The sequence below is a fragment of the Bos grunniens genome, chromosome 25, assembly GCF_055505025.1.
Source record: "Bos grunniens cultivar Pamir isolate PY7600 chromosome 25, Bosgru_T2T1.0, whole genome shotgun sequence".
Taxonomy (NCBI): domain Eukaryota; kingdom Metazoa; phylum Chordata; class Mammalia; order Artiodactyla; family Bovidae; genus Bos; species Bos grunniens.
The window spans coordinates 15,833,681-15,970,411 of record NC_141189.1 but is presented as its reverse complement, the minus strand read 5'-3'; the positions used below and the strand labels follow the sequence as shown (position 1 = coordinate 15,970,411).

The window sequence follows — 136,731 nt, the reverse complement described above, 5'->3', positions numbered from 1 at the left end:
GGTGGTGCGAATGGTGATCCGGCACCACGAAGAGCAGCGGCAGAAAGAGGAACGGGCCCGGAGGGAGGAGCAGGCCAAACTGCGCCGAATCGCCTCTGCCATGGCCAAGGATGTTAGGCAGTTTTGGAGCAATGTGGAGAAGGTAGGCAGCAGAGACTGGGAAAGGGAAATGCTTTGGGTTTAATGGGTGGGTAGCATGGTAACAGGAATGATCAGAAATTCTCCTTGAGAGAGTAAATAAATATGATTTCCTGCAATGCTAATGACATTTCTGTTGTGTGTTGGACCTTTCAAGCATTGAGTGCTATGAGAGAATTACAGTGGAAAAATACGGGCCCTGCCTTTGGTGATTGTTAGTAGGACTTTTTGACTTCTCTAGGCCATCTGTCCTTTGCAGGGCATTCAGCATGCTTTTTCTAAAACCTGCCTGTGCCGTTTAACTGCTTAAGTAACATTTAAGTTCTCATTAATTGAATTGCTCCCATATATCAACATTAAGTTGTAATTGTTTCTTAAGTATTATCTGGCTCTGTCTATATTTTCATTCTTGTATCTTTCCAGTTCCTTTCCTTTCCACTTCAAACATTGTTTTGTATATCTATGGCCATTTACACATGCTTTTTCTGCTGCTAGGAATGCTTTTCTCCTTATTTTCACTCAGGGAACACCTACTTAATGTTTATGATTCAGCTCCGGATACATTTGTAAATCTTTCCCCATTGCCTGAGAGTAAAGTAGCTCTTCTCTCTCCTGTACTTCCTTTCTGCTTTCCTTGGAAGCATCCTTAAGGTCGTTTAGCTCTTCCCTCCTGAAAAGCCCGGGCCTAGCATACAGGAGGCTTCTCTAAATGTTGAGTAATAGTACAGAGTAAAAGATTATTTTGGTGATCCCTCCATTTCCTGTTTGTGGCAGGTGGTACAATTCAAGCAACAGTCCCGGCTTGAGGAAAAGAGGAAAAAAGCCCTGGACCTGCACCTGGACTTCATCGTGGGGCAAACTGAGAAGTACTCAGACCTTCTGTCGCAGAGCCTCAACCAGCCGCTAGCCTCCAGCAAGGCTGGTTCTTCCCCTTGCCTTGGCTCTTCCTCAGCTGCCTCTAGTCCTCCACCCCCAGGTTCCCGGATGGATGATGAAGGTGTGTGTCCTCTTTAGCTCTGTTACTCTTCCTCATGTACCCTTTCCAGAGCTGAAAACCCACCCTGTGGCTTGCAGGGCCCCGTGGACTTTGTGACCTTGTTCTCCTGCTATAGATGGGGACTTCCAACCCCAAGAGGAGGAGGAAGAGGATGATGAGGAGACGATTGAGGTTGAGGAACAGCAGGAAGGCAATGATGCAGAGACCCAGAGGCGTGAGATTGAGCTACTTCGTCGTGAGGGTGAACTGCCACTGGAAGAGCTGCTCCGTTCCCTCCCCCCTCAGCTGCTAGGAGGGCCTTCCAGCCCCTCAGGAACTCCCTCATCTCATGAGAGTGACACCCGAGATGGTCCTGAAGAAGGGGGTGAAGAAGAACCCTCTCAGGTGTTGAAGGTATGGCAGATGGGGATAGAAGGTGGATTCAGAGTAGGCGCAGAGGGAGAGCCTCAAAAGGACTGAGTTCTTCTGGTCTGTAAGGTTCATTGTGGTTTTCAGGAGTTCTCCCTGGTCTGAGCAATTGCGCTCTCATTTGAGGATGGATGGGAAAGAATCTGGGTTTGGGCAAGTTACAGCCTGAGATGGGCATATTTCTGATGTGTGGAAGAATATACTGCACTCTTTGGATTGCTGTGTGACCTTGAAAAAATAACATACCTTGGCCCTTGTCACTTCTATGAAATGTCGCTAATACTCATTTGCTGGTTTGGACCTGGGATGGTAACCTTGAAGTCTCTTCTGGACCTAAGCTCTGTTTTTCCATGTGTCTGAGTGCACGGGGTTGTTGTTGGGGGCTGTATTTCTTTTCTAGCACTTTCACAGGTCCTCCCCCAGATCGTGGGGCCAGGATTTGGTAGCTGGTGCTAAAATTGAAAACCCTTGCTGATATCTTTGCCCTGGGACTGTGTCAGTGGCAACTGTCAATCGATGGGACAGAGAGTATTCTGACATCTTACTCAGTGTTGGGTCTTTCCCTTGCTGCTCTAACCATAGGCTTTCTCCTTTCTTATCCTCTGCCATTCAGGTAAAACCCCCACCCTCAGTCACACAGCGCAACAAACAGCCTTGGCATCCAGATGAGGATGATGAAGAGTTTACTGCCAATGAGGATGAAGGTCAGACCTGTTCTCAGTCCTGTTGCTTCTTACCCCTTGAATCATCTGAACCTGACGTTTCAGGCTTTTTCACCTCTTCTACTTGGACTGTATAACCTGAACTTCTGTCCCACTTGGTCTTGTTTCATTCTCTTGCCTAGCGGAGGATGAAGAGGATACCATAGCAGCTGAAGAGCAGTTGGAAGGGGAGGTGGATCATGCCATGGAGCTGAGCGAGTTGGCTCGAGAAGGTGACACCAGATGTTTTTACTGAGTATCCACTTGGTCTTTCTGTGCAGAATGCCAGAGATAAAGAGATGAATAAGACACTTTATCCCTCCTGGAAGAACTCTAGATCTAATGACAGATTTATAAGTGAATAGCTATAAATAGAAAATTATGACTGGTTATGGTGGAAATTCGAACATAGTGATGTGAGAGCAAGTGAAGGGAAGAACTGTGGGAATATGATAGTGGCCTTGTTTAACCTGAACCTTAAAGGGGAGATTCATTAGATTGATACCATCCTTGCCAATGAAGGCAGTGCCATCCATGGTTCTGGCCCGTGTTAAGGGGCTTAGCTGAAAGTAGCTGGTGCTGAAAGTAAACTCTTTGCCTCCCCTCTGACCTGGGCCTAGCAGTGTCTGCAGAGCCTGAGGTAAAATGAACTAGCGCCACTCAGACCTCCTGTTTTTCCCCATGAAGCACCTAAAGGCTTACCATTCACTTCTCTTTCAGGTGAGCTGTCTATGGAGGAGTTACTGCAGCGGTATGCAGGAGCCTATGCGTCTGATGCCTCTGCCCCAGGTTCTGGGAGTAGTGAAGAGGAAGATGAGGATGAGGTTGAGGCTAACAGCTCTGACTGTGAACCAGAGGGGGCCACAGAAGCTGAAGAGGCTCCTCAGGAGGATAGTAGCAGTCAATCAGGTGAATGTGTGGTCATGAGGGACGAGCTGGGAAGGGCAGGTACTGGAGGAGCAGCTATGATGAACACTAAGCCTTGGTCTTGTGCTTTAGACTCTGCTGAGGAACAGAGTGAGGATGAGGATGAGGAACATTCGGAAGAGGAAGAAACAAGTGAGAGCTCGGAATCAGAGGAATCCGAGTCTGAGGAATCTGAGGAGTCCCAATCACAGAGCCAAGCAGATGAGGAAGAGGAGGAAGATGATGACTTTGGGGTGGAGTACTTGCTTGCCCGGGATGAAGAGCAGAGTGAGGCAGATGGGGGCAGTGGACCTCCCACCCCAGGGCCCACCACCACTCTAGGCCCTAAGAAAGAAATTACTGACATTGCCGCAGCAGCTGAAAGTCTCCAGCCCAAGGGTTATACCTTGGCCACTACCCAGGTATATCCAGGCCCAAGCTTCTGCTTTCTCAAATCTTCACTTTCTTGTTTCTCAGTGACAGATGCTTCAGTTCCGTTGAGATACCTCTCTTCCTCTCTACCAGGTGAAGACACCCATCCCCTTGCTCCTGCGGGGCCAGCTCCGAGAGTACCAACACATTGGGCTGGACTGGCTGGTTACTATGTATGAGAAGAAGCTTAATGGCATTCTTGCTGATGAGATGGGGTTAGGCAAGACCATCCAGACCATTTCCCTGCTTGCCCACTTGGCCTGTGAGAAAGGTAATTAGGCAGGGCCCTTCTCCTTGGGTCTTCCTGGCCAATTTCCTGAGAAGCTTGTTTAATGACTTCAGCTGCAGCACCATGAAACCCTCTTGCTGCTAAGTAGCTTTATTGAATCTAATCAGTAATTGTATAGAGAGGTCAGTGTGGGCACTGGGATTCTTTTTTATTTTCTCCTTCAATTTTGATTTAGTTGATTTACAATTTTGCATTAGTTTCAGATGTATAGCACAGTGATTTGGTTATACATATATACATAATTGTTTTTCAGATGCTTTTCCTTTTGGGTTATTGTAAGACATTGAATGTAATTTCCTATGCTATATAGTAAATCCTTTTAATATGTTTTACTTGTAGTAGTGCATATCTGTTAATCCCATATTCTTAATTTATCCCTCCTCCTCTTTCCCTTTTGGTAACCATAATTTTGTTTTTTGTGTCTGAGTTTGTTTCTGTTTTGTGAGTTGGGTTTATTTATATTATGGTGCTGTGATTCTTAGGAAGGGACACTGGGACAGAATGTTCACAGTTTATATGTGAGAACCAGAGCTCCAAAGTTTGTATTTCTTAACCATCTTTCATCATTTAAAAAATTCCTTTGCCCCAAATTTCTTCACATCTTTATTTTTTAATGAGGTGTAATTAACATAACATTATATTAGTTTCAGGTGTGCAACATAATGATTCAATATGTGTATACAGTGTAAAATGACAATTATAGTAAGACTAGTTAACACCCATCATCATACATAGTTATAAAACATTTTGGTTTTTCTTGTGATGAGCACTTTTAAGATCTAGTCTCTTGGCAGTACAGTATTATTAACTGCAGTCACTGTGCTGTACATCTTTTAATTCTTTTGCTAAACAGGTAACTGGGGTCCCCATTTGATCATTGTCCCCACCAGCGTGATGTTGAACTGGGAGATGGAGCTGAAACGTTGGTGCCCCAGCTTTAAAATCCTTACTTACTATGGAGCCCAGAAAGAGAGGAAGCTCAAGCGGCAGGTTTGCTCCCCCATGTGATCACTCCCATCCACTGTTGATGCCTCCTATACTTTTAGGTCCTTTCCTCCAATGAATTTCTTTTCCTTCCTTTTCTGTTGCCCTATTCTGCTCCTGGGACTTTTCTCCTAACCTGATTGCTGTCCCTTGAAGACCTTAGGATGTCTTCTTTTTGTTCGTTCTTTTCACCCTACTTTCTGCTACTTTCTCTTGGTACTGCAGGGCTGGACCAAGCCCAATGCCTTCCATGTGTGTATCACATCCTACAAGCTGGTGCTGCAGGACCACCAGGCCTTCCGCCGCAAGAACTGGCGCTATCTTATATTGGATGAGGCTCAGAACATCAAGAACTTCAAGTCACAGCGCTGGCAGTCACTGCTCAACTTCAACAGGTGAAGATGGAGATGTCCAGGATTTGTGGGAGAGTAAACTTGTCCTGAACCCACTCCAGTGTTCTTGCCTAGAGAATCCCAGGGACGGGGGAGCCTGGTGGGCTGCCATTTATGGGGTCGCACAGAGTCAGACATGACTGAAGCGACTTAGCAGCAGCAGCAGACTTCAGCAGCAGTCCTGAAGGGTGGGATGCTTGGAAGGTGGACACTTGGAGGATGTTTTGCTGACCACCCTCCTTCTCATTCCATTTTCCTCTTTGCAGCCAGAGACGCCTGCTCCTGACAGGAACACCCTTGCAAAACAGCCTCATGGAACTGTGGTCCTTGATGCACTTTTTGATGCCCCATGTCTTCCAGTCTCATCGCGAGTTCAAAGAATGGTTCTCTAACCCCCTAACTGGCATGATTGAGGGCAGCCAAGAATACAATGAAGGTCTAGTCAAGCGTCTTCACAAGGTAGGGTCTGTACCAGTTTGTTGAGGGCATGGGGAATAACGAACTAAAGTTCACAGCCAGAAAACCCTTAGGGAGAGGGAAGGCAGTACTGGGCTGAATATACTCAGTTGTCAGGCTGCAGTGTTCCAGTGTCTAACCCATGGCCAGATTGAGTGACTTCATCTTAGCCATCATTCTGCTTTTTTTTTTTTTAATGGTAGCATTTCTCTTTTTATTCCTTGAGTAGAGTAATGCTGAACAGTTTCTGGCTTGGATTTCTCTTTACATGACTTATCACAACTTCATATTTTTGTTGTGTTCCCTTTTTCCTTTTTGGTCTTTTCTGGCTCTTCTCCCTTTGTCCAATGTCCAGCTTTTAAATAACATTTCTCAGCATTCTGATCTTCATACTTTTTTTTTGTCTCTCAGTTTACCTATCTCCTTTGCATACTCATAATTCCTTGACTGTCTAGACCACTCAACCTATATTTAAATTTCTAATGACATTTTTAATTGAAAGTTCCTCTTTTTTAAAATTTGTATTTTTGTTATCTGCCCCCAACCCCTTTGATGATCCCCGTCTCATGGACATTTTTGTACAGAAAACAATAAATGTTTCCATCTCAGCTTGGTGCCATTAGTCTGATATTTTTGGAGTGCAAGAGGGATTTCCCTTTCTCTTTGGCCCCCAGGGCTCACCACCCTGCCCCTCGCCTGGGTAGCTCTTGCCACCCTGCCTGAAAGTTCCTCTTGAACTCACTCTGTTATAAGCCAAATATCTTAAGCTTTATAGCCTGTTATTTCTATTCCATTTTGGTCAGTCATATCATTATTTTGGTAAATCAAACAAAAAACCATTAAGTTTTTCCTAAACTATACCTCCTCCTTTTTAAAATCTTGCAATATTTCAAAAATTATTCCTGTTTTATTGAGTTATAATTGATATACAGCACTGTATAAGCTTAAGCTGTACAACGTAATGATTTGACATATATACATCATGAAATGGTTACCACACTAGGTTTAGTGACACTATCACTCTTCACTTCTTTTCATCTCTCTCTGAACTTCTTCCATGTCAACTTGATGACTAAATCCTAGTCAGATTTTACCTCCTGAGATCTCAGATTTGCCTTTTGTTTTCTGTGCTTCTGTCAGAGTCACATTTATTCTCAGCTTCTCGGCTGAATTTACTTTCATAATCTTATGAATTTACAGTTACTCCTTTAGGAACGTAGTTTGACTCATCCCTTCTGTGTAGTTAGTTGCTCTGTCCTCGGTGCTTCGTTTGTCACGTGTGTTGTGATTATCATCTCTATGTTTGTTTCTTTCATTATAGTAAATTCCTTGAGAGGAGGGCTTACATCTGACTCATCTTTGTGTGGTTGGTTCCTGCTTGCTGCATGGCTGCATGGGTGTTTACTAACGGGCTAAGCCAGGGCTCTTGCTGGTCATCAGGCCAAGACCCAGGGAGAGGGTTCAGCTGGGACACAGTGCCCGCTCTTCTCCTGTCAGCCTCCTGCTTATTTACTTTTAGGTTTTGCGGCCTTTTTTGCTGCGCCGAGTTAAGGTAGATGTTGAGAAGCAGATGCCTAAAAAGTATGAGCATGTTATCCGCTGCCGGCTCTCCAAGCGCCAGCGCTGTCTTTATGATGACTTCATGGCCCAGACCACGTAAGGCAGGACTGAGGGTGGGCCTGGGACCCCAGACTGGAGCAGGAGTGACTGCTAAGGTGCCCTGTTTATTTCTCCTTTCTCTCAGAACTAAGGAGACGCTAGCCACAGGCCACTTCATGAGCGTCATCAACATTCTGATGCAGCTGCGAAAAGTCTGCAATCATCCAAACCTATTTGATCCTCGACCTGTTACCTCCCCCTTCATCACTCCAGGCATCTGTTTCAGCACCGCCTCTCTGGTGCTAAGGGCCACTGATGTGCACCCTCTCCAGGTGAGCAGTTGTCCCCAAGATTATCGCCCTAACCCAACCCTGCACCTCTTTTCTTTAGGCTGGAGTCTGACCTTTAGCATCCTTACTTCCCCTGTCACCTCAGCACTGTTCCAGCTTAATTGTTTTCTAATAACGGTGTCACTTTGGGCAAGGTAACTATTAACTTGTAACCCTGAGTTTGCTTGCCCTTCAAAATAGGGGTTGTAAGGCCTATTCTGCAGTATGTGTGAGAGAATTGTGTTAGTATTTTTTAGAAGTACTTTGCATAATAATTAATACTTAATATTACTTTGTTTTCCTGCTCCTTCCCTCTTTTTGGCCACTTCCCCCCGAAAATTTTGTTTTCATTACAGTAGAACACACATAAAAAGTTTTGCCATTTTAACCTTTTCTAAGCATATGGTACAATTTCATTAATACATTCATATAGTTATATAGCCATCACTATCATCCATCTTCAGAACTGTCTTCATCTTCCTAAACTGAAACTCCATATTCATTAAATTATAACTCCTCATTCTTCCTCTAGTCCCAGCACCTGGCAGTCACCATTCTACTTTCTGTCTCTATAAATTTACTATTCTAGTATTTCATGTTTCGTGGAATCATAAAGTATTTGTCCTTTTGTTGCTGGCATATTTCACTTAGTAGAATGTTTTCAAGCATGTGTTAGAATTTCCTTCCTTTTTAAAGTTGGCTAATATTCTTTTGTACATGTTTTTGTGTATATGTGTATATTCACATTTATGCACGTTGTTATTTTGTTGTGTTGTAGGACTTTGTGTGTTCTGGATGTTAGGCTCTTATCAGACACATGATTTGCAAATACTGTAATTTTGGTCCCATTCTATAGCTTGCCATTTCACTCTGTTAATAGTGTCCTTTGGTGCAGTCCAGTTTATCAGGTCTTTGCTTTTGCTGTCTGGTATGTTATCCAAGAAGTAGTTGCCAAGTTTCCAAATCTTTGATCCTTTGACACTGTGTTTTTGTATTCCTTCTTATGTCAGCGGATAGACATGGGTCGGTTTGACCTCATTGGCCTGGAGGGTCGTGTCTCTAGATATGAGGCTGACACATTTCTACCCCAATACCGCCTTTCCCGTCGGGTTCTTCTAGAAGTGGCTACTGCTCCTGACCCCCCACCCCGGCCCAAGCCAGTCAAGATGAAAGTCAACAGGTACTAAGGCTGAGGAATAAGGGATGGGTTCCTAAAAAAAAGTAGCTACAGCTGGCTGGGTGGGTTGGGGTGGAAAGTTGGAGGCTAGGCTCGACTGTTTGTATGGGTGGATGAAAAATGGGGGAGAGAATAACTAGAAGATGGTCCTGGGAGAGGCCCTTGTGTTTGTCACTGATCGTTTCCCCCCCTCCCTCTGCTTGGTGCCTTTTGTTTATCGGATTTCTTTCTCTTTTTCTCCTTTGGGTCTTACCTTTCCCTTTTTTGCTTTTATAATCTGCTGATTTCTCTGCCTCATCTTCCTTATTTATTTTTTTTCCTATTCCTTACTCTCCCTCCTCCCCTACCCATCCCCTTGTTTTTTCCTCATAGGATGCTGCAGCCAGTGCCCAAGCAAGAAGGCCGGACAGTGGTGGTTGTGAACAGTCCACGGACCCCGCTGGGCCCTGTCCCAGTCCGACCCCCTCCAGGCCCTGAACTCTCAGCCCAGCCCACCCCTGGCCCAACCCCCCCAGTGCTGCCAGCACCACTGATGGTGTCAGCCTCGCCTTCCGGGCCCCCACTTATTCCAGCATCCCGGCCTCCTGGCCCTGTTCTTTTGCCCCCACTGCAGCCAAACAGTGGGCCTCTCCCCCAGGGTGAGTTGCAAGGGAGCCAGGATGCTGGGGGTACTTCAGGCAGATTGTTCGGATTGGGGGAGAAGTAATGAAATTTAGTGTTTGAGGAGCTGGGTTGGAGAGAGGGGTGTGGTGTTTGATGGGCTACGAAGGATTATGTATGGAGGCTTCTAGGAGCAGGCTAAAGCTTAATTGGTCAAGTTATATCTGACAGGCATTTGCTTTGTGTTTACAGTGTTACCATCCCCTCTGGGGGTCTTAAGTGGGACCTCACGGCCTCCCACACCAACCCTGTCCTTGAAGCCAGCCCCACCTGCCCCTGTTCGCCTGAGCCCTGCCCCACCACCAGGCTCCTCCAACCTGTTGAAGCCGCTTACAGTGCCCCCAGGCTATGCCTTCCCGAATGCTGCTGCCACCACCACCTCCACCAGCACGGTCACTGCTCCCACTACGGCAGCGCCAGCTCCTGCTTCTGCGCCACAGCGCCTCATCCTGTCTCCCGACATGCAAGCTCGCCTGCCCTGTAAGTCCCCAGGGCTCTGTGAGGGTAAAGGACTTGAGCTGGCAGGAAGGCCTGTCTGTGTGCCATGGAGCAAGAGAAGAAAAGCTGGGGGCCAGGCGTGTGTCAGATTCTAGGTAGCTAACATATATTAGGTATCTTGCCAGGCACTGATAATTCATAATCAAGTAAGAGCCCTGAAGTAGTTCACAGTCTCTAGTTGGGGAGGTGACCCAAAGATGAGTAAATAGTGGTCAGTCTAATAGTAGATAATTATTTGGGGTAAAAGGGCAGCACAGTGGGCAGGTGTGTGTGTGTGAGTGATGAGCTCAGGATGGTGGAAGGCTGTTAGAGGATGTAAAGGAGATTGCAGATTAAACAAGCAGGATTGGAAGGAGTAGCATGTCAAAAGCTCAGAGGCTGTAGGTGGAGGCTGAGGTTCTTAGAACATGGTGAATTGAGTGGGGGATGGGTTGGAGAAACTGGAGACTTGCACCTCATGGAGGTATGTGAAATGACATTGAGCAGAGTGAGCCCCACGTACATTAAGCCTCTTCTTTATTTGTAGCAGGTGAAGTGGTCAGCATCGGGCAGTTGGCCTCACTAACACAACGTCCAGTGGCTAGTACAGGGGGAAGCAAACCTCTCACCTTCCAAATCCAGGGCAACAAGCTGACTTTGACTGGTGCCCAGGTGCGCCAGCTTGCTGTGGGGCAGCCCCGCCCGCTGCAAAGTAGGTAAAACCCACCCCCTGTCCTGCCTTTTTCTTCCTCTTCTTTGTCCCTTTGTTTTTGTGGCTCTTTCCAGATGTCAGCCTTTATGTTTTTTCCCCCTAGCTTTTGGTGGGTGTGGCCAAGGGGAATGGTTGAAGGGTTCTTTAGATCAAGATAGGTATGAGGTTATTCTGGAGAAGTTACTCCCTTTCTGTTCTTTCTCTCTTCTCTTGCCCCTGCCTCTGCCCTCCTCCGGCTGATAGCTGCTTCTTTCTCTCTCTCTCTCTTCCCTTAACCCAGGGAATGTGGTGCACCTGGTGTCAGCAGGGGGGCAGCACCACCTCATCAGCCAGCCTGCCCATGTGGCCCTCATCCAGGCCGTGGCCCCGACCCCTGGCCCCACCCCTGTCTCTGTGCTGCCTTCTTCGACCCCCAGCACCACCCCTGCCCCCACTGGCCTCAGCCTTCCGCTTGCTGCTAACCAGGGTGAGGCTTCTGGCCTTCCTACTTACTTAGCCCTTGCTGGCCTTGGTCCTTCCAGGCATGCCCTGGGCTACTGTCTGTCTAGCCTTCCCCAGTGTTGTTGTCCCTTGCCAGTAACTCTGATATCTGTCTGCTACCCTCTCCTGCCCTTGGACTTCTTCCATCCTTTGGGTTTCTTGTTTCTTTTCTACCTTCCCCTCAATGTAGCTTCCTCTTGCAGTGCCACCAACCATGGTGAATAATACAGGCGTGGTGAAGATTGTAGTGAGACAGGCCCCTCGGGATGGACTGACTCCTGTTCCTCCGTTGGCCCCAGCACCCCGACCTCCAAGCTCTGGGCTTCCAGCTGTGTTGACTCCACGCCCCACATTGCCCCCTGGCCGTCTACCCGCACCTAGTCTGGGTACTGCCCGGGCTCCCATACCCACATCCACTCTCGTGAGGCCACTTCTCAAGCTGGTCCACAGTCCTTCGCCTGAAGTCAGTGGTGAGTCAAGGTGGCTGATGCCAGAAATTTTTGCTGGGAATGGAGATAGGGTGGCCCAGAGGGTATCCAAGTCACAGTAGATGCTTTCATTATCAGTATACTGGTTTGCAGTGGCCCCCGCTGAGCCCTTGTCTGATTCTAAGATACATTGGTTAGAATCTGGAAGGAAAAGAAATGTTAAATTGTTCGATTCCTTGAATCTTTGAGATCATGGTGTGGGAGTGAAGGTCTTCTGGGAAAAGGTGAACCTTGAGGGTAGGGGAATGGGTGGGACAGGGTAATAGAAGGACCAAGAAAAGAATGGGGGGGCTAACTTATCCTCTGTCTCCATAGCTTCAGCACCCGGAGCTGCTCCCTTGACCATCTCTTCTCCTCTCCCTGTGCCATCCTCACTCCCTGGACCAGCCTCTTCTCCAGTGCCAGTTCCCAACTCCTCTCCCCTTGCTAGTCCTGTGTCTTCTACAGTCTCAGTTCCGGTGTCGTCTTCACTTCCCATCTCTGTCTCCACAACTCTTCCTTCCCCAGCCTCAGCTCCACTCACCATTCCCATCTCAGCCCCCTTGCCTGTTTCGGCTTCGGGCCCAACTCTTTTGACTAATGTGACTCCAACACTGGCACCGGTTGTCTCAGCAGCCCCTGGACCTCCTTCTTTGGCACCAGTTGGGGCTTCTCCATCAGCGTCAGCCTTGACTCTAGGTTTGGCCTCAACTCCATCCCTGTCCCCATCTCAGGCACCTGGTCACCCTCTATTGTTGGCTCCGGCCTCTTCACATGTTCCAGGGTTGAACTCAGCCGTGGCCCCAGCATGTTCACCCGTCCTGGTGCCGGCTTCTGCTCTGGCCAATCCTTTTCCGGCAACACCAAATCCAGCTCCAGCTCAGGCTTCCCTTTTGGCTCCAGCACCTACTGCATCTCAGGCTCTGGCCACCTCTCTGGCTCCCATGGTGGCTCCACAGACAGCAATCCTGGCTCCTTCTCCAGCTCCTCCTCTGGCTCCTCTTCCAGTCCTGGCTCCATCACCAGGTCCTACTTCTGTCCTGGCTTCATCGCAGACTTCGGTTCCAGTTCTGGCTTCATCGTCTACTCCAGGAACACCTTTAGCCTCAGCCTCCTCATTGGGGCCAGCCCCAGCTGCTGCGTTGGCTCCATCATCAGCTCAAACTATGGTACCAGCCCCAGTTCCATCACCTCTTCCGAGTCCAGCTTCTACGCAGACACTGGCTTTACCCCCCGCTTTAGCATCCACTCTTGGCGGCTCGTCTCCATCTCAGACACTCTCTTTGGGAACTGGGAACCCTCAAAGTCCCTTTTCAGCTCAGACGTTGTCATTGACTCCAGCATCATCCCTAGTACCAGCTCCAGCCCAAACACTGTCTTTGGCACCAGGACCACCATTGGGTCCATCTCAGACGCTGTCTTTGGCTCCAGCACCCACTCTGGCTCCAGTTTCTCCGATGGGCCCAGCCCCAGCTCACACGCTGACTTTGGCTCCAGTATCATCATCTGCTTCACTCCTGGCCCCAGCTTCAGTGCAGACACTGACTTTGAGCCCTGCCCAAGTTCCGGTGCCCACCTTGGGCCCAGCAGCAGCTCAGACTCTGGCATTGGCCCCAGCCTCAACACAGAGCCCAGCTTCCCAGGCATCTTCCCTTGTGGTTTCGTCATCTGGCGCCGCTCCCTTGCCTGTCACCATGGTATCCCGGCTACCTGTTTCCAAGGATGAGCCCGAAACACTGACATTACGCTCTGGTCCCCCCAGCCCTCCCTCCACTGCTACCTCGTTCAGTGGTCCCCGACCTCGACGCCAGCCCCCACCACCACCTCGTTCCCCTTTCTATCTGGTAAGTTTTACTGTCTCAAAGGAGAGGGGACAGGAAACTGAATTCTTTTGGAGTATTGCTATAGAGTGGATGGAACAAAATAATGTCACTTTTATCTTGGTAAATTACAAAGCCTGTTTTTTTTGGACCTAATACTTGAATGCCACTGGACAGAGCCCTCCCCTGGGCCTTTACTCTTATCTGTAAAATGGGAATAATAATTCAGGTCCTACTTTTCACAGAGGAATAGTTGAGGACATAATGTGCTTTTAAAACTATTAATCACTGATGTGTTCAAGGCTTTTTTGTTACATTTGGTCTCTGGTTCTTGTTTACTCTTGAGTTAGTGTTGACATATAATTGCCCCATTTTACAGATGAAACTAGCTCATTAAATGATGTTTTAAAATTTATACAACTTGTGAGAATACAAATGTGCTGACTCTACTGCTTTCTCTTCTGCACAAGAGGCAGTCTCAGAGACAGGAAGATTTTTCTCAGTTGATCACCATCGATATTTGAACTTATAAGGGATAAAGGACACCATGGAATACAGTTCCCTAAAGATCATGAGCCTTGCTGTAGTGTTTTACCTTCATGGTGATTAAGTGGGCAATAAAAATAACTTTTTTCTGTCCCTTTATGAGCTTTCTGGTAGCCATTTTTTTTCTGTCATGTATATAGTTCTATGTATGTTTGGTTGAGTTCAAGTTGCAACACAGAGTAAGTAACCCATGACCTAATAAGGAGAAAGATCTAGGGAGTCTTTCCAGGTCCTCTTGTATTTTTCTCCCGCTGATAATAGAGCTGCTGCTCTATTATTATGCTCTATTATCTATTATTCTTTGCCTCAGCCCCAGTCCCCCACCCTCCATCAGTGCCACTGACTCCACCTTTGGTCTTCCTCTAATGCTGCCAGGTTGGTCTGGCTTTTTGGAATCAGAGAGGAAAGCCTAGATCTTAGCCCAAGGGTACAACCCCATAATCTGTGTTTTACTTTCATAGCTCTGCAAGTATTAATAGGTAGCAGCTTCTTGACACTTTTTTAAAGAAGTTTGAGATATAAATCACATACCATACAGTTCTCCTATTTAAACCATACAATTTATTGACTTCTAGTATATTCACAGAGTTATGCACCTGTGACCATGGCCAACTTGAGAACCATTTGCATGTTCTGTAAAGAAAACCCCACACTTAGCCATCGTCCTTAATACTTTCCTTTTCTCCTAACTCTAAATAACCACTAGCCTACTTAATGTCGTACTTATTGAGTCATATATAGCCTTTTGTGACTGGCTTCTTTCACTTATTTTAATGTTTTTGAGGTTCATCCATGTTATGCTATAACTGAGTTATATGTGTATATACAACAGTACTTCATTTTAAAAAAAAATTGTTGAATAATATTCCATTGTATGGGTATACCATATTTTATATATCTGTTGATCAGTTGATTGGGGGACATTTGGTTTGTTTCTTCTTTTTGGCTGTTATGAATAATGCTGCTATGAACATTCATGTATAAGATTTTGTATCTTTTCATGTGTTTTCATTTATATTGGATGTAACTTTAGAAGTGGAATTGCTGGGGTATGGTAACTGTGTTTGACTGAAGAATTGACAAATTTGTTTTCCAAAGTGGCTGTACCATTTTAAATTCCCTAGCGCTTGTGGGGGTTTGAGATTCTCTACATCTTTGCCAAAAACTTGTTGTCTGTCTTTTTGATTATATCCATCCTAGTGGGTTTGAAGTGGTGCCTTGTGGTTTTGATTTGCATTTCCCTGATCATTAATGATGTTGAGCATCTTTTCAGAGGTTGTTAGCCATTTGTATATTCTTCTTTGAAGAAATGTCTATTCAGATCCTTTCCCTTTTTTAATGGGGTTATTTTGTTTCTTTCTGTTACTGATATGTAAGATTTCTTTATGTATTCTGGATACAAATCCTTTTTCAGATAGATGATTTGCAAATATTGTTTCCTTTGCTACTACTGTTGAGAGCTGGCCTTAATGATTTTTCCCTCTAAGATGCTTTCCTTCCTCACTTAGACCACCAAAAGCCAAGAGGTCAAGCTTAAGATAGCAGTCAGGAAGGGAAATTTGGGACACTGCTTTTTTTCAGGACCATCATGTAGATTCTAGTCTTCATTATTTGTGCATTCCAGTAACAGATATTTATTGAGAGCCTACTTTGTGCCAGATAACAAGCTGAATATTAGATGAATACGATGAGCAAGATCAGATATTTTTCATGTTATATAGGGCTTACAGTTTAGTGGATAGAAGATGTTAAAGAATTATAGCCATGTAAAACTCCAAGAGTGAAAAGTGCTACAAGAGTTAGGTGACTTGATAGCCTGTGAAACTGGAAGCACAAAAGATGGGAAAGGATTGGGTCAGAATCATACAGATGTTCTGCCACCGGGAAAAATCTCCCCTCCCCTTTTCTCTCTCAGGGTGATGGTACCTAGATGTCTGGGTAGCTGTTCCCATCCCACCGCGTTCCAGTCTAACCTTTGACAGAGACCTGGCATGGATTTGGTTAGCATGCCTGCATCCTGCTCAGTGCTTTGAGGAGGGATTTTAGTCATTGTTTTGGATCTACCACAAGAAGATAAATTAGGGTATCCTGGAGTTAAGTGTTTTATGGGAAAATCCACACATATCATCCATTCTATAAGTTGATCGAATATACGGATCTTAATTTTGAGTATTCAGACATCTGCTTTGGTAGCATACAGGGAAGATCAGTTTTCTCTTTCAGAGAAGTCATTTCATTCAATGTGGTGAAAAGAGTAATTCCCATATTGACAACTTGGGAAAGTTAAAATAGTGTGTTCTTGAATCTTTGGGTTTCCATAAATTATGTTTAATTCTGGGAGTTACTGCCAGGTCTTCTGTAAGGATGCTGATGACTTTTTCTATGTTTTTAGGACTCTCTGGAGGAAAAGAGGAAGCGGCAGCGGTCTGAACGCCTGGAACGGATTTTCCAACTTAGTGAGGCTCATGGGGCCCTGGCACCTGTGTATGGGACTGAAGTCTTGGATTTCTGTACCCTGCCCCAACCTGTTGCCAGCCCCATCGGCCCTCGTTCTCCTGGCCCCAGCCACCCCACCTTTTGGACTTATACCGAGGCTGCCCGCCAGGCTGTACTGTTTCCCCAGCAACGACTAGACCAGCTGTCAGAAATCATTGAGAGGTTGGCAGGGCTAAGTGCTAATGGGAAGTGGGTCTTGGGGCCTCTGAGTGGATATAGTGGTTAGGGCTGTTAAAGGTGCTGACTTCTGGGGCCATTCAGAGTTCCATATTTCTACAGCTTGGCTTCTTTTTACAGGTTCATCTTTGTCATGCCTCCTGTGGAGGCACCTCCCCCTTCCTTGCACGCCTGCCACCCACCTCCTTGGCTGGCCCCACGTCAGGCAGCCTTCCAGGAGCAATTGGCTCATGAGCTCTGGCCTCGGGCTCGTCCTTTGCACCGTATTGTGTGTAACATGCGTACCCAGTTTCCTGACTTGAGGCTCATCCAGTATGATTGTGGTGAGTTCACTGGCCAGTGAGGGTCCCTTGATCTCTTTTCTTGTCTTAGTCTCAAGATGGTTATATCAGAGGGATGCTCTACATAAGGTTTCTGTGGGTTTCATTAAACATTAGATGGTCTTTTAGGTTATGCTTATGGGTGAGATGAAACGTAGGCCTTATGATGGATTCTTGGCATTTGTAAATTTGACTTTGATGAAAGTTGAAAGTGTTTGCTAACTCATTTATTCAGTGATTATTTTCTGACCTTCTGTTATATTGTGTATCATTTAGGATACAATGGCAAATGAAATAGTACAGCATGGAGTTTTTCGATTTATGGGGAAAGGTGTGTGCTAGTACAGGACTGCACAGTAAATAGTAGATTTGGGGGAATTCCCTGATGGTCCAGTGATTAGGACTCTTTTTACTTCTTTTTTTGCCTTTTACTGCCAAGGGCATGTTCAATTGGTCAGGCAACTAAGATTTTGTAAGCCACAGGCCAAAAAAAAATGTAAATAGTAGATTTTATTTTGGGAAACTATTTGGATGAGGATCCTTTTCTTTTGGTTAGAATCTTATTGTTTAGAAGGAATTTGGCTGCAGGTAATAAAACCAACCAAAGGTGGCTTCAAAATCTTTTACTGTTTACCAAGTCAGAAATGCTGAGAAAGGGTATGTAACTGGTTTAGCAGTTTACTGGTGGCTTTATGGACCCAAGACTTTGCCTACCATCCTTAGCTTGTATCTTTTTATTCTCATGGTTATTTCCTCGTGGTATTAAGATGATGTTCCAGGGAGTATACCAGTACTCCAAGCAGAGAGCAAGGGGTTGAGACAAAATATTCCTAGCAAGACTTTGATTTTTTTTTCTTCTGGGAAAAAAGCCCACCCAGTTGACTTTGATTCAGAATTCATTGACTCAGATAGAACCATATGCCGATCCCTAGAGTAATCACTGACACAGGAAAGTCAAAGAGGAACTGTGGCTTATTTATAATGATTCATCTTTTGGGGTTGGTTTGAAGCATGCCTTCCCTGGGAATCACCCTGCCAGGTGTTCACAGGATTAGTTGGGTTCTGTTAATCATGAATGATAATAGTGACTAGTTTCTGCTACAGCTCTGCACAGATACTTCTATAGTAACATAAAATTTGGAGCTTTCGTAAATGTCTTAGAAGAAAGGCGGCAGAATTTTTAATAATATGTATTCAACAGCTATTTTAGTAAAATTATTTTATAACATTTGAAACCATTCAGAATAGGTAAAATGAAAGTCTTTGTTGAAAGTGTTTAAACTGATTGAATCAGAAATGTTACAGAAATTATTTTGTATTTGATGGTAGGTTGAACTAGATAACCTCATAAGATCCTGCCTCTGTGGTCTGATCTTAGTGACCTTCCATCCCTGTAAGCTCATGACATAAATGGATTTGTTATCTTGTGAATTGCTTTTTTTGTGTTTTAGCTGGTATAACTCAGTGTAGTGCTGGAAGGTCTCTTGCTCATACACCACTAAGGATTTCTTTTTTTACCCCTGAGGGTCTGTATTACCTTTTCCCTAGACTGAAAGAAGTCAGGTCCAAGACAAGAGCTGACTTAAGAGGAAGAACCCTTAAGGGAAGAAAATACATGTTAAATATTTTTGATCCTCTGGGTTAACCAAAACCCTGGCATAAAACGTTTATCTCTCAAGTACATAGGCTTCCAGTGCTAAGTGTTCTTACTCCAGCTTATAGCTCGTTCCCTATACCCCTTCATATCTCTTCAGGAAAGTTGCAAACGTTGGCAGTGCTGTTGCGACAGCTCAAGGCAGAGGGCCACCGGGTGCTCATTTTCACCCAGATGACCCGAATGCTGGATGTATTGGAGCAGTTTCTCACCTACCATGGGCACCTCTACTTGCGTCTGGATGGGTCGACTAGAGTTGAACAGAGACAGGTAACCCAGGCACCTGCAACACTTAGAGGCTTGCCTCAGCTCAGTCTCCTTTTCTAGGGCTCAAGAGTCTCATGAGGGGGTCCCACTAAGCCTTGGTCTGTTTTTGGAGATATGTCTCCCAATACTGTTCTTTTTTTTTTTTTTCCCTTTTTCCTCTAGGCTTTGATGGAACGATTCAATGCAGACAAACGCATATTCTGCTTCATCCTTTCAACTCGGAGTGGGGGTGTGGGCGTGAACCTGACGGGGGCAGACACTGTTGTTTTTTATGACAGCGACTGGAATCCTACCATGGATGCTCAGGCCCAGGATCGCTGTCACCGAATTGGCCAGACCCGAGATGTCCACATATATAGGTGTTGCCTTGTCTCCCCTTACCTTACTTTTCCTTTGCTAATAGGGTTTTATTGATGTATTTGACTGTTTATACATGTCCTTCATCACCCGCCTAGGCTTATCAGTGAACGGACAGTGGAAGAGAACATCCTAAAAAAGGCAAATCAGAAGAGAATGTTGGGAGATATGGCTATTGAGGGAGGCAACTTCACCACAGCCTATTTTAAACAGGTACTAAGATCTTCCAGTCTGTGTAGGAGAGAACTGCTATGCATATGGGAATTACTGCTGCTTATTAGAAAGGATGCTTTGACCCCCACATACCTGCCTTTTCAACCAGTGATGCTTCTGATACCACTCATAGCTACCAGCTTCATAGCTGTAGACCTGAGACCAACATTCCTTTGGCTCTGACACTCTGTTTATGTTCTTTCCAAAGCAGACCATCCGAGAGCTGTTTGATATGCCTCTGGAGGAGCCATCTGGCTCATCTGTACCCTCTGCCCCTGACGATGAGGAGGAGACTGTGGCCAGCAAGCAGACCCATATCCTGGAGCAGGTGAAAAAAAGAGTGGGCAGGGACTTCCTTGGCAGTCCAGTGATTAAGACTCTGTGCTTCCACTGCAGAAGTTCCATTCCTCGTCAGGGAACTGAGATCCTGCCCTGCAAAAAAAAGAGTTGACAGTCCCTAGAGTAGAGCTAACGGTTATAGTGTGTGTCATCTTTCAGTCTCTTGAGTTTGTCCAAGGGGAAAGAACTATTTCTGCTGCTTCCCAGATTACAGTTCACTTTTGATACTTGTGAGTAGATTGCTTATTGGTTCACCTGATTTCATAGATAGAATCACGGTTCTAGGTTTGAATTCCAGCAGTGCGTCTTGATAGTGTCTGTTAAGCTACATCCATTTAATCCTCTGAGCCTTAATTCCCACTTCTCTGAAATGCTAAATTAGAAGGAAGTAACTGAGGGCTAAATGGCATAGTGGATTTAGAAGTGCTTTGTATATAGTGTAAAACTCTTTTTTTCCAAACATTAAAGCATACTAGAATCATTTGGAAGATTTTGAAAAAGATTGATTCCTGGGCCCTGTTTCACAGTCTTTCTACTTAAATCATGATTTTTAAGGATGAGGTCTTGGGCATTTGTAGTTTTTTGGAAGTAGACAGATGTTTTGAAACTACAGGTGTGGATTATCATGGAGAAAATTTTCCCTACCAAGTGCATTCCTCTCATGCTCTAGGCTACTTCCCTCAGTGACTTTGGTGTGATCTCTCTGGATATTCATCTCGGGAATGATCAGATAGTAGTCTGTTGTCCTGAGGGATCTCAGTGCAAAAAAGAATTGTGGATTATTTTGTATTCAAAAAACTACTGCTTTAAAAAGATATGAGGCTGACTTGAAAGTAAGTAGAACTAGAGGTCTCAAAAACAGTTATTTTGTCCCTGGTGGGACTCCTGGTTGAATCTGTTCTATCCTATGTGGACCACTGTGTTGTTTGGTAATTTGGGTGGCCCAGAAGAGAGTTGAGTTATGGTGTAAATCTGCTTTGATGTAAATCTGGCCTCATTTGCCAGAATCAAATCACAGGATGTAAAGAAAGAACTTCTCATGGTATTTCTTCCCCACACCCTTGTAGGCATTGTGTCGAGCAGAGGATGAAGAGGATATTCGTGCAGCCACCCAGGCCAAGGCTGAGCAGGTGGCTGAGCTTGCAGAATTCAATGAGAATGATGGGTTTACTGCTGGTGAGGGAGAGGAGGCTGGTCGGCCTGGGGCTGAAGATGAGGAAATGTCACGGGCTGAGCAGGAAATTGCTGCCCTTGTAGAACAGGTTGGTGTTGGATCCACTAGTTCTCAGCCTTACCCTCCATAGCCCCTTCCTGTGGACTCTATGACTATCTGTCTTTGGTGAAAATAATCATGAGTGATGGGCCCTGGGCACCAGGTTGCTATTTTCATCACCACTGCTCTTTCCCACAGCTGACCCCCATTGAGCGCTATGCCATGAAATTCCTGGAAGCCTCCCTGGAGGAGGTGAGCCGAGAGGAGCTCAAGCAGGCAGAAGTGAGTATTTCTTCAGGGTGGGGATAGAAGTGGAAAGTGACTGCTTTCCACGTACTCTACGTGCTGCTTGCCTCCCTCTGACCAGTCCTTGGGCTCTGTTTTTGATAGGAGCAAGTGGAAGCTGCCCGCAAGGACCTGGACCAAGCCAAGGAGGAGGTGTTCCGCCTACCCCAAGAGGAGGAGGAGGGCCCAGGGGCTGGGGATGAGGTTTCCTGTGGGACTGGTGGAGGCAGCCACCGGCGCAGTAAGAAGGCCAAGGCCCCTGAAAGGCCAGGGACTCGCGTCAGTGAGCGTCTTCGTGGAGCCCGGGCTGAAACTCAAGGGGCAAACCACACTCCTGTCACATCCACCCATCATACCCGCAGCACTTCCACACCCCCTCGCTGCAGCCCTGCTAGGGAACGAGTTCCTCGGCCAGCACCTAGGCCTCGACCCCCTCCAGCTTCAGCTCCTGCTGCAATTCCTGCCCCAATCCCTGTCCCAATCTCTGCCCCAATCCCCATTTCAGCCCCAAACCCAGTAACCATGCTTCCTGTCCATATCTTGCCTTCTCCCCCTCTCCCTTCTGCACAGATTCCTCCCTCTTGTTCTTCTGCCTGTACCCCTCCTCCTGCCTGTACTCCTCCACCAGCTCAAACCCCACCTCCAGCCCAAACTTCTCTCTTAACTCCTTCCTCTCCTCTTCTGCTTGGCCTACCTTCTGTGCCCATGTCTCCACCAGTCACGAACCTCCCCTTGGGCCTGGGGCCTGAGGCAGAGCTGTGTGCACAAGCAATGGCATCTACTGAGTCCCTGGAGCTGGCTGATATGGCCAGTTCCGAGACTTCCCCAATTACTCTTGTGCCCCCTAAGGATCTGTTGCCAGTTGCTGTTGAGATCCTGCCTGTGTCAGAGAAGAACCTTTCTCTCACCTCTTCTGCACCTAGCCCAACCCTGGCGGCTGGCAGCGTCCCCAACGGTCAAGAGCAGGAGGTACCCGAGCCTGCTGAGGCGACCATCCTCTCAGTGCTGCCTGATGGTGAGGAAATGCCCACGTGTCTGAGTGAGAGCAATAGGCTGGAGCTCCCACCCTCAGCAGCATCTGATGAGCCACTTCCAGAGCCACTGGAGACTGATAAGAACTCGGAAGAGCTGGTGGAGGCCCAGACCCCAACCTCTACTCCAGAGAAACCACAGGAACTTGTTTCAGCTGAGGCCACAGCCCCATCAACTTCATCCTCGGCCACCTCCACACCTGAGGGTTCTTCACCAGCCCGGCCCCCTCGGCGTCGTACCAGTGCAGATGTAGAAATTAGGGGTCAAGGGGCTGGTCGGCCAGGGCAGCCTCCAGGTCCCAAAGTGCTTCGCAAGCTGCCAGGACGGCTAGTGACTGTGGTAGAGGAAAAGGAACTGGTGAGGCGACGGCGACAGCAGCGGGGTACTGCCAGCACCCTTGTGCCTGGGGTCTCTGAGACTGGTACCAGCCCGGGAAGCCCATCAGCCCGCAGCATGTCGGGGCCAGAATCCTCACCTCCCACCAGCGGTCCCTGTGAAGTTGCTCCCCCATCCACACTGCCCACTCCAACCCAGCAGCCCTTCATAGCTCGCCGTCGCATTGAGCTGGGGTTAACTGGTGGGGGCAGCTCAGAAAATGGAGAAGGGGCACTGCTTGCCATCACCCCTCCTGCTGTGAAACGTCGGAGGGGGAGGCCCCCCAAGAAGAACAGGTCTCCAGCGGATGCTGGGCGAGGGGTTGATGAGGCACCTTTATCCACCTCTAAGGGAAAAACCAATGGGGCTGATCCAGTCCCTGGGGCTGAGACCCTTATTGTTTCGGAGCCTGTCCTTGCACCCCAGCTTATTCCTGGGCCCCAGCCTCTCGGACCCCAGCCAGTTCACAGACCCGAGCCCATCATCCTATCACCTGTGGAGAAAAGAAGGCGTGGGCGGCCCCCTAAGGCCCGAGATCTGCCCCTTCCTGGGACCACTTCCTCTCCAGGGGATGGCAACTTAGAGAGCCGGACACAGCCACTCCCGCTGCCGCCACCCCTGCCGCCACTCCCGTCCCTCCTGTCCTGTCCCACCGCTGCTGCCGCCAGCACTGTCACCACTCTCACCATTTCAACGTCCCCACCCAAGCGGAAGCGGGGCCGACCTCCCAAGAATCCACCATCACCTCGGCCCAGCCAGCTCCCTGTCTTGGACCGTGACAGCTCTTCTGTCCTCGAGAGCTGTGGATTGGGGAAGCAGCGGCAACCCCAGGGCCAGGGGGAGAGTGAGGGTAGTTCATCTGATGAGGATGGAAGCCGCCCCCTCACCCGCCTGGCCCGCTTACGTCTCGAAGCAGAGGGAGTGCGGGGACGAAAGAGTGAAGGGTCCATGGTGGTGGCTGTAATTCAGGATGACCTGGATTTAGCGGATAGTGGGCCAGGCGGGTTAGAATTGACATCTCCCGTGGTCTCATTAGCTCCAAAACTGCGCTCGACTCGGCTGCGTCCAGGGTCTCTAGTTCCCCCTCTAGAGACTGAGAAGGTGCCTCGCAAACGGGCAGGGGCCCCAGTCGGCAGTGGTCCTGGGCTGGCAAAGCGGACCCGCCTACAGCCCCCAAGTCCCCTGGGGCCTGAGGGCTCAGTAGAGGAGTCTGAGGCCGAAGCCTCAGGTGAGGAGGAGGAAGGGGATGGGACCCCACGGCGCCGGCCTGGCCCCCGCCGGCTTGGTGGGGCCACCACCCAAGGGGACCAGCGTATCTTGCGCAGCAGTGCCCCTCCCCACTTGGCTGGCCCTACCATTAGTCACAGAGGCCGCAAGGCCAAGACGTGAGTGGGCTGCCCTCTTCACCTAGGCTTTCTGCCATAGCCCCTCTCTCTCCATGACCAGGCCTGACTCTGTTAACCACTACTTGAAGTCTTTTGAGGGGGAAATCCTCCAGGGAGACATAGGGGCCTTCTCCCTTCTTTCCACCAAAGTAGGGAGTAGGCATCTGGTTGTCATGGAAACGGGGCTCTTCACACATCCCCTTCCCTTCCACCCCACATGGCTGGGCAGTGTTAAGGGTGGTAAGATAGTCTCTGTCCCCACCCCTTTGTACTTGATGTCCCCAGCTATCTTTCATGGCCCCCCCCACCCTTAGGGGAAGGGGGAGGGGCTTCTCTACAATGAGTTTTTTCTTTCTTTTTTTTTTTTTTTAAGAAGAAAAAAATAATAAACTTAGTTTCTGTATGAGCATCCGCGTAAGGAGGCTTCTGATTTTCTGGTCTGGTGGACGGTTGGGTGGGAACTTGGGTATCATTTTTCTCCTCTTGCTAAGACCCTAGTACTTGATCTCTAACCCAGAATTGTGTGTCTTTGAGGCAGAAGTCGCCACCCAAGAAGAGGGAAGAATGGCAAATCTGATGTGGTAGGGTACCTTTCCCTACGGTTTCCATTTTAAGTCATCCAGACTCGTACGTCTCTCCCTTCTGTTCCCTTGTTCCTGGACTCCCCTTGGGGCTCTCTGACGCCTCAGACTTTGCCCGCTTCAATCCCCTTGCTCAGGTGCTTTCACTCCCTCTTCAGAAGGCAGGCACCCTACCTCCAGTTACTCCATCCTTGCCTTCCCTTGCTTTTCCTCCATCTAGCCAGACTGGTTTGAATCAGCCACACCCCCTTCCAGCTTCTGGGGATCTTCAGATGGTGGCTGGCCACCCAACCCCACCCCTGGGCTTGGCTTGGAGCCCTGAGTCAGCTCCATCTCCACCCAAGCCAAACCAAACCTGAGGCAGAGGCCGAAACTCAAACAGTTCCTCAAGGCCTATCGCCAGGTAAGAGTCCCAGTTCGTTGTTATATTTTCTCTGATCTCGATTCACTGGACCCTCTGTGTTTTTTGATGACTGTGTGTACTGAGTCTGAGTTCTTCCCTCACATCCATTCTGCAGCTTTGTGTACATGGCATTCTTGGCTCTTCGCTTGTCTTCCCTCTCTCATTCATCCTTCCTATCCTTTGTTACTTGTGTTGAAAGAACTGCAAATGGTTTCATTCTGTCTAGGGTGTGGGGAATGGTTGGGGGTGAAGGTAAAAAGGTGGTTTGATGCCAGAGCTCTTGAGAGCTTGGGAAATAGGGGGATGAGAAATTATTAAATAGGGCATCGTTATGCAGGTTTCTGTGTAGGTTATGAGGTCATTTGGACTCTGTTTAACTGATTGTGTTGTGTAATCTGGGTTAAAATGGGGAGAGGAGGTGGAAGGGAGTCTGCATAGCAAGGGAGGCTCTGAGTGAGGTCTTTCTGGTGTTGAGTTTTCTTAGCTATAAAGAGAGCTTAAATGATGCTTTTCCTCTCCTTTCCCCCAAATTCAGGATAGTATTTTCATGTGAAATGACTGATTTCCTTGAGATGGAGTACAAGGTTTAGGGTGCCATTCTCTGATCCCTCAATATTTGAGGGCAGCCTCTAAGGAACTGCAGGGCCCTTTGAAATACAGTTTAAAATCACTGACTGGGGTAGACCTAGATACCTAGCAGTCTTTTGAGATACTGTGTTTCTCTGCTGCCTCTCAGTGTGTACCTCATTTTGCTTTTCCCCACTTCTCAAAACAGTAAGTAATACAGATAATGCTGTGTTGACACCACTTTGCCTTTGAAGGCTGGGAACCTTAGGCTGAGGAAAAGATTCCAGACACACATTTCCTCTCTTGGTCACTAGGGGAATTCCCCAGTAAGGCAGCATTCCTGAGAGTTTGGCTAGGCTACAACATGATCAGGGAGAGGGGGAGAGTCTGAGCAAGGCAGGCCAAGAGTTCAGTTGTTGGGCTTACAAGTATCTTGACTTATCGCCCACAGGTGATGGAGGACGAGGAGAATGCAGCAGAGAGCCTGGTGTGCAACACGGAAGCTGCTTGTTCTCCATCCCCCATTCGCTGCTGCTGGCTCCGCCTCCGCTGCTTAGCAGCTACTAGCATTATATGTGGCTGCTCTTGCCTGGGAATAGTGGCCCTTGTGTTTGCCATCAAGGTGAGGAATGCAATTCCTGTGGGAGCAGGGGTGTGGATGTAGAAAGGCAGTGGTTCTGTATACCTGATTTGTCTACACTGATGAGTTAATAAGTACCTGCCAGAGCTTGGCTGTGGGCCTGGTGCCAGAAGTAAGAATAAGACATGGTTCCTGCCATCAAAGGGCCCACAGTCTAGGGAAAGAGATGGTTGTGAAAATGGGTAATTATTAATAGCATGCAGCTAGCTCATCTGTATTATGATAGAGGAAGCGCATGGTATTCTGGGCACTAGGAATATATGTGATTGCGTGTACGTGTATAAGAGAGAATAGGTGACAGGCATCCTACAGGTGTGAAAAGAAAGTGATGTTAAAGGATGAGTGAATAAGGATAAAAGGGCATCCTATACAAAGGCAATCTGGACTGTTAGTTCAGTATGACTGAACCAGCAAGGAATAGTAAGAGATGAAACCAGAGGACCTGGATTCCCAGGAGCCTCCAGTGCTGTGTTTGGCAGTTTTAGTTTTATCTGTTAAGTACTAGGGAGCCTCTCAAGGATTTTTGCAAAAGAAAATGATATGATCAGATTTGTGTTGCAGTAAAATCCACTCTCAAGGCCTATAAAGAGGATGAATTGGAAGGGGCAAGACTCAGGGCCGCTGAGCAGTAATTGGAACAATCTGTAGGTATTCAGAAGACACTGTGAAGTCTTAGAATGAGCCTCGCCATTCCAAAACATCTGACAGAAACGGCACATGTACTTTTTGAAAGGCCACACAGGCTAACTTAAACATCATACAGGCATTTCCTCTATCCTACTTGTATTTTTATTAGAAATTATTTTCTTATCAAAATAATTTGTGGGTTTCATTATGCAAAATCATAAAAAGAATCCTTAATGAAAAAGATGAGATTAGCCTTTGGGCTAGTGAGAATGGAGTGTTTGATTGGACATGAGTGAAATATTTGTAAGATTGCTCACTGTTTCTTGCCAAGAATTCCAAATTCTGAATGAAACTGAGATGAGTAGAAAAGGTAGAGGAATAAAATGATTAAAAAGTACTTTCCCATATGTGATCTGAGCTAACAACAGCCATCCTGAAAAGGAGGCAGAGCAAAGTTGGGTGCCTTACTTTGCAGCTGAGACATGAAGGAGAGAAACTGGAAAGGGAGGTGGAGTGCATGGGTGTGAGATTCTGAGCCATAATGAGGATGTAGGATTGGAGTGGGACAATGGGCATTCTGCGGGGAGAAGCAGGGGGAGAACCTAACCAAAAACCTGCCCCCACAGGCGGAAGAGCGGCATAAGGCAGGCCGGTTGGAGGAGGCAGTGCACTGGGGGGCCCGGGCCCGGAGGTTCATCCTGGCCAGCTTTGCCGTCTGGCTTACTGTCCTCGTTCTGGGCCCCCTGCTTCTATGGCTGGTCTCCTACACCATCGCACAGGCTGAGTGACCCTGGGTGGCCTTTGCTGAGATCAGCCGAGACATCCTGGATCCTCCAATGCAGTATTGTGAGGGTCTGGTGCCAACAGTGGTTACTTCCTGGCTGGAAGGATGGTGCCTCTCTCAAAGGGCTTTGGAAGAGCTCTTTAGCCTTTTCTAAAAGGCAGCAGCTGAGACTGATGAGGGGAGGTCAGCCTGCTCTATTCTTTCAGTGCCCACCAACCCCTATTCCCCCTAATCTACTCCATCCTAGGGGCCTCTAGGAGGGGAGGTTGAAGACCAGGCCTGATTTTATTAGTATTTGTTTTGTAATAAAAACCTTTTTAGTGGTGAAATGTTCCTGTCTAATTGTTGTTCCCCTGCTTTTCCCTGGGCCCTTGGTGAGAGCCAGACTGAACATGGGATCATGGCGGAAGCCTGCATCTCCCCTTACCTAGGAATTTCAAGAGGAGGAAAGGATCCTCCTTCCTCCCCCCACTTTTTCCTTCTTCTAGAAGTCTCCCTTCTTGGAAAGCCCCACACTTCTCTCTTACCTATCAACAGACTGTGAGGCCAGAAAGCAAGAGTCGTAGCAGCAGCTGCTGTTTATCAAGTGCTAACTATATTCCAGGCTGTGTTCTAAGCATTTTATATTTCTTCTTCACAACTCAAAATCACTCAATGGTAGGTACTGTTGTTCTTATTTTATAGTTGAGGAAACAGGCATGGATTTTCCAAGGTCACACAGCTAGTAAGTGGCATAATTGGAATTCAACCTAGACAGTTTAGTTCCAGAGCTGAGAGTGGAGTGAAAGGATTGGATAACAGCAACCACCACCCAGTATGTGGAGACCTGTATGATTATAATGAATTTTCATATCCTTTATCTTGGGTCTCATGATAATATTTTAAACATTTTTTAAATTGTGAGGTACATAAAGGAAAAGATCCAAAACAAATACATAACTTCATAAGTTAATACAAAACATCTGAAAAAACCACTATTCAGTCAAGAAATTAAACTTTGTCAGCGCTCCAAAATCTCCTTTCTACCCGTCCCCATCACTCTGCCTTCCTTTCTTTCCACAGGTAACTTTGTATTTGTTATCCACAGGTATTCTGACTTCTAACAATGTCATTTGCTTTTGCCTGCATTTGAATAGGATATAAATGAAATCAAATGTATTCTTTTTATGTCTTGCTTCTTTTACTTAACACTGCTTGTGAGATTCATCCATATTTGGTGTAACTGTAGTTTTTATTAGTCTATAGTATTCCATTATATGACTCCCTGGTAGCTCAGTGGTAAAGAGTTCATCTGCAATGCAGGAGACCCAGGTTCAATCCCTGGGTCAGGAAGATCCCCTGGGAAAGGGAATGGCAACCCACTCCAGTGTTGTGGAGAATTCCATGGACAGAGAGGAAGCCTGGTGGGCGACAGTCTGTGGGGTTGCATAGAGTTGGACATGACTGAGCAACTAACACACACATTCCATTATATGACTATATTACAATTAACACATTTTCTGTTAGTGAACTTTCAGAACATTTCCCGTTTTAGGATATTATGAATCATGCTGCTATAGACAGTCTTATACATGTCTTTTGAAGTATATATACCCTGGGAATGGAATTTATTTCACCAATACAGACCAGCAGAACACCTAATGGAATTATCGATGTTGTACACTGAAGAGTCAAGGGGAAAGGGGCACGTGATTGTGCTTTTCAGTGTTCCAAAGTGTTTCAGGAAAGAAAAGTGAAGGAACTCCATTGTCCAGAGATTAGGACTGTAACAATGGGTAGAAGTTATATAGACAGCAGTGGTTCTGAACCTTGCCTTCAAAATGTAATCTGGGCAGCCTTAAAAAGTAACTTACTCCTGAGCTTTACCACCTGCTCCCTTCCCCCATGTCCCCCACCCCGTCCCCCACCCCACTCCCCACCCCAGTCCTGATATTCTGATTTAATTCATGTGAGGCACTGCCTGGGTATCAGGAGAACTCATTTTAAGGAGATTTTTCACACAAAAAAAATTTAAATCTAGTATTTGATTAATCAGCAGCTTCAGTTTACTAGAATATCCCATTCCTCCAAACTGATTACATGAGATCTTGCTACTTTTTTAACTCTTTATTTTGAAAAAATTTCAAGTCTATAGAACAATAAAAGAGTAGTACAATGAACTCTTGTGTAGCCTTAACCTAGATTTATAATTTTTAACACCTCAACCACGTTTGCTTTGTATCTGTCTATCTTGTTCAGTCACTAAATCGTGTCCAACTCTTGTGACCCCATGGACACAGGCTCCTCTGTCCATGGGGATTCCCCAGGCAAGAATACTGGAGTGGGTTGCCATTTCCTCCTCCAGGGGATCTTCCCAACCCAGAGATTGAATGTGCATCTCCTGCACTGCAGGTAGATTCTTTACCCGTGAGCCACCTGGGAAGCCTTTTTCTAAATACTCATAATTGTTATTGCTGAACTATTTGAGGGAAATACCTTGTGATCTGTATCTCCTAAGAACATATTTTCTCACATAACTATAGTACAATTATATTTAATTCAGAGAAGTTTAACATCAGTACAACATTATCTTCTAATAGTCTATATTCAAACTTGCCAGATGTCCCAGTAACATACTTTATAGCAATTTCTACTTTAGAGTCCAGTGTGGGAACGTAGATTGCATTTAGTTTGTCAGCTCTTCAGCATTCAATTTTTAGTAGGTTCTCATCCTTTTCTTTCATTTTTCATGACATTTTTGAGGTGAGGCCAGTGTGTAGAATGGCTCTTAATTTGGGTTCTTGTGATTGAATTCAGGCTTATGCATTTTTGGCCGAAATCTTACATAAGCTGTATGCCCTGAACACATCACATCAAGAGGCGTGTGTCAGTTTGTCCTTCTATGGCAGATGTAACACTGACAACTTGGTTCTAAGGTAGTGTCAGATTTCTGTGAGGTAAAGATAATTTTTTTCTTTGTAATTAAACAGTTATCTGTTTAAATACCTCACCAAATTTTTCCCAATAACTTTAATGCCTGTTTTGCCCAAGTCAGTTATTACAAGGCTTACAAAATGTTGTTTAACTTTATCATTCTTTCTACACTTATTAGTTGGCATTCTATTATATAGGTCTTTTTCTCCTTCATTTATTTATTTACAATTTTTAGTGTCAGTATGGCCTCAGATTTGTTTTTAAATTCAATTTACTATACCCATTACCACCATTAACCTTTTTAAATAGTTTTGTTGAGGTATAATGGCATGATTTACTTACAGTACACAGATCTTATTGTGCCAATGGGTGAATGTTTTTTTTCTTTTTAATTGATTTTTTTATTGAAGGATAATTGCTTTACAGAATTTTGTTGTTAAAAATATGGAACGCTTCATGAATTTGCATGTCATCCTTACACAGGGGCCATGCTAATCTTCTCTGTCGTTCCAATTTTAGTATATGTGCTGCCGAAGCGAGCACTAGGTGAATGTTTTTACATGAACACGCCTGTGTAATCAGGTGAATAGAACATTTTTAGCACGTGAGAAGGCTCCTTCATAGCTCTCTCAGTGTCATTACCCTTTTTGTCCCTGATTTCAACCTGGTTCTTGTGTTTAAGTTCCCATCTTTCTTCACTTACTTTTTGGCACAAATTATTCCAGGCCCATCTTGTACTTTCTCTGCTTTAGCGTGGGAATTGGCCATTTCTCCCAAGGAGCCCTGGTTCCTTTTATTGAGGACTGTTGCTTTGAAATCAGTATTTAGACACTAGCTGTGCTCACTACTGGACAGGCTCTATTGGTCCTTGGCCCTTTCACAGATTAGAGCAAGAAAATAGCTAATGTTATCTATTCATTCTTAAAATCATACCTCCAACTTCAGTCATAAGGTTCTCTCCCCATTCCAAATATTTCCACAGTAAGAACCTAGACTGCCAATTACATCAATGTGTTTATTCACTTTATTCAAAATAATTGTCCCATTATACTACCAAGCAAATCTACCAAGTAAAATACAAGATTTCTTTGAGTTATTCTGTCTTTAAATGGTATAAGGTCAAAGTACTCCATTAAAAAGTTACTTGGATTCGTTTTTCTCTTCATTTGGTTGCAATCTGAAAGTTATATTTCTCTTAATAAGATAGTTGTTAAAAAATTAAATGAGTTAGTTCTCTGCCTCTATCTGGAATATAACCTACACAAGAGTAGGGACCTAATTTTTTTCTGTTGCTGTTAGTCTATCACTTAGATGCTCAACAAATATTTGTTGAATAAGTAAGTGAATGCTAGGGTTGAGCTGCACTAAGAAAACTTGTGGAGCAAGTCGCTCCTGGCAGAGTGATAACCTGGTAAGCTTAGAACAGAGAGCGAGGGACTTCCTTGGTGATCCAGTGGCTAAGGCTTCATACTCCCAATGCAGGGGGCTCAACTTCAATCCCTGGTCAGGTAACTAGATCCCACATGCCCCAGAACAAAGATCTCGCATGCTGCAAAGACCAAGGATCCGACGTGCCACAACTAGGATCTAGCGCAATCAAATAAAAAAATACATTTTTTAAGGGTGATATTCCTCAAGACTTTGGGGGCGGGGTGGTGGGAAACCGGAAAAAAATGGTCTTCCAGATAGCACTAGGGTTTTGGAATCACCAACTGAAGAGATGAGTTTGAGCAAACTCGGGGAGATGGTGAAGGACAGGGAAGCCTAGTGTACTGCAGTCCATGGGATCGCAAAGAGTCAGACACGACTGAGACCCTGAACAACAAGAGATTTGGAGGTATCCGAGTCAGAGCATCCACAGAATGAGAAAGCCTTTTCTGGCTGAAAGGCCGTGGCTCATAAAATTAGCCAAGTTCAGCACCAGGTTGCGTGCGCCTAACATATTAAGGGCTTGAGTCAGCCCCTCAAAGCAGGCGCTTTGGACCAGGCTGCTAATATTTTTAACACCCAAGTTTAGACAGTGATTTTGAGCGACTGAAGAGACCATGCCGAAGTCCGGGTGGGAATCGTAAGGCCAAGGAGGGCAACGTACCAAGTACCAGGAGGTGACACTTACCGGTAAACCTAACTTCCGGGTCTGTTTTCAGGCCTCTAGCCCTGTTGCTGAACAAGCTCCGCCCTCTGCTGGTCCCAGCAGATACCGTGCCCTGATTGGCCGTATCTGAAGCCCCGCCCTAGCGTCGCAGCCTCAGGTAACTCAGAGCTCGAACTCCCGGGCCAGCCTCGGGATTCTCGGCTTCCTATTGGACTACCAGTTTCCAATCCGAAGGATTTTTGAACCTCAGTCTTTGGGTGACTCTGGCCATTGGCGGACAGAATGGGGGTGGGGCCTGAGGTCTTCGCCGGCACAGCCTGTGGTTAAGGAAAGAGGCTAGGGGCGAACCCCGCGACAGGGCGGCCTCTGATCGACTCTGGCTTCTCTCTCCGCCCCCGCTGGTGAGCCCGCGCGAGACCCTGCGCCCCTTCCCAGCACCCGCCCAAATGCGCCTGCGCAGCAACAGCCGCCCGTCCGGGTGCCCCTTCCCCTCTTCCTCCGTACCTTTTCCCTTCCCCTCCCCTGTCCCCCTCCCTGCCTTGCCATCCCATCCCAATCCCTAAGGCCCTTTCTTGGGGTCTCCCCTGTCCCGATCCTTCCCCCACCCCGTCCCCATCCCCCAGGATCCTGGCTCCCCAGCCACAAGGGCTGCGCCTCCGCGAGCCGCGATGTGCGTCCTCTCAGAGCCTGTGGGCCTCCTTGCCCTCACTGCCCTCCGTTTCCTCCTCACAGGCCCCCACCTCTTTCAGAATGACATTGGACGTGGGGCCAGAGGATGAGCTGCCCGACTGGGCTGCAGCCAAAGAATTTTATCAGAAGTACGATCCTAAAGACGTCATTGGCAGGTAAGGCCACGTCTAGGGAAACAGAGATCCAGAAAGGTCAGGTCCTAGCCAGGATACACATTTCCCATGCTTGCTTGCTTGCTTTAGTCACTAAGTCGTGTCCGACTCTTGCGACCCCATGGAGTATAGCCTGCCAGGCTCCTCTGTCCATGGGATTCTCCAGGCAAGAATACTGGAGTGGGTTACCATTTCCTCCAACACATTTCCCTGTGTGAGTGGAGAAACACTTGGTGACTAGACTCTTTTTCTGAGTCAGCCCCTATTTTTTCACCAGTCATTCATGTATGTATTCAACAAACATAATTCAAGCGCCTACTGTTTGCCAGACACAAAGGTAAACATGGGGAGGTTAGAAGAGATGTTTTTGCCCTGGAAAGTGAAACTGAAAGTCGCTTAGTCCTGTCCGACTTTTTGTGACCCCATGGACTATATATGCCCTGGAGGTACTCCAAGTAAAGTGATGGAAAGAGACAGGAACATTCAGGTAGCATTAAGCTGTGTAAAAAGTGCTGTTGGGTCTCAGAAGACCACAGCTTCCCAGAAGGAGTGATATTTGGGTCTTGAAGGATGACTAGGAGTTCAGCAGGCATCACATAGAAGGAAAGCTTCACCTGTAGAGGCAGTGACTAATACGTTCATTCATCAGGGTTTCCAAAGCATGTACAATGTGCTGGGTGCACTGGAGATGTGAGACCCACATCCTACATCTGATAAGATTTCTGTTCTCCTGGAGTTTATATTCGAGTAGTGGAGAGAGACAATAAACATGAAAACAAGTTAAATTTCAGTGTAAGTGCTAGGGATAAAATAAATAAGGTGATAGAACAAGAGTAATTAATGGAACTGAGACTTGAAGGATGAGAATGAACAGATAATACACTGAGGCAGGATATATTCCAGGCAGAGGGAAGGGTAGTGCAAAGGCTCAGCACAGCAAAGAGCCAATTAAAGCAATAGATAGAAGATTATAGCGGCCAGAGTGTGTTAAGAGTGGGAAAAGTTGGAAGAGGGACTACCCGCCTGGCGGTTCAGTGGTTAAGACTATACTCACAAGGTCATGAGGACAGAGGGATGTCTCTAGGACCTCGGGAAGCAATTCATTCAGTAAGACATGTCGGCCTGATTTAGGGAGACATGGGGCAGGGGTGGGGGGAGCTTCCTTGGTGGTCTAGTGGTTACGATTCTGTACTTTCACTACCATGGCCCAGGCTAGATCCCTGGTTGAGGAACTGAGATCCCACAAGCTGTGTGATGTAGCCAAAGAAAAGGAGGGGAGGGTAGCTTCTGGGCATGAATGTTGAAGTCATGGAAGTGGATAAGATTACTGAGAGTGTATGTAGCCTGAGAACAGGAGGGCCAAGGATGGGATGGGAAGTCTTTACATTTAAGGGGTGGACAGGGCTTCCCTGGTGGTTCAGATGGTAAGGAATCTGCCTGTAATGCAGGAGACCCAGCTTCAATCCCTGAGTCAGGAAGACCCTCTGGAGAAGGAAGTGGCTACCCACACCAGGATCTTGCCTGGAGAATTCCATGGACAGGAGCCTGGAGGGCTGCAGTCCATGGGGTTGCAAGGAGTTGAACATAACTGAGTGACTAACACTCTCACTTTCAGAGAACAAGGTACTAGGCTGTATCAGTAGGAAAAGTTTGGAGTTTGAGTCCAAAGACTCAAGTTTTCCAAGTTGGTGGTCATGACATATAATAGGAAAGCTTAATTAAAAGGGAATGCTCCTACAGGTAAAATACTGTAGGATACCAGAGAAGGGAGTGGTCCCTTCTTCCTGGAGAATAAATGAAGAATTGGTTGACATTGCATTTACTTTGAGTCTTAAAGCAGGGATTCTTCAAAGGATCTTTGACCCACCCCCTGAAATTATAAAAATGTTGGGTATGTGTGGCAGAGCTCTGCAGCTTTTCACAAATTCTCAGAGGTTCATTGAAAGATGAAAATAACTAGACCAAGGACCTGAAACTCCAATGCCCTTACTGTTTGGGCAGGAAATTAAAACTGTGAAGTGGCCAAGAGTAAAAGAGTAGAAAGTGATTGAGCCTTGTGGCAGCTGGAGGGTTCTCAACCGCCTAAGAGATGTGAATTCAGATTTGTAGAGAACGGTGCCCTTGTCACAGTGTAATGTATCTGTGTTAGGCTGGAGGACCAATAGTTTGTGTCCATTGATTGAAGCAGAGAGGTAGGTGAGAGGCATTTCAAGCAAAAGAGTTCCATAAATGCAAGGAGGCCCTGGGAACACAGAAATGAGGTTATGTGAAGGGCATCCAGGGAACCAGAATGTGAAATGTGGTATGAAGACAGATTCTGGAGAGATTTGCACCTTAGCCTGAAGTACTTGTAGGGTCATACAGAGTTGGTGACAGAGCCCAAGCCGGGAAATCCCTGTCTAGGACTTCGTCTCTTTTCTTTTCTTTTGGTTGTGCTATCCGGTTTCCAGGATCTTAGTACCCTGACCAGGGATGGAACCTGAGTCCCCTGCAGTGGATGTGTGGAGTCCTAACCACTGGACCACCATTGAATTCCCTAGGACTTTGTCTATTTTTTTTTGACTGCACTGGGTCTTCATTGCTGCACCCAGACTTTCTCTTGTGGCAGAGCACAGCCTCTGGAGCATGGGCTCAGTGGTTGTGACTCTTGGGCTTAGTTGCCCCATGGCATGAGGGATCCTCTCAGAGCAGGGATTGAACCTGTGTCCCCAGCTGTAGCAGGTGGATTCTTAACCACTGGACCACCAAAAAAGTCTCCTAGGGCTTTGTCTTTACAAAGCCAAATGGGCTTTCCTGTCTGTACTTCATTAATGCCTTTCAGCATCCCTTAAGGATGTTGTTGGCTACATTTCAGAGCTGATGAAGTGGGAGCCCAGAGACCTTATGTCAGGGGGTCACTTAGAGGTTAATTAGTGGCAAGTTTGGGGCCTAAACCCAAGATCTGCTTCTCAACTTTGGTCTTCCAGTCAGTGGCCCAAGGTTTATTTCACCTGAGGTATTGTAGGGGAACTTTGGAATTTAGATGGGGTAACCATGGAAGTGCGTAAAATCTGGAGGGGGCCTTAGGTCACTTCTTCCTGCCTTCTCCTTGTGGGGTTCAGGGGCATGGGGCAGGTTTGGGGGCTCAGTGTCTGGGCTCACTTCCAGAGGGAGTGGCAGAGCCTGGAACCCAGGACCCCTGCCCCCCTGCCCTGTGAGCTCTATGTTGCTCCTTGCTGGGTGCCCAGGTCTCTGACTGAGGCTGCTGTGAAGCTCCAGTAGGCCAAGGTGAGCTCCTCAGGAAGTCACCTTGTCTAGCTGGGTCTCCGGAGTCTGGCGCAGAGGATGTGAGGCTGCCAAGGCTCCACTCTGTGTGGAAACGAGAAGGCAGGAGGCCCTGACTCATGTGTTGTCCGACTCTGGCAGAGGAGTGAGCTCTGTGGTCCGCCGCTGTGTTCATCGGGCTACTGGCCAGGAGTTTGCAGTGAAGATCATGGAGGTGACAGCCGAGCGGTTGAGTCCTGAGCAGCTGGAGGAGGTGCGAGAGGCCACGCGGCGGGAGACACACATCCTTCGCCAGGTCGCCGGCCACCCCCACATCAGTGAGGCTGCTTTCCCCACTCCTGTTAGCCCAGCCCACCGCCCACCTGCCCCAGCACTGCCTCCACACTCTGCTCCCTTGCTCCTGGCTCCGCTGCACCTCATCAAAGTGTGGCCAGCCTTTGGGCCCCTCCTGCCTCCTCCGGTTCTCCTTCCTTCCCAGGAACAGCCCCCTGCTGCCTCAGGGTGGAAGAGGCCCTCTGGTATGCAGCTGCTCCTTTCCATCTCTGGCTCTCTGCCTCTCTGCCTCTTTCCCCAGTCACTCTCATCGATTCCTACGAGTCTTCTAGCTTCATGTTCCTGGTGTTTGACCTGTGAGTATCCCCCTTCCCTGACCGAAATCCTCTTCCTCTCCTCCTTGCACTTCCCCAGCCTTACAGCTCAGTGGGCTGAAGACCACCCTGCCCACACCTTCCTCTGCTCCGGCTCAGACCTGCCAGCCCAGGGCATGGGCCCTTTTTCCTAGGTGCCCTGATTGAGACAAGTTCTTCAAGAGTCTTAGTGACCAGCTAAATATAAAGGGTCTTCATGAGACCCTGTTTTAAGAGGAAGGTGTTCATTCATGAGCTGACCACGTATAAACAGACTTTCCCCTCACCCATCTTTCAATGTTTAACACTCTCCACTGGAATCTCTCTGCCCATCGATTCTTTTTCTGATTGGTCTGAATCTGAATGTCAAATACTTTGGGTGCTATAATACAAACCAGTTACAAAGGAAGTTCAAAAGAGAATGGTTTGGATACCAGATGTTTAAGAGAGGCACTTGGGAGAAATTTACTAAGTCTTCAGACAGAAATGACCTCTGCAAAAGTGGAGGGCAAGTAGGAAGTGTCTGCTTCACCACCATGCAACAGTGTTGCAGAACCTGATGTGTTCTTTATTTCAAGGATTGATACAGAGTTGCAATTATAACCTCAGTTTTTAAAGAGAACATAAAGTAAGCAAAATTCAAAGTAAAGTCCTATTCAACTTTCTTGCTACTATTAACTGTGAAATTTTGGCCCATGGTCTAAACAGGTTCACTTCAAAAGACTTTTTTTTTTTTTTTTTTTAAATATATTGTCAGATAACAGGGACTTCCTGTAAATGATCATTTATTCTTGCTTTTTTAAAAAAATGTGGCCACGCTATGCGGCTTGTGAGGTTTTGGTTCCCTGACCAGGGATCAGACCTGCAGCCATCACACTGGAAGCACAGTTTCTGAACTGCTGAACTGCCAGGGACATCCCACAATGCAGAGATTATGACTGCTGGCACCTTGGAGCAAACTGGCCCTGACATCTGGTTCACTCTTGGAGTGCTTTGTCTCGAGGCCCTTTCATTTGCTTACAGAGGGATCTTCCTTGACTGACCTCTTCCATGGTATTTGTTGTGAGCACTGGCTTATTTTCTCAGCCTCCACTGTGAGGTGCACCCATCTCCCAACCCCTCCTGTCCCTTAGGATGCGGAAGGGAGAGCTGTTTGACTATCTCACAGAGAAGGTGGCCCTCTCAGAAAAAGAAACCAGGTAATGGCTGAGCCTGTAGCCCCCGGGATGAGCAGGGGGTGGGGCGGGGCGGGGAGAAGCAGAGCAGCCTGCACCTCCCCCAGGTCCATCATGAGGTCTCTGCTGGAAGCAGTGAGTTTTCTCCACAACAACAATATTGTACACCGAGACCTGAAGCCCGAGAATATTCTCCTAGATGACAATATGCAGATCCGACTTTCAGATTTTGGGTTCTCTTGCCACCTGGAACCAGGCGAGAAGCTTCGAGGTGAGGGGACCTGGTGCTCTGAGGGGCTTGGGAGAGATGGAGGCTCAGGCTTGGGACTGGTTGGCTGGGTCTGAGAACTGGGTCCCACGGAAAGTCAGTGAGCGCTTGCCAGCTACCTGCTGGGTGCAAAGCCTAGTGTGCAAATGAAAGTGGGTTCCCTGCCCTGGGGAGGATGGAGTGAACAGATCATGGCACACAGCAGGCAGGGGGCCATGCTGGAGAGCCAGGAGGAAGGAGCACCGATTCAGATGTAGGGACCCACAGAGGAAGGGGCTCGGATCTGGGCCTGGGGAGGCTGGGCTTGTCATAGGAAGAAAAAGAGAGGGAGCGAGGGACAGTGGGGCTTCCCAGGTGACTCCAGTGGTGAAGAACCCACCTGCCAATGCAGGAGGCATGGGTTTGATCCCTGGGTTGGGAAGATCCCCTGGAGAAAGGCATGGCAACCTACTCCAGTATTCTTGCCTGGAGAATCCATGGACAGAGGAGCCTGGTGGGCTGCAGTCCATAGGGTTGCAAAGAGTGGAACACGACTGAAGTGACTTAGCACGCACGCAGTGACAGAAGGGCTCAGCTGCACCTTTGAGGTCTGGCGGAGGCAGGGCCACGGTGTGCTGCTCAAGTGCCATGAGGGGCCTGATGTGGGCCGACAGCGCTGCTCACTTGATGCCTTGGGACTCAGGGTCCCCTCACGTTAACACATTTGTTGTGACAACCATTTCTAACGCAAGTGGCAAACTAGACAAAATTCAACTGCGGGACTCCCCAGAGCCTTTAATAGGCCACTTCCTGTCTTTCAGTGCCTCTACCCTGGGCTTAACAGCTAACCTTCACTGGTTAACCTTCATGAGTTTGAGCAAGCTCTGGGAGATTGTGACGGACAGGGAAGCCTAGTGTGCTTCAGTCCATGGGATCACAGAGTCGGACTCGACTGAGCAACTGAACCACCACCACCTTCCCTGGGCACTTGCTCTGAATCAGGCAGCACATGGAGTCTTTATATGGCTTGTTTCTCTAGATCCTCTTAACAACTCTGAAATAGTATCTGTGTCTCTATTTTATAAATGGGCTTAATGAGGTGAAGTGACACGCCCAAGGTCATGTGTGATTTGAACTTGGGCAGTGTGACTCCAGAGCTCACGCTCTTACTCTGTGGACTTACACATCTTCCACATGCAGGTATTTTTCTCCCTTTGGGCTCCCACACACACTTCTCCATTCTGAATCATTTTTGCCCCTTCCCACTCCACCATCTCCCTTGGCTTGGATAATTCAGTTTTTTTACTTGAAAGCTCCAGGTCAGGGTAGAGCCGCTGCTTTTTGCTCCTAGCTCTCCCCCACTTCATGATACATGTCTTACACTGTGTGCTTCCTGGTAGATGGTGAGCTTACTAAGGGCACGTTGGATTTGCCATTGTGTCTAGTATGGTGCTTGGCACACAGTAGGTGTTCAGTAAATAGTTTATCTAGGAAGGCATTTGCCAAGAGAAAGGCAGTTTCTCAGTTCAAGCCTCTTAAGACTTCTTGGAAGTGTGCCACGGATCACAGAGTGCAACTGCTAGAGTGGAAGAACCGGTGCCAGAAATGGTAGAAGAAAGTAAAAATACAGGCTTTGATCAAGTCATGGAAGGCTTTATGCTTTAGGGGTCTAGACTTGACCCTGAGGCCATGATGGAAAGCCAGAGAAGGGTTTTCAACAAAGGACATACCCAGAATGTGTCTTAAGAAATCCCATATTCCTACACACTCCCCTGGGTTGAGTGGTGGTTCCACTAACCGCAGTAGAGATTCTAGGAGGAGGATTAGATTTGGGCAGAAAGGAATGCAGAAAAGATTTAATTTCTGTTTTCTATGTGTGTATGTATATAAAACATGGTAATAAGTTGTGTGAGGTGAGGGCTGGTGGAGGAGGCAAATGATACAGTTGGATAGTGCTTTGAAGTCAACCCAAACACCAGGTTTTCCCAGGAAGGCCACCAGGAGCCTTGGTAGGTACTTGTTCATTAGAGTGAGGCTCTAACACTGACACTTGGCAGAAGGCTGGCAGGTGCAGGATGGAAACACTTGTGGCCCTGGTGGTGGTGAGGCTCCAGCAGAGGTCTAGTGTGAAGGGTCCTTGAGGGGGCTGGTGACACCCCATCCATTTCAGGCCTCTCTCCCCAGAGTTGTGTGGGACTCCAGGGTATCTAGCACCAGAGATCCTTAAGTGCTCCATGGATGAAACTCACCCAGGCTACGGCAAGGAGGTCGATCTGTGAGTTTCCCGTTCCCCGCCCTTCCCTCCTCCTTTGTGTACTGTTCTTCAACACCTTTGCTTATCACCTGGTCCCCCCTCCCCACTCCTCTTTCCCAGCTGGGCCTGCGGGGTGATCTTGTTCACACTCCTGGCGGGCTCCCCACCATTCTGGCACCGACGCCAGATCCTGATGTTACGTATGATCATGGAGGGCCAGTACCAGTTTAGTTCACCCGAGTGGGACGACCGTTCAGACACTGTGAAAGACCTGGTGAGCTGGGGTTGTGAGTGGGCAAGGAGAGAGGCCCAAGAGCTGCTCCTCATGCTCTGGGGTTTTCCCTAGATCTCCAGGCTGCTACAAGTGGATCCTGTGGAGCGCCTGACAGCTGAGCAGGCCCTACAGCACCCATTCTTTGAGCGCTGTGAAGGCAGCCAAGCCTGGAACCTCACCCCTCGCCAGCGGTTTCGGGTAAGCCTGAGCGTGTCAGGGTCTAGGCCTCCTCCTCTTCCCAGGATTTTTCTTATGGTGACTGTGCCAGTGGAGCTCACACCACCCCCCTTCCTAGGTGGCAGTGTGGACCGTGCTGGCCGCTGGACGGGTAGCCTTAAGCGCCCACCGTATCCGGCCACTGACCAAGAGTGCGCTATTGAGGGACCCTTACGCGCTGCGGCCAGTGCGGCGCCTGATCGACAACTGTGCCTTCCGGCTCTACGGACACTGGGTGAAGAAGGGTGAGCAGCAGAACCGGGCAGCCCTCTTTCAGCACCGGCCCCCGGGGCCTTTTCCCATGATGGGCTCTGAAGAGGAAGGGGACTCGGCTACTATCGCTGAGGATGAGGCCATGCTAGTGCTGGGCTAGCACGTCATCCCGGAGGATGCAGAACTCTCCAGGAGAAGGTTCTTTATCATTCCAGCCCCTCTGGGCTCTGGCCACAAGCCACCATTGGCCAGGCCCGCCACCAATCATACTATCATAGAGGCCAGTGTGGTACGCCTACCCCCGCCAGCCAGGGCTTTGAGATCAGAGCTGGGGTGGAAGAGAGCCACCCAGGGTGCCACGCCTGGCCTTATCTGTGCTGCCTGCACCACGTATGCAATAAAACCTGCTACACGCCAGAGAGCCAGTCCCCTGTGTCTGGTGTCTGGCTTCAGCAGGGAAGCTCAGAAGGTGCTCAGGAGGGGGTGGGGCGGGGCGTGGTGGGGCCACTTTGGCCCAGGCCTTTATTGGGGAAAACGCAGGGAGTCACTTGGTCTTGTTCTTGCCTTTGCCTGGAGGTAGCTGGAGGGGCCGCTCGAGGGTGGTCAGCTTGCTGCTGAGCCTTTCCTCACTGGCTTTGAGCCGCTCCTCCACCAGTTGTTGGAGCTGCCGCAGCTCCTTGTTCATCTGGTTCTTGATGTAGGCTCGGAGGATGGAGACCTGGCCTGCAGGGGCGGGGAAGAAGGGGCGGGTCAGGGGAGAGGCCATGGGGCTGAGGGACCGACCCCTAGCCAGGCATGCACGACCTTCAAGGGGGACTATCCCAGGAGTGACCCAGGTGGCAGTGTTTCTTCAATTCAGGAAATGTCAGCCAGCCCTTCTAGAAGAGAAAGATGGGCAGAGGTTTTATGTACGCTGCATTTCCCAATTGCTCCTTTAGCAGCTGTGTGACCTCAGGCAGGTGATTGAACATTTCCTCCTGTGTAAAATCCAGTGATAACACTTAACTAGGATTGAGAGAGGAGTAAATGGGTTAATATGTGTAAAATGCAGGAATTCCTTGGTGGTCCAGTGATTAGGATTCCATGCTTCCACTTGGGCCACAGGTTCAATTCCTGGTTGGGGAATTCAGATTCCACAGGCCACTTGGCACAGGCAATATATGTATATAAAATGCTTAAAACAAGGCCTGCCTAGCACATAGTATTGCCAGATGTGTGCTGGCTGTTACTGTCGTTGGTTTTATAATCCTTTTCTGGAGCTCCTGCCTCACCCCCCAGCAGCTGTGCTTTTATTTTGTTCCATCTTGGAACATGCATTCTCCATAAGGAATTATTTGGAGAAAGGACACCATGACTAAAATGAAAAATCTGAAGTCCTGAACCCTTGATTTCACACCTGCCCAAAGTCACAGGGAGCCCCAACCCCTCCAGGTCCTCACTTGGCTCTGGCTTTGGCTGGACCACTGTTTCCGATTCCACCTCCTGTGCGATGACTGCCTGCTGTTCCACCTCTCCTCCCTTTTCTTTCTCTGTAAGCCAGAAGCAGAAGGAGGCATCAGCCCCAGCCCCAGTGCAGTCCAGCTCTTGCCCCAGCATTCTCCCTTACCTGTCTCATCCTCTGACCAGAGGCTGGGTGGCTTTAGCCCCATGTAAGTCAAAGAGAGATCCAGCCGCACCTGGGAAGAGGGAGGAAATCAACTGCACTGGGGAAAGAGGAGAGACGAGGGGCGGCCTCTTGTAGCCCCTGGCCCAGTACCTGGGGTGTGAAGACATATTTGTAGAGCTTGAAGTGGCGGAAGTAGGTATTCACCACATAATCCACCAGGGCCAGCAGCTGTTCCTCCTTAAAGAGGTCGATACTGAAAGGGGGGCGCTGTGGATATGATTGGGAGTTAGAGGACTGACCACCTCCCGAAACCATCACCTTTTCTCCAAGTGCCTGGCAGTCCAGGAGCAGGAAGAGCCCATTGGGGCCTTCAGAGGAAGATAAGGGTAATGAGTGTGAGAGAGGGTAGGAGGCTGGGCTGGACCTTAAGGCGGTGGGGGGATGGGGAGAGTGAAACTGACCCTGACTCCATGGCAAAAAAGAACACTGGTGAAGTAGCGGTAACATTCCTCCACATTGCCCAAGGGTGTTTCTGGGAGGGAAAGCAAGATGTGACATTGAGTCCCCTCCCTGATAATCACATTTTACTCACTCAACAGCTACTTACTGATCATGAGCTTTAGAAGTAGACAGATCTAGGCAACAAATATTGAATACCCATTCTGCACTGTTCTAGGCACTAAACAAGACAGACAAGGTCCTGCCCTTAAGAAGTGTATATTCCAGTGGAAGTGACAGGAAAGCGAGAAATACATAATTTAGCTCTCATTAAGCATTCTGTAGAAAATGGGTTTCAGGAATAAAGAGCTGTTTTATTAAGCACTGTGTATATATTTACACATATTACACATAACATTTCTCGGAACAGTTGAATAACTTAGTGTCGTAGCCTGATTACAGATAAGGAGATAGAGGATTTCAAAGGTGAAGTAACTTGTGTGTGATAACTTCTGTTAGTGATGACAGAACAAAGATTCCAGGTGGTAATCCTGCTGTTACTTCCCCTGATCACTTGTGCCAGCCTCCTCCTCCTCTGCCCTGGACTCAGGCCCTCGGGGAGCCCCCTCCTCTTACCAATACAGGCCTTGTGAAGATCTTGGAGCAGGGCACAAGCTGTTGAGGTCTGCTCCAGGGAGAAGCCCTGCTGGCGGCAGAAGATGAGTGCATGGGAGAAGAGGTCCAGAGTGATGGCATCCCGCAGGCTCTTCTCAGGAGAACCTAGTCCCAACAGCTCAGCCAGCACCCTTGGGAGGGAGAGAGGAAGGAATCAGTGACAACTAGAGTCTCCCTTCCCTGCTCCACACTAGTGCACAACAGGCTTTGGAGCCAGGCATTCCTCATGCCTTCCCAGCCCACCTCCCCCTCAGCTGTCCCCCAAAGCTAGCTCTTCCCCTCCCTACTCCCCTCCCCCCCATACTCCCTCATCTCCTCAGTGCTGGCTGTCTTCTCCAGCATGTGCATGGAATGGATGTCCAGGTACTTCCTGTCATAGGAAAAGAGAGGAAAACGTGTTGGTGTCCATCATGCATTAGTTTGATGATATGACTGTGGTGGTGAGTGCATTGGACTGGGAACCAAGAGAGCTGAGTTAGAGGTCTGGCCCTTCCACTAACTTGCTATGTCACTTTAAGTAGGTCACTTCCCTCTCTGGGCCTCACTTTCTCCATCTGTAAATGGCTTAAATGAACTCTAAGAATCCTCTTCATTTATAAAACCTAGAGTTAGGAAACTTGAGTTCCAGTTTCTGCCTCTCCCGTGCTGTTTAACTGGGCAAATTTCCCTCTGTGAGCCTCGGTGTCCCCATTTGTACAATGCTCCATAGAGGCAATGATACATTTACATTCTCAGTCTTTGGCTACCTTCTTCTCACACTCTGTCTTTGGACTGGGACAGCAGGAGACCTGGCTTATAGTCATCTTGGGTAATTGCATCTCTGGGCCTCAGTTTCCTCATCTGTAAAATGGAGATACCAGTGCTATTTGACAGGATTGTTGGGAAGCCCTAAAGGAATAATACAAGTGTGAAGGGTAACTTTCCCCCCAGACTTCATACTCACCATATACAGATCCGGGGCTGGGGCAGCGGCGGCTGCGGAGAGAAAGCGAATTGGGAAAGGCAGAGCTGTGTTGTTTCTGGCCCCTAGTTCTTGGCACGTTTCGAATCTCTATCGGCCTAAGGACGTGCTAAGTTGCCTTCTCATCTTGAGGACTGCTGCTGCTGCTGCTAAGTCGCTTCAGTCGTGTCCGACTCTGTGCGACCCCATAGACGGCAGCCCACCAGGCTCCTCTGTCCATGGGATTCTCCAGGCAAGAACACTGGAGTGGGTTGCCATTTCCTCCTCCAATGCATGAAAGTGAAAAGTCAAAGTGAAGTCGCTCAGACGTGTCCGTCTCCTAGCGACCCCATGGACTGCAGCCTACCAGGCTGCTCTGTCCATGGGATTTTCCAGGCAAGAGTACTGGAGTGGGGTGCCATTGCCTTCTCCAATCTTGAGGACTAGATAGGAGCAATGCTGCCGGGCTGGGCTTCAGCGATCCCTAAGTACTATTCATGAGCATATAACGAGCGGGGTCACACACCTCTGCCTCCTCACCAAAGCAGCCCGGGGAAACTTCTTAAATTTTAGTAAACATAACGTCGGGTGGCGCCCTGATGGGGAACCCTTTTTAAACATCCATGATCGAATCACTGTCCCGTCCTCACCGGGAACAAGTTGGCTGAAGGATCGTTATCGACTTCCACCGAAGCCACGGTCCCGGATTCGGTCCGCACACCTGTTCCCATACGCGTGGCCGATTCTTCCAATGAGCTGAGGTCTTTTTCGGGTTCTCGCCGCAGTTCGTAATGCTGTACAAGCTCCGACTGCATTTTTAGTCCCTGGAATTGGCTGGACTTCCGGCGGATCATCTTGTCGCTCTTTTATGCTGGGGGTCACCACAGGATCTGTCTTGCCTCGGTTCCGGGACAGCCGGTTCTCAGGCAGCCACTGCTAAGGCCTGGCCCTCTATCGACGCTCCAGCCAATTTGCGTTGCAGAGATGCCCGGGGCAGCCAATCCGCTGGCGGCGTCTCTCTCGTCTCAACGGTGACCGTTGCTAAGGGAATTCCTGGAGCCGGGGAGAAAGTGTAAGGCTCTCTCCAATCAGTGAGGAGAGAGTGCGCGTGCGTAATAAGATGCAAGCCCCGCCCTCATGGCCTCCTTTCAAAGTTGCTAATCTGGGGCAGGCGGTGTCTTTAGGACTGGAAAGTAGACCTGTGTTATCGGTTACCATGGGAACTGTTTACTGGCCAATCACGGAGAGAAGAGAGTTCGGAAAGAAACCCATAGAGACCCGAGAGGCGGGACAAAGCGAGACCAATAGAAACAGGAAATGAAGACAATTTCGCCACATCCGGGGCTGCCCCTGGCGCCTGCGCTCTGTGCTGGGGAGGCCAGTGACGTCCGGTGGAGTCCAAGATGGCGCCCTTGGGCTGATCCTGCTGCCGGTGAGGGGCCCAGGGCCAGCGGGGCAGGGACCCTCTGGTAGGTGAGGGGGAGTTGCGTGATTGCGGAGCTCCGGCCGCCTCCACATCTTTTCGCTCTGTCTTCTGCAGGTGATAGGAGTGCAGCCTCCGCCTGCCTGACGTCCCTCGGGAGACTCTGCTCCTCTCTTCGCTGCCGCGGCCATGTCTGGGCCCGGCAACAAACGCGCCGCTGGGGATGGGGGTTCGGGGCCCCCAGAGAAGAAGTTGAGCCGCGAGGAGAAGACCACCACCACGCTCATAGAGCCCATTCGCCTGGGAGGCATCTCTTCCACGGTTCGTGGGTTCCTGCCTCAAAACTTGCTAGAACTCCCATCTGTTTTTCCTCCACATCGTCCTGAACTTAACTCCCAATTCCCCAAGCTTAGCAAGATCCACTTTACAGAACACTCTGCTGAAGGAAACCGAGGACACGACGTCAGCCTTCCCTTTACAGATAGGAAAACGGGTTCCCACAGGGCGTGTGGCTTGTCAAAGACTTCAGTAGGAAGAGGCAGAAGCAGAACATGATCCGCCTCACAACCGAGACGCTTTCTCTGTGGGTGTCTGAGCTTCGTTAAATCCTAATGGCAGTTCATTTGGGGAGGCTCCCCACTTCCATCCGTTGCCTTTGCTTTTCTTGTCTTTCTCTGTGATTGGGTTCTTGGGCCCTGCTTGACCCTCTTCTTGGCCCCTTTATTTCCTTGGTAGGAGGAGATGGACCTCAAGGTTCTGCAGTTCAAGAACAAGAAACTTGCAGAGCGTCTGGAACAGAGACAGGCATGTGAAGACGAACTCCGAGAACGAATTGAGAAGCTGGAGAAGCGGCAAGCCACAGATGATGCCACCCTCCTCATTGTCAATCGCTACTGGGCCCAGGTGGATGTCGCTCTTCTTTCGAAGACCTGGCCTTGATCCAGCTGCCAATCCTCAGACCCCTCTACTAGGAAAGGAGTATCAAGCTGGGAAGCACCTGAGGGATTCATAACATTTTTGGTGCTTTCTCCCTTCAGCTGGATGAAACTGTGGAAGCCCTTCTCCGACACCATGAGAGCCAGGGGGAGCTGTCTTCAAGGACAGAGGCACCTGGAACCCAGGAGGGGCCGACACGTGATGAGACCCCTCTCACAGAGCCAGGGACTTCGGAGCTGAGGGGTAGGGCCAGAGCCCTAGTATCTGGGAAGCTTAATTAAGTTATGGGAAAGGTCCTGGAGAGGAGGGGACTTTGATATTATTAGGCTGCCGAATTCCCCGCCTGCAAACACACACAATTGATTTCCTTTCTAGGCCACAAAGGGCAGTGGGTAAGAACACAGGCTTTGAAATCTGAGTGATATGGTTAAGAGTGCAATTCACATCTTGACACCTGTAGTTCAAAAAAGTATTAAATGTTGACTGTGTACTTGGCATTGTTGTAGATTTGGAGAAGACAAATAACCAAAAAGAGATAACTTACTGCCCCAACCATTAGGAAAGGAAGTGATTAAAACCACAAGAAAGACGTTGCGGGGGGCAGGGAGGCCTGAAAGGGAGTTAGTGTGTGTGCACTTTAGTTTAGATCGGGGAAGGCAGAGAAGGCGTCCCTGAGGAAGTGATTTGGTAGGCCTCTGGCCTTAGGGACATTGCCTCCCTGAACCTTTGTTATTTCACTTTTAAGATGAGGATAACACAGTCCTTCAGGTGTTGGTTGTGTTGATTTAGTAAGCTATAGAGTGCTGAAGGGCTCAGTCTGGCACTTGGTACAGAGTAGTGGTGACTGTTGCTGTTGTCCTCACGAGGATCTGTCCGTCCCTCCCAGAGCCCCTGCCAATGCAGCTGCGGCCCCCTCTCAGTGAGCCAGCCTTGGCTTTTGTGGTGGCCCTTGGTGCAAGCAGTAGTGAGGAGGTGGAGCTGCAGCTGCAGGGCCGCATGGAGTTCTCCAAGGCAGCTGTGTCCCGTGTTGTGGAGGCCTCTGACCGCCTGCAGCGCCGGGTGGAAGAACTCTGTCAGCGAGTATATAGCCGAGGTTAGTTCTTTATGCCCCCACCCCCGAGGTGCCCCAACTTTGATTTCTCTGTTCATGGTATCCCCTCCTCAGTGCTCCTAGCCCAGAGGCAACCACAGTTCCCCAAGGGATAAATCAGCCACGTTCTCAGGAGAAGGGTTAAACTGTCAGTGCGGGATCTGGCTTTGATTTCTGGAGTTGACGTCTAGAGAGATGGGTAGAAGGAGTTGTTGATACTGGGGGAGGGGTCCTCCTCCCTTGGGGCTGGAGACCTCTTGGGAGCACTTTTCACAAATCTTAGTGGCAGTTACTGATCCATCCAAGGCATAGCATCAAGGGCCCAGCCTTAGTTCTGTCAGCCCCGCCCGGGCGTTCTGGGCAGATGGCTCTCCTCTCTGAGCTGGTCTCCTCCTTTGTACAGTAGGGATAAAGACTCCTGGCTTTGTCATGAGAAAGTGGCAAGACAGCTGGTGGATCACACTGGGCACATAGCAGAGTCCAGAATGAGTTAGTACTTTGACCCATTGCCCTGGACTTGGCTCTTACCTGAGCCCTGCCTTCCCAGGGGACAGTGAGCCCCCTGGTGAGGCGGCTCGGGCACGCACCCGGGAACTGGGCCGTGAGAATCGGCGGCTACAGGACTTGGCCACCCAACTACAGGAGAAGCACCACCGCATCTCATTGGAGGTGGGAGTTGGGATTTGGGGGTGGGATCGGAACCAGGACAGGGTTTGGATTAGTTGGACACCCAAGGATCTTGGGGAGCCAAGTCTGTCATCTAAGCCTCTGTCCCCTTCATTGTCCCCAGTACTCTGAGCTCCAGGATAAAGTGACATCTGCAGAGACCAAAGTGCTGGAGATGGAGACGACAGTAGAGGACCTGCAGTGGGACATTGAGAAGTTGCGGAAGCGGGAGCAAAAACTTAATAAGCATCTGGCAGAAGCCTTAGAGCAGGTGAGGCTCGGGGCTGGGTCAGATGGAGCCTGAACAGAGTACATAGGGCCCTAACTTCTCTTCTCGACACCCATCTGTCCATCTCTTCTCTCCATAGCTCAACTCTGGCTACTATGTGTCTGGGAGCTCTTCAGGCTTCCAGGGGGGCCAGATCACACTCAGCATGCAGAAGGTGAGCAGCAGCATTCTTCCTGGTCCCTCCCGCAACTTTTTCTCTACTCTACCCTTGAACTTCCCCCTTAGAATTAGGGACAAACATCATCTGTGGTCTTGGAGGTCTTTGCCTGTCTCTCACAGTGTTCTTTGTTTTATTGTTTAATATCTGTATTCAGTGAATAGTTGCTGAATACTGAATGTTAGCTACTGTGTAGAAAGCAGTTATTTTGGAGAACAAAACAGAAACCTGTCATGGAGCTTAAGTTCTAGTTGGGGGAGTTAATAAGAAGTAGGTGAATCTTAAATCAGTTGACTAGAAGTCCGTCAGTCAGTTCAGTCCAGTCACTCAGTCATGTCCCAACTCTTTGCAACCCCATAGACCGCAGCACACCAGGCCCCCCTGTCCATCAGTAACCCCCGGAGTTTACTCAGACTCATGTCTGTTGAGTGTGATGCCATCCAACTATCTCATCCTCTGTTGTCCCCTTCTCCTCTCGCCTTCAATTTTTCCCAGCATCAGGGTCTTTTCAAATGAGTCAGTTCTTCACATCAGATGGCCAAAGTATTGGAGCTTCAGCATCAGTCCTTCCAAAGAATATTCAGCACTGATTTCCTTTAGGATGGACTGGCTAGATCTCCTTACTGTCCAAGGGATTAAAAGTACCACTGAGGAAAGAGGTGTTGGTTGTGTTGGAGGCATTTGGCATTCTCGTTGTGTAGCTGAGAAGGGGCCTGCTGCCGCTGTCCCATTCCCTGTCCTGCTTTTGCTCTCTCACTTCTTTGTCACTGCACATTTTTTTTTCTTTTTTTGGTGCTGCAAAGTCATTGTTCCCTGTCCTCCTTTCCTCAGCTTCCTCTTCAGGTCTTCCAGGAAGGCTTCCTTGACCCCGTCAGGTACAAGCCTTGGTTCCCAGCACTGACCGTGCAGTATTGCATTTTTCCTACTTGACTAGGAACATTTAGGAAAGTGCCTGGGTCTGGTTTGTCCCTGGGCCTTCAGAGTCCATCGCTGCTCCACATAGGGGAGCTTGGGCAGAGCATATGGTGGGGCTGTGAGGGACGCATGCCTCATGCCCTGGCCCTGCCTCCCACTGGCCTCCCCACTCCACAGTTTGAAATGCTGAATGCGGAGTTGGAGGAAAATCAGGAATTGGCCAATAGCCGCATGGCAGAACTGGAGAAGCTGCAGGCCGAACTTCAGGGGGCCGTGCGGACCAATGAGCGCCTCAAGGTGAGTTGTGTTTGGGGCTGGGAAGGCATTAGCCTGCAGGGTGGGCACTGAGCTCTCCTTCCTCTTGCTGAGTGAGCTCAGACATCCTGCCCCTAGGTAGCATTGCGGAGCCTTCCCGAGGAGGTGGTCCGGGAGACGGGGGAGTACCGGATGCTGCAGGCGCAGTTCTCACTGCTCTACAATGAGTCTCTGCAAGTGAAGACCCAGCTGGACGAGGCCCGCGGGCTGCTGCTGGCCACCAAGAATTCCCACCTGAGGCACATTGAGCACATGGAGGTATGCCGGTGGAACAGGGGTAAGGGTCAGGCCCTCTGGGTCAGGTTGTTCCTGGGTCAAGGGTGTCAGAGTCCGGGGTGCCTGCCAGAGATCCCTTGGGAATAAATTCCTAAGCCACTGAGGTCTGAGGTTGAGGGTGGGCTTGTGTGGGTCCTTAATGCCTCACCTCACAGAGTGATGAGCTGGGGCTGCAGAAGAAGCTACGCACCGAGGTTATACAGCTGGAGGACACGCTGGCCCAGGTTCGCAAGGAGTACGAGATGCTGCGCATTGAGTTTGAACAGAACCTGGCGGCCAATGAGCAGGCGGGTATGTGCGAGGACAGGGTTGAGGTGGGGCCTTTTGTGGGATTGCTGGGCCCTGGTGTGGCCAGATGCTTGTCCAGAGGTTAGATTCTTTCCTTTCACAGAGCCTCATTTCCCTGTGGAAAATGGGGACCCCACCACAAGGCTTAAAGATGCAGTGAGGCTTACAGCTGCCTGAGGTGGCTGATGGTGCCAACTCTGCCAGAACAGGAGCTGTCAGCCCCGTCCATGATTCTCTGGCCTTTAGGGTGCCTCTCCACTAGTTCATTTTACAAAGGTTTATTGAACACCTCTTTTGAGTCAGGCTCAGTTCTAAGCTTTGGGATTATACCAGTGAACAAAATACAAAGAATCACTGCTGTTGTGGAGCTGTGTTACAGAGAGAGAGGACAGACGACAAAGGGAAAATTGAACGTGTGTAGTAGTAGTAACAAGTATACCAAGAAAAGTAAAGCAAGGAGGGAAGGTAAGGAGGTATTAGGAGAAATGCCAGGGACATGAAACTAAGATGACATTTGTTTAAGAAGCTAAAGGAAGTGGACTAACTTGTGAATTTACAGTTATGTGTTCCTTTGAAGGAAATCTGGAAGTATTTTTGAAATCTTCATTAGCAAAAATAACACACAGCATCAGATTATGTTTGGGTGAATTTTCTTCCGTTATCTACTGAGCTCACTCCCTCTGTATAAGGCTTCAGTTCTTCTCTCCTTCATAGTGAGAGTGACAGCTCTGGCCCTGCCTCTCCCCTCACTGAGGGGTTGGGCCCCTAACCCAGGGACCAGTCTGACCTTGGTTTCCTGTACTCCTCCAGGGCCCATCAACCGCGAGATGCGCCACCTTATCAGCAGCCTACAGAACCACAACCACCAGCTAAAGGGGGACGCCCAGCGATACAAGCGGAAACTGCGCGAAGTGCAGGCCGAAATTGCCAAGGTGAGGAGCGGGCTTCCCAGGGAAGCCCATGGCTAGGCCCCAGTGAGCATGTTTCACCTCGGCCCTGTTCTCTCTCTGCTTTGCAGCTCCGGGCCCAGGCCAGTGGCTCTACTCACTCCATCCCCAGCCTGGGCCACCCAGAGGACTCCAGCCTCAGTGCCCCAGTCCCAGGGAAAGAAGAGGGTGGGCCAGGCCCTGTTGGTGCCCCCGATACCAGAAAGGAGATGGCTTCCATGCCTGGCGCTGCCCTTACTACCTCGTCAGTGAAGAAGGAAGACGTGGTGGCCTCCGAGGAAGAGACCCAGGCCCTGACCCCCGGGGCCCAGGGACCCTCTTCCCGGGGCCGAGAACCTGAGGCCAGACCCAAGCGGGAGCTTCGGGAGCGAGAAGGGCCTGTTCTGGGACCCCCATCTGTAGCCTCGGCTCTCTCAAGGGCTGATCGGGAGAAGGCCAAAGTGGAAGAGGTCAAGAGAAAGGAATCAGAACTCCTCAAAGGTCTCCGAGTAGAGCTCAAGTGAGGCCCTGTTCTTTTCTCCCTCCCACCCGTGCCCAATGACCTCCAGCCCTACTCACCCAGCCTTCCTCCTGTGCCTTCCCCAGGAAGGCCCAGGAAAGCCAGAAGGAGATGAAATTGCTCTTGGACATGTATAAGTCTGCACCCAAGGAACAGCGGGATAAGGTGCAGCTCATGGCAGCAGAACGCAAGGCCAAGGCTGAGGTGAGGGCAGGTAGGGTCTGTGCAGAAAGGCTGCCCCAGGGTGGGGGTGGGCAGTGACCAGAGTTGAGCCCTGGGTCAGCAGGAAGCAGTGATGAGAGAGCTCCCTCCTGGTGGTTATAGGTCGATGAACTCCGAGGCCGCATCCGGGAACTGGAGGAGAGGGATCGGAGGGAAAGCAAGAAGATCGCGGACGAGGATGCCCTGCGGCGCATTCGTCAGGCGGAGGAGCAGATTGAACACCTGCAGCGCAAGTTGGGTGCCACCAAGCAGGTGTGACCCCCACCCCACCCCCAGCTTTGAATGTTGGCATTCCTTAAACCTCCTGGTCTAGCACACGGCCGGGGTCCACTCTGTGGGTCTTTGTACAGCCGTGTTTTCCTGCGGTTTCCCCACAGTTGATCTTGTCCGTCTCCCACGTTCCGTCTTGCCCCTGCCCACTTGCTGCAGGAGGAGGAGGCCCTGTTGTCAGAGATGGATGTGACCGGCCAGGCCTTTGAGGACATGCAGGAACAAAATGGGCGGCTGCTCCAGCAGCTGCGAGAAAAGGATGACGCCAACTTCAAGCTGATGTCAGAGCGGATCAAAGCCAACCAGATTCATAAGCTGCTGCGGGAGGAGAAGGATGAGCTGGGCGAGCAGGTTCTTGGCCTCAAGTCCCAGGTAGGGCTGCCCCAGGCTTGTTAGGGTGGGACTGGAGAGGCAGGGGCTCCCCAGCACTGAGTCCCCACTCCTGTCCTTAGGTGGATGCCCAGCTCCTGACCGTGCAGAAGCTAGAGGAAAAAGAGCGAGCCTTGCAGGGCAGCCTTGGGGGTGTGGAGAAGGAGCTGACACTGCGCAGCCAGGCCCTGGAGCTCAACAAGAGGAAGGTAAGGCAGATGACCTGGGCCAGAGCCTGGCTCTGCTGCCCTACGCAGCCCCGTTCATGTCTCAGACACTTAATGTGTGCCAGACCCTGTGCTGAGGACTTGCCCTGTTGGGTCGTGTTTCGCCTTAAAGTAATCCTACAACAGTTTTCATCATTATCTCCTGTTCTGTAAGGGAGAAGGCTGAGGTTTAGGGAGGTAGTTGACTTGTTCAAGAGAGAGTGGAAGTGGAATTTGGGCCCAGGTCTCCTTGACTCCACAGCCCATGTCCTGAGCACTGCACTAGCTGTCTCTGTTACATAGTTGTATTAATCCTAAGAAATGTCTCTAGCTCATGGTAGTTGTTGTTCTGAGGGGAACAGAATCAGGAGTGACATCACTCCTCCAGTTCATGGTAAAGGCTTAACATTGACTTTCATCTTTTTTCTCCTCTGGGCTTCTCTCTGTTTGGTTCATTCGTTTAAGCAATGTTAGTCATGCTTTTGCTGGGTACCAGGACTGCACTGAGTGCTGGGGAGATCACAAGAACAAATCACCTCTGCTGGAAGTGGGAGCTTCCAGTTATGAGGGGCAGAGAGCAAGCCGATAATCACTCAGATTAAGCAACACTGTTTCAGATCACAGCATGTCTGTCTTTGGCCGCACTGCGTGGCTTGTTAGACCACGGCAGTTAAGGCCCGGAATTCTAACCACGTAGCCCCCCGGAAACTCACAGCATGTCTTATGAAGGAAATAGAACTGTATGAAAGAAAAACAGAAGAACCTCTCTCAGGAGGTGACATTTGAGCTGAGGCTTCAGGGAGCCGCAGAGAGAAAGTCTCTGTGTTGGGGGAGTTGAGGGGAGCAGAGTACCCTGTGGAGGCTCAGAGACAGGAGAGAGGGTTATGCAGGTCAGGAGCCAGAAGTGCTAGGAATGAGGAAGACAAGGTGAGGCTGGTGGGGTCAGGAGACAGAATCAATTTCAGTGAAGATATTGGACTTATCCCAAGAGCAGGAACCACTGGACAGTTGACATAAGCGTCTTTGGGTCATGGCTCCACACGCTTGGCTCCCCAAGGGCCAGCTGTGCCCCTCCTCCCCATTCCACCCACCTCAGGCCGTGGAAGCAGCCCAGCTGGCCGAGGACCTGAAGGTGCAGCTTGAGCACGTGCAGACACGGCTGCGAGAGATCCAGCCTTGCCTGGCTGAGAGCCGGGCTGCGCGGGAGAAGGAGAGCTTCAACCTCAAGAGGGCTCAGGTGTGTGGTTGGCAGGGAGTGGAGGCGGGGGCGGGGCCAGCAGGTTTGGATTGAGGACCCTTGCACTCAGCCTGCCCTCTTCTCCTGCTTCAGGAGGACATCTCCCGGCTTCGGCGCAAGCTGGAGAAGCAGAGGAAGGTGGAAGTTTACGCAGATGCTGATGAAATCCTCCAGGAGGAGATCAAGGAATACAAGGTAGGGCTGTCGAGCTAGGTTGTGCTCCACGAACCTGGGAAATCTCAGACTGGGGGTTGGTGAAGCTCCAGGGGGTAGTCCAGGGAACCCAGAAATAAGGTAGGATAGCAAAACCTGGGCAGAATCCATTGTGGAGAATCAAGAGAGCTCTCAAGTGTGGTGCACATATACTGCATGCCAGATAGAGTGCTGAGTGTGGGAGGACTGGGACCTATACCTGGCCTTGGGTCTCTTGAAACTGACAGTCTGGTGGAGGAGGCAGCCAAGTAATTCTTTTCCTCTGAGTGATGAGCAGTGTGATGGCAAAGGCCAGAGGGGTTGGGGGCAGTCAGGGGAGGCCCTTAATAGCTCTGGGCGTGGTGAGGAGGGGGGCACGGTCAGCCGACTTCCTGAAGGAATAGCCTCCAGAGGAGAACTGCAGAGGGATTCAGCGTTGGCCATGAGGAATGGAGATGAAAGGGTCCAGCAAAGGGAGAGGCAGAGGTGGAGGCCCCTAGTTGAGAGAGGCATGCTGGAAGCACAGCTGGACAGTGGTAGTTAAAAGGACAGAACCTGGGCTTTTAATAAGTCACAAGCCTGGGGGGTGGGGAGGGGGTGTTGGGCAGTGTCACATCCTGAAGGTTAGTGAGCCAGGTTGAGATTCTTGGCTTATTCAGTAGTCATTGTGGAGACATCCAAGGGTTTTAGACTGGAGAGTGACATCTCAAGGATATTGAGGATGAGGTACTTACTTGTGGGACTTCTTGGGAGGCTGGCTGGGAGGACAAAGCAGAAGGGCTGGTGTGGAAGACAGAGGCTTTGGGGGATTGTCAGCAGAGGTGAAGGCAGAAGCCACTTGGAACTGGTCACTCAGGGAGGGCCTGTGGCCTGAGACGAAACGGGTCATTTTCCCTGAGCAACCTCAAAGCTTAAATAATGGACAGAGGAGGGATTTCTCTGGTAGTCCAGTGGCTAGGACTCCACACTCCCAATTTCGGGGTCCTGGTTCAATCCCTGGTCAGGGAACTAGATCCCACATGCCACAACTAAGACCCAGCATAGCTAAACAAATAAATAATTTTTTAAAAAAGAAGGAAGGAGAGCCTCGTAGAGTGAGATGACTGGAGAAGTTTCAAGCAGGCAGGGGTGAATGAGTCAGAGCACCAAGAAGGCACATGAAGCAAGTGATGAAAGATACCTTTTGCGTTTGACAGTCTTGGTGGAAATGGTTATTGGGTAGAGGTGAAGGTCAGATCACCTAGACTCACCGGGAGTGGAAAAGACTGAGGTTGAGTCAGTAAAAAGACAACCTTTTGGAGCAGTTTGGCCTTGTAGGGGTGGAGACAGCTGAAAGGGGAGAAGGGAAGGACTTTGGGAGAAGTTACAGACTGGAGCCTGTCAAATGCTGGTGGGTAGGATTCTGAGAGCTAGAGAAGAGGTGATACTTGTGTGGAGTGGCTGAGGTAGTGCACTGGGCTGGGATTTCAGGCAGGATAGAGAAAGATTATTGGGAATGCTGTGTGGAGGGAATTTCCTATCTGGAGTAGGAGGTGAGACCTTTCGGCAGGTGGGAAATTTCAAGGTAAGAGAGATTTATAAAACCTCCATAGAGAGAAATGAATCAAGTGGCCCACAGCAGGATCTCAGGGGAGCACCAGGGATGGGCCCAGTTGAGGGTTGAGAGCAGCAGATTTCTAGTGGCACTGCCATGCCCAGCTGTGACTTAGCAAGTAGAAGGTAAACAGTCAGCTTAAGCCAGGATTGGGGTTTTGCCAAAGAAGGCTAGTGGGGCAAGGGATGAAGCCCCAGGGCAGAGGAGCTCAGGCTGGAGCCTGTGGGTCATTGACCTTTAGCAGGGACTTGTGACCACTGGGCATCACCACCCAAGTTAGAGTCTAGACTGTTCCTATCTAGTTTTGATAGTAACTAGATAGTATCAGGCTGGGCTCCCCGGCCTGTTTCCTCATGTGGAAAGTGCTTATCCCTACCTCCCAGGGCTATCGTGAGAGTTTGGTGCAGCCTGCTGTGGGGTGGTCTGAGTATGAACCATCTCTTGCTGTCAGCTTGGGATCTGGGCACTGTCAGGACTGTTCCTGAGTTGACGCCTTTGCCTGGCCCAGGCGCGGTTGACCTGCCCCTGCTGTAACACCCGCAAGAAAGATGCAGTCCTTACCAAGTGCTTCCACGTTTTCTGCTTCGAGTGTGTTCGGGGCCGCTATGAGGCCCGCCAGAGGAAGTGCCCCAAGTGCAACGCCGCCTTTGGTGCCCATGACTTCCACCGCGTCTACATCAGCTGAACACGTAACTCAGGGGACTTTGGAACACCATGGACCCTGGGGGCTGTGCCTCCAGTCTCACCCCACCCCACATCCAGCGTCCCCCACCTTCCATTCTGGACCCTGTGGGCCCAGCCCCTCCCCACATGGTTGGTTCAGGGGCCCTAGTGCATGCTAGTGGGTGTGGGATTAGCCAAGCTCAGTTCCACCTTTTCCCCCTAGGTGAGAACTCCAGCCTAGGGGGCACTTGCCCTGCAGGAAAGGTCTGCTGTGAGAGCCCTGAGGGGCCCAGAGCACTCAACGAAACTTGCTGGCAGCTGGCCCTAACCCTTCTCCAGCTTTTTCCACAGCCCCATCCCAGCCAAAAAGTGGAAATTCCCCAGGCTGTGACCTCCCACACAAGTGGAGGCTCACTACCTACTTAACACACTCACAAGTTAGGACCAGGGTTGGTCAGATCCCCAGCTCCTTGCTCTGAGACTGGGCCCTGGGGCCCAGGGATACTTTCCTTCACTCTCTGCTCCCCAGACCTGAGCAGACCTTCCCTTCTGTGGAGTTGCTTGGGCTCTTTGGTCCTATGCTAAGAGCATCCCCTTGGTGGGAGCACTGTCCTCTTCTGGGAGGCTCCAAGTTCGCTGCAGTCACCTTGCACTCATCTGGGGGGTGAACCAAGATCATCAGTTTCTATCCTAATCAGACTCCTCCCAATCTCTCCTCCCTTCCCAGGCCCGACTTCCCAGGTCTGTGCTGGGTCCCTCACCCTGACCCTGCTTTCATCCAGGTGGCCTTTAGTGGAGGCAGAACTTCCCATGGGGAAAGGGACAGACTAGCCCACTGTGCCAACTTCCAATCATTCCAGGTAGAAGAGCTTCATCTAATGCCCCGTGACTGAGCCTGTACCTATATGATGCTTCCTGTGCTGTCTGCCCAAGCAAACTCTATGGGCTATAAGGGCAGTCCAAGGGGGTCTGGGAGGTGGAGCTGCTGACAGGTGCAAGGGTCCACTCCGACCCACAGCCCCTGCTCTAGAGATGTCTTGTATAGGCTGTTTTGAATAAATGTCCAACCCTCAGCCTATAGTCCAGAGCCAGGCTTCCTGCCCTAAACGCGGTCCCGGATTTTGGCTGTTAAAACTTAACTCCCAGAGCCTCCCAGGCTGGCGAGTGAACCTAGAGGGCCTGCACAGATCAGACCCCACTCTCGCCACCTGCTTATTATACTGTTGTCCATGGTCCCAGACTGGGCCCGTGGGAGGGGCATGTCTGCAAGGAGAAGCGTCGTGGTCAGCACTCAGCCGCCAGCTTGCTCTCCTGTTCCCACCAGGAAGAGCCTACTCCCTGGATCGGCTTGCCACCCGCCTCCCCGCGCCTGCGATCATTGGCCGCAGGGAAGCCGGGAGCTCCGAGCTGCATCCTGGGAAATGTAGTCCCATGTTTTCACCTGGTGGCAGGTCCTCGGAGGAGACCAGGCCTGTACACCCAGTCTGGGCCATGTCTCCCCAGCGGCTTCGCCCACCCCTCCCCTTCGGATGGACAGACAGGACACCTCAGCGGGTGACTTCCTTCATTCGGACTTGCACCGTCCTCTGGCCATGTTCTCGGGAACCGTGTCTAGCGGTGCTTGTGGCTTCAGTGTGCTGTCGGGTCCGCACTCGGACCCTTCACCGAGGCTGTGCTGGGCCTCGCGTTCGGGACGGTGATGACCAGGCTGGGTGCTGACGCTGGAGCTGGAACTGGAGCCATGGCCACGGGAGCGGCCGCCGGTGTGTCAGCAATCACCCCCTTGCGCGACCCCACAGCCTTATCAGGAGTCGCACCTTCGCTGGGGCCAGCGGCCTTGTCAGCCTTCGGGCTCCACCTGGCGCCCGAGGTTTCGGCGGGGCCGCAGCGGCTGGTCCAAGTCGGACCCGAGACGGAGACGCGGGCTACATTGACTTCCGGTGCAGGGCTGCCGGCTGTGGGCGCGCTCGCCGAGGCACGAGCCACGGCGGGGGATGGCATCGGGCCGCCGAGGAAGTGTCCGCGGCCCCCGGCAGTGGTGGCCAGGGTGGGGAAAAAACGCAGCATATTGCATCATAGAGATGCCGTCTGGCTCAGAAAGGAGCGCTGCAGGTCGGGGTCAGCCAATCCTTTGTGAGCTCTATCCTCTTTCCTAGGAGTCACCTCCACGTGGGCTCCTTACCAAATCCAAGTGACGACGTCACTTCCCCAATATCTCTCTTAAGCAGTCTCCATATCCGGGGGGAGGGGGGAGTCTTAAAAACTCCCAGTCCTCATGCTTAATAGACACCAAACCACTTTCTCAAGCTTGCCCCCAAGGGAGTGGGATAAAAATCCCAGAATTGTGGGAAGAGCAGGCACTGATGCTGCAGGAGGAAGAGTAAGTTCTTCACAAATGTTGGTTTTAGAATGAGCCTGCCCAATACCGGGGAGATCTGCCATAAGAGTTGGGCAGGCCCTTCCCCTCAGTGTGCTTAATCCCTTCCAAGCACCAGTAAACTCAGTGTCTGCGATACCCTGGGCTCTTGGGACAGGGAGGTCAAAGCTCCTCCTGGCCCAGTCCTGATCTTGGCTGGCCTGTGTGGGTGAGCAGATGTTGGCCTTAGTGGCAAAGGTACCTGTTTTAGCCAGGTTCCAGTGAGATTGGCCACAGGTTCCAGGGGAGCATTTGACTTCAATCACTCTTCTTAAAAATTCCCTTGGTGGAGAAGGGAATGGCTATCCACTCCAGTACTGCCTGGAGAATTCCATGAACAGAGCAGCCTGGTGAGCTACAGTCCATGGGGTTGCAAAGAGTTAGATACAACTGAGTGACACACACACTAAATGTTTACATCAAAAAGCAAAGCTCTGAAACTTGATTAAAAAATAAGTAACACTTCCCTTGGGCTCTCTGGTGCTACACTCTGCTATATTATTTACCAAATTGCTACCATTTATGGCCAGGGTTGGAGGATGGGGCTAAGATCATGTCACTCGCCTTAATTCCCCTTTCCCCCAATGGTGTCCTTATCCCGAAGTTACTCCAACAAGGTACTCCACAGTCCAGCCTCTGCTCTCTCGCCTTTTCTCAGTTCCCACCCCACTATGCTCTTAAGCTGACACCTGTTATGCATCCTCTATCTCCCACCCCACCCCTGATCCCGACACTCACAATTTCCTGTTCCTGCAGCCCTCATCCTTCAGGTCACTGCCTCTAGCCAGTTTCCTGCCCCGCTGCTGTGGCAGGTACTATGCCTGGATCCAACCCCTTCTGCTAAGTAAGAACCAATGGGGAACCTACCTGGTGGTCCAGTGGCTGAGACTGCACTCCCAAGGCAGGGGGCTCAGGTTCGATCCCTGGTCAGGGAACTAGATCCCACATGCCACAACTAAGAGTTTACCTGCTGCACCTAAGACCCAGTGCAGCCCAATAAATTAAAAAAAAGAATCAGTGGGCTCCAGTGTCTGTTCTTCCTCTGGAGTCCCCTCATTTACAGAGGACTCCTATGCTGATGGACCTCAGTGTCTCCAGGAAATATAGAATAGCCTTCCTTATTCGCTTCTTCATGAAATCAATTCCCTCTTCTCTTTCACCCTTCCCCACCCCTTGCTTTCCAGATGGAGAAGGGAAAGGAGAGACAATTGAGCCTGCCTTGGGAGTTGGGGTTAGAAAGACAAAGGGAAGGTGTGGAGACAGCTTCCTGGCTAGGGCAGGAGGCCCCCAGCAGACTGGGGCAGAGGCAGGCACTGGGTTAGAGCTGCCTCAAGCAGTCACTTGGGCCAGGGCAAGGTTTAGGCCCAGGAGATAGTGCTGAGGCAAGCCTGCAAGGAGGATTTGGCGGTGCATCCCTGCCTGACCCAGACGATGTGGAGCCCAGGCCAGGCCCGGGCAGGCCCAGGGTGGGGGAGGATAGGCTTGGTTGTACGCAGAGCTTGCTCCTGGTCATTCTGGTTTCCTTTACCACCTTGCAATAGATCTTAGGTAAATGGCAGCCTTCTGTTAGCCTCAGCCTCTCCACACATTGGGGGCTCATGGGCTACATCCTGAGTTAGATGACGAGCTAGGTCTCCAACCACTTCTCTTCAGGGTCTAGGGGGCTCTGGTCTGGAGGAAGGGTTGGACACAGTCCAGGACCCAGGAGAACCAGGGGAGGCGGCTGCCAGCTTCTGGAACTAAATCTGGGCGCTGTGCCTCGTGGCAGTCTGCAGAGGGTGTGGGCGTCATGGCCAGAGAGGGCTCCCTGGGGCAGCACAGCTGGCCCTGAGCCAGCCCAGTGCGAGTCACCAGGCTGCCACCCAGAAGTCGGCATGCTGTGCTGCTTGGCTCTGCCACCTTCTCAGCACATTTCTCCCCGTCTCCCAAGAGGATAGATTTTAAAGCTGTAAACCCTCAGGCTCCCACCAGCAAGCACTGGATGGAGATTTCCGGCCTCTGGGAACAGGGCTGGGCTGAGCTTTTGACTTACATGTGGACCCTGCCTTGGCAAAGAACGGGCTCTCTCAGCTTGCTCTGAACTTGAAAGAGAAGATAGAAAACACCTGGGAAATCTTATTCCCTTTATTCTCTTCAACTAATCAACATGACCACCGCTGACACAACACTGCTATTGACACACAATACTCAAAAGTGGGGCCTTTCTTCACTCCACGGGGACAAGTCAGATGAGTGGGGGCAAAAGAGTCGGGGCTGCTCACCTGAGGGGCAGGTGTGATGGAACCCCACCTCTCGGTTGTGATGGTTTCGAGCTTCCCCACCATTCAGGATTCATGGCAAGTTCTCCCGGGCTCCCTTCTGACCTCCATATCCATAGCAGTTTCAAGTTTCACCCTAAGCTCAGATCAGTTTCTACTCTCCCTTCTGCTTTCACCAATGACGCTGTGACCCTGTGTTGCGCTCCTCCATAAGGGCCTGTCTAAAGAGTCAGGCTTGCGTGGAGTTGGACAGGAGGGGTTGGCTACACTCTGCCTTCCCGACTCGCTTCCGGTGGGAAAGTGCCACAATCCCCTGGGCCTTGGCCTGACCTGGTCAGAAGGACTCGATACTGCCGCCTCCCCCAGCCTGCTCCCTGCTTAGTTCCTCCCAAGATGTAGCTCGCTCTGGGAGGAAAGCAGCTGGCTAAAGGAGTTTGGGGAGGTGGGCAACAGAGAACAGGTCACACCCCAAAGGTCTCTGACTCTGCCCCCTTTCTTGCTATGAAACCCCAGACCCCAACTAATTGTGTCCACATCATCCATTCAGTACCACAGCCAAGACCCTTGGCCCTCACCCTATGACATGCGAGCACCCTACTATGTATGCTACACCCGAGGCCTCGAAAGGCCCTCAGTCAGCCTTGACCACCCATCTTCCCCCGGACTGGCCCTGAGCCCCAAAAGCTGCTCTCCCGGACCCTTCTGGAGACTGATTCCTCAGGCCTATTTCCAAGAGGATCTGCTTCTAGTTTTACAAGGGGTTTGTTTCTACAAATGATTTTTCTTTCTGCTGCCATCTTAGAGGAAAGAAAAAACCTGCTTGGAGAATGGTCTCCTCTTCCTCAGTCTCAGAGGGACGCCTCCTCGGTCCATGCTGTCAGTAGAGGCAGGCAGGCTCCTTCTCCCCTCCTGGTGGCGCTTTCTGACCTGGCACTTGGGTGGGTGGGGCTTTATGCAGATATAATCAGGGTCTCCTCAGTCCCCCAAGACCTGCCTTTCCCTTCTCCCCAGCAGGCCTAGGCTTTTCCTCCTACAGTGTTCTAGATTTCAGCCTTTGAGGGTCATCCCTTTGGGAACAGGACAGACGGAGGGTGAAGGACTTTCACCTTTTGAACTTTTAGGTAATGGAATCAGAGGTCTCTTCCACAGGTTTGTAGGAAGCCGGGTCACCCTCTCCAGGGACGTGACTCCCCACCTGGCATCTCAGTTCTACTTGAACCACAGCACGTTACTGGGGCCGACGTGGTGTCAGTGGGCACTTCCTCCAGACCCAGCTCTGGACAGGGAGTCCTGTCCTCCTTTAAGGGTCTCTGGGGTTAAGGGGTGGGGTTCTTGTTATGGATGTTTCAAGAGTTTTGGCTCTTCGACCATTTCAGAGGACAACAGTCTCATTCCCCACCACGGGAGCAGGTTTGGCAGGGTTAATGAAAGTATGTCACTGTACGTGGTGTGTGAGGACAGGAGCCGGGCCTGGCCAGGGAGTGTGTTTCTCATCATTCTGTCTCCCTCTGAAGGTTTCTGGCTAAGGAGGAGAGGAGCCAAGTGGGTGGACTCTGTCTTCTTTCCAAGACCACAGTTGGGCTGGGCTGCTGCAACCTCAGAAGGCTCCAGGTACCCAGGTGAGGAAGGTGGTCAGGTCTCCGTGTACTCTTCAGGGACCTACGGTCCAGTCTGTGGGGTATCTGGACACCCATCACTACGTGTCCTCTTGCTGGCTCGTCCTCTTGCAGCCTTGCTAACAGCTCACGTGAGAGAATGAGGTTAAAAATCAGGTTGCTGGCTAATCCAGGCTCTCGATTCTGTCCATTCTGCTGTCCCTTGTTGCCAGAGAATCAAAGGTGGTGCTCTTAAGAGAAGTCTGGCCAGAATTTGACCACACACAGACCTCGTGTCTCTGAAGGGATTTATTCTTTGGAGGTCAACTAACAAGGCTTCTCCCTCTCTGAGGACAGAATGTAAGGAAATGGGCTGCCACAGCCTCAGGACTGGTGGCAGTTAGATTGCAGGAGAAGCCTCCCGACAGTGAGACCTGAGAATGTGGCAGGAGGGACCCTCCATCCCTGGAGGCCTCGCAGCGATGTTCCCCAGCTGAGCTGGGGAGAGGGGAGTCCTGCCTGGCTCGGGGATGTGGGGAACTCTGGTGGCCTGAGCTAGGATCTGCTTGTACTTGCAGTTTGACAAGCTTCTGAAACAGGGAGGACTGGGCAGCCTGGGGTTTGTTGGGTTCCATCTCAATGGCTTCTCCACCTTGGTTCGCTTTCCTCAAAGCACTCTAACAAATCACCCTACTCTTCCCTCCTAATTTTTGTGGTGGTTTCCTAGTCTCCTTACACTTAAAACTTTTATGCTCCCCAAACTTTGGCCTTTAAACAGGCTGGACATGTTTTTTTCTTCCCATTTTGGGGGTTCTTTCTGATCAGGAGTTCCATGGGCCTCTCCCTCTCTCACACACAATCATCTAAGACTTCCCTCGTCCCCCACAGAACCCCCAGTGCCTTGAACTGGACCTTCTCTTCCCAGTTCCTGGGTCATTTCTCCTCTGGGGAATCAGAAGTTTCCTCCTCATTCCCACGCTCCTCCCCCAGCCCAGCATTTTCCTTGGTGTCATCGTCCACGGCTCTGGCAGACGGGCTCCCTCCCATACTCTTGGGGGAGAGAACGCTGTGGAGTGAGTTCATGGGAGGTCCTTCTACACCTTCTAAGGGTCACTCCTCCCAAGTCGATGCTGTCGGATTCCCTGTGCTTCCCCGACCCTATAGTTTCACTAGGTTTTCAATACAGTTTTATAGGGTTGTCTAGAGACATATTGGGACCTCTTCCTACAATTAATAGGGCTTTTATCCACTATGGTTTATAGGGTTTTTCTGCTACAGACTTAAAGGGCTTTTTTTTTTCCTACATATTTATAGGGTTTCTAACCCAACAGTTTTTCTCTACTGCCTTATAAGTGGTTCCCACCAACAATTTTAAAGGGTTATTCATCACTGATGTAAAAGCACTACTTTTACCCACAATTCTTTATCCTCTTCTTCTCTACAATCTGATAGGGTTTTCCTCCTTTCCCCACGTAACTTTTGAGGAGACCCAGTGTTCCTCTCAGGAGAGAGAGGCCTCTGGTCTCCAGACCCTGTTCACAGGGTGACCCCGGGGTGGCAGCTCCTATGGAGGAGGAGGGCTGAGACTTCTGTGAAGCCATCTCCACACTCGGGGCACAAATAGGGCTTTTCTTCCAAGCTGGTTTTGGGGCTTCCCCCTTCCTCATGGCTGCTGCTCTCTGTGGGTACGGGGGCCTCTCCCTCACCTTCCTGGCTTGTGGACAGGGTGGCTGGCTCTGGGAGGGGGTCCTCGGGTATGGGGGACTTTTCTCGAGTATGGGTCTCCTGGTGCCGGATGAGAGCCAGGCGATCGAGGAAGGAGGCCCCACAATCTGAGCAGCTGTAGGGTCTGGCCCCCAGGGGGCTCCTGAGATGCTCCAGGAGGACGGAGGAGCTCTTCCCCAGCTCTGGACTCTTCTGGGCTTTCCCGCCGGCATGAACTTTCTGGTGCAGCAGCAGCTCTGAGCTGAGGGCAAAGCTTTTTTTGCATTCGGGGCATTTAAAGGGCTTTCCACTGAGGAAGGGACTGGGCCCCGCCCCTTCCCCGAGGCCAATCCGATAATCGGGAAAGAGATAGGGCTTTTCGTTGCCGTGGGTGACCTGATGCTGGAGGAGCACCGAGCGATCCAGAAAGCTCTCGCCACAGTGCGAACAGATGTAGGACTTGGAGGAGGGCAGCCCCAGCCTGTGGCTGAAACTCTCCTGCCCGTCGGGCATTTTAAAGGGCTGTCCAGGCGGGTCGGCTCTGCCCTCCGCAGCACCGGGAAAGGAATTCCCTCCAAAAGGGAGCCTGGGGGACCGGAACTGAGGCGGCTTGGGGGCGGGGTGGGCAGGGAGGCCGTCCGAATTTTTGTAGGGGTTTTCGCCAATATGGATCCTCTGATGCTGCATGAATATGCCCTCGTCGTTGAACCCCTTCCCGCAGACCAGACACTTGTGGGGTTTGGCTCCGGGGGGTGGGGTCAGCAGGGCAGGGTCCCCGAGCCCCAGGAGGCCGTCGCCCTGAGCTCTTCGGGCCGGGGTCTTGCCCCTCTCGTGGATCACCCGATGCTGCTCCAGCTCGTGCGCCTCCAAGAAGGCCTTCCCGCAGTCGGAGCACACGAAGAGGTTCTCGTCCATGTGCGTGCGCACATGCGTGATGAGGTTGGAGCTCTGGCTGAAGCTCTTGCCGCACTCAGGGCACTTGTAGGGCTTCTCGCCCGTGTGCGTGCGCCGGTGCTGGATCAGGTGCGAGCTACGGATGAAGCTCTTGCCGCAGTCGGAGCACTTGTAGGGCTTCTCGCCCGTGTGGATGCGCTGGTGGCGGATGAGGGTGGAGCTCATGATGAAGCTCTTGCCGCAGTCGGCACAGATGTAGGGCCGCTCGCCGCGGTGGATGCGCTGGTGGTTGATGAGGTTGGAGCTGACACTGAAGCTCTTGCCGCACTCAGGGCACTTGTAGGGCCGCTCGCCCGTGTGCGTGCGCTGGTGCCGCAGCAGCGTGGCGCTCAGCGTGAAGGTCTTGCCGCACACCGGGCACTTGAAGGGGTCCTCGCGCAGGTGAGTCCGCTGGTGCTTGATGAGCGTGGAGCTGTGGCCGAAGCTCTTGCCGCACTCCAGGCATTCGTAGGGCTTCTCGCCCGTGTGCGTGCGCTGGTGCTGGGTGAGCTCCGAGCTCTGGATGAAGCTCTTGCCGCACTCGGTGCAGCGGTAGGGCTTCTCACCGGCGTGGATCTTCTGGTGCTTGAGGAGGTTGTGGTTCTGGCCGAAGCGCTTGCCGCACTCGGGGCACTTGTAGGGCTTCTCGCCCGTGTGGGTGGCCTGGTGCTGGATGAGGTCCGAGCTGCGGTAGAAGGCCCGCCGGCACTCGCCGCACTTGTAGGGCTTCTCGCCTGTGTGCGAGCGCTGGTGCTTGATGAGGTTGGTGCTCTGGGTGAAGGCCTTCTCGCACTCGGTGCACTTGTAGGGCTTCTCGCCCGTGTGCGTGCGCTGGTGTTGCACCAGGTTGGAGCTCCAGCTGAAGCACTTGCCGCAGTCGGGGCACTTGTAGGGCTTCTCGCCCGTGTGCGTGCGCTGGTGCTGCACCAGGTGCGAGCTCTGCGTGAAGCTCTTCCCGCACTCGGAGCAGGTGTTGGGCCGCTCACCCGTGTGGATGCGCTGGTGCCGCAGCAGCTTGGACCACTGGCTGAAGCTCTTGCCGCACTCATTGCAAATGTAGGGCTTCTCGGCGCCGGCCGGGCGGCCTTGCACTAGCTCCCGCAGGCTGGGCTCATTGGCCGGGACCACCGGGGGGCTGTTCCAGGTGGTCAGAGTCCCCCACTGCCAACTGGCCTCACAGGCCTTGGTCCAGTCTGACGGGGTCGGGACTACCTCGGGGGAGGGGGTGTCCAGAGGGGTCTGGTGGTCCGAGGGGTTGGCGTGACCCAGCGGGGCCGGGGCATCCTGGGGGCCAGAGGCATCCTGGGAGGGTGTCTCCAGGGGCATCTCTGATGGGTCCTTGAATTCTGGGCTCTGATCTGGATCTCCCAAGATGACCTCCTCCCCAGAACTTTCCTGCTGAGTGCTCTCCTCTTCGTTCCCACTCTCTGCACCTACAGAGAGAAAGGGAGTCTCCAGCCCCCATCTCCTTTCAGAATCGGGGGCAGGCCTCACTTCCCTCCTCCCGGGGTTTCTCCCAGAGCCTGCGCCCCTCCCTGAATGGGGCCACTCTCTCCTCAGGACCGCCATCCCTTCTTGTGTCCCTCACCTGGGTGACCATCGTCCGGGCTCTGTCCAGGATCCTGCAGATCTGGGCCCCAGAGCGCCGTCTCAGGTTCCATCCCGGAACTCAGGGCTGTCCAGTGCTCCAGGGATCCTGGGGGTGGGGTGGGGCAGGGAGCTGAGCCCCGGTCTGCTTTGACTCCCCCAGCCCCACTCCCCCATCTGCCCCATCCCCAGCCCTTATTTCTCCTGATGTGAACTGTAGTCTCCTACCTCCCCATTTTTCTGTGCCTTGGTTCTCACCGCAACCCCCTCCCCCTGTAGGCCTGCCTTCTGCTCCAGAGCTTAAGATCACCACTAAGCAAGTAGGTGAATTTGAGTATAATTAAAAGCTCGTCAATCATAACCCTTTGAACCCAGACTGGGGGCTGGAGAAGCATCTGACGCCCACGGAAAAGGAGGCTCTCACCCCACCCCTCAGATGCCCAGAGGCTGGGAAACCTGTTATTTTGTTAATCAGAGGAAGCTCATTAAGACTCTAATTTTCCTCCTTAATGGGGCTGCTAATTGGGACCAATAAACTTTGCTTATGAGCCCCACAGAGAACCAAGACTAGCTGGAACACTTAAAGAGTTAAAAAAAAAAAAAAAGTAATAACCACCCTGATTTCCCTGAGGGAACAGACAGGGCATTCCAAAAGACTGGAGCACTTTCCCGTTATCTAAGCACAGAAAGAAAGGGGAAGCTAGGGCTAGAGGTAGGGAGAGGGGGCAGTTTAAAGCCATCAGGGACTTCTGCAGAAACTACTTTGAGAGGGAAATGGAAAGGAAAAGAGAGACAGGATGAATGCATGCAGACCACCTGGCATGTGACAGCAGACACAGTGCCTGCCGTATGGTCCTCATCATCTCACCCCCAATCAGGTTGTCCATTTTCCTGATTAGGAAACCAATGCCCAGTGAGATTTCTTCAAGGTCACAGGCTGGGAAGTGGCAGGGCTAAGACCAGAAATGCAAGATTCTGTGTCTGGCATGTCCTGGCCTCTAAGAGAGGGAGATGACCTTGAAAGTCATGTGAAACTCACAAACGCGGGCAGATGGGGAAAGACAGCTCAGTCAGAGCCTGCTGGCCATGGGAAAGGGCTGGAGAAATTCCTGGGACCAGGTTTCCCTGGCTATGAAAGAAGGGGTTGGATCCTGACAACCCAGAGCTCTGAACAAGAAACAGAACACTCCCGGCTGAAGCCTTCCACTATGGTTCCATCCTGGCATCCCTTCTTCTAATCCATTTTCTCTTTTGTTGCTGCTGTACTCCATCCCTAACACGTACTAGGTGTCCAGTAAATTCTGGATGAATGAATGAGATGCCCCTTGCTCCTAGAGAACCTCTTTGGTCCAGTGCTTTGGAGAGGATGGCAGCAGAGGAACAGGAGCTCAGAGTGAAACACAAGCAGCTGTCACTCCCAAAACGGTGATAAGATTCCGGGATGAGGGAACAGGGCCTCAGAAGCTAAGTGCGAGAACTCTCTACAACGTTTAGACCCTTAAGAGAGACCCTGTGGGGGCCTGGGCTTTGGGTGACCATGTGCAAAGACTCCAGAGGAGGCTGTGGGGTGGTAACCAAACTGAAGCAGGAGCTAGCTGAACCCAGGAGAGACAGGAGTTAGATTTTAGGAAGTAAATGAATTTCTTCATCTCTGCAGCTTCTTAGGCTCTGAGAATCCCCCACCCCCATCCGTAAGTGTCTGTGAGGAGGTGGCAGCCGCGATTTCTGCTAAGCTGGGGGCTGCCTGCCTATTTTGAAGAGGCCTGCTGTGTTTGCTGAGGACAGGTGAGCACTCATCTACCTTGATGTCTCTGGAAAAATTCAAACTCAGCGGTCCGGGGTAGAAGGGAAAGGGTTAATGACAAGGCCCACATGGAGCAGGAAAGTGGGGAGACCGAGGGAGGTGAGAGGTGCTCGGGCCTGTACGGGTCTCGACCTCAAGCCAGCCCCACTGCGAAGGGAGAGGGAGGGCAGAAGAGCAGGAGGCTGCCTCCCAGAGAGGTGTGGAGAGCGGCCCAGGGTGACCCTGACATGGAGGCAGCTGCGGGAATGCAGCCACCCTGGCCCCGGTCCCCCCACGCCCGCACCGGCCCAGACCCTGGACTTCGGCTCCAGCCGGTCCCCGCGACCCTCCTTCCTTTCTCCAACCCCGAGCCCGGCATCCTCCCCTCCCCCGCCCCCCGGGGGCACCCAGGATTCCCGGCTCCCCCGCGGCGCCCCAGCCCCCGGCCCGGCCGAATTCCCTCTTCCCAGAATGCTCACGCCCTCCCCTCCCCCACAGCCAGACCCTCGCGCTCTTCCCAGAATCCTCGGCCCTCGCGGCCCCTGCCCGGCCCCCACCCCTACCCCGGGCGGCCGGGGGGCGGGGGAGGGGGCTCACGCCCGGGCCCGGGCCCCCGGCCTCCTGCGCCCCATTGTTCCCCGGCGGCCGTCCCGGGCCCTCCGGGCCACCCCCCGGGAACCCAGGCGTCCCCCACTCACGGCTCTGGGGTCTGGGAAAGGCCGGAAGGCAGGATCCAGCCCCAGGGGACTTAACCCCTTGAATGCCCTGCCTCGGTGGGCGGGCTAGATGCCGAGGACTCTAGGGTCCTTCTCAAGGGGTGATCCCAAGCTGAGGACCCGGGGACCAGTTCAGGGTGACTGGGACGGAGCAGGAAGTGACCCCAGCTTCCCGGGCCCCTCTAGCCTGGAGTCAGAGCATCAGCTCTATGGGATTTAACCCTTTGCCTCCCACAGCCTGGGAAAAAAAGGAGGACGAGGAAGCCGGGAGGTGGCGGAGACGGCGCCCCTCTCTCCGTCTCCAGTGGGAGCTGATTCTCGGGGGGAACCGAGATGGCAGTGAGGGGCTCCGGATTTCTGGCCACCCTGCATCTGGCAGGGGCTCCGCCTGCCGCTCCCAGAAAGCCCGAGCTCTGATTTGGTGGCTGCTGGTCCCCTGGGGTCTGCCTTTGTTGGGACTCAGACCCACGAAGGGGTCTTGGATGTCTGGGTTGTGGGTTGGGATTAGGGGCTGGCCGGCCACACTTGGAGATGGAACATCTACAGACGAAAAAAACGGCTTAGTTGAAATAAGTCGCAGCAGCAAGCATTTGGGCTAAGGGGACCAGCACAGGCAGGAGAGATTTGTGGCAACCTGTGTCCCTGGCCCCAGCCTCCCTGGCAAGTGTGTGCCCGCCCCCGGGGCCCCAATTAGCTCTCCTTAGAGGAGGAAACTGAGGCCTGGTTGTGGCAGGAGAGAGGAGGGCCAGAGCCTTTCCCAGTAGTTCCTGGGGCACCCAGCTCAGAGCAAGAGAAAAACCCAGGTGGCCTCCCAAGGCCAGTTTATGTGGGCTCCCAATGCTTATAGCCTTGATCTCTTTTCCTCCTCACTCCAATCCACGATCATCCCTATTTTACAGGACAGGAAACTAAGGTGTGGGATGTGAGGCCATGCCATTATTTCAATTGAAAACATTTGTATATGGAAGCCTATTACCTCTGGGCACTGTGGGGAACAGAAAGGTGGGGAGACCTCAGAGTTGAACAAAAGCTGGGCTCTCTACCCTCAAGAACTCAGAAGGTTTGAGTGTGTGTGTGTGTTAAACACAAAGGAATTACAGGAGAACGTGAGTTCTGTCTGTTCAGAGACATGAGTGCGCTGGAGCCAAAGGAGGAACAAACCTTCAGAAATTGCTATGGTGGACGCAGCTTCTCTGGGCCTACGTCTGCCGTTAGAGTGTATGGCCAGCAGGACAAGAGGCCCCGCTGGGCCTGCCTCTGTTCCTTATCAGCACTGTCACCTTCCACCTGCTCTAGCAGCCATATCTCCATCTTATCCTTGGCTTCCAACACCTTTGATACCTCGCTGTCACCTCAGGGTCTTTGCTCCTCCTGAGCCCCCTTCCCCTGTGTTTCTTGCAGCATGTTTCACCCCAACACTATCGGCCCCTCCTGCACGCACGGAGGTTAAGAGCAGCTCCATCCGGGCAGGGGCCTGGCCTCTTGTCATCACTGCCATCAGAACAGTGACTGGCAGGTAGTAGGTGCCCAGTGCACGGAATGAAGTCATCCTCCTGCCTCTTCCATCTGTTTCTGGATCAATCCCCAAGCTGGACACATGGGGCAGAGGTGGGCAGAACCTCCAGGGCACAGTCACGTTCATTCACAGACATCCCCATTCTCGCCCCCTCTCTCTGAGGGATGTGTGAGATGGAGGCCCACATGGGATCAGAAAGGCTGGTGGGCAGATCTGACCTCCAAGGCTCTCTCCAGCCCTCCCCGGGCTACAGAAGTCTGACCGGGCCCTGGGGCAGTGGTGGGCAGGAAAGCTGTACCCGAGAGGCTCACAGAAAGAGGTGAATTTGACCTACAAGATTTTTGTCTCTCTCTTTTTTTAACTGAATAAATTGCCACCTTTAAAAAATTGGTACATTTCAGGACTTCCCTGGTGGCTCAGTGGTTAAGAATCTGCCTTACAATGCAAGAGACACTGATTCAATCCCTGACCTGGGAAGATCCCACACGCTGTAGAGCAGCTAAGCTCGTGTGCTGTAACTATTGAGCCTGTGCTCTAGAGCCCGGGGGGCCGCAACTACTAAACCCACGTGCTGCAGCTGCTGAAGCGCCTGCACCCGAGCCTGCACCACAACAGCAGAAGCCACTGTAATGGGAAACCCACACACTGCAGCTAGAGAGGAGCCCACACAGCAACAAAGACCCAGTGCAGCCAAAAATAAATACACTTTTACATGATTACCCCCAAATTGGTACGTTTCATATAAAAATTCGAATTTTGGAAAATCCAAAGATGTGGCAACATCACCCAAATTTTCACATGGCGACAGCTGGCTGGGTGGTCGGGTCCTTCTTTAGTAGGACACTGACTTTCCAGTTTGTCACAGTCCTTGTCACTCCATTGCATCCCCACCTGTGAGACTGAAAGGTAGTTTCAATACATTAATCATCTTTCATTGTTGATACTCCAGCACCCACGTAACAGTAGCTATTAATTCTGTACCCTTTGCTCTAGGTTCACCAGGTTCAGAATGATAAATAGAATGATGATATCTGCTGACGTGGTTCCATTGATGATGCCAGGCACTGTCCCAAGGGTTTACATGTAATTCCACAAACCTTCACAACAACTCATGAAACCATTATTATTATTATTTGAGGATAGAGTGAGTCACTGGGACACAAGTTTCTAGGAATGAGATAAATTCAAACCCAGGCATGCTGACTTCAGAAACATCATGGCTCTTAACCATGACTCAGGTTGGCTGTGTGTGTGTGTGTGTCTGGGACCACAGGGTAAACCTCTCGACCCCACCATTCTCTCCTCCACTAGCTCCAGAAGCTGGAGAGAGGAATTGGGAAGGGCGGGCACCCTGGGTGGGCCAAGCCATTCTCCAGACAGATTCCTGTCCTACTTCTAGGGAGGCAGAGGGCGCTCTGAAGGTGGGGGTGTGCTGTTGCCTATAGTCAGATGGCACAGTAGCCATGAAGGAGACCCTCCTGCCAGGGAAATTTCTGGAAGGATGAGGATTGACTCCTTGCCTTTCATGGACAGCCCACTGCCATGTTCTTCTTGGCCACAGCTCACCAGCCTCCTGTGTGACCCCTTAATACACGACCTTGTGCCCAGAGGCCAGGTTACACTGAGAGCAGTAAGGTCCTGAAGGTGGTTAGGTGTGTGTCTGTGTTCAGTCATGTCGCCCTCTTTGCAACCCCATGGACTGCACCCTGCCAGGCTCCTCTGTCCATGGAATTTTCCAGACAAAGGTATTGGAGTGGGTTGCCATTTCCTGCTCCAGAGGATCTTCCTGACTCAGGGGCTGAACCCGAGTCTCTTGTGTCTCCTGCATTGACAGGCAGGTTCTTTATCACTGTTGCCGCCCTGTGATCCCCTGGAGGTGGATCCTGGTCAAAACCCTGCTCCATCTTCACTGCCAGTGTGGTCTTGGGCAACTCACTTTGCCTCTTAGAGATTTAGCTACCTCTTCTTTGGAAAGAGGATAAGCCTTGTTTTCCAAGGGACGGGAGGGTTACCTGAGGTGATGCAAGAATTCAGAGCTGACCAGCTCTAGCCAGGTCTGCCTCAGTCCTCCTTGTCAGAGTGCACAGCCCTCAGCCTGGTGGGCAGGAGAGCCAGGAATCTGGAAACCGTGTCCTGGGTCATCTGGGAGGATGTGGGGCCATGACTAGACATCCCCTGCTTTGTGGATAGGAATGCTCTCAAGGCAGGAGGCAAGGGCTGGGAAGGTGAAGCCAGAGGAGGCCACTCACCTCACCACCCCAGGCACCTTGCTGTGAGGACACCTTTCTAGCCACAGGCAGAAAGGCTGCCAGACGCTGCCACCAGAAAAGGATGGCCCTTCTACCCCCAAGATATGCATGCTGGAGGCGTGCAGGCCCCTGTGGGTCTCCTGGGTACCAAGCCTTTCTGTGTCTCCCACTTTGATTACAGCAAACAGCCTTCATTCAGCCTCCATGACCTTCCCTCAGTTCCAATGGGCAGATTCAAGTAGTTGTTACTTAGGAAAGGGAGTCGATGGAAGACTGAGGAGAAGCACTCATAAACAGCCTTGAGAGCAAGGGCCTATTTCCCCATCAAGCCCTGGTTGGGGAACAAAAATCCCCAAAGTCGTGCGGCCAAACAACAACAACAAAAAACTGGGTGACATATATTCTCAGAGATGTTCATTAAAGTTTTACGTGTAAGAGCACAAAATTGAGGCAATGTAAATATTCAACCACAGGAAAAATAACTCAGCACAATATAGTATAGGTGGTAGATACGGGAGGAATTGTACATACAGCTATTAAAAGTATGGCTGTGAACGACTTCCCTGGTGGTAGAGTGGATAGGAATCCGCCTGCCAATGCAGGGGACACAGGTTCAGTTCCTGGTCTGGGAAGACTCCACATGCAGAGAGCAACTAAGCCCGTGCGCCACAACTCCTGAGCCTGCATGCTGCAACTACTGAAGCCTGGGTGCCTAGAGCCTGCACTCCACAGCAAGAGAAGCCAGCGTGGTGAGAAGCCTGTGCATTTCAAGGGAAAAGAGCCCCCACTTGCTTCAAGTAGGGAAGGCCCACGCACAGCCACAAAGACCCAGAGCAACGAAAAAGAAATAAATAAAATAATTTTTAAACTATATGACTGTGAAGGCAATGAAGAAACAAAAACTGACAATTAAGTTTTTAAAGCTTAGAAAAACAGAAGAAGGAAATATAATAATAGGCAAAAATGGTTGAACTAGGGGCAGGTAAAAAATGAGTGAGTTCATTTGTTAACTGAAGTACAGTTGACTTACAATACTGTGTGATTTTCAGGTGTATGATTTGATTTTCACATATTTAGTATGGCTATACTACTTATCTAGTGCAAAATCCCCAATATATTATTTCTTGCCTTTGTGATAATAGCCACAAACAGGCATGAGGTGATATCTCACTGTTGCATTGATTTGCTTTCTGTTAATAATTGGTGATGTTGAACATCTTTTCACGTGCCTGTTGACCATCTGTACAGCTTCTTTGGAAAAATATCTGTTCAGCCCCTCTGCCCACTGTTTAAATTGACTGCTGCGGGCTCTCTAGTTGTGGCACACAGGCTCTGGAGTGCTGCATACAGGCTTAGTTTCTCTGCAACACGTGGGATCTTAGTTCCCCGTGTGCGTGTGAAGTCACATTAGTTGTGTCTGACTCTTTGTGATGCTATGGACCGTAGCTCTCCAAACTCCTCTGTCCATGGGATTCTCCAGGCAAGAATACTGGAGTGGGTTGCCATTTCCTTCTCCAGAGGATCTTCCTGACCCAGGGATTGAACCCGCATCTCTTAAGTCTTGTGCACTGGCGGGCGGGTTCTTTACCACTAGCGCCACCCACTAGGGATCAAAGCCACAGCCCCCACATTGGAAGGCAGATTCTTAATCACTGAACCATGTAGGTTGTCTTTTCATTGTATCGATGGTCTCCTTTGTTGTGCAGAAACTCTTTAGTTTGATGTAGTCCTATTGCTTTATTTTTGCTTTTGTTTTTCTTGTCTGAGGAGTCATATCTAGAAAGATATTGCTAAGACCATGCATGACACCTCTTAGACGAGGGTTCAGAATGAATGAGCACTGTGTCACTGTCAATCCCTATTCTTGTATTCACTGGGTAAGTGACATGAATGTTGTCTGGTTGTATGGTTCTTTGTGGGCTCCTAGTGATCACCACCGGAGAAGGCAATGGCACCCCACTCCAGTACTCTTGCCTGGAAAATCCCATGCATGGAGGAGCCTGGAAAGCTGCAGTCCATGGGGTCGCTGAGGGTCGGACACGACTGAGTGACTTCACTTTTCACTTTCATGCTTTGGAGAAGGAAATGGCAACCCACTCCAGTGTTATTGCCTGGAGAATCCCAGAGACAGGGGAGCCTGGTGGGCTGCGGTCTATGGGGTTGCACAGAGTCGGACACGACTGAAGTGACTTAGCAGCAGCAGCAGCAGTGATCACCACTTTCCTATGGGAACCTTAGGGGTTGAGCTTTGTAAGGTTATTATCACTTGACTGATGCCCTCTTTTTTTTTGGCCATACTACATCTTATTTCCCTGACCAGAGATTGAACGCAGGAACTCTGCAGTGGAAATATGGAGTCCTAACCGCTGGACCACCAGGTAAGTGAAAGTCCCTAACTGATGCCTTTGGACTGCTGAGAGATCCTTGTTTTGCTCTGTAGGTTTGTTTATTTCCAAATACTGTTTCATGTGGAGAACTGTGAAGTCAGATATGTAGCCTTTCTCTAAGATTTATGGCCTCAGATATTAAAACAACATCTTTTTGAAGTTGGTACCATAAGAGTTGTTGTTATTGTTCAGTCACTAAGTCGAGTCCAACTCTTTTCAACCCCATGGACAGCGGCATCCCAGGCTGCTCTGTCCTCCACTGTCTCCCAGAGTTTGCTCAGATACATGTCCATTGAGTCAATGATGCTATCTACCAATCTTATCCTCTTCCGTCCCTTCTCCTTTTGCCTTCAGTCTTTCCCAGCATCAGGGTCTTTTCCAATGAATCAGCTCTTCACATAAGGTCGCCAAAGTGTTAGAGCTTCAGCTTCAGCAACAGTCCTTCCAAAGAATATTCAGGACTGATTTCCTTTGGGATTGACTGATTTGATCTCCTTGCAGTCCAAGGAGGTGACAGAATTCCAGCTGAGCTCTTTAAAATCCTAAAAGATGATATCATTAAAGTGCTGCACTCAATATGTCAGAAAATTTGGAAAACTGCAGTGGCCACAGGCTGGGAAAAGGTCAGTTTTCATTCCAATTCCAAAGAAGGGCAATGCCAAAAAATGTTCAGACTACCATACAGTTGCACTCATTTCACATGTAGCAAGGTTATACACAAAATCCTTCAAGCTAGACTTTGGCAGTACATGAACCGAGAACTTCCAGATGTACAAGTTAGGTTTCTAAGAGACAGAAAAACCAGACATCAAATTGCCAACATATGCTGGATCATAGAGAAATCAAGGGAATTCTAGGAAAACATCTACTTCTGCTTCATTGACTACGCTAAAGCCTTTGACTGTGTGGATCCCAGCAAACCATAAGGGAGATAAGGGATCTGGCAGTTGTGTCTGTTTCTTTATTTGTACCTTGCTTGGTTTCAAAAAAGGACTTGAAGCATTACAACAGGTGCCTGGCATCTAGTAAGCCTCCCAGCCATTAAAATGCTGGCCATCATTACCAACTGTAGCTGTGGAAGCAGAGTATCATGATCAAGACAAAAAATAAAATGGCAGAGGGAAAATAAGTGGAGAAATGATAACATGAATCCAGGCTTGGTGTACAATACATACGTATAAAGCTTTGTTTGTACAATTGCTCAAAGTGGGTTTTAGTACATCAACTCTACTCCAATAAAAATGTGTTTTAAAAGTGGGTTATAGATTTGCTGAGCTTTCTAGAGGCGCCAGCAAATATTGGTTACAAAATTCATATGAGGACTTCCCTGGTGGCACAGTGGATAGGAGTCCACCTGTCAGGGCAGGGGACAAAGGTTTGATCTCTCCTCCAGGAAGATTCCACACGCCACGGGGCAACTAAGTCCATGGGCCACAACTATGGAGCCTGTGCTATAGAGCCTGCGAGCTGCGACTACTGAGCCTGCGTGCCACAACGACTAAAGCCAGCGTACCTAAAGCTTGTGCTTCACAGCAAGAGAGGCCGCCGCAGCACAGCAATGAGTAGCCCCTGCTTGCAGCAACTAGAGAGAAAGCCTGCGTTCAGCAATGAAGACCCAGTGCATCAAAAAGAAATAAGTTAATTAAAAAATGCATATAAGGTTTGGGAGAAAGTTCTCCTGTGAGCTCTCATCAAGATGACATTTTATGATGCCAAGGGTCATATCCTCAACCCATCCCCTAATTCTGATCCAGTCCAACACAGAGACAGATGGCAAGCAAAGTCCCAGTGGGGCAGGATATGCAGCGTGGCTACTGTAAATTCAACCAGTTTTAAAGACACTGTTACAGATTACACATCCCAGTCATAAACAATCTCAATATGGGGATTAGCTACAACATGTGCCTTTTGGCTCTTTGGGGTTGGTAGATAAATGCACAGTAATATCTCTTCCTTGTCAGTTCCAGGGGCCATACACAAAAAATGAAATGGTGGCCCTAAGAAATGCCTAGCATACAGGGCTTCCCTGGCAGTCCAGTGGTTAAGACTCTGCGCTTCCACTGCAGGGGGGCTCGGGTTCAATCCCTGGAGGGGAAATTGGGATCCTGCATGCCATGCAGCTTGGCCAAAAGAAAAAAAAAAAGAAATACCTAGCTGATAAGAAGATGGCTTGAAACAGAACCAGTTTTTGGAAGGTTTTTTTTTTTTTAAGTAGTTATTTATTTGGGTGCGTTGGGTCTTAGTTGCTGCAAACTGGATTTTGTTGTAGTAGCTATGGTGCACAGACTTAGTTGTCCCGTGACATGTGGAACCTAGTTCCCCAGCCAGGGATCGCAACTTCGTCCCCTGCATTGCAAGGCAGATTCTTAATCACTGCACCCTCAGGGAAGTCCCTTGCAGGTTTGTTTGTCTGATTTTTCACACTTGAGATCTGATCACTAGATTTGGAAAAAGACTGCCTTTTACAGGGGCAATCAAGTTGTTTTGGCTTCCAGCTACTCAATCTCCAGCTTATCTGTCCAGCCTTCTTCCTCTTTCTCAGATGTCTAGGGCTCAGGTTTAACCTCTTTCCTTCCATATTAACATGCTTTTTTTTTTTTTTTGGCCACACTGCATGACTTGCAGGATCCTATCTCCCTGACCAGGGACTGAACCCACGGCAGCAGTGCAAGCTCCAAGTCCTAACCACTGGACTGCCAGGGAACTCCCAAGAGTTGGCACACATTTCCATGAGTTATTTTAGTTTTTGCCATTGTTCTGGCAGGTGGCTATGGTTGCCCCTATTTTATGCTGAAGAGGTAGAAGTTCAGAAATATATGAAGTAGCTGCCCAAGGTCACCTGGTTAGGTAAAAGCTGTGATTATTGCAGCCTGATGGGATTTAATGTCTTTCCTCTCCCCTACACCATGCCATTATACTCACAAGTCATCCACTGGATGGTCTGATTGAGAATTCCAGCTGAGTTAAACATCAAGACTGCTGGCCTTTGGTTTGTATTATTAACATCTTTTCCCTATTTTGAAAATTGTTATTTCATTTGTCTATCTTTTGTACATCCTTCTCCAAGGAATCAGGTGGCTTAGAGCTCACTGGCAAATTATTTTCCTTGTTCAAGTGGGATCAGAAGATGTGACTTAGTTCAAAGAAGCACAATGCTTTCTTAAAATCTCACACCTCCAATGTCACGTTTCCATTTTCTCTTGCCACTGTTGGTTATAAAACAAATTTCATAATGCAAATAAAAACAACCGTGAAACACTAAGAAATCTTCAAATATAAATAGTTTGATTATATGATTTGTGGAGAAGCCATCTCAAACAAGAAAATCTCAACAAGTAAGAAGATCCATCTCAGTGCCTCCTAGAAGGAAGGGAAAATTGGCTAAACTGATCAAAATTCAAAACACCCACAGCCTTTGACCCACCAGTTCCATTTCTAGATCGTACAGGCTTGGTGACACATGTGGCATGCAAAAATGTAGGCATAATCCTATGCATTGAAATGTTGTTTCTATAGCAAGAGACTGTGTATAATCTACATGTCCAGGACTTCCCTGCTGATCCAGTGGTTAAGAATCCACCTTGCAATGCAGGGCACTCAGGTTCGATCCCCGGTCAGGGAACTAAGATCCCACATGCTGCAGAGCAACAAAGCCAATGAGCCACAACTAGAGAGCCTGAGCGCCACAACAAAAGATCCCACGTGCCACAACTAAGACCCAATAAAGCCAAGTAAAAACAACTAAACAAAAAAACAAAAACCTACATGTCCACCAATAGGGGAACTGATTAAATAAATTATGGCCTAAACATATAACGGGACTTCCCTGGTGGCTCAGTGGTAAAGAATCCACCCACAATGCAAGAGACCTGGGTTCAATCCCTGGGTGGGGAAGATCCCCTGGACAAGGAAACGGCAACCCACTCCAGTATTCTTGCCTGGAGAATTCCATGGACAGAGGAGCCTGGTGGGCTGAAGTCCCCAGAGTCACAAAGAATCGGACCTTGTGAAGTGACTTAGCAAGCATCCTGTTTGGTTTCCTCACTGGAGAAAGTGTGTGTGCCCTTTGAACCAGTGTGGCCTCACACTCCTCTTCCTGCCCGGGTACATGGAGTGAGAATTCATATCCTGTTCTGACTGAACAGTCCTGACTAAATCACTGACTCGTAGAGTGATCCTGGGAAAGCCCAGCACGTTCTCACAGAAATGACAAGATGGATGCTAATGTCCAGCCCTCTCAAACCTTCAGCCAGGCAGAGGGAGCAGTGTGCCTAAGGACATGGTAAGAGAGGGTAAGAAAGATGGTGCCTGCCAACTCTGGATCTTCATCTCCCATCGCCCCTCACCCCTTTCACTCACAGCTTCCTGACCCACCCTCTCCTGGGCTGCTCTCCTGCACGTCTGTCTAGTTGCTACTTCCCTAGGGAATGAAAGGACAGCTGCCCACTTCCTCCAGGCTTCCACACTCTCCGAGGACCTTTAGTCGGACTAAGCGCTAGAGCCCAGTGAAAACTTCCCAGAGGGACCCTGAGCAGGAAGAAATGGCCAATCAGACTGGCCCCTGAGGTTTCCACAGGGTGTGTGAAAGGTTGGGCTGGATGGTAATAGTTTTTGAAAGTAAAAGCATGGTTTTAATTTATCCTTAAAATGTATACTCAATGCCTTTCTCTCTTTGGATGTCTGCAGCTTGCTGCTGCTGCTTTTTTTAACTTGCTTCTTTTTAAGGTCACAAGAGCCTTTTCTTCAGGTGAAGATGGTGTCCATCCTGGGGAGAAATTAGGTGCTTTTGCACAGCCTCCTCAGCCCTGGACTCTCTAGACATTCATGTTTGTGACATCACACACATGGTTTTAGTTTTGATGGTTTCCATGCTTTTAGCTTGGAATTTCCAGAAAAAGTTTGAAAACTCAGAGATGCAGTGTGAGGAGAAGAGGCACATGACCTGGGGCTTTGAGGGCTTTCAGTTCAAATCAGACTCTGACCTACATACACTCAGTTACCCATAAAATGGGAAGAATACTCCCTTCACAAAAGTGTCCCACAGCCACTGAGATCAGGTCTACAAGGATCCTAGCAAGAAGGTCCACAATCAACAGCAGCCCCTTAACTAGCCTCTCTATGGTGTTCCTGATGTTCCTGTTGCAGAACTGACCTTCTACCAACAGCCATTTTAAAAAAGGAAGCAGTAAGGAATTGGCTGGCGGTCCAGAGGTTAGAACTCCGCGCCAGTTCAATACTGGGTCGGAGAACTAAGATTCCACAAGCCATGCTACCAAAACCACCACCGCCACAACAAAACGTAGCAGTACAAACAAACAAACACTAGCATTTATTGAGCACTTATTATGTGTCAAGCGCACTTAAGGGCTTGCATATATTAATTCATTGAATCCATACAGAAAGCCTTTGAGCTAGCCCGGTTATGTTTGCAAAGAAAGCCACGGCTCAGAGAAGAGGAGTAACAGCCGAGCTGGTTTAGAAACCCAGGCAGTTGGGCTCTGCTCCTCCCCCTGATCTGGGCACCAGAATCATCAAAACGTCCTCCAGAGTGAACACTAGGCAACTTGGCCCTTCTCAGGGAGCCGAGGGAACTAATTCCTCCAGTTGCAGCTTTCTGCCGGGGTCGAAGGGGTTATTCCCACTGAGACGCCTGCACCCCAGGCTCCTAGAGAGGCCGCGTTGGGGGCGGGAGGAAACTTTGCTTCCGGCGGTGCGAGGGTTTGGGAATCGGGAATCCGGCGCGCTGGCTACCGGTTGCGGCTCTCTGCCCCGCCTCGCCCGGAGCCCCACGGTGGGGCGGATGAGCCCTGGGCGGGCAGAGGGGTAGGGCTCCCCGAAAGGCATCCCTGACCCCCGGGATCTAGAAAGGGGGGACTCTGAATTGGGGTGGCGAAGGCCTGCCCTTCCAGAACAGAGGTCCCCCCGGCGTGTGGGGGGAGACGTCGGTGAACTTGGCCGCCCCTGGAGGCTTCTGATCTCCCCGGTCGCAGGCTGTCACGGGGAGGCGCGGGGCGGGGGGCCGTTTTTCCTGGAAGCGCCAGCCTCCCGGTCCCCCGCCGGCCCCTCCCCGAGACCTCGAACCTTCCAGAGCCCCGGGTAAGAAAGCGCTCGCTCCTTCCTCCCCGCTCCCTAGTGCTGGCCCGTCCCCCTCCTCCTTAACTCTACAGCTGCCCCGAGAAGCCTGTGGTATCGGCCCCATCTTGTAGGCGACTGTTTTATAAAGTCAGTTTATAAACGGGCTTGTCCCAGACTCTCGGGGTCAGGAGCGGAGGCAGGAACGCGCGTCGCGCTTCCCAGGCCCGCGGGCTCAGGACCCGGTCAGCTGGGGCAATGGGTTAGCATCCGGCTACCTTCTCTGAACCAAGCAGGTCTGAAACCAGCCCCGTTGTCCTTTCTATTTGAGAGATGGCTGTGTCATTCTAAGTCAAGTTGGAAGCCCAGTTATCTTTTCTCTTGCCACACCACTCTGCTTCCTTCATCTTCTTACCAACTTGTAATCTTTTATTTTTTAATCTATTAAACTAAAGCTGTCTATGGACTCAAATCAGATCTCTGTAAGCATGGCATTCAAGGCCAGTTGAAACTTGGCTTCAGCCCATGTCTAACTTGATTTCTCTTGGTTCCCTAAGTAGAACCCTAAGTAGCAGAGTTTCTTTTTAAATTTCGAATTGATATTTACTTTAACATTGGGAGACTTCATTAAAGCACACACACACAGATGTCCAACTTATGATCCATCAGTAGAGCTGGAAACAGCTGGCCCAGGTTCTTGCCTCCAGCATCTGGTTTGAAACGAGTGGTGCCTACCCCCTTTTAGGTAGGGCTCTGCTCCCTGTGTAGTCCCATCCACTCTGAGCCCTCCCTGTCTCAGCCAGAGGATCAGCTGTTGTGCTTGCATTGATGTTTTTCCTAGAATGGAGATGCAGGTTTTTGGCTCCTGGGACTCTGTCAGTTCAGTTCAGTCGCTCAGTTCTGTCTGACTCCGCAACCCCATGGACTGCAGCATACCATACCTCCCTGTCCATCACCAACTCCCGGAGCTCGCTCAGACTCATGTGTATGGAGTCCCTGAGGCCATCTGACCATCTCATCCTCTGTTGTCTCCTTCTCCTCCCACCTTTAATCTTTCCCAGCATCAGGATCTTTTCCAAGGAGTCAGTTCTTCACATCAGATGGCCAAAGTATTGGAGTTTCAGCTTCAGCATCTGTCCTTCCAATGACTATTCAGGACCGATTTCCTTTAGGATGGACTGGTTGGATCTCCTTGCAGTCCAAGGGACTCTCAAGAGTCTTCTCCAACACCACAATTCAAAAGCATCAATTATTCGGCACTTAGCTTTCTTTATAGTCCAACTCTCACACCCATACATGACTACTGGAAAAACGATAGCTTTGACTAGATGGACCTTTGTTGGCAAAGTAATGTCTCTGCTTTTTAATATGCTGTCTAGGTTGGTCATAATTTTTCTTCCAAGGAGCAAGCGTCTTTTAATTTCATGGCTGCAGTCACCATCTGCAGTGATTTTGGAGCCCAAGAAAATAAACTGTTTTCATTGTTTCCCCGTCTATTTCCTATGAAGTGATGGGACCAGATACCATGATCTTAGTTTTCTGAATGTTGAGTTTCAAGCCAACTTTTTCACTCTCCTCTTTCACTTTCATCAAGAGGCTCTTTAGTTCTTCACTTTCTGCCATAAAGTTGGTGTCATCTGCATATCCAAGGTTATTGATATTTCTCCCGGCAATCTTGATTCCAGCTTGTGTTTCATCCAGTCCAGCATCTCACATGATGTACTCTGCATAGAAGTTAAATAAGCAGGGTGACAATATACAGCCTTGATGTACTCCTTTCCCGATTTAGAACCAGTCTGTTGTTCCATGTCCAGTTCTAACTGATACTTCTTGACCTGCATACAGATTTCTCAGGAGGCAGGTAAGGTAGTCTGGTATTCCCATCTCTTTTAAGAATTTTCCAGTTTGCTGTGATACACACAGCCAAAGGCTTTGGCATAGTCAATAAAGCAGAAATAGACATTTTTCTGGAACTGTCTTGCTTTTTTTTATGATCCAAGGGATGTTGTCAATTTGATCTCTGGTTCCTCTGCCTTTTCTAAATCCAGCTTGAATGTCTGGAAGTTCACAGTTCACATACTATTGAAGCCTGGCTTGGAGAATTTTGAGCATTATTTTGCTAGCATGTGAAATGAGTGCAATTGTGTGGTAGTTTGAACATTTTTTGGCTTTGCCATTCTTTGGGATTGGAATGAAAACTGACCTTTTCCAGTCCTGTGGCCACTGCTGAGTTTTCCAAATTTACTGGCATATTGAGTGCAGCACTTTCACAGCATCATCTTTTAGGATTTGAAATAGCTCAACTGGAATTCCATCACCTCCCCTAGCTTTGTTCATAGTGATGCTTCCTAAGGCTCACTTGACTTCACATTCCAGGATGTCTGTCTCTAGGTGAGTGATCACCATTGTGGTTATCTGGATCATGAATATCTTTTTTGCACAGTTCTTCTATGTATTCTTGCCACCTCTTCTTAGTATCTTCTGCTTCTCTTAGGTCCATACCATTTCTGTCCTTTTTTGTGCCCATCTTTGCATGAAATGTTCTTTTGGTATCTCTAATTTTCTTGAAGAGATCTCTCATCTTTCCCATTCTATTGATTTCCTCTATTTCTTTGCATTGATCACTGAGGAAGGCTTATCTCTCCATGCTATTCTTTGGAGCTCTGCATTCAAATGGGTATATCTTTCCTTTTCTCCTTTGCCTTTAGCTTCTCTTCTTTACTCAGCTCTTTGTAAGGCCTCCTCAGACAACCATTTTGGCTTTTTGCATTTCTTTTTCTTGGGGATGGTCTTGATCACCACCCCATGTACAATGTCACGGACCTCCAGACCTCCATCCATAGTTCACCAGGCTTTCTGTCTATCAGATCTAATCCCTCGAATCTGTTTGTCACTTCCACTGTATAGCACCTAAAGCCACTGATTCTTTGCGACCCCCATGGACTGTAGTCTGCCAGGCTTCTCTGTCCATGGAATTCTCCAGGCAAGAATACTGGAGTAGGCAGCTGTTCCCTTCTCCAGGGTATCTTTCCAACCCAGGGATCAAACCCAGGTCTCCAGCATTGCAGCCAGATTCTTTACCAGCTGAGCTACCAGGGAAGCCCGGGTCTCTATCAAAAGGACTCAAGTCGAAAGTAAACCCAGAGGGACCTGTGTGCAAAGAACACAGAGAGGGACTTACTTCCCTGGTGGTCTGGTGGTTAAGACTCCCTGCTCCAATACAGGGGGCATGGGTTCAGTCCCTGGTGGGGGAACTATGGTCCTACATGCCACATGGTGCAGCCAAAAAATAATAAAGGCAACAGGAAGTATGCGCCCAGGCTCCTTCACACTTTTCCTTTTCTTTCTTGGACTCCATTCCATTTGAATTTTTCACTTGCCATACAGAAACACTCATATCCAGCTATTTTGCCTCACAGCCTCTCAGATGAACCATATCTTTGCAGTGTCTTCTCCAGTGAGTAGATTGTTTAGCAGTGTCCACAGCTAGTCCTATTCCATGAAACCTTCCCCAACAACCAAACATCCAACTACCTGCATCCATCTCATCAGTATTTCTAGAGGCTGGGCACTGGGTTAGATGAGCATGACTAAGCCACCACCGTTTCTGCTCCCTTCTAGACTTCTGTGGCTGCTCCTGAATCAACATCTCACACATGCTAGGCGGTCAATAAATGACTATGCTTATGTTTAGTCGTGTCCGACTCTCTGTGACCCCATAGACTGTAGCCCACCAGGCTCCTCCGTCCGTGGGATTCTCCAGGCAAGAATACTGGAGTGGGTTGCCAAATGGCACCCCATTCCAGGACTCTTGCCTGGAAAATCCCACGGACGGAGGAGCCTGGTGGGTCGCAGTCCATGGGGTCACAGAGAGTCAGACAGGACTGAACGACTTCACTTTCAATTTTCACTTTCATGCCTTGGAAAAGGAAATGGCAACCCACTCTAGTGTTCTTCCCTGGAGAATCTCAGGGACGGGGGAGCCTGGTGGGCTGCCGTCTATGGGGTCGCACAGAGTTGGACACGACTGAAGTGACTTAGCCGTAGCAGCCACTTCTTCCTCCAGAGGATCTTCCCAACCCAGGGATCAAACCTGAGTCTCCAGTGTCGCCTGCATTGCAGGTGGATTCTTTACCTGCTGAGCCATCAGGGAAGCCCCAATAAGGAATTATCAGCTAGTAGATGGCCCAGTCATACATGTCTTATTCCCTTGGTTGAACTGTAAGATCTTTGAGCATGGGGTCCAAATGGGATCTATCTTCACTGCCCTAGCAACCATTACTGTTCCTGGCACACAGCAGACACGTGGTTATGGCTAAGGAAATAAGAGCCATAAGGAGATGCCCCAGACAAAAAATAAGTATCAAATTTCAGCCCAGTCCCAAGGCTGGAAGCAGCACCCCCTGCTCCCCATGTCCTAGTGCTGCAGAAGAATGGAGAGGCAGCCCCAGAGAAGAGAGAACAGAGGCTTACTCAGTCCTGACAGCCAGGAGCGCGTCACAGACCCCTGGCCAGGAGGCTTCGCTCGAAATTCAGCTAAAGTTACATCTCTAACCGAGCTGTATCCGTGTGACCTTGTGAGTGAAACCCAACCTGATTCTGATTCTGAATTCCAAGCTCTAGAATTGACAACAATGGTTCACATGTACCGTAGCTCCCCATGAGTCAAGTCCTGCTTCTCGCTTCACACCCATGGCCTTCCAGCCCCACTAGGGTCCTGGCATCAATACTGTATCTCCTCTTTACAGAGAGATGGCAGAGGTTCTAATGCCTGTTTAACTCGCCTGAAGCCACCCAGTAACAGGCTGAGCCAGGAGCTAAGTCCACGTGGGCTGATTCCAGGGCTTCTGAGCTTAGCACTGTGCTCCTTCCAAACTGCTGCTGCTGCTGAGGCTTTATTTAATACCACAGAACTTTACACTTCAGTATAGTTAAAATGGTAAATTTTATTTTATGTGTGTTTTAACTGAGTTTTTAATTGAGGAACCCAGGGACTTAAACAGATGTAAAAGAACACCAGGGACATCCCTAGGAGTCCCTAGTGATTAGGGACCACCAGTAGGTCTCTAACCACATCCCTAGTGGTTAGGACTCCACACTTCACTGCAGGAGGCATGGGTTCCATTCCTGGTCGGGGAACTAGGATCCCGCATGCTGCACAGGGCAACCAAAGAAAAAATTTTAATTAAAATAAAACCTGCCCTCACGGAAGTTAAAGTCTAAGGAAGACATAAAGAAATAAAATAACAAAGTGGGTAAGGGAAACTAGGAAGTGTCCTCATCACGGAACATGTTGCTGTTTTGTAGAGAGAGGCCAGGGGTATTTCTCTGAGAAGATGAGCTTTTATGTAAAAAACGGACAGGAAGCAGGTGTGTGAAACTGCCTGCCTTCTGCTCCCTCCAAAAACTCCAGAAAGAAGACAATCTAGACTGAGGAAATGGACTCGGGTGCTATTTGCTAATTCTTCAAGCATTCCAGGAGGGGAGAAAAAACAACTTTCAGGAGGGGTGAAGTTGATTTTTTTTTTTTAATATTTATTTGACTGTGCTGGGTCTTAGTTGTGGCATGTGGGACCTAATTCCCTGACTGGGGATTGAACCCCGGGCCCCTGCACTGGGAGTGTGGAGTCTTAGCCAGTGGACCACCAGGAAAGTCCCAAAGTTGATTCTTTTCCTTCTTAACCTTCCCTTGTTCTTTCTGATTTTGCTGTAGATCATTTCTCACTTCAATCTCCTCCAAGATTCACCTCTATTCTGCCTTGTCTGTCCTTCCCTTGTCTGGCTAACTCCCTCTACAGTGGCCATGAAATGAGGTGGTAGAGGCAGTGGGTGAGCAAGCGGTCAGGGGAACTAGCCTGCTTCCTTCCGTGATAGGGAGCCACGCAGAGTGTGAAGGGGAGGTGGGGGCAGGAGGCGGGCAACCCTGGAAGTGATACACTTGGAGATTCAGGAAACATCTGCAGGGCAGATGGCCTGGGACAGTGGCCCAGATCCCCTCAGAGTGAGAGGATTAAACACACAGAACCTAGAGAAGAAGCAAAGGCACATGTTGCTTTGTTTTGGTTTTTTTCTTGGTATGTCTCTTCTGATAGCTGAATTGAGATAGAATTCACATACTGTATATTTCACTTACTGAAAGTGGACCATTCTGTGATTTTTAGTCCAAAACAAAGTTGAGCAACCATCACCTTAGGTTTAGAATATTTTCATCACTCCTCAAATCAACTTCATATCTATTAGGAGTCATTTCTTGAGGCCCCGCTAAATCTCTCGCCCTGCCCTTTCACTCCCAACCCCTCACACCCCGACCCCCTCCACTCTAAGCACTCACTAATGTACTTTCTGTCTCTGTAGATTTACATTGTCTGGACATTTTGTGTAAATGGCCCACTTTGGTTTTGGTTTTAGTTGGCTTTTTTTTCCACCTTTTTTTAAATTGGAAGGTGGGTGGGTGACCACTGAAGAGTCTTATAAAGGTGGGTTTGGAACATTAGAAGTTGAGAAGCTCTTTTGGGGAGACAAAGGTGACAGGAAAGCAGAAGAGAGAAATAACTTGCATCTGTTTTATTTTTTTAAATTTTATTTATTTATTTTTGTGCTGAATCTTCATTGCTGTGCTGGATTTTCTCTAGTTGCAGTGAGTGGGGGCTACTTTTCGTTGTTTGGTGCAAGGGCTTCTCATTATAGTGACTTCTCTTGTTGAAGAGCAAAGGCTCTAGGGTCCACGGGCTTCAGTAGTTGTAGCACGTGGGCTCAACAGTTGGGTTACTGGACCCCACAGCACAGGCTCAGTAGTTGTGACACACGGAGTTAGTTGCTCCACGGCATGTGGGATCATTCAGGATCAGGGATTGAACCTGTGTCTCCTGCACTGGCAACCGGACTCTACCATTGAGCCACCAGAGAAGCCCTGTTTTATTTTTTATTGCTCTATTTCTTCTTTTTTTTAAAGCCACCTCAAATGTTGGGAAGAGAGAAAATCTAAGTAAATGAAAGTGAGGAATGCTACAAATTGTCTGCTTTTATTTCTGTGAGCAATTTCTTTACCTGTTTTTGCAGTTATGCCTTCCCTTTGCCAATACTGTAACATGTAAAGAGACCAATCATGGAGTCAAGTCAGGAAACATGGTTCCTCCTATTAGCAGCCTGACTCAGCTACTTTCAAGTTCTCTCTTCTGTAAAATGAAGGGGTTAAAGATTATTTCACCCTTTTCTCCAGCATCATCTCCTGAGTGGCAGGCAATCAGCCTTTTCGGTATCTGTTGACAGTCCCTATTTTCTTTTTAGGTGCCATCACAGACTTTTCCTCCATTCCTGGAATTTCTAGGTACAGAATGTAAGGAGGATGAGAAGATAGCCATGTAACTTGCTTAAAATTTATATACTAGGTCAAACCTTTATGAAGAACTTTACACGTGCTACTTGGGCTGTTTCACAGCTAGTAAGGAACACTAGAAGGGACCTTAGAGAACATCTAGTTTAATCCCTTCACTTCAGTAGATGGAAACAGGCCTAGAAATAGGATATAATGCTAGAGCGGGGCCCAGTTCTGTAGCTTCCCAATGCCTATTCGTTTACATTAGAGGAAATCGAAGCCCAGGGACTTCCATGAAGAATAGGGCCTATCAATCGAGGCAGGCTCGTTGATCACCTAGAGTCCACTCCCTCTTTTAACAGCAGTTTAGAAGAGGTGCAGCCCCGGCCAGTTTTCTCGAAATTTACTGGAACTGGATCCAGACCTCCGGGCTTGCACTGTAGCATGAATGAATGTAATCGTAGTGGTTCTGCCAACAGAGGCACCTCTCCCTGCGTCAGGCCCGGGCGATTACTCCTGGGGAGGATTAGGTGTCCTGGTCTTTGAGGTCCCCTTCCCAGGCAGGCGTCTTCTAGGTCCCCGCGTAACCCCAGCTTGGGGTGCAGCCCAGTTGGGTTGGGGGCGTGGCCCGACAGCTGCGAACCAATCCCAGGCCCCACCGTAGGTAGAGGCGGGAGGTCCGCTCCCCACCCCGCCCATTTTCCTTTCAACAGCTGGAATGCGGGGTGGTGACCTAGGCAACCGCCATAGCTTGGCGCCCACCGGCCGTATTCGCTTCGTCTCGCCCCTCTTGGAACAACCAATCGGAAAACGAAGTCCTTTAAGGGCCAAAAGAAGAAAAAGGACGGCGATTTTGATTGGCTGATTGGAAGAGTCAAGTACAATCTCTGGCGAGACCCTGGGGCTGAGGCTCCGGGATCTCGCCCAATTTGGAAAAGGTGAGCTAGGGACATACACTTTTGAGCTAGCAGAGGATGAGCTTTGGATAACTGAAAATTCGGTGTTTCCAGTTCGAGGTAGCTTCTCTCTTAGGTGTAGGAGAAGGTAGTTGGAGAACAGTCACCCCGTATTGTTAGTTATACTTCTTGGTAGTATTGGGAGGAATATAGGGATTTAATGTTTAAATTAAACATTTATTGAGCACCTGCCGGGTGCCAGACACTGGTCTAAATGAACAAACCAGTTTCCTGCCTTCTTGGAGCTTGTATTCTAACGAAGATAACCACAAGGCAATGTGGGGGAAAAGTAGAGCAAGTTAAGAGGGGGCAGGAGAGTGGGGGGAGAAGATTGAGGGGCAAGGGAGTGCAGATCTTACAGGGTCTTGTGTGCTTGGCTTTTGTTTTGAAATAGGGAGCCACTGCAGGGTTTCTAGCAGAAGAGTAGCATCACATGGCTTATATTTAAAAATAACCCTTCTGGGGAATTCCCTGGTGGTCCAGTGGTTAGGGTCCTGAGATTTCACTGCTGAGGGCAAGTGTTCAATACCTGATTGGGAAAATAAGATTCCTAAGATCCCTTAAGCCAAGAGGCCAGAAAAACAAAACAATTTTGGCTTCAGTATTGGTAACCAATTGAAGGGGCAAGAATGGAAGGAGATCTGCTAGAAGGTAACTGCAATAATGCATGTTCGTGTGAAGGAGATGATGACAGTTTGGTCTGGATCAGGGTAGTGGTGGCACAAGAGGTGACTAGTGGTCAGATTCTGGATGTATTTTGAAGGTAGAGCCCAAATGATTTCCCAAAAGACTAGAAATGGAATATGAGATAAAGACAGGAATTAAGAATCACTCTAAGGATTTTGGATTGAATGACTGAAGGAGGACTTGCCATCAGTTTACATAGAAAAAGCCTGGGGTGGAACAGACTTGGGGTCTTGGAAAAAATCAGTATTTACAGATGGGGTTTTTCAGTCAGAGGAACAGGTGTGACCAAAGCACATAACAGAGTTCCTTAACTCAGTCAAGGGTCAAAAAAGCTTCCTCTCATAACTTATGATGGAAAATGATTTTAAAAATAATATATGTGTATTTGTATAACTAAATCACCTTGCTGTGCACCTGAAACATTGTAAGTCAACTATATTCAATAAAATATATATATTTAAAGAATGTCCTATGGGAAAAAAAAGCTTCCTCTCACCCCAGTGATTCTCTAATGAACGATGAGGTCATATGAGGATCACTTGGGAAGTCTTTTCACTCTAAACCACCAAGGCAATCTACTCCACCAAGTCTTGATTATGGTGAAGGGCAGGGGAAAGAGTGGCTTTCCCCTGGTGGCTACCAGTCAGTCCAGCGAGGAAAGACCGAGGCTCATAAGACAGAAGGAGGGATGGGTGTCTGCTCTCTGGTGAAGAGCTTGTCTTGTGGAACAACTATTTCCTTCCCTCAGGTTGGAATTTGGCCATCAAGGGATAGGAGCCCTAACCACTGGGCCACCAAGGAATTCCCCACAATGCCTTCTAAAGTTCTGCATGAAGAAGCATCCTGTTTACCAAATGTTTACTGGACAGAGAAAAAGAAGGAGGTTCTTAGAGACCTTTTCTCCACAAGAAAGGCCTCCAATGCTAGGAATGGTCAGCCAGACAACATAACAGTGATTATAACACTGCATTCTGGCTTTGTTGAGCACTTACCTTTTTCTAAGCAGCATTCGAAATACTTCCTATTCATCAACTCATTTAAGCCAACAACTATACAAGGAACAAGGGAAATACCTTTTTTTTTTTTTTTTCTTTAAAGGTTTACTGAAGGGCCAACCGAAGATACCATTATTAGCTCCATTTTGCGGGTTTGGAATCTAAGCTGAGAGATGTTGGTTGGGGTGTGAATCCAGGTTGTCTGGACTCCAGAATGTGAGCGCTTAATGTCACTCTCTGAAAGCCATGGTTTCAGACTGCCCTGGTGGTCACGTGGTTAAGAATCTGCCTGCCAAGGCAGAGGACATGGGTTCCATCCCTGATCCCCCATGCAGAGGAGCAACTACGCCCATACACTGCAGCTACTGAAGCCCGTGAGCCCTAGAGCCTCTGTTCCACAACAAGAGAAGCCGCCAAGATGAGAAGCCAGCACACCACAACTCGAGAGTGGCCCCTGCTCACTGCAACCAGAGAAAGCCTGAGTGCAGCAACAGAGACTCAGAACAGCCAAAAATAAACAAATACTTTTTAAAAGGTATAGTTATACAACATAGTAAATCAACTATACTTCGATAAAAAGTTAAATAAAAAATAAAAGGTGTATTTCACAGTGAAGGGGCTTAATTTCTTCTGTGTTAAATAAAAACAAAGATCCATTCAATAAAATATTTAGTAATACAAGAACAAGAAAAACAATTTTATTGGAAATATTCTAACACATTTTCTGAACAAATAATCAAAAAAATAAATAAGGACATAAAAAGATAGGAACATATGAAATTTTGACCTTGAAAACAAATAGTGTACCTTCATTTCAAGTTTCATGGACAGTGACAAACTGCAATAAATATTAAACTACAGAGAATATTTTGGTAAATTTTGAAAAATAGAAATTCTAGAAGTCAGTCTCAGATCAAAATGCAGTACAACTAACAGTAATATAAAACACACCACTCAGAAACTGAAAACCATAAATAACATCTCAAATTACTCTTAGGACAAGAAGTAAATCAAGGATAAAAAGCAAACTATTTGGGGATAATGATAATCATAATAAAAGGATACAGTCAAATCTACCTGCAGAGGCAAAATTAATAGCATTCAATGCTTTTAGTGTCAAAAAAAGAGAAAAAAACGAATGAACTAAGCATGCAAGTTGAGATCTCTGAAAAGAGTATAAAATACTCCCCTACTCCCCAAATGGGAAATATTTAAAATAGAAAACAGAAAAAAAAGAACGCCCAGAAGCCTAAGAGGAGGAGAGATGTACCTTCTGGCCTGTGGACAGGGAAGCGCCTTGGTGCTCCACATGAACTTGGTCCTCTGACCTGTGCCCTTGAACATCCCCCTTTTCGCTCCGCCTGACATGCTCGTCCACTCCCAAGGCCTCAGCTCCCTTCAGCCCCTTGCCTGTGTCAGCACCGCAGCTCCTAGCGTTGTGCCTCTCTGGTGGCATCTACATGTGCCCTACAATAAAGTCTCTCCACCTGAGACCCCCTTTCTAGCAGATGTGAGACCTTCGGAACAGGAGCATGTCCTCCTTATCATCATATCCTCAGGGCCTGGGATGTCGTGGGTTCTTGGCTGAATGGAAGTGTGAGCAGGGGGGCTCAAGCACGGATTCCCGAGTTGCATTTGGTCCCAAGCTGCTTCTGCTCCCCGCGCTGCCCTGTCACAGGCCCCAAGACTATGTCATGAGGCCTAGAATGAATCATTCCCATGGTCAGATGACTAACAAAGGAGGATCTGCCTGCTGAGATGTTTAGGCAACCAATAATGACTGTACTGACAATGTCAATAAAACATGAGGATGTGGGACTTTGATTTTTTTTTTTTCTTATTTCCTCTTTTTCACTGCATAATCCTCTATCCTCAAGGCCTGATTCAAACACCATCTTCCCCAGGCGGACCTTTCCTGACTTCTCCAACCAGAAACAATCTTGCCTTTTCTGGGCTTCCAGGGCACCTGCCCCTCCCTCTGGTCTCTTGAAATGTCCGCCTTTGGCTGTCTGTGTCTCCATCCAAATGGGCAGCCGACACCATCTAAGCAGAACTGCAGGTCCTCCACACAGCACCACCCCTGGTAAGAAGAGGATGCACTAAGATGTTCTTCCTGGCGCAACCCACCTTCCCCTGCATGTGTGGGGGTGGGGAGGGGACAACACACCGGTTTAAATGGGCAGCTTGCCTAGGTGACAGAGACCACACTAAACTCAAAGCAGACTCCCACAAACCTCAGAGACCATCTCCTGCACATTTTACGCTGCGCCTGGCTCAAAAGGTTCACCCCCACCCTCACCCCCCAGCAAGAAAAACTCTCTAGCCAAAACGAGGCAAGGAGATGGGAGTTCGCGGTCACGTTACCCGGGGGTTGCTCAGAGCAGCTGGGCAGATGTTTAGATCATCTTGTTTGTGCCCAGATGGACAAGGAGAGGGCCTTCAGGCACAGGTCTCCATCTGAGTGAGCTCCAGGGACAAAAGAGAAGCCGATTTACTTTAGAAAGAACCACAGCGTTAGCTACAGTCACGACCCTCCAACTCACCCCTACATGTCTCTCGGAATAATCTTCCTAAAACTCGGATCGTTCCCTTGTCACTCAATCCCCTACTTGGAACCCTTCAATGCTTCCCAGGAACCTTCAGGATATGGCCTGACATTCCAGCCTCCATGGGATCTGACCCCACGGAGCCGTCCACTGCCATCTTCGGCCATACATCCCTCCAGGCCCCCAAACAGCAAACTCCCTCAGGATTCCCTGCTCCGGTCCCTCTCTCTCCTCCATGTTTTCCTCTCACAGCATTTCATCCAGGACCGTGGATTCAGAAATCATCCATCTGTAGCAGTGCCAGATTTTCTTCTGGTCTGGACTGCTCGTGTCAGTTCCAGAACAGTATAAGCCATTGTCTACTGACATCCTCACTTAGATGTCAAACACATCTCAAGCTGGACTGTCTAAAACACCCTTCCCACCTGATCCCCTTACGCAGCTTGTCTTCCCAGCATCAGTAAACTCCACCATCCACTCAGCTGCTTCGGTCACTCCTGACTCCTCTTTCTCTGATGGCTCACACATTCACCCCACCCCCACCCCACTAAGTCCTGTGGATTCTACCACCGAAGTTTCTCAAACATCCATCTATTCTTTTCATCCATCCGGTATGTCACCGCCCCAGTCTAAGCCATATCTCCCTCCTGGATCACAGGAGCTTCCCCACAGGGTCTCCCTACGTCTGAGCCCCTACAACACACAGTCCACACTCAAAGGTGGTCATCTGTGTAAACAGAAGCATGCTACTCCAGTGAAGTGGGGATAACAACCAGGCTTCTAGTTTTAAAGGGCTCCCATTGGCCAAATCTGGGGCAATCTGAGCACCAAGATAAGGCTCATAACTATAAGATTATTGGAAAATAAGAGAAATCTTAAAGTCCTTACTGATAATAAATATTAAATAAGTAGGCAGAGGAATATCAAGTGGAAGGAGTCCTGGAGTTGACGTTACCATTTTGTAACCATCGTGATAAAGATTGATCTGATTCAGGTAAGAATCAGAAAGAGATAGTCAATCTCATCTATTTAATAATCTAGGAAATAGGACATCAGCATGGTAGTCATGTAGGCTTCCCAAGTGGCTCAGTGGTAAGGAATCTGCCTGCCAGTGAAGGAGACATGAGTCTGATCCCTGGGTCAGGAAGATCCCCTGGAGAATGGCAACCCATTCCAGTATTCTTGCCTGGGAAATCCCATGGACAGAGGAGCCTGGTCTATGGGGTCACAAGAGTTGGACACCACTTAGCAACTAAAACAACAATATGGTAGTCAAGTATCTCCCTGACGGCTTCTCAGGGAAATTTTTTAAACTAGAGATTGGAGAAATAGGACAACATTAAAATCACTAAGGAGGAGCAGACAGACATTGTATGCCTCTTGTTGTCACACTGAGAAGGAAACAATAACATTTATGCAGTCTTCCAGCCAGGAATTCTTAACCCATGTGTAACCATGGAGAAACAGTAGACAACGCTCAAATGAGGAACATTCTATTAAAGGGGAAGACTGCATTTTTCCACCATGTCAATGTCATAAAAGACAAGGCTTGGAGGTGGGAGGGAGGGTCAAGAGGGCGGGGACATATGTATACCTATGGCTGCTTCATGTTGTTGTATGGCAGAAACACACACAATATTGTAAAGCAATTATCCTTCAATTAAAAATTAATTAATTAAAAAAGAATTTTTAAAGATAAAAAAAGACCAAGGCTACTATTCCAGATTAAAGGAGACTAAAGAGAAATGACAGTTTAATACAATACATCGTTTCTAACCTGGATTCTGGACTACAGGGGAAAATACTACATCAAGGACATTATTGAGACAATCAACAAAGTGGATGGTAAATGAGATACCATATTGCATCGATGTGAAATTTAGTGAAATGGATAACTTGACTGCACAGAGGCAGGAAACACTAAGTATTTAAGGGTAAAGGAGGGCTTTCCTGGTGGTTCAGAGGTAAAGAATCCACCTGCAATGCAGGAAACTTGGGTTCCATCCCTGGGTTGGGAAGATCCCCTGGAGAAGGAAATAGCAACCCACTCCAGTATTCTTGCCTGGGAAATCCCATGGACAGAGAAGCCTGGTGGGGTACAGTCCATGGGGTCACAAAAGAGTCGGACGAGACTTAGTGACTAAACAACAACAACAGGGTAAAGGAACAGATGTATGCGACTGATTCTCAAATAGTTCCGAATAAAATCCCATGTATATACTATAATAGAGAATAAGCAATTCTAACAGAAGTTTGGAGTAAAGGACATACAGATGCTCTTCGTACTTTTCTGTAACTTCAAAATTATTTCCAAGTAAAAAGTTAAAGCAAGAAATCCAGCCTCCTTGCATGGCCCACAAGGCACCTGCCGCCGTCCCCAGTCAGCCAGGCCAATCTTGTGTCAGCCACATGTCCCAGCACACTCAGCTCCATAGACACGAGTTGCCTTTCAACTTTCCCAATGCACCAAATTCTTGCCCACCTCTGGGCCTGTGTGCAGCACCCTACTGTTACTTCTAAATGGAATTCTGTTCCCTCAACTCAATTCTCAGGAATATAGTAACTGTCCTTTTCTCAAAATGGCCTTTGAGCTCCCCACCCTCCAACCCAGCATAGAGTTACCAAGTTCTTTCATAGCACACTGAACATTTTCTTCATGATAATTGTCACAGTTTGTAAGAGTCTGTATTTGGGGAGGATTGCATGAGGTCCATCTTCTCTACTGGCCTGAAAGTTCCCTGAAGCTGGGGATCCTGTCTGTTTCATTCATGAATGTATCTTCCACTTCTGTTACTAGACCCTGCCAACTGCCGGGCACTAGCACACAGTTGATTAAATGATGCAATCCACCCTCCAAGTTCACCCCCAAACCATGGGCAGCTCTCAGAGAACACACCTCACAGTCTCTAGCCCCAAGAACTAATTCAAGAGGCTTTGTCTGGGAAGGCTTCTGGGGTTCTTCACCCCCACAACAGTGTTTGAAATTAGGAGGCCATGGTAAGAAGGAAGGGGAGCTCAGGAGGAGCAACATGGTAAGGGAGAGAGGATGAATTCAGTTGGGAGCCTGGAGCATCAGGATATCAAGGAGGCAGTTGGCTACATTGTGCTGGTGCTCAGAGGGACAGTCTAGATTAGAAGGAGATGAGGAATTCCCTGGTTGTCCAGTGGTTAGGACTCTGCGCTTTCACTGCCGAGGGCCCGGGTTTGATCCCTGGTCAGGGAACTAAGATCCCACAAGCCACATGGCACAGCCAAAGAATTAAAAAAATAAAAATAAAAGATATGTCAGCAGTTGAAGCTGTGGACTTTAAGATCTCTCACAGTTCTGTACAAAAGAAAAAGAGTCCAAGGATGGGGTCCAGAGAACCTGGACTTAAGGGCTAAGCAGAGGGAAACATCTCTGGAAGCAAAGAAACAGTGTCCAGAAAAATAGGCATAGAATTGTGAGAGTTGCCACAGAAGGTGGGAGGAGGCCCCTTGAGGCACTGAATCCCACACATCTGTGTTTCCTTCTTCATGTCCAAGCTCAGCATCTGGCACCCGGTGAGCTGAGGAAGCCTGGCGGAGGCTAGGGGTTCAGATTGTCTGAATCCTGACTCCACAATGGCTGTGTGACTTTGGGCGACAGACTTAACTTTCCCAGACTCCAGGCCCTCAGCTGCAGAACAGGACTCATGCTAGTATTTACTTTATGGGGCTGCTCTCAGAATTTCCCAAGACCATCTTTGGAGAGCCCTTTGATCCATGTTTGGTCTACCGTCTAGGAATGAATGAAAGTACAGACACAGCAGGAGCAGGGTTCTGGCTAATAGGATTGTTTCTTAAGTTCAGCCAATAACAGGGCTTCAGACAATGGTCAAATAGCCCCCTCACCACTTTCTATTACATGTCCCCATCTCTTGATTTGATCCCTATTAAACAAACCTAAGGTGGGTAGGCTCTGCTTAATACTATCCTCTTCCCAAAGCCTCCTTCTGAAAACTGGCTTTCCCTCCAAATCCCTATCAGATGACACTGGAGTTTGCCTACCTGATTGCAACTAAACCATCTTTTTCAGGTAACCATGGTGATACTGCCTCCTCAACACAGCTACCTTCTGTGGGTACAGGTAGGTATTCTCAGGCTCCTTCCTGGGAGAAACCACTGAGGTCTGCCAGTAGCTTCTGGTCATCTCAGCTCTGAAGGAAAGGCAAGTGGATGACCATTTCACAGCTTAGAAAGCGCTTCCACACCGTAACCTCCCTTTCATCCTCACAACTGCCCTGTGAGGTAGATACAGCAGATAATAACTACAGCGGTCCACGCGTATCAAGCATTCACAGCGTACCATGCTCTGTGTGAAGTGTTTTCGTAGATGATCTCATTGAAACTCACCAAAATCCTATGAAATGGGCTCCATCAGTTGTTTGTTTTTTTTTTTTTTTGCCATTTTACAGAAGAGAAAAAATGGGGCTCAGAGTGGTTAGACTTTGCCCTGGATCAAAGAGGTAGTAAATAATGGATTCAAACCTCAGCCTGTCTGACTCCAAAGCCACATTGTTAACCCTTCATCTTCAGTACTGCCTCACAAAGCAAGTGCATTATCTCCCAGGTATCATTCTATCCATTAGATCAAAGCTCAGAGAGGTAAAGTGACTTGTCCAAGGTCTCACAGCCAGGAACTGGCAGAGCTGGAATCCATAACTGGCTTTTCTGGCCCTAAGGCTCCTGAAAGGGTGAAGCTTCCATGAGTGGACTTTACCGTATACGAGATAATTATTTCTGCAGCAGATCTGCCTTGCCAGTCCCGCTCAGCTTAGAAGAGTATTTTGATGCAGAAGTCCTTCCTAATCACGTGAGAACAAATGCTTAACAATAAACATCGAGGCATTCCTGGTTTGAAGAACTCCACTGATGTCAAGTAGAAAGCACGAGAAGGAAACTCTGACAGAGTCCAAGGTTAAGGTAGACATTTCTGGAACTTAGGATGGGAGTACATAGGAGAGAACGGGTCACAGTCTAATGACTTTTTTTTTTGGTAGTTGTTGCCATATTGAAACATATTTGTGGGAATTCCCTGGCGGCCCAGTAGTTAGGACTCCACTCATTCACTGCCGTGGAGCTGGGTTCGATCCCTGGCAAGGGAACTAGGATCCCACAAGTCACTAAAAACAAACCAACCAAAAAAGGTACTCATGGCACCCATCTGCTGTTATCAGTGAGACATTCTCACAAATTACTTAATGTGTTTAAATGTATTGTATATCCTATACAAATCCTATGAATGATGTGCTGAGAAAAAGTTTTAGACGCGAGTCTTTAAATCAGCAATTTCAACACATGATTCTGTGTAGTGCATCTTGATGTAGTTGATCTTGTTGAAGGTTTAAAACATCTTGTTATCCTAACCCTACCCAGTAATGTTCTCTGGTACTTTCCTGGTTTTGAATATTTGCTATAGCCTATAATTCTTCGGAACTGCTACTAAAAGTGTATTTCTTATTTATTAAAAAAAGATATAGAAAGTTAGGAAATACACAGAATGATATGATTTCAGGAGTTCCTAAGATTTCCAGGTTTCCAATCCCCAATCCTAGATTGATCTCTGTCAGAAATTTGGAAACTTTAGGCCAGAGAAACTGGATGAATGTCCTTAAGCAACTCAATGGGATGAAAAACTGGGGAAAGGCCATCTTCCTTGGCCTCCATGAAGGTTCTGTCCAGGAGCTGGTCGAGGGGCAGAGCTTCCCTGGTCACCATCCCTCCCAAGGCAGAGGTCTGAGAAGAGGGCACCTCAGGTAGCCGGGGCTGAGCTTGAAGCGTTGGACTTGGCATAAAATTCCTATGATGTCACAAGTTGCATCTGAATCGCTGGTGCAAATGTTCACTTGCATTCCGGTGAGTATCTGCTCACTTTAGTATAAAAAGTGTTCTATATAATCACCAGGAGAAAAATGGATGTTTCACAAGCAGGTGTCCTGTCAAACCGGCAGCACCGGCAGCCCTCACTCATGTGCCAGCAGGAGAAGCAGTGCCCTCTGTCGGGCTGTGGGGTCAGGCAGGCAGACCTGGGTCTGAATGCTGGTTCGGCCACATTCTGGCTGTGTGACTTTGAGCTGGTGCCTTAACCTCTCTGAGACTTAGTTTCTCCTTCTGTAAAATGCTGATAATGAGAACACCAATGGCCCAGGGATGTGGTGAGGACTGAATGAGATCATTTCCATAAATCGCAAGGCCTGGCACGGGGTAAGCCCTCAATCTACGGGAGATGTCGACATTTCCTAGGACAGGCCCAGCAGTGCAGCGAGCGAGCCGCTCAAAGGGCTCCCTCGCCCTGGGCCTTCTCCAGGTGGGGATTTTCCGGTCCGCTGGGGCTGTGCCAGAAGCTTTGGGCACTCCCCGCCCGCCCAGGTCGGTTTCTTCGTATCCACACGGGCCTGCGGGGAGGCTGGCCCCGCGGGGAGGTCTTGCTGCAGGTCGTCAGGCGGTGGATGAACCCACCCGCTAGCGTGGCCTCCGGGGAGGCCGGAGGGAGGGAGTGGGGAGGGCATGTGGCGCAGGGTCTCCGCGCGCGGCCTCGGGGGCAGAGGGGGCGCGTCCCGGGCTGCCCTTCCCCGGGTGGAGGCCCGGCGCCCCGCCCGCACTCCCCGGGTGGAGGCCCGGCTGTGATGCGTCCTCAGGCGCTCGACGGGGTCAGATTGTGCCCGGAGCCTTTCCCGCACTTGGGGGGCCGTTGATCCTGCTCTGTGCGGGTGTCGGTGGCGAGCCAGACGGGTGCTGTGACCTTAGGTTCCGGGCAGGCTGGGGCCGCGCGCCCCTGATGATCCCACGGTGGCCGTGGAGCTGGGAAGCTCTCTGCGCCCTCGGGGGGAGCGGGTGGGTGGCTGGATCTTGGGGCGGCCAAGAGAAGCCTCAGGGCCTCGCCTTGCCTGGGGAGCCGGCTCACCTCCCCTTCCCTTGGGGGATCATCCGGGGTGCCCTCGGGGCCTTGCTTCCTCCCCCGGGAGCTCTGGGCTCCGGCGGCGGCGGCCCCGCGGAACTGGGCCGGGCGTTTGTCCGGAGGCCTCTCCTGGGAAGAAGCCTCCTGAGAGGCTCTGTTTTCAGGCCTTTCTCGTGGAGGGCTCTCCTGGTCACCCTCACTCCTGAATCCTGCAGGGAGGAAAGAAGAATCTGTTGTGTTTTCTCCGCAGCCCACCTGAGACTAGGAAGACCCTGCCTTGGGAGCCCTAAATCGGGCAACTTGGGGGGCAGTCTGTAAACCACCCATTTCTGACAGCGGGCAGAGGGTGAGGCTGGGTCCTATGGGAGCTGTTTCTAAAATCGGATAGAACCGGGCAGCTCTACACTTATTTGCAGTGTGATTTTAGGCAAAGTGTGATTTTTACAAAGCCTCAGTTTGTTCAGTGATTAGGTGGGGATAATAGTATGGGAAGCATCTTGGGAGCCACAGGCCTTCAGGAAGGCAGGGCCTGGCACCCCTTTGTTAAACTGGAAAGATCAATATAATAAACCTGTAAAGGGTAATTCCCTCTTTCTCCAATGGTTAGCACTCTGCAATTTCACTGCCAAGGGCCTGGGTTCGAGTCCTGGTCAGGGAAGTAAGATTCTACACAAATCTCCAAAAAGAAAAAAAAATCTCCATATGAAAAGTTTTTTTTTAAAGCATACAAAACAAAGAGAGAGGAAGGAAGATAGAAAAGGAGGGAAGGAGAGAGGGATGGAGGAAAGGAGGGACTTAAAAGCTCCCTGTACATGGTTGCAATGCTTAATCGCTCAGTCATATCTGACTCTTCAGGACCCCATGGACTGAGCCCGCCAGGCTCCTCTGTCTATGGGATTTTCCAGGCAAGAATACTGGAATGGATTGCCATTCCCTTCTCCAGGGGATCTTCTGGCCCAGGGATGGAACCTGGGTCTCCTATACTGCAGGTGGATCCTTTACTGTCTGAGCCACCAGGGAAGCCCTAGAAGCTCCATAAGAAACAGGAAAATCTTTACCGTGAACAGGTGCTGGGGCTGATGAATGGTCAGCTCAGGTCTGCCTCTTTAGAACAGTGTAACGTGGTCCTATGTCTGACCGGAACTTGCAGCCTTAGCTGATTCTGAGACAGTTGCCTTTTTCCTTTGGATCGAGTAGGATTACCCAAACTCCAAGAAGGTATAAAAATAATAATTGATAGAATTACTGAAACTCTAGAAAGGTATAAAACTGGAATCTCAAGAAGGTGTCAGAATAAGGGCAAGACAAAGTTAAATCCATAGTCTTATCCCTTTTATAACCCGATTTGATGGTGGATTTTTTAGGCAAGTGTCATGTGGGATCCTTCTGGACCAGAGATCAAACCCATGGCCCCTGCATTGGCTGGCAGATTCCTAACCACTGGACCACCAGGGAAGTCCTGATGATGAGTTTTAATAAATTCTGTTGTTATTGTATTTGTGTATCCTTAAAGCATATGAAGTAATCAAAAGAATCTTTTGACTACTGAATTTGTATTTGCAGTTTAAATTACTTAAGATAATTTAATTGGTTAAATTTGTAATCAAAGCCTAAATCCCCCATAAAAAATGACTTTCAGTTTTTTCCTTTTTTTTGTTTAGTGGAGTCTAATAAATTGAGCATTAAAGTAGTGGATATTTCTGCCAGCCCAGAAGCCTCCTGAAATATGAAGTAATCTCATCACGCAGCTTGTTCCCCAACTAGGGATTGAACCCCGGACCACACCAGTGAAAGCCTGGAATCCTAACTACTAGGCCACCAGGGAATTTCCTGGTTCTTACTTCACTTTAAAGGAGAAAATGTAGATAAAACACTTGCCACAGGGCCTGCAATCTAGGACACTTTCAGATCCAGTTCAGATGCTAATTTATTGGAAAGGGAAGAGGTTGGTAGCAGGAGCAGACGCCAGAGAGACAGAACACAGTGAGGAACTATCACAGGCATGCTGTCACAGGTGGCTATTCAGTCATTCGGCAAACTACCTGTGGGCCAGCAAGGTGTCAGGCGTGGGAGATACCCTGGTGAACAAGACAAAGCCGACCGTGTTTCCTCCTTCCAAGCCCCACGGGCCATCTCTCTCTTGTAGCCACAAACTACTCACTACCACCCTTTTCCCTGCAGGTCATCCCCATGAATACATATGTGCGTGCGTGCTAAGTTGCTTCAGTTGTGTCTGACTCTTTGCCACCCCGTGGACGGTAGCCTGACATACTCCTCTGTCCATGGGATTCTCCAGGCAAGAATACTGGAATGGGTTGCCATTTCCTTCTCCAGGGAATCTTCCTGACCCAGGAATTGAATCCACATCTCCTGCATTAGCAGCAGGAATTTTTTTTACCACTGAGCCACCTGGGAAACCCTTCCTATGAATACAACTAAGATATCCCTATCCCAGATTGGGCCACTGGGCTCACCAGAGGGTAACCCTGGCTCTGATGCAAGAGGCAGAGAGCAAAGGCCTCGATTCAGGGCATAGACACTCAGCTAATTTCCACGAAGTGGTTAGGAGCATGGGCTTTGCATCAATCAGATGGCATAGATCTGAGTTCTGACTTAGCTTCTTTTCATCCTTAACCTTGGGCAAGTAACCAGACCTCAGTTTTCTTGTCTGTCTGGTGGGGAGAATAATGTCATGCCTAATTGATAGGGTTCCTGTGAAGGTTAAATGAGGTTATGTGTATACGAGTGTGTATATATGAGTGCGTGCATGTTGTGTTTATATATCCAATCTATGTATATAGATATGGGCTTTGAGTAATGGTAGCTTCTGTTTTTACCTTAATATTGCTGACTTCAGGGTTTGTTCCTTGGAAGTTCTTGGCTATTTACTTAGATATGACCAAACAGTTTAGATCCAACCAGTAGATAAAAAAATTTTTTTTCTGAGTACTAATTCATCACCCTATTCAGGTCAACTGATGACCATTTTATTTTGTATTTCCCCCAAATCATCAACAGATAAAAATAAGCCAGTGGAACTTCCCTGGTGGTTGGGAATCTGCCTGCAGATGCAGGGGACACAGGTTTGACCTCTGATCCGGGAAGATGGCAACCCAATCCAGGACACTTGCCTGGAAAATCCCATGGACTGAGGAGCCTGGTAGGCTACAGTCCATGGGGTCGCAAAGAGTCGGACACAACTGAGCGATTTCACTTCACTTCCAGGAAGATCCCACCTGCTGCAGAGCACCTAAGCCTGTGTGCCACAACCACTGAGCCTGTGTGCCCTAGAGCTATGTTCTGCAACAAGAGAGACTACTGCAATGAGAAGCCCAGGCACCGCAACTAGAGAAAGCCCTCAAACAACAACAAAGACCCAGTGCAGCCAAAAATTAAATAAAAAAAAAACAAACAATGAAGGATGTCAGAAGTGTTCTGAGAAAAAAATGTCTCTATAGACAACAGCTAGTGTGGGCAAGTGGTCGGGAAGTGAAGTGTATCTGATCCCACTGGGATTCGGGCCACTGCTCAGAGCAGTACATGTGCACTGCATAACTCTGGGGGTGCCACTCACATTGTGGTGAACAGAGGTCTGTATAAGGAAAGGGCACCTTTTTCTAATTCACACTAAGTTGCTAAGAATTTTGGAGAAGGCAAGGCAACCCACTCCGTCCATGGCAAATCCCATGGATGGAGAAGCCTGGTAGGCTGCAGTCCATGGGGTTGTTAGGAGTTGGACAGGACTGAGCGACTTCACTTTCACTTTTCACTTTCCTGCATTGGAGAAGGCAATGGCAACCCACTCCAGTGTTCTTGCCTGGAGAATCCCAGGGACGGGGGAGCCTGCTGGGCTGCCGTCTATGGGGTCACACAGAGTCAGACACTACTTAAGCAACTTAGCAGCAGCAGCAGCAGCTAAGAATTTATGAACCAGCTGAGGAGCTGACTGGTCTCTCCAGAGGAGCACATGGCCCACATTTTCTTATCTTTGGTGCCAGGCTAGGATCTAAGAGGGCTTCCCAGGTGGCTCAGTGGTAAAGAATCCACCTGCCAAGCAGGCAACTTGGGTTGAATCCCTTGGTCACGAAGATCCCCTGGAGAAGGAAATGGTAACCCACTCCAGTATTCTTGTCTGGAGAATCCCCTGGACAGAGGAGCCTGGTGGGCTACAGTCCATGGGGTCACACATAGTCAGACACTACATAGCGACTAAACAACAACAAGGACTTAAGAAGCCTCTGGCAGAGGGGGACGGCTTTCTCTCCAGGCCAAGACAGGGATTCCTGTCTGGTAGGCAGAATTCTAAAGATAACCCTCTAAAATCCCTGCCCCTTAGTTCTTCAATCAAATGCTAATCTAGGTACTGCTGTGAAGGGATTTTTGGAGGTGTAATTAAAGATCCAAGTCAGCTGAGGTTAAGATACGGAGATTCTCAACCAATCAGGTAGCTGTTTAGGAGAGGTTTCTCCAGCAGGTGGCGGAAGAGGAAGTCAGAGATGTGAAGCATGAGGAGGACTGGAGCCCCTGCTGGCTTGCTGACGAAGGGACCCGTGTGATGAGGAATGCAGTGGCCTTTTTATTGTCCCTGTGGGATCTTAATTCCCTGCCCAAGGATCCAACCTAGGCCCCATACAATGGAAGCACAGAGTCCTAACCACTGGACCGCCAAGGAATTCCCTTTGGAGGCCTCTGAAAGAGCTGACATCCACCCTCTACCCCGACAGCGCATGGAGACATCCTACACTGTAAGGAACTGAATTTGGCCAACAAATGGAACTTACATGGAAGTGGATTTGTCCCTACAGCTTCTAGGTAAGAGCCCACCTCAGTCAGCAACTTGACTTGGGCCTTATGAGGCCCTAGACTTCCCTGATAGTTCAGTTGGTAAAGAATCCGCCTGCAATGCAGGAGACCCTGGTTCGATCCCTGGGTTGGGAAGATCCCCTGGAGAAGGGTAAAGGCTATCCACTCCAGTATTCTGGCCTGGAGAATTCCATGGACTGTATAGTCGATGGGTTCCAAAGAGTCGGACACGACTGAGCCACTTTCACTTTATGAAACCCTAAACTGAGAACCCAGCCAAGCCCATAGTCTCTGATCAACAAAAATGTGAGATAATAAATGAGTCTCACTTTAAACTCTAAGTTTGGGCTCATTTGTTACGGAGCAAGGGAAAATGAATACACTTGGTTTCATGAAAGAACCTGGCCAGAGGGACCTCCCTGGTGGTCTAGTGGTTAAGACTTTGCCTTCCAACGCAGGGGGTGCAGTTCAGTCCCTAGTGGGGAAGCTAAGATCCCACAAGCCTGGAGGCCAAGAAACCAAAACATAAACCAGAAGTAGTATTGTAATAAATTCAATGAAGACTTTAAAAATGCTCCACATAAAACAAACAAACAAAAATCTTAAAAAAAAAAAAAAAAAAAGAGCCTGACTAAAGAGGTGGGAATCCTTTCAAGGACTCCCTCTTTCCTGCCTTCCTTAGGAAAGAGCGTCCCTTGTGGCTCAGCTGGCAAAGAATCCGCCTGCAATGGGAGACCTGGGTTTGATCCCTGGGTTGGGAAGATCTCCTGGAGAAGGGAAAGGCTACCCGCTCCAGTATTCTGGCCTGAGTCCGTGGGGTTGCAAAGAGTCAGACATGACTGAGCCACTTTCACTTTAGGAAAGAGAAATGTATCTATACTCCAGTTTCTTGATGTTTTTCCACTTGGGAGTTCTGCTTTACTCCTCTATATACCAGGTTTTACAAGGGGAGGCCTGTCATGGTTCCGTCCTACCAGTGACGGTGGATGGATAAATCATGAATTCTGGGGTTTAGTAACATGGCCTAGAACTCAGGAAGAGGGGCGTCACGGGGGCTTCCTCTTTTCCCCCTGACATAGAGCCCCGGAAGAGCCTCTCTAGTCTGCTCACCTCTGAGAACCTGCAAGGGAGCTGTAGAGGCAGACCGACTGGAGAAGATGGCTGCCGGCACTCGAGGAGCCCCATCAGTGAGGTTTCCTCTTCTTTGTGTCTTAGCTGCAGGACAAGTGTCTTCAAATGTGTTCAGTACTGGTTCCTAAGGGCTGAATTGTGCACCCCCCTCGAATTCATGTGCTGAAATCCTAACAACTGCTACTTCAGAATGTGACTCTTTTGGGAGATAGGGTCTTTTAAGAGGTAATGAAGTTAAAATAAGGTCATGAAGGAGGGCCCTAATCCAACATGACTGGTATCCTTAAGAGAAGAGGAGATTAAGCCACTTCCCTGGTGGTCCAGTGGTTTTAAGACTCCCTGCTTCCACTGCAGGGGGCATGGGTTTGATGCCTGGTTGGGGAACTGAGATCCCACATGCCTTGCTGCTTCACCAATAAATAAATAAAGCTGTGAGAAAACAAATTTCTGTGGTTTCAGTCACCAGTCTGTGGTACTTTGTTACGGCAGCCCAAGCAAACTAATACCCTGGCCTTTTCAGGAGAACATTGCTCTCTTATACTCCTTGCCTCTGTTTGAGAGTGGAGAAGGCAATGGCAACCCACTCCAGTACTCTTGCCTGGAAAATCCCATGGATGGAGGAGCCTGGTAGGCTGCAGTCCATGAGGTCCCGAAGAGTCGGACACGACTGAGCGACTTCATTTTCACTTTTCACTTTCATGCAATGGAGAAGGAAATGGTAGCCCACTCCAGTGTTCTTGCCTGGAGAATCCCAGGGATGGGGGAGCCTGGTGGGCTGCCGTCTACGGGGTCACACAGAGTCGGACATGACTGAAGCGACTTAGCAGCAGCAGCTGTTTGAGAGACGCTAAAGTGCTGTTCCGAGTGGTCAGAGGAAATAAACTCATGAACAGATAAAGAGAAGCTAACAACCCATTGAGGAGGACTAAGAAACCAGAGGAGAGAAGACAAAGCTGGACCCCTGAATGAAATGGCTCCAACTGAAGTACAACTGATTGAGGAAGATTGTTAAAAGAAGGGCTATAATGGACTTCCCTGGTGGTCCAATGGTTAAAACCCATGTTCCCAACGAAGGGGGCCCAGGTTCAATCCCTGATCAGGGAACTAGATTCCCCATGCTGCAACAAAGCACCCACATGCTGCAAATAAGACCTGGTGCAAAAAATAGAAGGGCCATAAGGACTCAAATTTCTTGTCACCCATCTTCCAATTCTGTTCCTCTCAAGTTCCTGACCAGCCAGCCAAACCTTAGCAACCGTCCATCAATTAATGCAGGTTCATACTTCTGGTCATTTCACCCGCCAGACATAGTGAAGAGTCGAAGACACTGCTCAAAGCTCTGTCCACTGTGAGGACTTTTCTTCACCAGTGTCCTTCAGGTTCACCCAGCTGGTGGGGGGAGCTGTGGCTGTCCACTGACAGCTCATAACAGCCTATCAGCCAGAGTCACCTGTGAACAGGCTTGAGTCTTTTCTTCATCAGTCAGCTGGGTGTAAAGGACACCCTAGAAAGGCACAGCCAGTGATGGAGGGAGAGAAGGTCAAGAAACCACCTGCTCCTGTAAATGGCTCGTAACTTCTGGACCTTTCCAAGCTTGGTCTTTTATCTCAGGTGATGATAGAATGCTGCTGGGTACACCCAACCTCACAGTTGGGTTGGTCAGACAACATCCTTTCATGATGAGTATCTCAGGTTGCTTGGTCACCCGATATCTGCTGGCTACATGTTCAGTTCCTACCACATCCCAAGAGCAAGCCAGAGACTGTTTCTTTTTTAAGTTATGAAGTTTTAAAAAAATATTTATTTATTTGCTATGGGTCTTAGATCTAGTTCCCTGACCAGGGATCAAACCCGGGTCCCCCGCATTGGGAGCTTGGAGTCTTAGCCACTGGACTGCCTGGAAGCCCCTTAAGCTACAGATTTTTTAAAGATACTTATTTGGCTGCATCAGGTGCTGTGCCACAGACTCTTGGGTTATGGCACATGGGCTCCAGAGTGCGTGGGCTCAGTAGTCTGCTGCATGTGGGATCTTAGTTACCCTGACCAGGGATTGAACCTGCATCCCCTCATAGCAAGGCTGATTCTCAACCACTGGACGACCAAAGAACTCCTCAGAGACTGTTTCTGAAAAGTAGAACAGTTGAAAGCCTACACTTATCAAAAATCCTGTGAGTCTGTGCTTTGATTCTGCTCTTGGTGCTTGCTGGAATGTCACTGGCTTTGCTGGATCATCGGTACAGTGACAGGGCGCCTTGAAAGTGTTATAGAACCTTCTCTTGCCCTGCTCTCTACTCAAAACTGGCACCTCCCAGGGGGCTTTACTGACGAGCTACATTGCCTCCAAAATCCATACATGCCTACCAAGCACTGTTCCTCTATGAGGGGGAGTAGGTTGTATGAGAGCAACTGGTCTTTCACCTTGGAGGAGATATCTTTACATACTCTGGCCACTGAATCTCCAGAGACTTCACTGGAGTGACAGTCCCCTGAATCTTTTTTTTTTTTTGGCTGTGCTGGGTCTTCGTTACTACATGTGGGCTTTCTCTAGTTGTGATGAGCAGGGGCTGCTCTCTAGTTGTGGTGCGAGGGCTCCTCATTGCAGTGGTTTCTCTGGTTGCGGAGCATGGACTCCAGAGCACAGGCTTCAGTGGTTGTGGTGCAGGGGCTTAGTTGCCCTGCAGCATGTCAAATTTTCTCGGACCAGGGATTGAACTCACGTCCCCTGCATTAGCAGGTGGATTCTCAACCACTGAACCCCCAGAGAAGTATCCCCTGAGTCTTTAGAGGGCATTTATCTCCCACCTTCTAGTTTGCATATGTCTTATTAGGACAATTAAGGTACTTGTTACTTGCTGCTCATCAGATCCAATAATGTTCTCAATATAGTGGACCGGTGTGGTGGTCTGTGGGATGTTAAGATGACTGAGATCTTTGTAGACTATATTACAGCAGATCAGAATTGACAGATCCCTGGAGCATGCTGAAGATATACAGTGGCGTTGCCAGCTAAAGAGGAAACTGCTCTGGTGGACCTTGCATGTTGGTATGGAGAAAAAGCCAAGTCACTAGTCAATTACCAAACATCAGGGGAAAGGTACTAAATCTGGGACAGCAGCTGCAATTGGAATCATCACCCGATTCAGTTCATGCTGGTCCGCAGTTATTCTCCATCTGACTTCTGAACAGGCCAGACTGGCGGGTTAAACGGGTATGTGATGTCTCACTACCCATGCTTCTTTCAATTCTTTGGCATGAATCTCTGCACTTCTCCCAGGGATGTGGTATTTTTACTGGTTTGTTGTCTTTGTAGCAAGTGGGACTTTCACTTAGCCTGTCTTGCTATATTGGTCCCCAGTCTGTGGTTCAGAGAGACTATGTGGGGATTCTGCCACTATGCCAGTTTTCAAGTTACTGCCTCTCAGCTCCAAATTCACGCTTTAGTATTTGCTCTGAGATACTGGACTGGACTATGTACTCGTTTCTCCTTGCAGTGAACACGATGTTAAGCTTTGTCAGTAGAGGGCGCTGGAGGGACATTGAAAGAGGAAGGAGATGCTCTTCCTGGTTCTGGTACTGTTGAGGCTTTTTTCTTGCTCCTGTTGCACAGCTTTGCATGGGCACATGTATGTGGGCACATCCAGAGGTTCCCTGCCTTAGAAGTGACAGTGAGGAGTCCTTTGATGAGCTCACAGCTCCCAACTTGCAACCACATTGCCTTACCTCTCTACCTCCATGTGGACACCACTGACCCCAGACCACATGCTGCCTTTGCAGTGACTGGACTCAGCGCTTGGACTCCTTTTGTACACCACCCATCCTGAACCTCACACAGCTTTCTCTCACACTGATCTGCAGAGCATGCTTTTTCCAACACTTGACGATGGGAGCAGTCAGATTTTCTCCAGCACTTTGTTCTTACCAAGCTCACTTTCTCTAATGTTGACAGTGCTTGATTCCTTTCTCAGTGCCGCTTTCTCCAGCACCTGGCTCTCACTGAGTGTATATCCTCTACCATGTGACTCCACAGTGGCATGACTTTCTACTGTGCTGATCCCTGTACTGATAAAGCTCTCCAGCACCCGGCTCCTGTAGAGAACACCTCCTGCAATCTTGGTTCTAGCAATGCTCCATGATTAGCAGCTTCACCTGACACCCCAGAGGGCCGATTTCCAGGAAGTCACAAAGGTAAGGCCGTCAGCAGTTTGTCTGCCTGGTCCTTTCAAATGAAGTCTGATCTCAGCCTGGTGGGAAAGGGATCTTTCTTGGGCTCTCTGCATCAGTCCTAGGGATAGTAGCTGATCTTAATATCTAATTCTGTATTCTTTAGAATTCTCTTCAGCCCTCATTAGCCATTTCCCTATTATTCCTGTCAATAGTTCTTTATGTTAAGCTTTCCCATGGTGGCTTCTGCCTCCTGGTTGGACCCTGACTGATACAATAATTGGTTCTGGGAGTGGTTCTAGGAGAAAGACCCACAGAGATGGGATTTTGCAGTGATATGGTCACAACCTTGATGCTGAGCTCTAGTCAACGGGAAATGGGATGCTAATAAACCACACCGTGCAGCTGCATCACAGTTAATCAAACTATCACCTGTGGCTGATTGTGATGGGGTGACAACTAAAGCATATGCCTTGGGAGTCCAACTTCTCCTGGCTCCTATGGCAGTAGTAATAACTCTAGACTGTGTGGTAGGATGGATTCTTTGCAGTGCACTTGAGTGATTAGAGAGAAAATGACAACTGAATTCACTGTCTTGACAAATTTGTTATGGGAAATCTAGGGCATCAATCTGGAGAAGGCAATGGCACCCTACTCCAGTATTCTTGCCTGGAAAATCCCATGGGTGGAGGAGCCTGGAGGGCTGCAGTCCATGAGGTCGCTAAGAGTCAGACACGACTGAGCGACTTCACTTTCACTTTTCACTTTCATGCATTGGAGAAGGAAATGGCAACCCACTCCAGTGTTCTTGCCTGGAGAATCCCAGGGACAGAGGAGCCTGGTAGGAGGCCGTCTATGGGGTCGAACAGAGTTGGACATGACTGAAGTGACTTAGCAGCAGCAGGGCATCAATCAGGAAAGGATAGGGTGCAGAAATTTGGAAGGGCGCATGTGGTTAGAATCAGACAAAGGAGACAATATTGAACTCCCAAGTCATTCTGAGTCTCTTTTGCCATTGGAAGTAGCTTGCTCTCCTGTGTCTAATGAAACTAACTTTCTGTTTGAAAACCCTGTGATAACTTTACCTGGGGCAAATGCCTTGAAAAGGGTGCTCATTCCACTCAAAATTCACCTCCCCTGCTGTCTGTCTTTCAGTTCAGCTCAGTCGTTCAGTCGTGTCTGACTCGTTGCAACCTCATGGACTGCAGCATATCAGGCTTCCCCGTCCATCACCAACTCCCAGAATTTGCTCAAACTCATGTCCTTTGAGTCAGTGAGGCTATTCAACCATCTCATCCTCTGTCATCCCCTTCTCCTGCCTTCAATCTTTCCCAGCATCAGGGTCTTTCCAAGGAGTCAGTTCTTTGCATCTGGTGGTCAAAATATTGGAGTTTCAGCTTCAGCATCAGTCCTTCCAATGAATACTCAGGACTGATTTCCTTTAGGATTGACTGGTTTGATCTCCTTGCAGTCCAAGGGACTCTTAAGAATCTTCTCCAACACTACAGTCCAAAAGCATTAATTCTTCAGTGCTCAGCTTTCTTTACAGTTCAACTTTCACATCCACACATGACTACTGGAAAAACCATAGCTTTGACTAGATGGACGTTTGTTGGCAAAGTAATGTGTTAATATGTGTTACATAGAGTTGGACTGTGAAGAAAGCTGAGCACCGAAGAATTGATGCTTTTAAACTGTGGTGTTGGAGAAGACTCCTGAGAGTCCCTTGGACTGCAAGGAGATCCAATCAGTCCATTCTAAAGGAGATCAGTCCTGGGTGTTCTTTGGAAGGAATGATGCTAAAGCTGAAACTCCAGTACTTTGGCCACCTCATGCAAAGAGTTGACTCATTGGAAAAGACTCTGATGCTGGGAGGGATTGGGGGCAGGAGGAGAAGGGGATGACAGATGATGAGATGGGTGGATGGCATCACTGACTCGATGGACATGAGTTTGAGTGAACTCCGGCAGTTAGTGATAGACAGGGAGGCCTGGTGTGCTGCAATTCATGGGGTCACAAAGAGTCGGACACGAATGAACTGAACTGAACTGAATGTGTTGACAGAAACCTAAGAAGTGTGTGAGAATGGGTTTTAAGGGTGTTAAGCAATGAGGGTAGATTATAACTCTAGCTAGAGCCACATTTATTTATGGGTATATTTACTAAAGATCCCAGATTTAATGTGCTAAGAAGTTGGCACTAAGAAATCACTTGGTTAGCTAACTGAATTTTGGACCTAATAGCAGTCTGTACTTAATGAGGTCAAGATGCTACAGTGTTCCTGGTATCACATAGAAGAGAGAATCTAAAGGCTTAGTGTGATAGATTAGATTTATCATGTGCAATCTGTCAACTGTATTCAGTGAGAGGACCCAGAAGACAATTTCTTTGCTAAAACATTGAAGGGAGCACCCCATGCTTATAGAGGTTATCACTATTTGAGGAGGGGCTCCCTAATATCAGTGGGTATGATGGGATCTGGGCTTTCCTGGTGGCTCAGACCATAAAGAATCTGCCGGCAATACAGAAAACCTGGGTTCAATCCCTGAGTCAGAAAGATCCCTTGCAGAAGGGAATGGCTACCCACTCCAGTATTCTTTCCTGGAGAATTCCACAGATAGAGGAGCCTGTTGGGCTACAGTCCATGGGGTTGCAAAGAGTCAGACATGATTGAGCAACTAATACACACATGAGGGGATCCAGACAAGGTAGACGCAGCAGTTGTAAAGGGCAGCAGGGACCACCAGGCAATCTGATTTCTTGGCTAGCAGAGGTCTTTGGCAACAGTACTTGATCATAGTTCCTAGGAATGAAATAGATAGGAAACCTACTCCACTACTGTTGGGTTTGTTTCCTTTCTGATCTTCTAGTTATTTTATCCATTGTCAAAAGTATTGACGTCTTCAACAATTATTACTGAGTTGTCTATTTCTTCCCTCAGTTTTGTCAGTTTTTGTTTCAGGTATTTTGGGGCTCTGTTTTTAGGCACCTATATATTTATAATGTCTTCTAGATAGGTCAACCTTTTTATTATCATAAAATATCTTTTGTCTCTAGTAACAAGATTTGTTTTGAATTCTGTTTTGTCTAGTAATTCCATAGCCACTCCACATCTCTTATAGTTACTCTTGTATATCTTTTTCTTTTTAGTTTCAACCTATTTATGTCATTGATTATGAAGATATCATATAGTTGGATCATGTTGGGTTTTTTTAATTGATTTTTAAAAATCTGCCAAATCTCTATCTTTTGACTGCAGTGTTTATTTACACTTAATGTAATTGCTAACAGATAGGATTTACATCTGTCATTTTGCTACTTGTTATCTATATGCCTTTCACTTTTTGTTCTTGTTTTTCCACTACTGCTTTATTTTTGTGTTAAATATTTTCTAGTATTCCATTTTAATTCCCTTGTTTCTTTTAGTCTATTGAGTTACTTTTTCAGTGGTTTCCTTGGGGATTACAATTAACATGTCTACTTAAAGCAATCTAGTTCATGTTAATGCCAACTTAATTTCACTAGTATGTAAAAAGTTGCTCCTATATAGCTCCCTTCTCTCATGCCTACTTTGTGCTATTATTGCCAGATTACATCTTTATTTATTGTAAGCCCATAAACCTCACTTTACAATTATTGCATTTTGCAGTTGTCTTTAAAACATATAAAATTATAAACAAAATGTATTTATACTGTCTTTTTCATGTACTTACATAGTTTCCTTTACTGATATTCTTTATTTTCTCATGTGGATTTGAGTTACTGTCTAGTCCTTCCATTTCAGCCTAAAGGATTGCCTCTCTATTTCTTGTAGGGTAACTCTGCTAGGAACAAATTCTCTCTATTTTTGTTGATCTGGCAATGTCTTAATTTCACCTTTTTTTTTTTTTTTTTTGAAGGATTGTTTTGCTGGGTATAGATTTCTTGGTTGACAGCTTTAGTCTTTCAGCACTTTGCATATGTTATCTCACTGTTTTCTGGCCTCCATAGTTTCTGATAGGAAGTTAGCTGTTAATCTTATGGAAGATTCCTTGTATATTATGATTTGCTTTTTCTCTTGCTGCTTTTAGTACTCTGTCTTTTGACAGTTTGATTATGATGTGTTTAGATGTGAGTCTCTTTCAGTTTATCCTACTTTGAGCTTTGTGGCTGTGTAGATTAATTTTTTAAAAAATCAAATTTGGGAAAATTATTTCTTCAAATACTCTTTCTACACAGTCCTCGTCTCTCCTTCTAGGACTCTCATTATGTGTATATTAGTACACCTGATATCCCACAGGTCTCTGGGGACACTTCTTTTTTTTTCTTTCTTTCTGTTCCTCAGACTGAGTAACCTCAATTGACCTGCCTTCAATTGTGTTGATTCTTCTGCCAACTCAAATCTGCTACAGAGCCCTGTTAACTGAATCTTTCATTTCAGTTGTATTTTTGTATTGTTAAGCTCCAGAACGTCTATTTCTATTTGATATGTATGTATGTGTCTCATAATTATTTTGTTGTTGTTGTAAATGACATCTCTTTTTTTGGCTGCACTGTGTGGCTTGTGGGATTTTAACTCTTCAACCAGAGATTGAACCCAGGCCCTCAGCAGTGAAAGCATGGAGTCCTAACCACTGGATTGTCAGAGAATTCCCAACAGTGACATCTTAAATATTATAATGTGGCAACTCCAAAAGTCAGACTCTCCCCCTCCTCAGGCTTTGTTGTTGTTCTTGCTGCTCTTTATGAACTTTCCTAGGTTAATTCTGTAAAGACTGTATTCTTTGTGCATGGCCACTAAAGTCTGTGCTCAATTAACTTGCTTAGTGGTCAGCTAATGATTGGACAACTAATGCCTTCAACTAGTAAATCTCCTAGTCTTTTCTGAGGGACTGTGTATATGTGTGCAACACTGCTTTAACTTCCACTTCTTGCTTGCACAGAGCATTAAGGTCAGCTAGAGGTAAGTTTGGGGTCTTCTCAGGTCTTTTCTACATGTGCTTGTGGCCTTCTAGGGATACCCAGGAATGTGTCAGAGCTTTTCAAAGCCCTCTATGAATATTTCATTCCCTAGTTTTTCTTTTTGAACTTTTTTGGTTCAGCTTCTTTTTTAAAAAGTTTTTATTTTTTATTATATTGGCTGTGCCACACGGTTTGCAAGATCTTAGTTCCCACAACCAGGGATTGAACCCATGTCTCCTGCACTGCTATGGAAAGCTGGGTTCAGATGCTAACTCCTGGGCCTATCGGGGATTTGAGAGGAGAGTGGGGTGTCATGGCATCTGCTCAGAAGGGACTTTACTTATAAGAAACTGCGGATGCAGCTACCATGTGAATTAGGGGAACACCTCTCTAGTATAAGGTCTTGAATTCCTTAACTGGAATTTCTCCCACCATGGAATTAAGACTCTCCCTGGCACCAAAACACACACACCATACCTCTAGTTATCCAGGCAACACCTCTTGGATTCTTGTGTGCCCTTGAGAGAGGAAGAAAATCCCAACATTGCCTCAGATGGAATTTCTGCTTAGAGTCACAAATTACAGTGTGTGTTTTTTTTAATAATTGATTATTTGTTTGAAGGGGCTTCCCAGCTGGTGCAGTGGTAAAGAATCTGCCTGCCAATGCAGGAGATACAAGAGATGTGGGTTCACTCCCTGGGTTGGGAAGATCCCCTGAAGTAAGAATGGCAACCCACTGCAGTATTCTTGCCTGGAAAATCCCATTGACAAAGGAGCCTGGCGGGCTACCATCCATGCAGCCCCAAAGAGTTAGACACGACTGAGTACACACGTACTTTGAAGGTGTACCCAAAACAACTTAACCAGCCTGGTCCCCACATGTTTTGGTCTAGTGGCTAGCATCCTCTCTCAAGTCTGCTAGTCCATTTCTCACCTCCAGTTTTACTTTCAAACTTGGTTAAAAGGTGGCTGTTGGAAATTAGACCTTGGGTTAAATCTAGGTTCTGTCACTAGCTATGTGACCTTGGACAAGCTACCATAGTTAACTTTGCTATACCTGTTTCTTCATCAGTAAAATGATGCACTTCTTCTGAGAAATTGTTAGGAGAGTGAAATGGAATAATAGGGTGGTTTTCCAACTACATCCTGGAAAGCCTCAAATCAGACAATCTAGTGTTTTCCAAACTTCATTCACATCCCATCTTCCCAACCTTCAGACATTCATACACCATTTCTACTATTTGCTTAATCTTGTCATTTAAATATAACTTTCAAAATGAAAACACATTTATTCAAGAAGGACATTACCACAAACAGGAACTTACCCTAAGGTGGTAAAAAATAAATACAACAATGTCAAAATGATTGTATCTAATTCTCACTGGCTATGGTTTTAGGCCAAAGCTCTGAGCTCAAGGCCTGGACTTTAAGATAGGGGATTATCCCAGTCATAAAAGGCCTTATATGGCTGTGTATGAAATGTCCAGAATAGGCAAATCTATATAGACAGAACATATAATAGATTAGCGATAGTCTAGGGCTGGAGGAGAATGGGATGATTGCTAATGGGTACGGTTTGAGGGTGATGAAAAATGTTCTAAAGCTGACTGTGGTGAGAACTGCACAACTCTGAACATACTTAAAAGAACCACTGATTTGTCTATTTTAAGTGGGCAGATTGTATGGTATATGCTGTGGGACTTCCCTGGCAGTCCAGTGGCTAAGACTCCACACTCCCAATGCAGGGGGCTGGGGTTTGATCCCTGGTCAGGGAACTAGATCCCACATGCCACAACTAAAGGTCCTGCATGTGGCAACAAAAACCTAAGATCCCACGTGCCATAGTTAAGACCTGGGGCAGCCAAATAAGTAAATATATATATATGTGTGTGTGTGTGTGTCTGTGTGTGTGTGTACTTTTTTTTTTAAAGAGAGAAAGCTGCTAAATTTTATTTATTTTTTCTCCTTGAGGTAAAGGATGCAAAGATACGTGAACCAGGACCACTATTATAACTCACAATTACTTAACTCGGACAGATCTGTGAGTACCACCCCCCATCATCTCCCTGTGGTAAGCTTTTGCCCCTTTATGAAAAGATTCTAGTTGTAAGCACTCAATATTAGTTAATATTTCCCCAAACAGATCTGCCATTCAAGTCACAAAAACTTGGTTTATATCCTCCCTACTCCGCCACCGTCATGCATCATGATTGTGGAGAAAATCGCCCTGAACCTCACTTTTCTTACTTGTAAAATAAGAACATGCTCCCAAAGTTGTAGTAAGGAGGGGAAATATGCTGGACTGAGGATGATGGGGATATAGTAGTTTCCCTGGGGGTAAGTAATTAGAAAAAAACCAACGGTGATAGGCTAGTCCCGGGATCCTCATGCCGGCATTACAGCCATGGAGACTAAAGGCCCAGAGTGCCTCACATGCTGCCCCCAGGAGAAGATGCTGGTCAGGAACTCGGAGTAAGGGGAAGCGTCGGCACGGCTTGGCCTCGGTGACCCTGATCTGCCGCAGCTCAGACAGAGAACCGGTCACACACACCTCCGCTAGTTCCTCGCGACCCAGGGAGAAACCGCGCCCAGAGCGCCGGCGCCGGAAGTCCGCCCGCGGCCTCTCTAGGATGCCGGGCTCTGCACTCTGTGCCCTTAACCCTTGCGACGCCGCGGCGCGCTTTCCTGGCTGTCGGCCGTTTGGAAGGCGTGCTGCCTTCCTTTGTTTCCAGGAAGCTTCACCAAAGGCAGTGAGGGGAGCACGGCCTGTGGATCCAATTCTACAGACAAGGCGACTGAAGTCACTCGGCAGCTGAACCAGACCCCTGGTGTCCCATTTAAGGCTATCTTCATTGATTCCAACCGCCTCGCTCCAGTTCCCTCACCATATCTTAAAATAGATACAGTAAAATCTCAGCTGAGGTTATTATCGATACAACGGACTTTTACTTTCTTTTCTTTGGCACTGCATTTCCTAAATTTCCTAGAGTGCTTGCAATCCTACCAGTGATTTTAAAACTTAAAGTTTCGAAATATTATTCACTTTACAAAAATTTGGTTTCTATATAGGTTCTCAGGGTACATGATCTGCTCTTGGTTCACTCTGCTCCTGGTATATATATAGTAAGTCCCCTACATACCAACCAGTTCCTTAGGAGAGCTCATTCATAACTCCAGTTTGTTCCTAAGTCCAACAAAGTTAGCCTAGGAACCCAACTAATGCAATCAGCTACAGTAGTACTGTACTGTAACAGGTTTTTTTATACTTTTCACACACATAATACATAAAAAACAAATACAAAAAATAAACAAAACATTTTTAATCTTAGAGTACAGTACCTTGAAAAGTACAGTACAGCAGCTGGCATCCAGGGGCTGGCATCCAGTGAACAGGCAGGAAGAGTTACTGATTGGGGAGAGGATGTGAGAGATGGTGGAACTGAAGGATCGTCAGCAATAGGAGACGGAGAGCAAGCTGCAATTTCACTCATGCCTGACGTTGATGGCACAGGTTCTGGTTTCTTGCTGGATTCAGTTCTATCTACCCTCTTGAAAAAAAAAACAATCCAGTGATGGATTGGGTAGCAGCTCTTTCTCTCATTATTAGATGACCCAGTAGTGCTGGATAGCATCCTGAACAACATTCACATACCATTCTACGTTCAGGTCCTATGCCTCAAAAACTAAAACTGCCTCCTCAAATAAAATCATCTTGTCATTTCCAGCATGGTGAATCGCTTCAGTTCTTCTGTTATTTCTTCTTCCTCTTGTCTCTCTTCATCCTTCCTCTGAGCCTCTAATTCCATCAGGTCTTCATTAGTACAGTACAGTACAATAATTTCTCCAAGGGTTTCAGGAAGTTCCCAGGCAGCTACCATATCTGCACTCGTGGCCTCACCACTTTTCCGTTGTGAAGGTTGACTGTAGCCTTGAACTACAGCTGGCATTAAAGATGCACCCTCTGATTCTTTGCCCTGTTTCTTCTTCAAGCCTTCATAAAGGCTTTTTAGCTTTCTCTTGAATCAGCATTAAGCTGAGCAGGATTCGACACTGATGCTGATCCTGCATCCACACTCTGAGAAGTTTCTCCATCTCCTCCATCAATTTTCCATGTTTCTTCGACATTACTGTTGACATCATCGGCACAGCAGACTTCACTTCACACGTTCCATGATCTTGTCCTTGTTCTTTAGAATCCTGCTGATGGTTGAATGACTCATGTTTTAATCTTTTCACTTCGCTCCACTCTCAATTATTTTCACTTTTGTTTCCATCGTTATCACTTGGTGCTTCTTAGCAGCTACACTGCTGCTGCTTGTACACTTGGCTTCTGGGTATCCTGGGCTTGGAATAAAGATACTGTTCTACTGTACTCTGTATAGTACTGTACAGTAAAATACCCAAAAGCACAACCACTTGTAGAAGATGCGCGTGACAGTGTACACCAGACACGTGAACTAACTTACGTGACTGGACATATGAACACGTTTGCATTGTGGAAAGTTCGCAACTTGAAGGTTCTCATGTAGGGGACTTACTGTATACGGAAAAGATAATATTGGCTCCATGTTTCAGATGAGACAACTAAGGTCTAAATAGGGAAATGACTTGCCCAAGATCACACAGTACCCATCACCTGAATCCAGAATACCTCCATTCCTCTGCTGTATCCTGAACCCTTCACATCACCACAGCTGCATCCCAGAGCTGACTGGCGCAACAGAGGAGGGGACAGGCAGAAAAGTCATTGCCAACAGACAAATACAAGAGAACAGAGTAAGTTATGGTGCTCTGCCCTTGCACTTGCCCTGTGCAGGGAGCTGGGGGTCACCAACCAGTTACAGCCCTGCCTTCAACTGACTTGGAGAGTCTACCCGTTGCTGAGTATGCCAATTCCAGATATGCATTCTGAAACTGGGCAAACAATCACAGGATGGGTTTGGGACCCTCTGAGCCCACTGTGAGAAGGACCTGAGCTAAAACTCAATGGATCATTTGATCTCAGTAAAGTTATGGGTCTCCAAGAGAACAGAGTTGAATGCTATAGTAGAAATGTAACAGGAAAAGGAGTAGGATTTGCCAATGGAGAAAGGGAGATGGTCTTTCGTTCACTGATCACTAACAAACACCTACTACTTACCAATCACTACAGAAGGCCCTGCAACAGAAATGAACAACGTGGCCTTACTTTAGCACAGGAAGTGAGATGTCAAGTGAAAGAGGAAGTATGGTGACTAACCCAGAACCTGACCTACTCTGAGGATCAAAGAACCTCCCTGAAGGAGGTGAGTGCTAAGCCAAGGCCTGAAAGATAGGTAGGCATTGGCCAGGAAGAAAGAGAAGAGGAGGAAGAGAAGGGTTTCTCTAGCAGAGGGAAGAGCAAGGGCTAAGATGAGAACTAGTTTGGTCAGCTTCTGTGTGTTCATGGGTCAGATGGTAGAGAGCTCAGGCAGAGGGGTGAGAGAGGTGAGTGAGTGAAAGGCCCTCAGTTGTGTCCAACTCTTTGGGACCCCATGGACTATAGAGTCCATGGAGTTCTCCAGGCCAGAATACTGGAGTGGGTAGCTGTTCCTTCTCCAGGGGATCTTCCCAACCCAGGGATCAAACCCAGGTCTTCCACATTGCAGGTGGATTCTTTACCAGCTGAGCCACCAGGGAAGCCCAAGCGAGAGCAGGGCCATATTGAGCAGGGCCTGGTCTGCCACGATAAGGAGTTTGACGGGAGAACTGCATGGGCAAAGGTAGGTGGGAAAGAGCACCACGAGGCCCACGTGGCAGGTCAGGAATGAGGTAAGCACCCTGGAAGAAGAAACGAAGAGGCTGAAGAGGTGAGCAAGGACCAGGCCGGAGAGTTCAAACTGGCCTGCTGGCCATGCAAGTGAGCACGAACAAGCAGAGTGAGGCATGGAGGGGTGATGGGGACTGGAGGGACTGAACAGCACATGCTCTGCCTCCATGGGCAGCCAGCCCTCTGCTCCCCTGGGTGATGACCATCCTTGTTAGCAGACTCTAAGTCTCGGAGCATCTGCTTTGTCAAAGGAGGCCGGGAGTCCAGATTTTTATATGAAATCACTTGATTTTAAGTGCTGGCAACACGTTCAATACCATGTAAGTCAAGGGAAGTCCTAGCCACAGGCCACTGGTTCCCAAACTTTGCAGGATATCAGCATCACCTGTGGAGCTGATGCCCAAGTCGTGCCCTATACCACTGAAAATGTCTGGGGCTAGAAGCTAGGCATCAAAAGTTCCCAGGTGGTTCCAACAACCACTGCTGTCGGCTGAGGATATCCTTGGGGTTGCCAGACAAAGCCCGGGGGAGCCAAGTGGAGTTTTAGAGCTAGGGAACAGCAGAACGGTTTGGAGTATAAGGAAAATCAGCCCTTAGAAGGAAGGACGTGTAGTGTGTAGTGAGGAAGGGCCTGGGCCTCAAGGGGCAGTGGTGGGATCCTGCTAGGGTAACCAACCATCCCAGGTTGCCAAGGACTGAGGGATTCCTGGGAATGGCACTTGAAGGGCTAACACAGCGGAAAGTCCTGGGCAAACCAGAATGCTTGGTCACCCTAGATTCTACCTCTGATATAGTTCTGTCTGGGGACTGATGCCCCCAGATATTCTAGAAAGGGCCCTGAGAAAAGGCTATCCATCTCTCTGTGATGCCCTTATCCAGGGTTCTGAGTGCCAGCCTTGACATACTTGTACAGGGAGCTAGAAACAGCGAGAGGACTTGGAACCATCTGCTCTCTTTGACCGGCAGAGCACTCCCGGTCAAAGCCAAGTGTACAGCCTATAACCCAGCAACAGGAAGGAACAAACCACTGATCCAAGCAACAGTGTGGACGACTCTCAAAGACATTATGCTGAATGAAAGAAAACAGACACCAAGGAGTGCCTACTATAAAATTCCATGCATGTGAAGTTCAAGAACAGGTTAACCTAATCAAAAACAAAGTTAGAACGGTGCTGCCTCTAGGGAGTTGGGGACAAGGAAGAGCCAACAGGACACATTCCAGGGGGAGGCCGTGATGTCGTTGACAAGAGCTTGAATTATGCAGATTATATATTTGTTGAAACGCTGAAGCACAGTTAACACCTGTGCATTTTGCTATATGGATAGTTTGCCTCAAAGGAAAAGAAAAACCTGGACTCTAGTCAACACTGGACTTTAATTGACATATATGCCGAAGTGTTGAGAGGGAAGTATACCATTTTGTGCAGCTTATTTTGAAATGTATAAAGAAAATAAGAAAGATGGATGGATGGGTGGATAAGGAGATGTGGTACAGCAAAGAGAGTAAAATGTTAGAGCACCTAGGTGGTAGGTGTTATCAGTGTTACCTGTACAAGCCTTCCAATTTTGCTGTAAACTTTAAAACTCTATGTAATAAAATATTGAGGAAAAAAAATCCTCTAAATCTGATCATGTTACTGCTCTGCTCACACCCCTTCAATGGTTTTTCATCTCAGCAACAGTGAAAGCCAGGTCCTCACAATGGCCTCCAAGAAGGATGACCTTACACTCTAGTTATCTCAAGTTGCATCTGTTATCTGGGTATAACTGTTAATATTGGGTTGGCCAAAAAATTCATTTGGGTAAGATTCATAATCCGTAACATTATGGAAAAACTCAAACGTATTGGCAAACTCAATACATCTCCTTTTATCCTATTATAAGTTTGAATGACACGTTATGTGACTGACTTGCCTCTGTGGCCCTACCTGACCCGACCTCACTTCCCACCCCTCTCTCCTCCCATCCCTCCACTCCAGAGGCACTGATCTCATTTCCAGCCATGTGCCCTCTCAGGGCCTTTGCACTGGCTATTCCCTCTTTCTGGAATGTTCTTCACCCAGGTAACCACAAAGCTCTCCCCTTTACTTCTTTCAAACTTTTAATCAAATATCTCCTCCATAAGGCCTCCCCTGAATTTCCGATTTCACAATTGCAGTCTCCTCTTTCCCCACCTCCCTTACTCTATTTTTTCTAAAGTACTTATAATTTTCTACATAAGATCTAACTTACTGAAGATAAGTTCCATGAAAGCAAAGATTTATTTTCCATTAAGTCTATGCTGTATCCCCAGAGCCTAGAATAGTGCCAGGCAAACAGTAAGCGCACAATAAATATATGTTGCTATAATTAGCAGCTGAGTAGACAATGGATGGGTGATGGGCAAAAGCAAAGCAGAGAAACTCACTGAGAAGCACCCTCAAAACACTGGGACCCCAAAGAAAGGGCCAGAAGGTGGGAAGATTATTTAGAACAGGGACTTCATAAGACAGAGTGCCTCATCGAATGTTGACTCTGACTTCTGGGTGCTCCCACCTTAGCCAACTCCTGGGACTGTGGGCCATTTCTGGGGAACCCCAGGGGGGCATGCTGGGAACGAGTTGGGAGGAGGATGAGGCTGAGGACCTGCGGGGCATCCCAGGGGAGATGCCTTGAAGGCACGTGGCCCTGATCTGGAGGTGGGAGCACGACTTGAAGGTAGAGACTTGGGAACCTTAATTCAAGCAGAGTCTTCATGAAGAAAAGAGCTAGGTCAGGAAATGTTCATGAGGGATATTTTAGGGGTTAGGAAAAGGAGAGAATGACATAGAGGAAAAGAATGGTGGGGCACTGGAGGCGAGGGCCCAAGAGCCAGGGGTGAAGAATTTCCAAAAAGAGAGTGTGGACGTGGGGAGGGGGCAGGGAGGGCATGGCAAAGGGGATGATCGGGGTGTGCCTAGGGAAGAGGTGGCTTTTCAAGTTACAGAGTGGTTACAGAAAGGGTGCAGGCAGGCTTGGGCCAAGGGGCAGATGCCCAGAGCCTGAGGCCTTGGGCCAGGAGAGGGATAGGAATGGGGGAGACTCAAACTTTAGCCTTTCAAGGCTACTTGGAAATAACTTCTTTCCCAGTCTCACAGGCAAGTGAGTCTCTGCCCTCTACCCCTACTGCTGAACATCCTCATCTATAACATGGGCTAACAAAAGCCATTTATTGAGCACTTACTATGGACCAAGCCGAGAACTCTCTCTCCATATATCCATTCAATCCTCACAATCATCTCACCAGACTGATATTACTATTATCTCCACTGTACAGATAAAACAACTGAGGCACAGAGAGGTTACATCACTTGCTCAAGGTCACAGACAGAATGAATGGAAATGCTGAGATTCAAACCCAATTCTGAGCCTTAATACTGTACTAATCCATACAAAGCACTTTACAGAGCACTCTGGTTACCCCATGGGGTGATACATGAGATGACCCACACATCCCCAAAACGGTTGAGATTATTACCACATGCATGGCCCTCCAAAGATGTCCATGCCCTCTCTCTGGAACCTGTGACGATGTTACTTTACATGGCAAATAAGATTCTGCTGATGTGATTACATTAAGAATCTTGAGATGGTAAGATTATCCTAGATTATCCCGTAGGACCAGAGTCTTTAATAGAGGGAGGCAGGAGAGTCAGAGAAGAAAAGGTGACAATGGAAGCAGAGAGAGAAAGGGAGTTTGGAGGATGCTACTCTTGCTGATGGATTTGAAGATGCAGCAGGGGCCACAAGACTTGCAGTGGACTGCAGAAGCCAGAAAAGGCAAGCACACACGTTCTCCCCTATAAGCCCTGGAAGGAATGAGCCCCTGCTGACACTTTTATTTTAACCCACTGAGAGTAATTTTGGAAATCTGTCCTCCAGAATGCTAAGGTAATAAATCTGTGTTGTTTTAAGCCACTAAAATTGTGATAATTTGTTAGGTGACAACAAAAAATGAATATACCACATCACTGCACACCTGGCTCCCCTGGCCAGCCCGGCTCAAATAGTATTACTACTGCAGCTGCTATCAGGAAATACCCCTAAATTTTTTAAAAAGTTCTTCAAAGTTTCAATGTGGTCTTCTCTGAACCTCAGTCTCTTCCTTTGTTAAAAACAGGACTCTGACTCTGACTCTCTGGCAGGCATAGAGTGAAGGTTTCTTATGTTATTTGAAGGTTCTCACAAACCATTGCAGCAGATGAGGCCTAGCTATTGTCCCCATTGCTCAGATGAACAAACTACAGCTCAGAGAGGGAAAGGAGCCCAGCATAGAGCCATAGGGCTAGTGAGTAACAGAGCCCGGACTTCTGACTTCAGATATACCATGCTGAGGTGCATGGCTCAGAGTCCAGCTCACGTGCCACCTCCTCAGAGAAGCCTTCCTGGAAAGCCTCAGCTCATTCATTCATTCATCAAATAGTTACTATGATTGTTCTATGCCGAGTGTGCTGTTAGGCATGGCTGGGACCAAGTTCTGCTCTCAGTGGCCCACAGCCTAGTGGATGAGACAGATGTACAAACCCACCGTCCCCCAACACCCTGATCAATACTGAGACAAAGGGAGAGAAACACACGGGGTGGTGGTGTGGGGGCCCAAACGGTGGGAGAAACTAAGCCTGCAGTCAGGGAAGACTTCCTGGAAGAGGTGGCCATTGAGATGAGGACAAGGAAGATTCCACTAGGAATGTGGGCAGGGGTCCACCGGAGGAATGGCTGACCAGAGGCAGGGAGGCACCAGACTGTAACTTCCTCAGGGCAGGGAACAGGTTGGGTCATCGCAGGCCCCAAAATCCCGCGGGGCCTCCATGTTCCTGTGTGTGAATGGGACTCACACTCCTAGCAGCCCAGAGCTTTGGTAATTGCTGGGCCCGGGCAGGGCTGAGCAGGAAGAAAAGGGGTCCTGGGGATTCCCAAGAGCAGGACAGCCAAAGGCAGGGTCAAAGGTAAGGGGGACAAGACAGAGTGGAGAGAGGGTAGGGGAGGCAGGGTCCTGGCTCGAACCCCCCTTCCATGTCTGACTCAGGGTGTAGCTATAGGTAGATCCTCTTAGAGCCTCAGTGACCCCCTCTGAGAATTGGAGCATGAGACAAAACTGTCTCCAAAGACCCTCCCCAGCCCTGACGGGGAAACGACATGACACAAAATTACAAAAGGGTCTTTATTTGTAAAAAGCCAAAGGGGCCCCCGGGGCGACAGGACAGGCAGGCCGGCTTCTCAGGGGTCAGGGGCATTTGGGTAGATGCGCTTGAGTGGGGGGGCGCCCTCCGAGTCCTCGGGATCACCCTGGGCTGCCTCGGGGACAGATGGCACGGGCTCAAAGACGGGGTAAGCTTCAGGGGCCTGGAGAGGAAGGGTGGACAGGCGTGAGCTCCACCCCAACCCAAGAGTGCAGGCTCCTAGCCCTGCCTTCTCCAAAGCCTCCACTCCACTCCCTTCCCGGACTCGGGAGTCTAGCCCAGGGCCGGGGCCCCAGGATGCAAAGTGTGTGTATGCTAAGTCGCTTCAGTTGTGTCCGACTCTGTGCAACCCTATGGACTATAGCCCACCAGGCTCCTCTGTCCATGGGGTTCTCCAGGCAGGAATACTGGAGTGGGTTGCCATGCCCTCCTCCAGGGGATCTTCCCGACTCAGGGATCGAACCCAGATCTCTTATGTCTCCTGCATTGGCAGGTGGGTTCCTTACCGCTAGCGCCACCTGGGAAGCAGAATAAGTAAGGCGCCGGAAACAACTACACTGTTTTGGGGGAAAGAAGTTGATAATTCTGGAAAACGTATTACACGGTAGTCCTTGCAGGAAAAGTCAGAAGTTTGTGGGAGACTTTTTAAAGCTGTTACATCCTTAGGATTAAAAAAAAAACTTGAAGGTGCACCACGATCTTTTCAGGTTTTTAATGGTCTCAAGTTAGCCCCCATCCAGCCTGGAGGATTTTGTTTCTAAAACACCCTTTTCTTTTCAGTCCCAAGAACCCAGCCTTTAGCTGTATCCAAGGCCTACATTTCCCACCTTGACCTCAAGAGTGCAGCCCTCAAGCTTTTAGCGACCCCACAGCTCCCCACTCCCTCCAAGACCTGGGAGTCCAGGTGGCCACTCTCACCTCAGCCTCCAACAATTCTGGAACAGGCTCCTCCTTGGTCAACATAGGGGGTTCATCCGTGCTGCCCGCAGGTATGCCCCCAGGGTCTGAAACATGAAATAAACAGACGTTCCCTGAGCCACTGCAGAGACCAGGAGGGAAACCCATGAGTCACATAAGCCTGTGGGCTATGGGAGCACTGAGTGGGGAGCCAGATCCCTGGCTGCAACCCAGAAAGAAAACACAGGAAGGACATGTAGGTGGGATCTTGACAGGTGAGTAGATTTGATCAGGTAGACAAATGCAGAGCTGGAGTACATTTCAGGTAGAGGCAACAGAAGCTTGGCAAGCACAGATCTGGGTGTTGGACTCCGTGCGTGTGTGCATGGGTGCTAAGTCACTTCACTCGTGTCTGACTTAGTGCGACCCTATGGGCTGTAGCCTACCAGGTTCCTCTGTCCACGGGATTCTCCAGGCAAGAATACTGGAGTGGGCTGCCATGCCCCCATCCAGGGGATCTTCCTGACTCAGGGATCAAACCCATGTCTCTTTATGTCTCCTGCATTGGCAGGTGGGTTCTTTACCACTGAGCCATCTGGGAAGCCTGGGGTTGGACTACTTGGGTTAAAATTCTGACCTTGGGCAAGTAACTTTATTTCTCTAAGCCTGTTTTCCTGTCTGTAAAATGGGGATGATTATAGTAATGACTGGGCTCCCTGATGGCTTAGCGGGTAAAGAATCTGCTTGTAAAGCAGGAGGCACAGGAGATGCCGGTTCAATTCCTGGGTGGGGAAGATCCCCTGGAGGAGGACATGGCCACCCATTCCAGTATTCTTGCCTGGAGAATCCCCATGGACAGAGGAGTCTGGTGGGCTAAAGTCTAAAGGGTCGCAAAGAGTTAGATACGACTGAGTGACTACACCACATGCATAGTAATTACCACACAATACTGTGGTAAGGATTAAATGAGACAGGAAAAGCCATTAGCACAGGGCCTGGCACAGAGTAAGTGCTCAATAAATGTGAATTATTGTTTTTATATTAGTACAGGTACAAAAGTGTGTGGTATTATCTAGACATGGAACATAGGCCCAAATCAGGGTGTTCTTGGATGGGAACAATGAGGTCAGCAGGGGACAGTTCATGAAGGGCCCAGAGTGCCAGGTTGAGGAGTCAAAGGTCATAGGGAGTCACTGAAGGCTTTGCAGCAGGAAAAGAACCTTGTCAAACTTGTGCTCACTGGGGGTACGACTGGAGGAGGGGAGATCCCGGAGGCTGGAGCCAGGTGTGGGTGGGAGAGATGACAGAGCTGGGGAGGCAGGGGAAGGCAAACACACGGGGGAAGTGAATCTGACCAGAAAGGGTACTGACTCTAGGGGAGGACACATGAGGAGGACTCATGCCCAAGATCCTAGCTCATTGGCTATGTGTGCTTAGGTAACTTACTTAAACTCTCTGAGTTTTGGTTTCTCGTCTATAAATAGAGACCATAACCCTCATAGGGTTGTAGTGAAGATTAAATGAGATAAAACATGGAAAGTGCTTAGCTCAGTAAATATTAGCAGTTATATTACCACTTATTATTAATCACTCTTATGATTATCACAATTATTTTATCGTGCATGCATGTTCAGTCGTGTCCAACTCTTGGGGATCCCATGGACTGTAGCCCACCGGTCTGTCCAGGAGATTATCCTGGCAAGGATACTGGAGTGGGTTGTCATTTCCTTCTCCAGGGGATCTTCCCAACCCAGGAATTGAACCAGGGTCTCCTGCATTGGAGGCGGAGTCTTCACCAGCTGAGCTACCAGGGCTGCTGTTGTTCAGTCACCCAGTCATGTCTGACTCTTTGAGACCCGATGGACTGAGCCACCAGGGAAGGCCCAGCAAATACTTATTGAGCACCTACTATGTGTTCCATGGTGTTCTGAGGATAACACCAGTGAACAAGGTCAACGTGGGCCCAACAGTCAGGAAGCTGACATGAGGTGGGAAAGAAAGCTATTTAACTAGTACAAAGCTAAATCTACATGAAAATCTCAGACAGTGATAAGTTATCCACAGAAGCTAAGAAGCCAGAGAAGGAGAGACTGTCCCTAGAGGAAGGGCGGTGACTTTCCACAGAACTCAGGGAAGCATCTTAGGAGGAAGGGCTGGCAGAGGGGCAAGCTGGTGGCTCCCACTTTGGAGGGGAGAGGGCTCAGAAGAGAGGGCTCCTGCGAGGCGCCTGGTCCTACCTCTCTCCTGGCCCAGCTGTGGGGGCTGAGCATCCTCTGGGACCCCTTCCGGTGGTCCAGCAGGTGACACAGGGCGGCTGGGCTGGGGGGTGCCCCCAGGGCTGGGCTCCGTGCCCTTCTGCAGAGAGCCTTCTGAATGGAAACTCTGGTTACTGTTCTCATCTGTGGGGGAAAAAAGCCGAAAGGGTTGGGCTTGAGGCCCCAGTCCCCTCCCTTAATGCCCACAGCCCCCACATCCCAGCATCCCTACCTACCATTGAGATCCAGCAGGATGAGAGGGCCGCCCCCTCGGGGACTGGCGCCCCTGCCCCTCCGCTCCCGGCCTCGGGATCTCTCTGCCCCTCCACCTGCCCTCCGGCGCTCCTGGGGGTTAGAGGGCTAAGGGTCAGAGGCAGCTTTCTGGTTAGCACTTGCCAAGCCCCCACTGTACAAATAAAGAAACTGAGGCAGAGAGAAGCGGAAGGCCCTGCATGAGGTGACAGGTTGTGCACGCTGGGTTAGTTCTTGAACCGGGGAGGTGGGGGCAGCGGGGGACCGAGGTCTGGTCGGGGGGGAGGGGAAGAGGAGGAGTTGCTATTAATTGTTAACATCTGTCTGTGCTCCTGCATTTGAGCTCTGAGTGGAGACTGGAGGTGGAGGCCAGGGTTGGGAGGGGCTTGCCCGAGGTTACACAGAAGAAGGGCCTGGGACGGGGGTGGGGGGAGGGGGGGGACTTGCTCACCTCCTCCTGGGGGTCCACCACTGGCACCCACTTGAAGATACGAAGGGAAGTGTCGCCCACAGTCACCCAGCGCTTCTCCCTGTGGGACAGTGTGGGGATTGGGTCAGAGAGGCCTGAGGGGAGGGCCACCCCGGGAGCGGGACACATCTGGGGATACCCCGAGATATGCGGGTGATGCCCTGATGGAAGGGGCACTTTTGCTAAGAGGACATAGTTGGAGAAACCCTGCAAACCCGAGGGCACAGATTGGCGGGGGGCGAGGCGGGGTTGCTTCTAGAGAGAGTGTGACTTGGGGTCGCGGCTCTGCAGACCCCTGGGGTATACACATGGAGAGCTCGGACTCTGAGGCCGGCTGGGGACCTTAGCAATGAAGATCCCCGGGCACACTCGCGGGAGGAGTGTCAAAGCTTCAGGGGGCGGGGCATAAACGGGGGCTCCAGCTTCGGGAGGGCAGGACTGGGGAACACGCTTTGTAGACCCCAGGGTGTAGCCAGAAGGAAGATAGAGACCCGCAGCTCCGGCGCGCAGCTGGGCGGCACACCTAACAGCTGGGGGCCACAGCTGGCGAAGCGGGGGTAGACTTATATGGGGGAGGAGTGGCCCCCCGGGTCCCGTCCCTGGCCCCGGGGCAGCGCTCACCATCTCCGGACCTTCTCGATGGTCGCCATCACCTTCTTGATGTCATCCTTGGCCCGGCTCCGGGTCTCGGCCCGCACGGTCCGGCCGGCCATGCTGGCGAGGCTGGGGCCCAGGCCGAGCCCGCGGCTGGGCCGCCTCCCGTCCGGCGGGCTCAGGCTCGGCGCCAGGCCGGGGCGCCGCTCTCTCAGCCCGTCGTCCCTCCGGGAGTTGGTCGCGCCCTCCCTCGCTCCCCCAACGCCTCCGCGAGTCCCCGCCCCGCTTCCTGCCGCCGCGCCCCGCCCCGGCCCGTCCCCGGAGCGGCCGGGCGGCGCGGGCGGCCAGAGCCCAGGCCTGGAAGTCGGCCGGCCCCGCCCCAACCGGGCCCGCCCCCTCGGGGCACCCGGACGCGCAGCGCCCCCTGCCTGCCGCCGAGAGGCAGGTTGGGGGCAGCTGGGCGACTGGACGCGCGCGGCGGGGCTGCGGCCGTGCGTTCAAGCCACGTGGGCGCCAGGGGGCGCGAGAGGGTCAATGTCCCGTGTGAGACCGCTGCGCGTGGGGACGTCCCTGGGACGCTGTGTGTGTGTATGTCTCCCTCGCCAGACTATCAGGTTCTAAACTGTTCTACTACCCCTTCATCCATTCATTCAACAGTCTGAGTGCCAATTACGTGCCTGACACCGCATATAACTGATTCTTCACCCACCAGAACGGCTAAAATGAAAACGATGAAACCTACCAAGTGGAGGCGAGGAAGTAGGGCAACTAGATCCCTCTTGTTTCCGGGGGAGTGTAAATTGGTAGAGATACTACTTCGAAAAGCTGGCGGTTTTTCAGCGGAACTATGATCCAACAGTTCCACTCCCAGGTCGTTAACAGCCAACAGAAATGCGTGGGTATGAGTACCAAGGGGCCTGTCCTGGAATGTTCATATCTCCGTAATAGCCTCAGACTGGAAACAACCCATCGACAGGGGAGTGGAAAATGAATTGGAGCCTGTTTACACCATGGAGGACCAAGCAAGAAGGCTGAGGTCCTGCTACCCCCAACAATGGAGACAAGTCTCATGAAAGGAGTAGGATACAGAAGTACACCATTGTATGATTTCATTTACATGAAGTTCAGAACCGACAACATCAATAAATGGTGTGAGAAATCAGGCAGGCGGTCACCCATGGGACTGGGAGGGGCTAAGAGGAGGGTTCTGGGAACGGGTCATGCTCTGTTTCTTAATCTGGTGCTGATTCCCAGGGCATGATTACTCTTGGAAAATTCGTTGAGCTGTACGCTTATGATGGTGTGCACTTTTCCCTACTTGAATGGAAAGTTTCTTAAAACGGAGTGTGTCTTGGTTGATTTTGTTTGAAGCTGTGTTTATTAGCAGACATGCTAAATTTGTGTGGCTATGTGTGTGTATTTCAAGGGTGTGGCTACTGTGTCTGCGTGTTTTCCAGTGACTACGTTCAAAGGGATTAAGGTATAGGAAGGTGGTTATGTCAACATTTCTGGAGCCAAACTGCTGCGGTAAAATTCTACCTCTGCTTGTCCAGTGACCTTGGACAAGTCACATCTCTATTTCCTCAACTACAACATGGGAATGAGTTAATATGTGTATAACTCTTAGAACAATGGCTTGCACACAGTAAATACCCAATAACAGTCTCCGTTAATAAGTATGATGGCCGCACCTGCTGTGCCCTCTGCCAGTTCATCCCTTTCTTCCTTTATTCTGGCAATTGTCTCATGGCAATATACTCCCACACTCACAGGTCTCCTTCCCAATTTCTTCATTCACAAACCCTACATGCTGTTGTCTATGGTCACCCTATCAGACTGTGAGCTCCTTAGGGGCCCAGAGACCAAGAATGGATCATCATTTCTGGGTGCCAGAGCCCAGGACGGAATGGGTTCTTGGGAACCATGTGTGGGGATAAGTAAATGCATAAAGACCCTACAGCATTCTTCTGCATCAGGTTAGTGGGTTGACCTTTGGATATGACTCCCTGTACCTGTCTTTTTAAGTTTGTTTCTGTTTGAGAACCCTTCAGCAGATGCGGGTGTGTCAGAAGTTCTCTTACTGGGTCTGGTCAGGTGCAATGAGTGGTCCCCTAGTAGGTGTGACTGTGAAAGCAAGGGCAGAAGGCATCTGAAGCAGGCCAGGAGTGCATGTACTGGCAGGTGTGGTCTAAGCCTGAGGGCCCCCACCTTGGCCTCTCAAGCACCCGGCTCTCCCCTCCCCCAGACAAGAGGAAGGGCCAGCACATTCCTGTCCTGCCCAGCTGCGCCCTCTCCTACCCTCTCCCTCCCCTCCCCCATCCAACAAGCTTTCTCCGAAAAGCAGATCGGAGCCTGAGACTTCTCCCATCGGACCTCAGGGCTGCCTCCAAGGCCCGGGCACCCCAAGCCTGAGGTCCCTATCCACCCTTCAGACAACCTGCTGCTCTCCTCAGGTCCCCTTCGCGACTAGGCCGAGTGAGCAGAGAGGTGAGCTAAGGGCCAAGGAATCCGGCCTGGGAAAGCGGGGGTGGGGTAGGGGGGGGTGTGTGGGGGGGTAGATTGTTGGGGTCTGAGCTCTGATTGGCTACGCCTGGGCCACGCCCCTACCCTTTTCCCCCTTCTTCCCCCCTCGTAAGGGGGGCGTGGAGGGAACCAGGATCAGCCAGGGGCCAGCATGAGCCGGAGGGAGGGCAGTCTGGGTAAGGGGCTGAAGGGTCGGATGCCGAGCGCCCGCGGGGAGCAGGGGTCAGAAGGGCTGGAAGCTGGGGTCCGGGTCACCGCCACCCCTAAGTCGGGGAAGGGAGCGGCCTGAGCGGGGGAGAACAGGGCAGCGGTGTCAGGTAACGAGCGGGTGAGTTGTGGGTGAGCTGTGGGAAGGGACAAGGGCCAGAGTTTAGAGGAGGCTTGGGGCTGTGCCTTCAGAGACTTGAGCTCAGGAGATAGATCACCGGTTCGAGTACACCCTGGGGGAGGACTGGGGTCGTGGCTGGACCAGGACGCCGGGATCCTGAGTATCGGAAAAGAATCAGAACTGGGAGCCAGAGAGAGGGGTAAAGTTAGGGGAGGAAGTCTTTAGGCCACAGGGGTCGGTGAGTGACAACAAGAGACGAAAGTTGAGGCTGTTAAGGATAGGGACCCGCGGGGCAAACTCTGGCGGGGGGGCGGGGCGGAAGTTGCCGGGCCAGGACTACATTCCCCAGTATGCCCTGGGCATGCGCTAGGCATCTTGGGAAATGTAGTCTTTCTCCAGGAGCGCCAACCTCTAACTTGTGAAGGTTAAGGCGCGTTACTGATTCACTGATGGGGCATAGTGCCCTGCCCACGGTCTTGCACTGTAGGGCCGTCTGGGAAGGAATGGGACGTCAGTCTCCTAATCTGTAAAATGAGCTTAAAGGCTCGTTTCAAGTTGAAGTTCTGTGCTTTGATGATGCTGAATTCCACCAACAATCACTGAGGTACAGAGACATGTGAGCCCTGTCCTCCAAGGGCTCCCAGGCTGAGGCAGATCCTCCTAGATAAAGGAGCCAGTAAAAGAACCACCTTGGAAGTATGAACTAATGGCCCTTAGTAGAAAGAAGAAGTTAATTTAAA

General features: G+C 49.2%; 8 protein-coding genes, 2 long non-coding RNA genes and 2 other non-coding genes across 62 annotated transcripts in view; 8 read left to right on the top strand and 4 right to left on the bottom strand.

The window, feature by feature from the left end:
- Positions 1–24,489, top strand: part of SRCAP (Snf2 related CREBBP activator protein) — a 30,669-nt gene extending 6,180 nt beyond the window's left edge. For 4 of the 9 annotated variants that reach the window (XM_086374852.1, XM_086374856.1, XM_086374853.1 and 1 more), the window contains exons 6-34: positions 2–142; positions 913–1,135; positions 1,251–1,528; positions 2,157–2,247; positions 2,388–2,477; positions 2,965–3,153; positions 3,244–3,572; positions 3,676–3,853; positions 4,725–4,861; positions 5,081–5,250; positions 5,514–5,706; positions 7,223–7,359; positions 7,448–7,634; positions 8,642–8,811; positions 9,181–9,446; positions 9,661–9,948; positions 10,493–10,657; positions 10,938–11,123; positions 11,341–11,607; positions 11,941–13,448; positions 16,363–16,628; positions 16,764–16,966; positions 18,718–18,887; positions 19,047–19,243; positions 19,340–19,454; positions 19,663–19,782; positions 20,861–21,055; positions 21,205–21,288; positions 21,397–24,489. In XM_086374852.1, the coding sequence (XP_086230978.1) occupies positions 2–142; positions 913–1,135; positions 1,251–1,528; positions 2,157–2,247; positions 2,388–2,477; positions 2,965–3,153; positions 3,244–3,572; positions 3,676–3,853; positions 4,725–4,861; positions 5,081–5,250; positions 5,514–5,706; positions 7,223–7,359; positions 7,448–7,634; positions 8,642–8,811; positions 9,181–9,446; positions 9,661–9,948; positions 10,493–10,657; positions 10,938–11,123; positions 11,341–11,607; positions 11,941–13,448; positions 16,363–16,628; positions 16,764–16,966; positions 18,718–18,887; positions 19,047–19,243; positions 19,340–19,454; positions 19,663–19,782; positions 20,861–21,055; positions 21,205–21,288; positions 21,397–24,087 (9,234 nt within the window). In that variant the 3' untranslated portion in view covers positions 24,088–24,489. Of the gene's footprint in view, position 1; positions 143–912; positions 1,136–1,250; positions 1,529–2,156; positions 2,248–2,387; positions 2,478–2,964; positions 3,154–3,243; positions 3,573–3,675; positions 3,854–4,724; positions 4,862–5,080; positions 5,251–5,513; positions 5,707–7,222; positions 7,360–7,447; positions 7,635–8,641; positions 8,812–9,180; positions 9,447–9,660; positions 9,949–10,492; positions 10,662–10,937; positions 11,124–11,327; positions 11,608–11,940; positions 13,553–16,362; positions 16,629–16,763; positions 16,967–18,717; positions 18,888–19,046; positions 19,244–19,339; positions 19,455–19,662; positions 19,783–20,860; positions 21,056–21,204; positions 21,289–21,396 lie in introns of those variants that run through there. The other 5 variants (XM_086374857.1, XM_086374858.1, XR_015154535.1 and 2 more) reach the window with 4 other exon arrangements.
- On the top strand, positions 1,940–2,070 carry LOC147345121 (small nucleolar RNA SNORA30/SNORA37 family). The gene has a single exon (XR_015155135.1). It is a non-coding gene; the product is annotated as a small nucleolar RNA SNORA30/SNORA37 family (small nucleolar RNA).
- Positions 24,490–24,928: 439 nt separating the features above from the next.
- On the top strand, positions 24,929–28,014 carry TMEM265 (transmembrane protein 265). The gene is made up of 3 exons (XM_086374927.1): positions 24,929–25,067; positions 26,086–26,256; positions 27,528–28,014. Exons 2-3 carry the CDS (start codon positions 26,089–26,091, stop codon positions 27,687–27,689), a joined length of 330 nt encoding a protein of 109 aa, XP_086231053.1. The 5' UTR covers positions 24,929–25,067; positions 26,086–26,088; the 3' UTR covers positions 27,690–28,014.
- A 3,022-nt stretch (positions 28,015–31,036) lies between these two features.
- On the bottom strand, positions 31,037–31,141 carry LOC147345118 (U6 spliceosomal RNA). Its single transcript, XR_015155108.1, has one exon. It is a non-coding gene; the product is annotated as a U6 spliceosomal RNA (small nuclear RNA).
- Positions 31,142–32,745: 1,604 nt separating this feature from the next.
- PHKG2 (phosphorylase kinase catalytic subunit gamma 2) lies at positions 32,746–42,221 on the top strand. Of its 16 annotated transcripts, none has more exons than XM_086374879.1 (10): positions 32,746–32,850; positions 33,426–33,538; positions 36,941–37,116; positions 37,374–37,428; positions 38,559–38,624; positions 38,708–38,871; positions 41,032–41,122; positions 41,222–41,375; positions 41,448–41,573; positions 41,671–42,221. In XM_086374879.1, the coding sequence occupies exons 2-10, from the start codon at positions 33,444–33,446 to the stop codon at positions 41,962–41,964; spliced, it is 1,221 nt and encodes a 406-aa protein (XP_086231005.1). In that variant the 5' UTR covers positions 32,746–32,850; positions 33,426–33,443; the 3' UTR covers positions 41,965–42,221. The 16 variants fall into 16 exon arrangements, 15 of the variants coding, with proteins under 15 accessions (XP_086231005.1, XP_086231006.1, XP_086231009.1 ...); XM_086374880.1 differs by having other exon boundaries at positions 32,832–32,850; positions 33,443–33,538; XM_086374883.1 differs by lacking the exon at positions 32,746–32,850 and adding an exon at positions 32,991–33,094 and having other exon boundaries at positions 36,941–37,052.
- Positions 41,928–46,695, bottom strand: CFAP119 (cilia and flagella associated protein 119). Of its 16 annotated transcripts, XM_086374905.1 has the most exons (10): positions 46,114–46,416; positions 45,467–45,498; positions 45,270–45,363; positions 44,828–44,893; positions 44,485–44,654; positions 43,872–43,942; positions 43,561–43,677; positions 43,411–43,480; positions 43,244–43,333; positions 41,928–42,527 (listed from the first exon to the last, which is right to left on the bottom strand). In XM_086374905.1, exons 4-10 carry the CDS (start codon positions 44,869–44,871, stop codon positions 42,349–42,351), a joined length of 741 nt encoding a protein of 246 aa, XP_086231031.1. In that variant the 5' UTR covers positions 44,872–44,893; positions 45,270–45,363; positions 45,467–45,498; positions 46,114–46,416; the 3' UTR covers positions 41,928–42,348. The 16 variants fall into 16 exon arrangements, 15 of the variants coding, with proteins under 15 accessions (XP_086231031.1, XP_086231025.1, XP_086231032.1 ...); XM_086374899.1 differs by lacking the exon at positions 45,270–45,363 and having other exon boundaries at positions 46,114–46,695; XM_086374906.1 differs by lacking the exon at positions 46,114–46,416 and having other exon boundaries at positions 45,270–45,385.
- A 148-nt stretch (positions 46,696–46,843) lies between these two features.
- Positions 46,844–59,090, top strand: RNF40 (ring finger protein 40). 4 transcript variants are annotated; one of them, XR_015154538.1, is made up of 20 exons: positions 46,844–46,895; positions 47,004–47,207; positions 47,622–47,789; positions 47,924–48,065; positions 48,709–48,915; positions 49,460–49,581; positions 49,703–49,849; positions 49,947–50,021; positions 51,117–51,236; positions 51,333–51,512; positions 51,686–51,821; positions 52,629–52,750; positions 52,837–53,264; positions 53,351–53,468; positions 53,589–53,738; positions 53,864–54,128; positions 54,209–54,334; positions 55,428–55,568; positions 55,662–55,763; positions 57,863–59,090. XR_015154538.1 is itself a non-coding variant. In XM_086374867.1 (20 exons), exons 2-20 carry the CDS (start codon positions 47,076–47,078, stop codon positions 58,037–58,039), a joined length of 3,006 nt encoding a protein of 1,001 aa, XP_086230993.1. In that variant the 5' UTR covers positions 46,844–46,895; positions 47,004–47,075; the 3' UTR covers positions 58,040–59,090. The 4 variants fall into 4 exon arrangements, 1 of the variants encoding a protein (XP_086230993.1); XR_015154539.1 differs by having other exon boundaries at positions 53,351–53,478; positions 53,916–54,128; XR_015154540.1 differs by having other exon boundaries at positions 53,351–53,478.
- Positions 59,091–62,543: 3,453 nt separating this feature from the next.
- Positions 62,544–71,193, bottom strand: ZNF629 (zinc finger protein 629). 4 transcript variants are annotated; one of them, XM_086374868.1, is made up of 3 exons: positions 70,992–71,193; positions 68,512–68,619; positions 62,544–68,356 (listed from the first exon to the last, which is right to left on the bottom strand). In XM_086374868.1, exons 2-3 carry the CDS (start codon positions 68,582–68,584, stop codon positions 65,823–65,825), a joined length of 2,607 nt encoding a protein of 868 aa, XP_086230994.1. In that variant the 5' UTR covers positions 68,585–68,619; positions 70,992–71,193; the 3' UTR covers positions 62,544–65,822. The 4 variants fall into 4 exon arrangements, with proteins under 4 accessions (XP_086230994.1, XP_086230995.1, XP_086230997.1 ...); XM_086374869.1 differs by having other exon boundaries at positions 71,063–71,187; XM_086374871.1 differs by lacking the exon at positions 70,992–71,193 and adding an exon at positions 69,795–70,784.
- LOC147345113 (uncharacterized) lies at positions 70,168–79,308 on the top strand. The gene is made up of 3 exons (XR_015154555.1): positions 70,168–70,295; positions 77,095–77,152; positions 78,555–79,308. It is a non-coding gene; the product is annotated as an uncharacterized LOC147345113 (long non-coding RNA).
- An 11,220-nt stretch (positions 79,309–90,528) lies between these two features.
- Positions 90,529–93,801, top strand: LOC147345112 (uncharacterized). Of its 2 annotated transcripts, none has more exons than XR_015154552.1 (2): positions 90,529–91,486; positions 93,290–93,801. It is a non-coding gene; the product is annotated as an uncharacterized LOC147345112 (long non-coding RNA). The 2 variants fall into 2 exon arrangements; XR_015154553.1 differs by having other exon boundaries at positions 91,262–91,486; positions 92,940–93,801.
- A 6,336-nt stretch (positions 93,802–100,137) lies between these two features.
- Positions 100,138–133,376, bottom strand: BCL7C (BAF chromatin remodeling complex subunit BCL7C). Of its 4 annotated transcripts, none has more exons than XM_086374922.1 (6): positions 133,168–133,376; positions 132,529–132,607; positions 132,062–132,170; positions 131,808–131,969; positions 129,592–129,677; positions 100,138–102,860 (listed from the first exon to the last, which is right to left on the bottom strand). In XM_086374922.1, the coding sequence occupies exons 1-6, from the start codon at positions 133,257–133,259 to the stop codon at positions 102,654–102,656; spliced, it is 735 nt and encodes a 244-aa protein (XP_086231048.1). In that variant the 5' UTR covers positions 133,260–133,376; the 3' UTR covers positions 100,138–102,653. The 4 variants fall into 4 exon arrangements, with proteins under 4 accessions (XP_086231048.1, XP_086231050.1, XP_086231049.1 ...); XM_086374923.1 differs by lacking the exon at positions 100,138–102,860 and adding an exon at positions 128,641–128,836; XM_086374924.1 differs by lacking the exon at positions 132,529–132,607.
- A 2,409-nt stretch (positions 133,377–135,785) lies between these two features.
- Positions 135,786–136,731, top strand: part of CTF1 (cardiotrophin 1) — a 4,210-nt gene continuing 3,264 nt past the window's right edge. Inside the window, exon 1 of one of the 3 annotated variants that reach the window (XM_086374921.1) lies at positions 135,786–135,839. In XM_086374921.1, the coding sequence (XP_086231047.1) occupies positions 135,815–135,839 (25 nt within the window). In that variant the 5' untranslated portion in view covers positions 135,786–135,814. Of the gene's footprint in view, positions 135,981–136,600 lie in introns of those variants that run through there. The other 2 variants (XM_086374920.1, XM_086374919.1) reach the window with 2 other exon arrangements.

Bases quoted from the DNA above. Each gene is read 5' to 3' on its own strand.
- TMEM265 (XM_086374927.1), top strand. From the start codon at position 26,089: ATGGAGGACGAGGAGAATGCAGCAGAGAGCCTGGTGTGCAACACGGAA. The intron at 26,257-27,527 runs GTGAGGAATGCA...CTGCCCCCACAG, and splicing joins CCCTTGTGTTTGCCATCAAG to GCGGAAGAGCGGCATAAGGC.
- PHKG2 (XM_086374879.1), top strand. From the start codon at position 33,444: ATGACATTGGACGTGGGGCCAGAGGATGAGCTGCCCGACTGGGCTGCA. The intron at 37,429-38,558 runs GTGAGTATCCCC...CCTGTCCCTTAG, and splicing joins ATGTTCCTGGTGTTTGACCT to GATGCGGAAGGGAGAGCTGT. The intron at 41,574-41,670 runs GTAAGCCTGAGC...CCCCCTTCCTAG, and splicing joins CCCCTCGCCAGCGGTTTCGG to GTGGCAGTGTGGACCGTGCT.
- CFAP119 (XM_086374898.1), bottom strand. From the start codon at position 46,317: ATGATCCGCCGGAAGTCCAGCCAATTCCAGGGACTAAAAATGCAGTCG. The intron at 43,943-44,484 runs GTAAGAGGAGGG...TTTCCCTCCCAG, and splicing joins TCTTCACAAGGCCTGTATTG to AAACACCCTTGGGCAATGTG. The intron at 43,334-43,410 runs GTAAGGGAGAAT...TCTGGCTTACAG, and splicing joins CTGGTCAGAGGATGAGACAG to AGAAAGAAAAGGGAGGAGAG.
- RNF40 (XM_086374867.1), top strand. From the start codon at position 47,076: ATGTCTGGGCCCGGCAACAAACGCGCCGCTGGGGATGGGGGTTCGGGG. The intron at 47,790-47,923 runs GTGGATGTCGCT...TTCTCCCTTCAG, and splicing joins TCAATCGCTACTGGGCCCAG to CTGGATGAAACTGTGGAAGC. The intron at 54,335-55,427 runs GTAAGGCAGATG...CACCCACCTCAG, and splicing joins TGGAGCTCAACAAGAGGAAG to GCCGTGGAAGCAGCCCAGCT.
- ZNF629 (XM_086374868.1), bottom strand. From the start codon at position 68,584: ATGGAACCTGAGACGGCGCTCTGGGGCCCAGATCTGCAGGATCCTGGA. The intron at 68,357-68,511 runs GTGAGGGACACA...TTCTCTCTGTAG, and splicing joins CCCGGACGATGGTCACCCAG to GTGCAGAGAGTGGGAACGAA.
- BCL7C (XM_086374922.1), bottom strand. From the start codon at position 133,259: ATGGCCGGCCGGACCGTGCGGGCCGAGACCCGGAGCCGGGCCAAGGAT. The intron at 132,171-132,528 runs GTGAGCAAGTCC...TCTAACCCCCAG, and splicing joins TGGTGGACCCCCAGGAGGAG to GAGCGCCGGAGGGCAGGTGG. The intron at 129,678-131,807 runs GTAGGACCAGGC...TTCATGTTTCAG, and splicing joins ACAGCTGGGCCAGGAGAGAG to ACCCTGGGGGCATACCTGCG.